This window comes from Photinus pyralis, unplaced genomic scaffold (genome assembly GCF_008802855.1).
Source record: "Photinus pyralis isolate 1611_PpyrPB1 unplaced genomic scaffold, Ppyr1.3 Ppyr1.4_LG4, whole genome shotgun sequence".
NCBI lineage: Eukaryota > Metazoa > Arthropoda > Insecta > Coleoptera > Lampyridae > Photinus > Photinus pyralis.
Genome location: NW_022170511.1, coordinates 44,487,010 through 44,600,093, shown reverse-complemented (window position 1 = coordinate 44,600,093; position 113,084 = coordinate 44,487,010). Strand labels below are relative to the sequence as shown.

At 37.4% G+C, this 113,084-nt stretch overlaps 10 protein-coding genes across 15 annotated transcripts; 6 read left to right on the top strand and 4 right to left on the bottom strand.

The window, feature by feature from the left end:
* Positions 1-19,258: 19,258 nt before the first annotated feature.
* On the top strand, positions 19,259-57,862 carry LOC116167657 (harmonin). The gene is made up of 12 exons (XM_031483089.1): positions 19,259-19,305; positions 19,359-19,629; positions 26,705-26,813; positions 40,236-40,260; positions 40,364-40,501; positions 40,558-40,702; positions 40,750-41,295; positions 41,344-41,529; positions 53,056-53,166; positions 53,215-53,730; positions 57,299-57,567; positions 57,666-57,862. The coding sequence occupies exons 2-12, from the start codon at positions 19,363-19,365 to the stop codon at positions 57,700-57,702; spliced, it is 2,349 nt and encodes a 782-aa protein (XP_031338949.1). The 5' UTR covers positions 19,259-19,305; positions 19,359-19,362; the 3' UTR covers positions 57,703-57,862.
* LOC116169171 lies at positions 57,861-64,373 on the top strand. Its single transcript, XM_031485198.1, has 9 exons — positions 57,861-58,259; positions 58,309-58,491; positions 58,537-58,667; positions 58,711-58,870; positions 62,716-62,898; positions 62,952-63,339; positions 63,388-63,650; positions 63,692-63,858; positions 63,905-64,373. The coding sequence occupies exons 1-9, from the start codon at positions 57,894-57,896 to the stop codon at positions 64,371-64,373; spliced, it is 2,310 nt and encodes a 769-aa protein (XP_031341058.1). The 5' UTR covers positions 57,861-57,893.
* Positions 64,374-74,482: 10,109 nt separating this feature from the next.
* On the top strand, positions 74,483-76,075 carry LOC116169170 (the record flags this gene model as incomplete). The annotated part of the gene is made up of 4 exons (XM_031485197.1): positions 74,483-74,627; positions 74,933-75,290; positions 75,375-75,582; positions 75,626-76,075. Coding segments are annotated over 4 exons (927 nt in total), but the record flags the coding sequence as incomplete, so codon positions are not given.
* Positions 76,076-77,931: 1,856 nt separating this feature from the next.
* Positions 77,932-79,151, bottom strand: LOC116169745. Of its 3 annotated transcripts, none has more exons than XM_031485904.1 (4): positions 79,028-79,150; positions 78,603-78,981; positions 78,316-78,556; positions 77,932-78,270 (listed from the first exon to the last, which is right to left on the bottom strand). In XM_031485904.1, exons 2-4 carry the CDS (start codon positions 78,956-78,958, stop codon positions 78,025-78,027), a joined length of 843 nt encoding a protein of 280 aa, XP_031341764.1. In that variant the 5' UTR covers positions 78,959-78,981; positions 79,028-79,150; the 3' UTR covers positions 77,932-78,024. The 3 variants fall into 3 exon arrangements, with proteins under 3 accessions (XP_031341764.1, XP_031341763.1, XP_031341762.1); XM_031485903.1 differs by having other exon boundaries at positions 79,036-79,150; XM_031485902.1 differs by having other exon boundaries at positions 78,603-79,151.
* Positions 79,152-80,077: 926 nt separating this feature from the next.
* Positions 80,078-88,413, top strand: LOC116168000 (striatin-3). 2 transcript variants are annotated; one of them, XM_031483637.1, is made up of 9 exons: positions 80,087-80,165; positions 80,223-80,574; positions 80,633-81,059; positions 81,112-81,315; positions 81,367-81,489; positions 84,442-84,790; positions 84,839-85,103; positions 86,340-86,688; positions 87,779-88,413. In XM_031483637.1, the coding sequence occupies exons 2-9, from the start codon at positions 80,338-80,340 to the stop codon at positions 87,949-87,951; spliced, it is 2,127 nt and encodes a 708-aa protein (XP_031339497.1). In that variant the 5' UTR covers positions 80,087-80,165; positions 80,223-80,337; the 3' UTR covers positions 87,952-88,413. The 2 variants fall into 2 exon arrangements, with proteins under 2 accessions (XP_031339496.1, XP_031339497.1); XM_031483636.1 differs by having other exon boundaries at positions 80,078-80,574.
* A 1,233-nt stretch (positions 88,414-89,646) lies between these two features.
* On the top strand, positions 89,647-92,628 carry LOC116168625 (conserved oligomeric Golgi complex subunit 8). Its single transcript, XM_031484558.1, has 5 exons — positions 89,647-89,767; positions 89,818-90,290; positions 90,335-90,548; positions 91,538-91,704; positions 91,752-92,628. The coding sequence occupies exons 1-5, from the start codon at positions 89,713-89,715 to the stop codon at positions 92,565-92,567; spliced, it is 1,725 nt and encodes a 574-aa protein (XP_031340418.1). The 5' UTR covers positions 89,647-89,712; the 3' UTR covers positions 92,568-92,628.
* Positions 92,629-93,246: 618 nt separating this feature from the next.
* LOC116168626 (barrier-to-autointegration factor-like) lies at positions 93,247-93,791 on the bottom strand. Its single transcript, XM_031484559.1, has 2 exons — positions 93,564-93,791; positions 93,247-93,514 (listed from the first exon to the last, which is right to left on the bottom strand). The coding sequence occupies exons 1-2, from the start codon at positions 93,687-93,689 to the stop codon at positions 93,368-93,370; spliced, it is 273 nt and encodes a 90-aa protein (XP_031340419.1). The 5' UTR covers positions 93,690-93,791; the 3' UTR covers positions 93,247-93,367.
* Positions 93,792-96,955: 3,164 nt separating this feature from the next.
* On the bottom strand, positions 96,956-97,644 carry LOC116168582 (barrier-to-autointegration factor-like). The gene is made up of 3 exons (XM_031484497.1): positions 97,520-97,644; positions 97,293-97,489; positions 96,956-97,241 (listed from the first exon to the last, which is right to left on the bottom strand). The coding sequence occupies exons 2-3, from the start codon at positions 97,416-97,418 to the stop codon at positions 97,095-97,097; spliced, it is 273 nt and encodes a 90-aa protein (XP_031340357.1). The 5' UTR covers positions 97,419-97,489; positions 97,520-97,644; the 3' UTR covers positions 96,956-97,094.
* Positions 97,613-97,979, bottom strand: LOC116168583 (cyclin-dependent kinases regulatory subunit 1-like). The gene has a single exon (XM_031484499.1). The coding sequence runs from the start codon at positions 97,943-97,945 to the stop codon at positions 97,715-97,717; it is 231 nt and encodes a 76-aa protein (XP_031340359.1). The 5' UTR covers positions 97,946-97,979; the 3' UTR covers positions 97,613-97,714.
* A 77-nt stretch (positions 97,980-98,056) lies between these two features.
* LOC116168581 (protein FAM151B) lies at positions 98,057-101,062 on the top strand. 3 transcript variants are annotated; one of them, XM_031484496.1, is made up of 4 exons: positions 98,057-98,190; positions 98,286-98,363; positions 99,952-100,077; positions 100,126-101,062. In XM_031484496.1, exon 4 carries the CDS (start codon positions 100,134-100,136, stop codon positions 100,890-100,892), a length of 759 nt encoding a protein of 252 aa, XP_031340356.1. In that variant the 5' UTR covers positions 98,057-98,190; positions 98,286-98,363; positions 99,952-100,077; positions 100,126-100,133; the 3' UTR covers positions 100,893-101,062. The 3 variants fall into 3 exon arrangements, with proteins under 3 accessions (XP_031340356.1, XP_031340355.1, XP_031340354.1); XM_031484495.1 differs by lacking the exon at positions 98,286-98,363 and having other exon boundaries at positions 98,063-98,190; XM_031484494.1 differs by lacking the exons at positions 98,057-98,190; positions 98,286-98,363 and adding an exon at positions 99,019-99,198.
* Positions 101,063-113,084: the final 12,022 nt, after the last annotated feature.

The window sequence follows — 113,084 nt, the reverse complement described above, 5'->3', positions numbered from 1 at the left end:
TTTGTTTGATTTCAGAAATCTATGGCATTACCGACTTTTTAAATGTTCTTTCTAAATTTTTTATTTTTCAAACTTTTACTGTTTTTGGTTTTATGAAATAGAAAACAATAGTATGTAAGGATTCGTAATTTTTCTGTACAAAAACCTTATCTTTAACTTTCTCTAAAATAATTAGGGAAGTCAATAATCGGAAATTTAAAAAATTATATTCAAATTCGTATGGTACGTTGGACAAGTTACCACCTGGTATAGGTACTCGTATAACGCGTGATACCACAAACTGACAGATAAATAATGTTGCAATTGTTTTGTACCAAGGCATATGTGATTAAAAATTTTATTAAAATTCAAAACAGTCCGGTAATATAAACACAAACCCTGGTACTATGTTTTCCTTAAAATCGTTTTTTTATTATAATTTTTGATTGTAAAAATGTTGATTTTGTAAATTCTACCCGGCAAAATCCTTTTGGGAAAGTCGTTTCGTCTCTAAAAATGGTGAAGAAAATGTCATTTTCTTCTCTAGCAAGAAAAGCAAAAAAACAATTGCTGCGTTAGTCTTAATAATGACATTTAAAATTTAAACATACCCGTATCTAGATTGCTATGTGTCAAACTTCGTTATTTAATTTTTCAATTTTTATTGCAGTTTCAAAAAAAATTATGTGTAAAACTTGAGAAGAAAGTGTTTTTCAACTTGAGTTCAAAGACGAAAGTTATAAAAATTGAAACCTTATCGTATGCAATAATGAAGTTTGGCACATAGCAATTTAGATTATGTTTCGATTTTAAACGTCATCAGCAACTGTTTTTTACTTTCCTCACTAGAGAGGAAAATGCCATTTTCTTCATCCTTTTTAGAGACGAAAGTATTAGTTGTTTTGTTTCTAAAGCAGTTTCAGAGAATAGTTATTTTCCAATCGTTCTAAAACGAATTCTTAATAGATCGATTATGGACACTTTTCTTTAATGAAAAATCGTCGATCTAAGTCAAATAAGCCCTTTGGGGTCCCTTTTAGGACTCGAAAAAATTATTTAACAATCTTAAATGAAAACTCGTTCTCAATCGATCTAAGACAAGTTCTTTTCGCTTAATTTTAGAGATGCAGATCTATTGAGTAGTAAATGCGACCATTGCTTCATCAGACCTGTAGGTAACTACCCATTTATAATGGAAAGGGTTGTCAAAAGATATCTCGCGCAGTTTGATTTGTGTATTAGTAACAAATAATGAATTGGACGCATTTACTGAGAAGGTTTGGGCCCACGAAAGCCACTAAACAAGTGGATGCAATACATTTCATTTTATTCCTAATTTTGGGATTTGGTTTGCTACAACATTAATATTACAAAGAGTAAATTATCAAGAATAATTAATTCACTATTATAATAGCTAATTTGTCCACCTTAAATTATTCTCCTGGACAATACATAAGTACATGAAAATACTGTCCTAGTTCTTTGAGGGAATTTTTAATTGTGGAAAGCTGAGAATTTGTAAAATGGGTAGAATAAATTAGAAATGTGTTACTTTTAGAAATGATCCCGCTTTTAGGGTCCATTTTGTGATACAGAGATCATGGAAGACGGCTTCTCTTCGTTGCCAGTAAACCCATAAATCCACGTACATTTCCTTGACAATAATTATATCCTAATCAATCGTGACATTATGAAAACAACGTGCTGAATAATAAATATGGGAAGAACACTTTGCGCTAAATCCAGGTCACGAATCTCATACCTACTATCAAACACAAACGCATTCTTTTGATGGTAAAGGTGAGGTTATTTACTGAAATTATCAACAGGTGAAGCAATCGTGTAAAGTGGTAAACAAACTCGCTTCAATTTCTATTTGTTAACATATCAGCTTCACGTGATTTTCTTGCATCCGTACCCCTCACATTTTTTGGGTAGTTGTACACTTGACCTTTCGTAAATACTCACGGAAGACAAGGCACTTATACGTGTTATAAAATCGGTAGGAAGGTATTACGAAAATATTTAAGAGAAAACTTTCTCATACGAGCCTACTTTTAATAGCCGTAAGCGTGGCGAGTCTACATTTTCTTATGGTAAAACGCGACTTTTGACCATCGATGGATACACGCGCTCGCTTCTGCCGGTTTTGTATTGTTAAACTGTGTCAAAATCGAACGTTCAGATTCGATTACCTACAAAAATTGGAGAGCTCGTCGACTGCAATGGCCAATTTGTAATGGCCTTAGCGGATGCACGACTGTACAATTATAGGAGGTAGTAGGTAGGCATTCCTAGCCTTGAAATTAAATTCAATCCATACGCCACTTTAACTGCGATTTTAATCGTTGGCATTAACAACGCCGATTAATTTCCATCCTCTGCAATCCACATACCTACTCCACTAAAGCATTATTATACGAAACGGAAGAATGCGGTTTTTTAAAATTTGCTATTAGGCCACATATCTCCAAATCGCTATAGTTTCTGTCTGTTCAAAAGTGTTCAACAGTTTCCCAACTTTCCATGCAATCCAAGAAAGGCGCTCAGTTTTTGAAAAAAACACAAAACCACTCCAAAGCTTGGAAACAACCGATCATCTGCCGAACGGTTCAGAAGGATACGCACACATTAACTTTGTATGTGGTAGGTTAATTGATTTTCAAAACGGTCCAATTTTTTATAATACACAAATAAACTTAAAAGCGAAAATTGAAACCTATTCAAACACATCGGTTCCGACCCGTAACTAAAATCCTATGCAGATGTTGCGGTTTTTTCATTATTATAAATTATTCGTGCGGAAAGAGATCGACATTAAAAAATAAATCAAACAGTAGGTATGAGGTTTCTCTGTTAAGTACAATCCAATTTTAACTAAAATATTATTTTACCTTTCTGATTACGGACACAATTTGTATTGTACATTAACCGACTGTAGTAGATCGGTACGCATTTTGAAAAAAACGAAATAGAATAGTATTTTCTGGAAAAAAAACACCTAATAAACAACATACTTTAGTTTTATTACTGTAATGCACGCCTATTAGTGCAGCTGTTACAGAAACTGCCAAAAGGCATTGGTGAATTCAACAGCAAAATTATATCTGGGAACTGGTGTATAAGTGAATGTATCACTTTTTTGTATGAGGAAGTCTGTCAAATTTACTTTTGTTTACTACACGTCTCATTCCATAACGTAACCTTTCACCTGGAAGATTAAGTTCCTTTGGGTTAACTTTCGAGACGTTAATGCGGGCAACTTCTACAAAATTCAGATTTGGAAAGAAGATTGTTTTTCGGGTCAACGTTTACATTATATCAGCGTCTGAAAATAGTTAATTGTATACTCATTTAATGAAGTCTTCACCTAATAAAGCGAAAAGGTCACGTTATGGAATGATATGTGATGAATTTATGGATTTGGAAATATAACAAAATTTCACTGACATCTTTGTATAAATTAAAAAGCAAAATTCGAAAGAAAGTTGTAGCGTAGAAGGAGCCTAGAAATGCATTTCTTTGCGCTATCACCTATAAACTTGCATTTTATTAATTTCACATTGTTTAAACTTGTACCAGTGATTATAATAAATTTAATCAATGCTTGTACATTATTAATACCTATACTATTTTCAGCCACATAGGTGCCAATAATGCAAAAAAGTGAGATTAAATTTTAAATATTTGAAATCAGCTGAAAATTATGCAAAACATTGCTAATTTAATTTAACCTTCTTTACTTACCCTTCTAAAAAGTGAGATACAAATGGTAAGTATCGAAATATAAACACATTTGGAACGGTTGTAGGACAATTCGCACCTGAATAATTCGCACCCGGACATTTCGCACCCGCGCAATTCGCACCCGGACATTTCGCACCAAGGAAAATTCGCACCAAAGATATTTCGCACCCGGACGTTTCGCTCCCGGACAATTCGCACCCGGATAATTCGCACCGGAATAATTCGCACCAGAATTTCGCTCCCCTGAGAGGGTATTTTGTGTACGGTTGACTTTTAACATAGAAAGTCGGCTGTGAAGTATTAAATTAACTGAGAGCTTGAAATCTCCAATATTACTCACCAATATCACGTTTTATTACTTTGTGCATGTAATAGACGTATACCTACATTTAAAATTTGGATACTTTGAATATTAAGGTATGTATAATTTGGAATCGTCACGTCCATTTTGTGTTCAAACTCTAAATGGGATAATTTATTAATATTGAATAAAAGTTCTCTAAACCGTTCCCATATAATTTAATAAAACGAAGTGATACACTACATGTTTCGACCAACGGTCATCTTCAGGTGATCTACAAGATGGTAGAGATCATTGAGGAGAGACTATAGCTATAAAACTTACAATAGATGGAAAACAATTAAAAACCCAAAAGGGCAGTAAAACTGGAAAGGCCAACGACCATATCCGTGGTTGGTTCCAGAGTAAAATTGAAATTTGAAGAGGTTGATAAACTAAATTTTTTGCAAGGGAGGGCCGAGCCTAAAAACTAACATTAGACGACGCTATAAGCAACGATGAAACTTACGTATAAAAAAGTCAAAAGGTCAAAAGACGATATCCTAACTAATAAAATACCCAATTAACGGCTTTGAAACTGGAAACCATCTGCACTTCCAAAATCAGTGCTCGGTTTAGCTAATCTTACCTTGTCATCGTTGACCCAGATCCTGGCATTGCATGTTAAACTAAGAGCCGATGGATCCTTCTTTGCTCTTCTCGCTCGACACAGCCATGATGAGCAGTTTTGGAGTTTAAGGTTCTTAGCAAAGAGGTACATGTATCCTTCATAGATTATGTATCTCTTTCCCCTTTTCGTTGTACCGAACTCCATTGTTACGCGCCCGTATAGTTTGCACCGCCTAAATCTCATATCCATTGTCAACTTTTTGTAACAAATCAAATTTCAACTTTTAGCCTCAGGGACAAGTCCATTTTTGATGATATTTTCCTTGATTTTGGCATTTTAATGTGGCACTTAAATATTTATGTTGGTTAAACAATAGCCTTACAATTTGTAGAGGAATAATTTTTTTAATAGTATTTATGAGGCAAGAATTCATACGTACAATCTTATGTGCCTTTTTAAATGGAATGGACCATATAAAAGCAGTAGAGATATTAGGTCACTTTAATATCACTCAAAATCTGAAATTTAGTACTTATTTTATTGTAATCTCCGTATTAAACATGAGAACACTTGCTAAGGTTCCATGAATGAAAATTTATTTAAAAAAAAAACAAAAAAAAGGTAACAAGTTAAAAAGTAATCGTAAACGATTTACATAAAGCGCATTTCCACTTGCATTCATTTCCCATTTATAAGATGCAACTTCTGTTAAAATCGTAAAAATCCGGCCACAAATATGAAAGATAGCGTTGCACATGGGCAATCCATTGTTGACGTGCTACTTCAATTTCAGTTTATGAGAAGAATTTCATTTCAATGCTTTTCTAAATAAGAAAGTTGGAACTGCGCATGCGCAAACCTAAATTTTAAAACTAATGTTAGATTTTCCTTTGTTCCAAGCGCCTAAGTATCAAATTTCACTTAAATGGTTCCATAGATAAAAAAGTTGACACTGCGCATGCGCAAAACCAAATTTTGAAATTGGCGTTTGATTTTCCTTTATCCCAAGTGCCTATGTATCAAATTTCGTTTAAATTCTTCCATAAATAAAAAAGTTGGCACTGCGCATGCGCAAAACCAAATTTTGAAATTGGCGTTTGATTTTCCTTTATCCCAAGTGCCTATGTATCAAATTTCGTTTAAATTCTTCCATAAATAAAAAAGTTGGCACTGCGCATGCGCAAAACCAAATTTTGAAATTGGCGTTTGATTTTCCTTTATCCCAAGTGCCTATGTATCAAATTTCGTTTAAATTCTTCCATAAATAAAAAAGTTGGCACTGCGCATGCGCAAAACCAAATTTTGAAATTGGCGTTTGATTTTCCTTTATCCCAAGTGCCTATGTATCAAATTTCGTTTAAATTCTTCCATAAATAAAAAAGTTGGCACTGCGCATGCGCAAAACCAAATTTTGAAATTGGCGTTTGATTTTCCTTTATTCCAAGTGCCTATGTATCAAATTTCATTCAAATACTTTTATAAGTAAAAAAGTTTGCAATTCGGTTTATAAATGGTCGAGATGCGAAAAGGGCACTGTGAATTTTGAATCGATTCGATTCAACTTTTGGCATTGCGTATTATATGGCTAAAGCTATGCCCATATTGAATTTCATGCAATTCAGTTCATAACTAACGGAGATGTAAAAGCGATCGAACATTTCTAAACAAAGTTATCGTTCACACGGACAGATAGATGGACAGACAGACAAAGGAACAGACGGACAGACCAACCGGCAGGCGACAGATAACAATGCAAAATTATAAACGATCTCTAGGATCGTTAATAAACGGCAAAAGTGTAAAATTATGGAACATGTAAAAAAACGGTTTTTTGTTTTTTTTACAATAACTTTTTTTGTAAGCGGTACAGAAAAAATTCCTTCCTTGGTACAAGACTCGACACCATAACGAACCAAATAGCGAAAAAAGTAGAACAATAGCTCTTAAGATAAAAAACTAGTAGCGTCGCAAAGTTAGCGGACGGACGGACGGACGGACGGACGGACAAAGTGGCCACAATAGCGCATTTTTTTTTTATTTTTGTGGAAATGCGCTAAAAAGACACTCATCCGTGATGTAAATTGTCCATGCACTCATGTTCACAAGTGGACGGATGCTGCTAAACGCTGGTATCGGTCTATCAGCAAAACTGTCACCTGACATTTCTTAAACCTATTTACCCAGTTTTATTGTACCAATTCACAATCAAGGTTTTTTTCATTTGGAAACCTTTTAGCACGTACAAATAATATTGCAATAGGAATATAAAAGTCTAAATAAGATTTTAACAATTATTATTTGTTAATAGTAATAGTAACTTCAGCACCTTCTATTCTTTTCATTTTCAACCCGTCTTCAATGTTTAACCTTTACAACAACACCTTCCATCAATAATAATTAATTTCACCCTCGATTTCACCTGATGATGGCGATTATCTCCGAAACTATCGTCGTGTTTTAATACAACAATAAATAAATGTATGGGGAAGGCTTTGAGATCCGATTTTCTTAATCTTTGATATTACTCAACCCCATTTAGAGGAACGTTGGATCATGTTCAAAAATGTATGTAAAATTTTTAGAATATTCACATCATCTACATGTGTAGGGTGACTTGTGTCGAGATTATGTACAGCAATAAGAAGTCACTTGAGTTATATCTTTTAAAAGATTATAGGGATGCTATCAAGAAGGCCAAACGTGACCGCGTGGAGAATTATACATTATTTCAACAAAAATACTAAACCTCAAGAGATGTCTGCAAATCTCGCTGTAAATGGACATACTTTTCGCGACTACCCTTTTCAATCTACAAAAGTTACTTTTCCAAATAATTCTTCTGCAAATCCTGATCCGATAGATAGGTACTTGTAGTAGTGAATTGAATTTATTTTGCCAAAAACGCACAGTTATTGGTTCCCTCCAAGTCTACTGATCGGTGGTTTACCATATTACACAATTATTATACGCACAGTTCGATACGTTAAAAAATTATTCATGTATTATCTCTTTGGCTCCTCTAAAAATAAACATAAAAATTCTTAACATACGACTGAAAAGTAGCGTCTACTTTCAAGTAGATGTAATTTTAATTTTTTTTAAATAATTTAAGATTTCTTGATTGTTTGATTGCTTTTGGTATAGCATTGAACACTTAAATAATGAGAAATACAACTGAATGTTCGGTTTTAAAATATTCACCCGGTAGAAATGCAAACAAATTCAAATTATTTCAGATCAATTCGGAATAATTCCGTTAATTCACGTTAATTCATATTAATTCAGAGGAGTGTACACCAAACATTCAAAGTTGTTTCCCTCTAGCCGAAATCAATTTGTATTTTTGGAAGTATGAAAGTAACCTATTAAAGATTACCTACTCTTCCATAGATTTTTGAGGAAACTGGCAACAGGGATATAGGTACAGTTTTCTATTATATCCTTGTTGCCTTTTTTGTGAATCGGTATAACTTTAGCTCTTTTCAGTTGATGAGGAAATGTTCCTGTTTGAAGACAATCATTTTTTATGTGAGTCAGGGGAATCGCAATGTTACTGCGTATATTAAACTAAATTCGGATATATCTTTTGCTTTTCAGGCCGCTTCTCAAACAGAAATGAGAGATATTGTTAATTCATTGAGTACTAAAACAATTAAACATAATCGTAGCGTCCTAATTCATCCACTAACAAAACTAGTAAGTTTATCGGATCTGGTATTTTTCTAGAACAGCTGAAAATTGCGACTGTCATACCATTATAATAAGAAAGGAAGAAGGAAAGAGGAGAGGAGAAAGGATCCTAGCAGTGTCCATATCGATAGTGGCAAATTTTTAAAATTACCATTTATCGACAAATGTGGTCCGTTAACTTGCCCCCCTTCCCCCCCCCCTCCCTAGAGATTTGATAGTTGATAGTAGTAATAACTCTTGCGCCGTCATCGTTTTTTTAAAAATCGGAAAACACATTTGGGGGGTTCCAAGTATGCATTGCGCCCCCCACCCCACCACGTAATTTGTCGCTGGTATCTATACCACCTGATACATCTGGTTATGGGCTCAATTACGCCACTTGACTTAAAGCTAGCGGATAGCGCCATTACGGTCCTGACAAATTTTCAAAAAGTGGTGGGGGGCAGCTTAACGTTTTTAAAAGTTTTTTTTCTATCGTGGTGCAGCCTCTGAAACCGAGCGTATCTCCCATCTTAAAAATAGAAGGAAGTTTTTTTATTGCAAATGAGCATACAGAACCGGGCACAAGCCAGGAGCTTTTAGTGCATTAAAAAAATTAATTTAAAAAAAAATGCGCTATTACGGACGGTTTTACGGCAGTCCGTCATTGTGAGGGATGAGATCTCGGGACAAGAAACTCGTTGATGATTCGTCATTAAATATAGTGTAGCAGGTTTATTTCCATAATCATTTCGAAATGATGCCCAAATTCACTAATTTCGTTTAAAGAAAACAGAAAGATCTGATTACTTCCCAAGATATGCCAGAAAAACTGAAATTTGCCGGTTTCCTTTTTAGCGCGTTTCCACAAAAATTTAAAAAAAAAATGAGTTATTGTGGCCACTTTGTCCTTCCGTCCGTCTCTCCGTCCGTCTGGTAGCTGCTAGATTTTTATCTTAAGAGCTATTGTTTTACTTTTTTCTCTATTTGGTTCGTTATGGTGCCAAGGCTTGCACCAAGGAAGGAATTTATCCTACGCTGCTTAAGAAAAAAGTTATGCTAAAAAAATCTATTTTTTCATACCGTAGGTAATTTTACACTTTTGCCGTTTATTAACGATCCTCGAGAACGTTTATAATGTTGTATTGCTGTCTGCCCATCCGTCTGTCTGTCGCACAATCCAATTTTCTTTTGTTAAGAGATTTAAATGAAATTTTACATGTTTTGAGCATGCGCAATCCGATCTGACTAAAAAGACGCAAAACAATTATTGCGTATATGCCCAGACCCACATTTGTTATTTGTTAAGCAATTCTTCTGAAATTTTAGGGTAGGATTCTTCTTATAAGCTAAAATTGAAGTAGCAGGTCAAAAATGGATTGCACATATGCAACGCGTTCTTGATTGTGGTCGGATTTTGGGGAAATTTTAACAGAAGTTAATGGAAAATGAATGCAAGTGCAAATGCGCTTTTTGTAAATCGTTTACGATTACGTTTTTTTCTGATGTTATTTGAGCAGATACTTTTTTATATAGCCCGTCAAAAAAGTTCATACTGTACTATGAGTAGCATTTCTTATTGCGAATATAACGATGTACGGCACACAGAAAAAAGAACAAAAGTTGGAAACTGTTAGTTTCAACAGGATGGTGTACCCGCGCACAACGCCTTAATTGTGCGAAAATACCTATCGGAAAAATTTTCCATTTTCCAGGAAATATGTTTGTATAGTTGATGATTTCTCCGAAACGAAACGTTGTATTGAAATTCCCTCATGAGAAAGTGTTTTTTTTTTATTTTTTGTATCTGTCAAAGCAAATTTCAAGGCATATCATCGGACGTAATAGGAATTTTTAGGTTTTCTTTCCAAGCATTTCTGTTTAAGCCACATTTGAGCTCATAATAAAAAGTACGAAAGTACTCTCGCCAGCGCGTTGACTCAATATAAACCCCGCTTTACAAGAGTCCCATAACTCATTTGATCCTATTTAATCTGTGATATGTATTGTACCTGACGCTTCTATAATTGTAAAACAATTGTTAAAGAAATAGATATTATTATTTATCATCATCAGGAACACTTCGCGAACTGAGAGGGTTAGTTTTGGAAGTATTTGCTAACATTACTCCACAAATGCTGACTAGAGGGTGTGAAGGTGTGTCCAGTACCGTGGTGGTTTATAGAGGAAAAAAATACAGAAGTGTTTTTCTCACTTGAGGGTGCTCTGTGTTCGAATATGAATTTTCCCCCAAAAAAATCGCACGACAACATTGCAGATTTAAAATAAATTGCAAAATGTTATCTCAATTTCGAGAATTTTTGAATATAACAAAACAACGGTGCTATATCGTGTGACTGCACTGGAACCCGAGCCACCTCCATAACCTTTTTATTTCTGATTTGTTTTATTTTGAATTGAGTAGGTCTATAAGAGTGGATATTTCCGATTTGATGAAGCAAAAATCTAAAATGGCCTACTCCTTGTTTTTCCGGCGAATGATATGCTTATTTTTACATATTTGAGGAGTCTACGAGTAGATACATACAGGGTGGTGACTTGCGTCACGCATCATAGGGATTTCAATGTAAAATTCATAACATGCGATTATTGGCTCCCCAAATTATTTTAGAGCAAAAATGTATTAAGGTTTTTTGTAGAAAAAATTTTTTTACGTCAATCAACCGTATTAGTTTTCAATTTTTTACATAATAAAGACGGAAAATTGGAAAAATAAAACCCGCATCTTTTTCAATAATCTGCGATGCCATGGAATTTTCTAAAACAAAAAGATGTCCAGTTATCAATTAGCAGCAGTTCGAAATGGATTTTATGATCGACTTGGTTATTGCCTTGCAGTTAATGGTGACTTATTCGAACATTTATTGTAAATTGTTATGTTAGGAAACCATTTTTAGTAATTTGATCTTTCTTTATGTTGAATTCGCTGTTCTAAATACATATAATACTTTTTGAATTGATTTGCTTTATAGCAGACATTCCATGGCATGACGGATATTGTAGTTTTTGTATTATAAAATTCCATGGCATCACAGATTATTGAAAAAGATGCGGGGGTTATTTTCCCAATTTTCTGTCTTCATTATGTAAAAAATTGGAAACTAACGCGGTTGATTGACGTAAAAAATTGTTGTCTCTTGTTGTATAAAAACCTTAATACATTTTTGCTCTAAAATAATTTGGGGAGCCAATAATGGCATGTTATGAATTTTACATTGAAATCCCTATGATGCGCGACGCAAGTCACCACCCTGTATACGAATTTTAGTATAATAGCATAATAGTGATAATAGTCAAATTGGGGTAATGAAGAATAAGACATTGGAAGAAAAAATGTCAAACTTAAAAAAAAGTAAGTCATTTCCATTGAAAGGGGAAGTTCCCCATTTCGAATCATCAAATCGCAAATAATCACTTACCTATATAAATGTAAAGTGTGTAAAGTATCAAATATGACTGCATGTAACTAAATAATAATCAGAAATAAAAATCACATCCTATCTATTGAAGTCAAATAAAGAGGAACAATTGTAAATAATAAAGGCATATTTTGGGTACTGAATATAATAATAGAAAAAGTAAAATATGCATCATTTAAAACAAAAATTGATACGTTCGAGGATTTTTAAAAAAAATGTTTAATAAAAGAGTTTATATAATATAGTTCCAGACTGTACACTCACACTGTATGTAAGGTTTGGTACTATCTTGAAAGCAGACCGCACTGTATATTGTTGGTTAATTCTTATAAAATTATGATCTTGTCTAGGATCTTGCTTATCTTAAGAGATAGAAAGTTGGTTAAATGGGGGCAAAGTTGCAAATTTCCGTGCTGAATAACAATATGAAAAGAAATTTAAAATATCTTCAATAGTTTTGAAAATATCGCAAGAAAACGTAACTTTATTCGCATTGTACTTGGATTTTACGTTGGTAATATCGCCATTGTCAGTGATATTGATTTTCATCGTACTTCAATGCTGAAATTAATTTTCTGACAAAAAAGTTGTCCAGGCCAAGCAAATTTAATTTCCTTTATTTTTCTATACCATGAATTTTCACATAAAATGCATCGTTACTGTGTTACAAACGATAAACCAAAAAAGTGACTCGATATTTTGGGGGAAAGATTAAATTGGAATTCAGCACCCTCACAAATATAAAAATTAGTTGAGAAAAAACCTCTGTATTTTTTCCGGGATCACGGCATTACAGTTACCATCGGGTGACTGGACTAAATTTGATATTTTGGTGCTATACATAATTGAATTCAGAATAAAAAGAGCTTTAAGAATATATCAGAATATCACGGCCGTACTTAAAGAAATGAAGTTGATAATGATTCCGCAAAGACGAAATGTCGGATTGAAAAATTAACAATGCTACCTTTAAGAGCATTGAAAGTTGCTGTGGAGAAGTGTCATTAGTTTTGCTCTAATATTAATGCCAGAAAAAAATACTAGTAAAAATAGAAAAAATAAAAGACCATTCATTGTGCAACTGTTCTCACATTTAACCAAATTTGTACCTCTTACCGTCTCTAGAATGCCCATAGTGGCTCTCCTTAGCTCGGACACAGTTTCGGATTTCTTACCAGAAATAAAGATTTCTTCAGATTCAAATTTCATACTTTTTTAGAAAATTGGGACCCACCTCTATAATATAACTAACTTTGTTAGTACCTACACCAACAATTTTCATTTCTTGGATAAATTATGTTTAAATAATCTACAACTAATTCTGGAATTGCCTTCTAAAAGTTAATTTTATTCTGTTTATAAAAACTTATGTAATTTTTTGAAAAATGCATACTTATATCTGTAACAATCAACGTAATATTTTATGAAATATCAAATATTCTTGTTTCTCTAGCTTGGGTACATCTAATTGATCTACAAGAAACCCTCCAATTACCTTCTAAACATTAGATCCTATCTTGTTTTCAAATTGATATTTTAGGAATTCTAATTAACTAATGGGCTGTAACTGTTTAAAATGTATACAGTGTGTTCTAACTAAGATTGAAAATATTTCTCACTTTGGTTAAATTAGAAAATATGTAGCATTTCTTACACTTTTACCCTCAGTTAATTAGTGATATCCGTATAAGGATTAAACTTTCAATGCAAATATTGCGTGATGTTTGTTAAAATTAATGACTCTATCGAAAGGCAGTATCTTCAACGGATTAAGAAAGACGCATTGAGTGTTTAATAGTACGTAGGCTGTAGCACACTTCATATATGGATATGACTTAATCCATAATAATTTAATAAAGCTTCTCGCCCATTTCATTTTTCTACTGTATATAAAAGGACCAATATCGTCTTTGGCAGCGTTATTGTCGAAACGTTTTAGTGTTTACCGAACAAATCAAATTGTTGGAGTTTTGATCATTAAAAGTTCGAAACCAATAAGAATGCATAATTTTCCTAAAGGTCAAAAGAGCCTCTAGATTTTGACTACCAGTCTTAGTATTTAAATTTAAAGATAGTTTGCTAGTTTGCTATAAATTAACCATGCTCTACTTATCAGCATTTGATTTATTCATTGCCTCAATTTTGAAAATTATTTATTGAATAAGATGAAGATATAATGCAACCAGATTTTATTGTAAAGTACAGTAGGTACAACACCGCTACTATAAGCTAAGGTGTCTGTATTCGCTTGTATAGCGAATGGTTTGATATTCTATTATTATAGATCAGAAGATGAAAGGAAGACACTAAATCTTGAATAGAAATTTCCCCTTATAAGGTATCCTAAAGGCTATGTTTAGTGAAAATGAATTATAAGTTGTTGTACTGGCTTAGTCTCCCAATTAACTAACGTAGGTATTACACCTACGTTCCAAAATTTAAAAAAAAACTTCGTAAACAACAAATCTTTTAGGTCAATTCTTATTCTAGTCTGTTAATTGCACAATAATTGAATTAATTTACCCACTGTGCTACTGCCTTCACTTTATAATGCGAAAAGGTCGCGTTTTAAGGAAACAGACACGTGAACCTAATCAAGATTTGTAAACATAACAAAGTTTTCACTGGCACCTTTGTATAAATTAAAAATCAAAAATCAAAGAAAGTTGTAGAATTGCTATGTAAGGTGATCTTTTGAAGTTGCAAAGTGGTAAAGCATTTGATTTGTAATTGCACATTAAAATGGACAGGCAAGTATCGGATGCTGCAGAAATTGCCCGCATTACCTACCTTCCTGAAAGTTGGTCGTAAGGAAATTAATTTGCACCTCAGGTCAAAGGCTACGTTATGGGATGAGATGTATAAGAAACCACAAGTCAATTTCACCGACTTCCGTGTATAAATTAAAGAGCACTATAAATATACTTACAAGTTTTCTTCGCGATTATTCATCATGTGTTTACTTTATTTTAATACCCTTCAGTAAAACGACTTTCGGATTTATAAAAAAAACCGATTTGGATTATTTTTTATTTACTCCTACGACGCTGTACAGGGCTGACTGTATAGATGTTCCTAGGGAGTATGCATTGTAACGAATGTTACAAATTTTCTTTTTCTCCTACTTCTTCTGGGGGATAAAATTGGGCGTGGTTCTTGTTGGGTATTAAATTGATATGCTTCGGCTGCTCGTCGGTTAATAACCCTCTTCTGGCCTCAAGCATAAGGGGTCTTATTTTAAATAGAACACTCTATATTTGATTGCATTTTCGAAATGTACATGAAAATCTACATACCACATTTCCCTATACCCAGTATCAAAGGTTTTCAAGTTATTCAAGATTTTTCAAAATTTTCGTTTGACTGCTTTACTTTAGTGTCCTGTGCCTATGGCTCCGTTGACTTGAATTTCAAAATGTTTTCCAAAATTGAATGCATTTGCGAATGATTTAAATTTTGATTGTCCTTCTACAGGGTGTTTTAAAATTAACGGTCAAGTTTAATAACTTTTCAAATGAAACCTGCTTTATTTTTTTTCCTACTTCATTTCATCAAAAGCTCTTCTCACCCTTCCAGTTCTTCACGAGAAACAGCAGGTGTAGCTTTGTTCTTTATAAGACCCCACACATAAAAGTCGAGTGGCGTTATAGCCGGAGATCAAGACGACCAATACCGCGGATCTGTGGGCCTAATCCACCTGTTTTCAAAAATGTTCAAAGACATATGAGCACCATGGGTAGAATGAACCGGCGCTCCGTCAAGTTGAAACCAGTAGTTTTCTCCAGGTAATGTTTCCAAAGATGGTACTACTAACGCGTTTATTTCAAGGCCTCCTAAGAAAATTATGTATACCTATAACGAGTACCATTTTTTGAATATCTTAAATAAAACGAAAACCATTACAGATGGGTGTGGAGAATATAATAATTGATCGATGATTTTTTTTCGACATTTGAAAGTGCAAAAAAATAAAGCAGGTTTCATTTGAAAAAATCAACTTCTTAAGGTTTGAAGTTATTAAACTTGCCCATTTATTTTAAAACACCCTGTAGAAGGGCGATCAAAATTTAAATCATTCGCATGTAGCATTTTCAAAAATCTTGTATAACTTGAATACTTTGATGCAGGTTATAGGGAAATGTATCAAACGACGCAGATTTTCGTGTAGATTTCGAAAATGCAATACAGTACAGGGTGTTCTATTTAAAATATGAAAGTTGCTATCCACATCCGGTACAACCGGAAGTGAAACGATCGTGACAATATTTCTTTTGACAGATTATAAAAAACTACGTTGGCATGCAAATTTTCAGATTTAAATTATTTAAATACTTCTAGGGAACGGTTTGCGTGAAACAGCCTGTATAAAGTTTATACTAATAAACTACAATGAGCCTGATCTACAAAGAATAATTCGACAAGATAATATACAACGAGGCGATTATGACACAAGTAATTGTTTATAAATACCTCGTTTGTTCATGCACTAGGGGTTGCTTTCGTGGATGCTTCGCTGTGAAGTGTCTTGATCGGCCCTCGAAACTTGGACATAGTTGAAGGTACACGGACTGACTGTAGAATCGAGGCGTGGCTTTCCGTTGTTCAAATCGGCTCAGCCGTTTCGAAAATACAGGGTGTTCTTTACAGTAACCTTTGAATAACTCCCACCACTTCATTTTTAGAGCTACACCAATAATTATCAAACAAAAAAGGTTCAGATTATGATCGACTTCAAAGACCGAGCACTTTTTTTGTTAGGTTAATATAGCGGAATTCACAGAAACATCACTTTTTTAGATTCCAGATTGCAGTTACGCCCCCTAGCGGCCATTTCAGGAATTTAAAAATATTTTCCAGGTTTTTCTCGTGGCCGTTTTAGTAATAACTTTCTTTACCGCAAGCCTCTACGATGGACAGGTTCCCACATACAGTACCTCGCATTCTTATTTGGCCACCCTGTACTTAATTTTAATTGTAATTGTTAGTTTTATTGGGACTTGTATTGACTTCAGCTATTTGTAACTAGGGGTAGGTAACCCTTAAATTTGTTTATGTTTTTGTTTCACTTTAAATGGTATTCTGATTTTAATTTTTTTAATATTGCCCAGATGTCAATGTTCCTTCGATGTTTAAACTCGTTTAGTTTGATTAGCGACTTCAATTCTTTGTGTATATGCCTTTTTTTTAACTGTTTCGTGCGTGCAGAGGTAAATGCTGGAGTATTAAAATTATTTAATGGCATTCCTCTTGAAATACAATTTAAGTCTAAGGTTACCGTATCCAGGATCCCCAGATACCTTCGGGATTGGAGAAGTGCCCGCTAATTAACAAAGTATTTCATTTACTTTATGCAAAAGACTAGGAAATGTTATTTTTCACAAATGGGAAAGGAGTGGAGTCGCTTTTAAATCTATTTGAGCTGGCTAATTTTAAGCATATCAGTTTTGTATTAGGTTAAAGTCAGGTTTAAATTATTGAAATTCAAGAGTTACTTCCTCGGATTGTTAATTTTGGTATATTGCACATATTACTCCAGATTTTTCAGATATTTACCCTCCGTGAACAATGTTTCAGAATTTTCTTCGGACTGTAACTGTAAACTGTAAAAGAAAGCTTCGTAAATAGAACAATAGTCACTCTATAATGAGGTTTAATTGTTTTTCTCATTAAGTACTGGAAGGGAGGTTGACAGAATCTCCCGGGAGATATACTGATGCTATTACTACTTGAGCTTTACCCTGTATGTCACAGCTTAACTGTATAATTGTGCTTTAAGGTGGCTAGGAACATAAAATACATGTTCTACGTTTTTCTTGCCGTGTATCAAAGAAAACGGTTCCTTTTGTGCCCCCAAGACCAGAAACCCTTGATTTAACAACCCAAAGTTCTTGATTAAGAGCAATGAGGCGTCTGCCTAAAGTAACAGCAGTCGCCCTACAGTGTTGCAGGTTTATTTGTATAAAATTCTCTTTTATCATGTATGTAGACCAGCATTTCCCAAACGAACATTGAATGGGTCCCGAGAGGGCCCCTAATGTGCGATTCGCCACTGATATGAATAAAGGAAAATGATAAATATAATGTTTCTTTCAGTTATTTATAATTACCCACTAAAAATTAAAACAACTTAAGTTGCGAAAAAAAGCTAAGAGGAGGGCCCCAGTTTGGAAACTTTGGGAACCACTGAAATGTACACAATATCTGTATATCTTTTATCCGGCGTTGCTAGAATCAGACCCCAATATTCGCAAACTCATCCCAGTTCGAGATTGGCCGGGGTGAGTTGCTAATCCTGGAGCTTCTTGTAGTTGCCCCTGTAGCGGCTGCTAGTGTTGTTGTGGTGGTTGTACTGACGTACTCTGCACCTCAGGTTCGGCAGGGTTACTAACCCTCACCTTTAGAGAGGACCCATAACTGAGCTTTCCCCCGCTGGCGGTTAGGTTAGCCTGGTCCTTTTCTTCAAAGGCGAAAGGTTGATCCCTCACGGCTGTGTGAAAGAGACGCCAGAATTTCTGAACCTCCAAGCGCCGCTTGCGAGGCCGTTTCACCGCCACAAGGTCGTCAGGTTCCCTCGGGACCCAGATGGTAGCCGTGCGGAGCCTAGGAAGGCTGTCTTCCTACGCATACCTTTAGTGCAGCCTCACACAATTGTACCTACTTCAACCATTCAATGGAAATGTTGTTTTTGCGTTAGGATCTCACCAGAGTATCTCCAACCCCTGAACGTGGGTGCTAGTGTATCGCCTCTTAGGGCGAACATATGCTGGTCAAGAAGCTTGGTCAAGTGATTTTGTACCATATCCGCATGGAAAGCCTACCGAGAGGGTTATTGGTATCTATTGAGTCGGTGTTGCTCCAAGTACAAATTTGCGTTTTAATTAGGCAAAACAACAGCAACAAATTAAAACATTAAAAATCTGCTCAAAAAGGTATCTTTGGTCTTAAAGAAAATATGGTGTGAATGTGACTTTGCCATGAAATTTGTTACATTTGTGTCGGAGAAAAAGCAAATAAAAACTTAATTGGCTCTATCAAAACGTATTCAGTTAATAAAACATTTATAGCTGTTGTAAAACGCAATGAGTTTTGCTATTTTCCCAACCAAATTTTTAATGAAACCGTCACAAGAAGCAAATCGAATCTTCCGAAGAAAGTACATTCAACCTTCAAATCACCAACGATCATTAGGATTGAGCAAAATTTGCAGATAGATATCCACTTGGAGCGATTACAAAACGAGACCCATTGTTAAATCGCGGCTCGCTTTAACTCAATTAGTTGCTTACATTGTTTGCCGAACGAGTAATTCTGTTAATACTAATTAAACAGGCGCAATTAAGATGTCCTAACTAACGTTATGCAAATTCATTAACGTGTAACGAAATGAAAAATGTTACTACTTCGCTCGGTGCTCGCTTAAAAAATTTTAACCGGCGCATATTATCCTTGACGAAATTAAACTTATATGGCCATTGTTTGAAATGGGTAAAACATTTCACGCAATACGCCTTTGCTTTTTATCAGAAATCGGATTGCGCAAATGAAAATGATTTCGTTTCGTACGTAGGTGTGATTTATAAGGAGTCACTTGATGGGAAATTTATTGTTTCAGTGAGATGATGATGATGATGGACTATGGGTCCCAGTTTACGGGATCCACTATCAGTTCGGATACGATGTCCGGAAGTGTCGGGAGTGTGCTACCGCGTATACGGACGGTGCGTTTGGTGCGACCGTCTTCTGGAACGTTACCGCCGCCCAATCTGACTGCGAGGTATGGTCCGAATTTGGGGTTCAGTCTTCGTGGTGGCAGGGAGCACGGGAGCGGATTTTATGTGTCGGTAGTGGACCCGGGATCAGAAGCACACAGGCAAGGATTAAAGGTAAATGTTTATACATACTTTTTTCAATGGAGATTGGAGATCCTCTGGGTTTTGGTAGTAAGAGACTAAGAATTCGTTACCCAGAACGTTATAATGGAGCCTCCCCTCTTTTTGTTGGGTAGGTTACACCATACCATCAATAACGTCGATAATTAATCGACAACTGACGTCTTAGATTAATTAATTATTTCATTAGTGTTCACATTCTGGCAGCGCCAAACAATGAAAACGATAATTGGGATGAAATCGCGTTCGGTTGAGAGCAAAAGTCGAGAACCGTTACAAAAAAGTTAAAGATTCGTGTTTGAAACGCTTGAAATGGTTCGCAACTTTCGTTATTTTCATCTCAATCTCTAATTATCTTGTAAGTACACGGGCTCTTGTTAGCAAATTCTGTTTCTAAAGCAGGTGTTCCTCGCTTCATCGGAAGAACCGTAACATTTCGTCACGACGTTGCACCTTCACTGTTATTCTATTAGAATGAATCGCCGATTTTATTTTTATAAGCGAGTCCTTTCCATTTTTGGACCGAAAGTGTGATGGAATTTCTAATGTGATGCTAGATGTACCTACCCGTGTACCGTTTGCTACTTAACGGGTTACTTTGTCGTACTCTTTGTTTCGCAATCTCACGAGTTGGTCCACGCCGAAAGTTCTGTTATGCGACGATTTATTCTTACTCGATTTTGGCGATGAATGGATTATCTCTTGATGGATAAACGACGATGGAACTAACAGAAAGACAATGAGTACATTGTTAGCGACTACAAACAGCCACCAATCACTGACTGGTCCAACAATCGGAAAACGTGCCTCGTCAAATAAAATAATAATGACGGCCGAATTGTTAAAAAATTAAATAACTTGAATAAAATAAAAAGATGAGGGCCCATGCGTTATTTATAGACACATCGATCTTATAACTCGACGATATGAAGTAGATCATCCAAAATCCTTTGCCGAGATCCTCGCAGAAAATGACCATTTCCGATGTATTGAAAAAGTTTAAAAAGTGAGCTGGTTTCAGGTTACATTTCTTTCCCAAAATTTTTCTTATTGGTTATTTCCAATGTAAATTTCAAAATAACCAAGTTCGTGGCCACGATTTATCGTGAATTACCCTTAATTTTAATACAAAGAAAGAACGATTTTTTATGCAGAATGATGATGGACCAATGAATTTGGAAATTGTCTACCTTGAACTTGAAACCAATCAACTTTAAACGAGAAACGGATTTTCTTATCAAATCCAATTTTCATGGGTTATTCATAAGCGATAAAAGTACTTGCAATGTTTCTGAAGAAGTGGAGAAACCAATTCATACGTTAATACACAACACCATTGTAGTATTTAAACAATGACAACACTTACTGACTTGCAAAACAAACGGTTGATATCTCTAAGAAATCGCAGATCTAAATTTTTTTTAACCAACTAACAAACACTTTAACCATCAATCATAAATTATGACGATTTTTCTTATAGATATTTAACCCCGAATTTGACATAATAAATAAATGGTTTATTGGTTACCACTGTGACTCGGCGTCCTTATAATGATACAGAGGAAATAAGTCCTGAAGCTTCTTCCTATGGTAAAATCCTCCAGCGAAATCAGAAGTTCTAGGGAGTAGTTTTTTAAAACAGTTAATCCTTCTATTTACGAATTACAAGCATGTAAGCGTCGGGAACGGTTGTAATTGACTGGCTTTAGAAATGAGTGTGAACATAACTTTTATTCGTACCAAAGGAGAAATTTGTTATCTAACCCGGGCGTTTTTTCACTTTAACTTTCGGTTAATGTGTTTTCAACTGCATACTAATTTCGTATTCCAACCATCAAGTTTAATCCCCTTTTGTTCACAAAGGGTTTTTTTGTAGATCCAGCGCGTTTAATTTGAACGTACACGATTTCAATTTATGTGATGAAAACGCGTATTTTGCAATGAGGTTTTAATGTCATCTGGTTACGCAATATGTAACTCCCTTTATTGTGTAATAAATGACACAGTCCCTTAATCCCCTTCTAGGTAGTAATTGTTCCTACTGTAAAACTGTCGTAACTTGCGTTCAATTAAGCTGGAGTTTTCTATTATGGCCGAAAAACACCGACTTTCGCTCTTGATGAATTCCGCACAAAATACTTAGCGACGAAAGCTACGTGGTTATGCCTTGGTGGTTCCCAACCCGCGAAATAATCAAAATTTTTAAAATTAACTGATCGCATGGTCTCCCTGCGTGCTCAACCACGAATCTGTAACATTTTTCCCTAAAACTAATCCCCTCTACTCCTTATTAATTAAAGAACGTCTACAGAATGGCTTCTTATTAACACCGACGGCCATCTTTACTCTTTAATTCATGTGTTTAATTCCCTCCCTACGAATCGGGCAAGAGTCAGGGCAATTATTCCTTTCCAAATACGACCAACAAGTATGCTACGTTCCACAATGCTGAAATGACCTCATGCCGAATTCGCAGTTAGCCATAATTAATATTAAGATCCAAATCACCGAGATCTTGGCTTCAGACATCTGGAATACATTAATAAAACAATGCGCTATAGACCTTAAACGACGCAGAAAGGACAATCTTTAATTATATCGAAAAAAAAGACCAGACCCAAATTTTGAACCACCGTTACAATGACTTTGATTCAACAATTATTCAGTATACCACTTGATACAGTTAATTTTTTATTAATAACTGTAACAACAATAATTATAGACGCGCGTCTATTATTTATGGCATGTATAATTGTTTTTCAAAGTCCACAATAATAAAGCTGTAGATAGCAAAAGAAAAATCATATTTGAAATATGCCAGGACAATCAATAACCAGGCGTTTTTTTTTCTAAAAAACAAAAATCGCATTACGTTTGGATTCCACCTTATATTTCGAGGAGTAATGGGTACCTATAGCAGCAAAAGTGAAGTCAGTTGACTATACAGGGTGTTTCATAATTGAATGTCAATCTTTAAGGGGGCGATTTTTGGGTCCATTTTAAAAATAAAACTTCATACGAACCTTTGTCCTAAACGTCTAACTGATGAGAAACAGGTTGGTAAAGTTTTCAAAAATAAATCATTTATTATTATTAATATCTGTAATACCACTTTAGATATTTCAATGAAATTTGGCATGTATGTACTACATGTATCCAGAGGTATTTTTTAACGTACCTCACTATTTTAATTTCCACCAGTGGCGTTCGTACGGAATTTCACATGCCCATTTTGGCAGACATTGATGGTACGCCACTGATTTCTCTGAAAATAAAAATTATTCTTGAAATCCCCAATCATTTCTAAGTACATTTGATCCCTTTGTTTTTTTCAATCCGATAAAATCAAAAATTTGGGTGTATAGTTGGCCCCCCACTTTTTGAATTTTGAGAATATTTTTATTGCAATACAGTTTTTTGATCGTTTGTTAGTTACATTTTTACGTTTTTTGGCTGATCGTTACTTAATTATTCAAAATCAAAAATTTAGGCGTATAGTTGGCCCCCCACTTTTTGAACTTTCAGAATATTTTTATTGCAATATGGTTTGTTGGTCGTTTGTTAGGTACATTTTACGTTTGTTGGTTGATCGTTACTTAATTATTCAAAATCAAAAATTTGGGCGTATAGTTGGCCCCCCACTTTTAGAATTTTCAGAATATTTTAATTGCAACATGGTTTTTTGGTCGTTTGTTAGTTACATTCTTACGTTTGTTGGTTGATCGTTACTTAATTATTCAAAATTAAACATTTGGGCGTATAGTTGGCCCCCCACTTTTTGAATTTTCAGAATATTTTAATTGCAACATGGTTTGTTGGTCGTTTGTTAGTTGATCGTTACTTAATTATTCAAGATCAAAAATTTGGGTGTATAGTTGGCCCCCCACTTTTTGAATTTTCAGAATATTTTAATTGCAACATGGTTTTTTGGTCGTTTGTTAGTTACATTCTTACGTTTGTTGGTTGATCGTTACTTAATTATTCAAAATTAAACATTTGGGCGTATAGTTGGTCCCCCACTTTTTGAATTTTCCGAATATTTTAATTGCAACATGGTTTGTTGGTCGTTTGTTAGTTGATCGTTACTTAATTATTCAAGATCAAAATTTGGGTGTATAATTGGCCCCCCACTTTTTGAATTTTCAGAATATTTTGATTGCAATATGGTTTTTTGGTCGTTTGTTAGTTACATTTTTACGTTTGTTGGTTGATCGTTACTTAATTATTCAAAATCAAAAATTTGGGCGTATAGTTGGCCCCCCACTTTTTGAATTTTCAGAATATTTTTATTGCAATATGGTTTGTTGGTCGTTTGTTAGTTACATTTTTATGTTTGTTAGTTGATCGTTACTTAATTATTCAAAATTAAACATTTGGGCGTATAGTTGGCCCCCCACTTTTTGAATTTTCAGAATATTTTAATTGCAACATGGTTTTTTGGTCGTTTGTTAGTTGATCGTTACTTAATTATTCAAGATCAAAAATTTGGGTGTATAGTTGGCCCCCCACTTTTTGAATTTTCAGAATATTTTTATTGCAATATGGTTTGTTGGTCGTTTGTTAGTTACATTTTTATGTTTGTTAGTTGATCGTTACTTAATTATTCAAAATCAAAAATTTAGGCGTATAGTTGGCCCCCCACTTTTAGAATTTTCAGAATATTTTAATTGCAACATGGTTTTTTGGTCGTTTGTTAGTTACATTCTTACGTTTGTTGGTTGATCGGTACTTAATTATTCAAAATTAAACATTTGGGCGTATAGTTGGCCCCCCACTTTTTGAATTTTCAGAATATTTTAATTGCAACATGGTTTACGTTTGTTGGTTGGGGGGCTAACTTAACGGCATAACGGGGGCGGGCGAGAACTTTGTTAACAATGATAGCGAGCCCAGAACTATTTCTTATTTTCTGATTCAGTTTTATATTCTCTACAATTTTTATGTTCACAGAATTTGTGATGAAATTAATAGTTGAACAGATATTCATGTTTTTTCGGCGAAAACACTATCTCTTTAAGGGTTGATGCACTCCGCGGAGGGTATGAAACATTTAGTATGGCGAAGAAAGTCATTTAAGGAAATTATTGAAAAAAATCCAGCTCCATCCTCTCATTAAAAGTAGGTACGAATTCGAGCAACGTGGTTTTGTGAAAGCACTTTTATCCCCTGTAGGAGCGAGGGGTAGAAAGCAAACTAAATCACTAATATAATGGGATCAATCTCGTGGTAAATATGGCCTCCATTGACTTACCTATTGAATATTGTTATTCGATTGTAACACCATCATTTTATTGCCATATTTTTCATGCCAGTTGAGTTGCGAGTTTCTTGGTCCTGTGTTTGGATTAAAATCATTCGTGGCCAGTTAGAAACATAATAGAAAGGATAATTATCAAAGGGATTAGATATTTTCTTTGGTGGTGTTGATGAATTAGTCATGGTGTAGCTAAACTAGAAGAGATTGAAGTGTACTCAATCGGAAAAGCCAAACCTTTAAGCTCTAAATATGGAAAAACCAAAGCTGAGGTGGTTTGTCTACAAAAAATGTAAGGTATTTATTGTATTACGATATATAACTGTAACTGAAAAATACTGAAATCTACAGCCTTTTGCCGGTTATAATTCGCAATTCATTCACTGAATTAAAAAATGATCAAAGTCCTCGTGTGAGATCGAAGGGACTTCAGCGCATTTTTGTGTGGCAGATCAGTGTTTTATTAGCCAATATTGACTCCACCATCAATAAGATCTTGCCGAAAGCTACCACGTTCACTTTGTCGGTACCATTTTCTCACTTACCGTGTACTCGCAATTCGCGTTTGAAGTTTTGACTCCACCATCAGTAAAATCCTTTGGGGGTTACCATATTCCCTTCGTCGACACCCACTTCTGATCACCCGCAACAATTCGGATTTGAAGTTTCGACTCCACCATCAGTAAGATCTCGTCGGGGGTTACCACATTCCCTTTGTCGATACACAGTTCCGACGTCCCGTTCATTCGTAATTCACATTTTGGTAGATTTCGCTAAAATCCCGGCATAAAATCGTATTCAACTTTTGGGTACTTCACATAGCTCGACCTTCTATTAGTGACACGAGAAAGAGAGACCGCGATTCGCGCTGTAAGAAACTTTTGGGCGCCCAAAGTCGACTACCCCTCGAAGCGCGCCGCGCAAAAGGTGGTTTATTTCGCCCCTAGGAAAAAAAAACAAAATTCCGCCACGCAGGAGTTGTGCGCGTTGACAAGATCTTCCCGACGACACCAATTTGAAAACAATCGGAGAAAAACTGTAGAAGAAGATAGATAAAAACTGAAAAATCTCCAGGTTAGTATAATACGCTCGGGGATGGCGTCCAGATGTCGTCGACTCCAAATCTTGTAGCCCCATCCCTAACGTTCTTAATTACACGGCCCCGATAGTTACATGTACACTCCTTGTCTTTTTACAAGCGTTTTTCTACGGGCGCGCATTTACTGCCAGCCAGCCAGCCAGCCAGCCGACCAGCCAGCCAGCCAGCCAGCCAGCCAGCCAAAGTGAGATTAAAAGCTACTTTTTACAAAAAAAATTTTTTGCAAAAATGCGCTAAAAAGAACGCATGATGGCTTCGTTTCTCTTTTCCTTCTGATCATTTTCTTTTTTTTTTATTGGCAGTGATCATTTTCTCACAGCCTTAGAGCAACCGGCATGGTTTGAAATGTAACCGATTTGTAAATGGGTCTCGACAAATTAAGTATAATTATTGCATACTTCACGCCAATTCGTTTAATAATCGGCGAACTCGCGTGCACGCCACAAAAGTCCAAAAAACCGGAAACGTTTTAAACTGTCGTGGCAATTACTACTACTGTAGTTTCTAATTCATCCTGTTCTTAGAGCACAATTTGACCTTAAGTTCTTTCACCTCGCATCCTTCGAGACACCAACTTAGCCTTGCAGGCGGCAGTTCAAGTTCGAAGAAAATTGTTTTAATTGCAGATCTCGACGATACCCTTATATATGGGTCACAGTCAGAGAAAGTAACTTCGACTGTCGTGATAGATTTTTTCATGCCGTTCTTCTTTTCAGGTGGGCGATCAGATCATAAGAATCAATGGGTTCACCATCGAGGATGCCGTTCACAAGGAGGTTCTTCAATTAATCTCAAACTTTACCCACTTGGTCTTGAAAGTACGATGTAAGTATACCCATAAACGCAAGCACCAAATTAATGAAGTAATTACGATTTGTTTGTAACGAAATCGATAGCCTCCTTTCTTTTTTTTTTTGTTAAACCGAGAAAGCTGCACATCTTAAAAATGTGCGTTACAATAGCAACTTCATTATACACTCTTTAGGAATCCGTTAACTTTTTGATAATTATATACAATTACCTACTAAAACCGTCAGAAGGAAGAAAGTCTTTCTGATTTATTGATAACCCGAAAGCAAAACTGTCAATTGGCTGGCTCACCCATTGTCAGATGCGTTTTTAGGTTGTCCGTTCGATTTATTGCAGACGGAATTTGGATGTAAAACGTGTGAAAGAAACTTATTCTTACACACTTCCCGTTTCTTTAATGAAATTCTTTTAGTCCAAAATCGGGTTTTGTACACTTCCTGCTAGAAGATCTCAAGTTTAGTTTTAAGTTAAACACATTTTTTGCCAGAAGAGATTTGATATTTTATAGTCAATTAGTAGCTTATATTAGATGATCTACAGATTCGTTACGAGCTTTTGAGTGCCAATCGTAAGCTTACACAACTCGTGAGGCACTACCAAAGGGTTAAACAAGACCATACCGTTATTCTGTGGAAAAATGTTGGCCACACCATTTTTCAATGGTACAAGAATTATGTAAGCTGGAGCGGTAAGGGCTATTGATCTTCCCTTTATAGGTTTTCCTATGGCTTTAGGTAGAAATTTCTCCCTAAATATCGATGAGTTCTCCAGTAACAAAATACATGCAATACAAACGGCCAGAGATGGCTATCTTTAAGAACACATGACCCAAATTTCCCTTGATAACTTCAATCAATTATAAGTTACGTCGGTATTATACGAGGTGTTTTCAAAATATAACGGGAATTTTAAATTTAGCAGGTTTGGATAGCCCGATTGTCAATTTTTTTTTATTATATTGGTATACACGTCCCTGAAGTAAAATTTCCAGCTATATTCATTGTTTACTTTGTGTGTGGCAGCCGCTAAGGTTAGACGGATTTTTATTAGCTCACCTGTGGTGAGTCTGCCATGAGTAAAACAAAGGTTTACGAGTGGTGTAAGCGTTTCGAAGATGACGGTGAGGACGTTGAAGATGACAAACGCCGAAGCCACATCAACAACCGATGAACACGTGGAAAAAGTGAAATGAATGGTTATAAACGATCGCCGAATCACAATCAGAGAAGTTAGCAATGATGTTAGCATATCGATTGACTCATGCCCCGAAATTTTTTGGGTATGAAAGCAAAATTTATTCCAAAATTGTTGAATTTTGAACAAAAACAGTGACGAATGGAAGTTTCTCAGAAGTCAGCGACGATGCAGAATTACTGAAACGTGTTATAACAGGTAACGAAACATGGTTTTCGGATATGATGTCGAAACTAAGGCTCAATCGTCTCAGTGGAGGCATTCTGGATCGCCAAGACCGAAAAAGGCTCGGCTGCTCCATTTGGCTCCGTGTAATTTTTCCCTATTTCCAAAAATAAAGGGAATCTTAAAGGGCCGTCATTTTACAAGCACAGATGACATTAAAAGCGCCACGCTGAAGGAGCTAAGGGCTATCCTAAAGATCCAGTTTCAGAAGTGCTTCGAGGATCGGAAGAAATATCTAATGGGGACTATTTTGAAGGCGACAACATTAATGTAGACGAACAAATAAATATTTTATATTTTTTACCTGAAACCGTCAAGAAAATCTAAATTTCAGGGCTATTTTGACATTAGAAAGTTGATCTTTACCTGCCTAGTACCATAATATAACAATACTATGCTAGTACTGTAATATTTTTGCCTGACTCCCATTACAGTCTTAGTACATGCAAAATAACAATTAGATCGTTCATTGAATAAGTTATTCAACGATTGGATAATTATAATGCAGACTATGTCGATATTTTTAAATATTAATATACCTACACAAAGGATAATGGTTTTTAATTGCTAACAATTAATGGAATATGTGTGGAAGTAATTATTCCTTTAGTTTTGCGCCAGTCATTAAAAAGTTTGTACGCCTTTTCGTACCTCTTTCTTGATTTTGTGGGGAGCGAATATTGCACTACGGCCACCGCAGCTTCGGCTACATTATAAAAACGTCTCGCGTGGGTACTCTTCTTCACTGAAACCTGCTTTTGTACCTAGTTATAAAGACTGTATAGTTGAAAAGTACAAAGCATAAACTACAAACTGCATTAAAAATGACACTGATTGTTTTGTTTATTTTGAAATCTCTATGGAAACAATTAAATAAAGTGTTTTAGCATGCCTAGTGATTAGGTATCAAAATTCCACACATATGAATAATTTAATTTGGAAAAGTGATCTACATGTTGCGGTTTCAGGTAAAATTTTATACATAATACGTCATGAAAGTGAGTCCACCTGACTTGGAGGCATTAAAGAGATACTCGTACTTTTCAATAAGCCTCCGCGTCATATAAACGACCACTTTCATGACTTATTATGTAAATAACTGTTACCCATCCCACGTCCACGTCCCATCGTCCTGAAACATTCATTTTCATGCCTACTTTCTGTCAGGAAATTTAAATTTCCATGACAGAAGCAGAGCAGACTACGTTTCCTGCCGCTTGTCACTTTACCAGCCGCACAGTCACTTTACCGGCCGCATTTGTGACATTTCCAAATGTCTATAATGACTCCTGTCATCACTGACAGATTGACATTAATCAAAAGTTCTATATACAAATTGAAATTTTATATTAAAATACGATTTCGGGTAAAGTTTAATACAAAACTCGTCAGTAAAATGACATTACTTGACTCAATATTTCCTCGCCAGTCATGTGTCATTTTCCTGACTTTTATGTAAATAACTATAACAAAAATTCCCGTTATTTTTGAACTCGTATATACAACCCTTAATTTTTACATAAATAAAATAGCGGTACCTCATCCAAAAAATGTCCAGATGACGAGGTTCATACAAAAGTAGGCTCAAGACGGTCGTCCTTCCAACGGCAATTAAACAATTAGGGGCTGCATATTGGAACTTTTCGTCAGCAAACTTCTTAGATAGATTATTTGTGTTTATGGATTGCAGCACACAAGATTTTTAACTGCCAGAGGAGTGTAGGACTAATTTTCTTAAAAGTTCTAAATGCGTTTTGTATTAGCGTAAAAGCAGAAATGTCCACCACCCAAGAGGTCAAACCCGTCTTTGATATTGTTGCATACTCGCCGGAATAACTGTCAGCAATAGGAGCAAAAAAATATACGACACAGGCACGTTTAAATGATTTGTCCTCGACTGAATATGATAATTTGCCTACCGAACTGCTTAAGTATTTTATCGCCTTGTCTTTACACAATAATCCCTTTATTTAGCGTGGATAAAGACACGTTAGAAGTAATTCACTTCTGGCTGTTAAGTCATACAAACTGTAAATGCATGAAACTCGAATTTCAAGAATTCCCGCAATCACAACTTGGTTTCGCCCACTTTCGTAAGGGGCTACATCAGGAATAGAAACAAAATTAATTTTTTATTGTTATATTATTTATATATATTTATATATTGACACGGTCCTGCCCCTTCTGATGCCTAAAAGACTGAAAGTTTCACCATGGGAATTCCCGCACATTTCTTGGCTGTTTGAATCGTAAAGCAAAAACTATTAATCTGAACCACACAAGGAATGCGTGAGTAATCCAGAACCGAATTCTTTTTATTTTTTTCTGATGCGAGCCCCGCCGTGAACAGAACAAATTTACTTTCGGACTACACACTGCTTGCTCTGGTAGCCCGGAACCGAATGAAAACTAATGATCCCTACCTATTCTTTTTAACTAAATAACGCCTACAAAAAGGCTGCTTTAATAACGAAAACGATTCGTTTCTTTCGTTCCTGCCCTACGAATTAAACGAATGGCAAGGTGATAACATCCCACGTATGAGTAAATATGCTACATTGGTATTGTGTGTGTGAGGGTAAGGCAGTGTAGCCTTTAAGCACCTAATCCTCTAAGTACTTTTGTGCTGCCCTTACTCGTTTTAGAGTAGTTTTAGCCGATTGAAGAAGCTAATTAGTGCTCGGAGGTTTAGTTCCCCTATCTTGTGCGGTTTCAGCTTGTCCCCCCGTCGAGGCCATTTAGCCTTTCCTCGGCAAAATGTGTTTAGCCGTCTTTCTGCCTGTCCATAAAGCCTGCATGTGGCCTCCGCCGCTACACCAATTATGTAGATGGTATTTAAGCAGTATATAGCCTGTACCGAAGGTCCTTTTTATTGTATGCTGAATTTGAGTACTTTTAGAGCGAGCGATTGTTTAGGGGAGGGGGGGGGGCTCTTGACATTACATCTATAAGCTTTTACCTACATGATCCATGTAACAGATAAACAACTTACACTACAATAAAGACAGACAGACAGAAAACAGCCATATAAATCATTGTAAAAGCTTCTGACAATTCTGAATTTAATTTAGAGACGGCAAAAATAGCAAACTTAGGTTCTGCCGTCGCAATGGTTTCCATAGAAACAACATTGTCATATGTTCTGAAGGTCATTTTATATCGTACATTTGAAAAAAGATTGACAGATGTCATTAGAAGGCACAGTCATTTGTTTCACTCTACCCTTACCGTTACAGTGATCACTTTATCTATCCTTACGGTTAAAGAACGGCTTAGCCTACTCATTCAAACCTATGAAAATGTCAATTTAACATAATGCTATAAAATAAAAGATTGGAGTATTTTGAGAACAGCAGTTTAAACTTTTGGATGTACACCAGAAGTCTCTTCGTCATGTATTTTCGTCTCAGTTTTTGTCAGATAATGCATCTTCAAGTCCGTCGATGGTCATAGTCGTTGCGTACGAAATAAAAATTTAAATGTATCTTCGCAAGATTTTTTTATCGTTTCCTATGCTACGCTACGCCACTGTATGAGAATATCTCTTTTTTGTCGCCTTCTTGCCCATTTCTAGGATTATGCGGGCATCCATTGCCGCAACAATCGATACCATTTTTTGAACATTTTGTTTAAAAATGGATTTGAAACACTACCATTGATTAAAAAAACGGCACTTAGGTAATGTTGTGCCACATTGTACCAAAATGGATGAACTTCAGTTTGCTGGAATTGTCAAAATCTAGAAATTCGGTTGGTTAAACGTGAAGGAATATTTAATTATTTATTTAAAAATTAATTTTCGCTGGGTTTCTGTTTCGAACAACCTTTATTTTTCAATAAAACCAATACTACTTAGAGCGATACTTGGAACACTATGTAATTACAGTTACACATATTAGGTCATGCATTTCCTCATCTTGTAATTGTATTCTGCCTATAGCCTACTTCACTTCCTCTTCCTCAGTAAAAAAATATGTCATAAGACATTATGAAAATTTTATTTTTGTATTGAAAATGAGCATGGCGACAAGTAATCTTGCCAATGATCTGAAACCGCTAGTAAAATTATTATTAAATTGCCGTTAGCATGTAGTTATCCTTACGGTTTCGGCCGAATGTTAATTTTTTTAATTTTTCATCTCGCTACTTCCCGTTGCGTAGCTCTGGGAATTTTAATTAAGCCAAAGTCGAATTTCAAGCTTCGGCCTAATTTAGTGGAATCTATTAATCCTTGCATTTCAACGGGAAATTAATTAGGATTAGTTCGGGTTTTTTTTTTGAATGTCGATAATATTAATTGATGGGAATTTTAATCTTACACACTGTTAAATGCGGATGACCGCATAAATTACGCTTTTCGGAGATTTGGCAGCATATACTGCTTATGTTTGAAATATAATTATTTTGGAATAGGTGCAAGCAACTGATGTGTAAAAGAGAATATGACTGTTCACTAGATCCTTGCTGCAGGACTAACATTTTTCTGCTATAAATTTTCTCAAACAACAATTTAGTACAACTGAGATAGTAAGTACTTGCCTGAGAAATTAGCTCGTCTGCCTGGCGGCTCTTGAATTTTGACCACGCGGAATAACCACACACACTCAAGGAGCACGTGTTTACTGTTGTAAAGTTCAAACTCATCTGACTGTCCAAAATCCCCGCACATTATATACACATACATATATGTAACCAATGCTTATCTAAAATTGCACACATTTAATTGAAAATACACGCGTCGTTATCGCCTTCTATTTCCGGACGTAATTTTGTTTCTGTTCGCTATAAAGCGGTACATGATCTATCTTCCTATGCTCCCCAAAATATAAATTCGAAAAATTATTTTTTTAAAAACAAAAAACAAAAATTTTCGATTTTCCCTTTTTATTTCGAAAATGACAAAAAGTGGACGTTTTAAACTATAACATTATTAAAGTACTTTTTTATGACGAATCCAAATATGATATCGACAAATTCGAGGCATTAGAAGTTACAGTAGATACATTTTTTATTTCTTATGGTAACCATATTGGACTTTAGCATTTTTGAATAAAGCTCGTTTTTCTTATTACAATTATGTATCATATGATATGTGTAAAGTTTAAGATTCCGTCAAAGTTTGGAAAATCCGTTTTTGCGAAAAGTGCTTTGGAAAGATCAGTATCACTATTGATGCAAAATAAGATAGCGCCAAAATACCATTGCAAACAAATTCAAGAAATATATTACGCCCCCTATAAAACAAAAACCCCCGACCCATCGTACATAACAATCATCGTAACAGAATTTTAAAATCACCTTCATGAGAATTGTTAAAATATAAAATACCTGTGTGAAAAGTTACATAGCACTCTAACCAGATACCCTAAATTATCTGAACACTGTATATTAATCTCAAATAAAAGCCAGCCACACACCTATGGAAAATTCGTCTTTTAACTACAATATGCCCCAAATTGTATTAAAACCCTGTCCCAATCACAATCTTCCCCTAATAAACAATCAATCTAACCCCCGAAGTTGAAACAGAATAAAAAATAATTAAAATAATTTGCATTTTCTATAAACGTACCTAATTGCAGCGACATTCCCAATGAACGTACATGACTATGTACACGCTATCTATAGCAAATAAAAACTGCCTCTAAGTATGGCCCTTGCCCTAACTGATCACATTTACACAATATTGTGCAATTTTAAATCAAAGGCCCTGCCAATTCAAATTTATGAAAGCAAACACCCTATCGAGAAGCAAGTAGTATTACCCTACATCCTATGCTAACTACCTACTACAAAGGAGACAAGTTAAAAAGTAATCGTAAACGATTTACATATAGCGCATTTCCACTTGCATTCATTTCCCATTTGTAAGATGCAACTTCTGTTAAAATCGTAGAAATCCGGCCACAAATATGAAAGATAGCATTGCACATGGGCAATCCATTGTTGACGTGCTACTTCAATTTCAGTTTATGAGAAGAATTTCATTTCAATGCTTTTCTAAATAAGAAAGTTGGAACTGCGCATGCGCAAACCTAATTTTTAAAACTAATTTACTATAACTAACTAATAAACTAAGATTTTCCTTTGTTCCAAGCGCCTAAGTATCAAATTTCACTTAAATAGTTCCATAGATAAAAAAGTTGGCACGGCGCATGCGCAAAACCAAATTTTGAAATTGGCGTTTGATTTTCCTTTATCCCAAGTGCCTATGGATAAATTTCGTTTAAATTCTTCCATAAATAAAAAAGTTGGGACTGCGCATGCGCAAAACCAAATTTTGAAATTGGCGTTTGATTTTCCTTTATCCCAAGTGCCTATGTATCAAATTTCGTTTAAATTCTTTCATAAATAAAAAAGTTGGCACTGCGCATGCGCAAAACCAAATTTTGAAATTGGCGTTTGATTTTCCTTTATTCGAAGTGCCTATGTATCAAATTTCGTTTAATTCTTCCATAAATAAAAAAGTTGGCACTGCGCATGCGCAAAACCAAATTTTGAAATTGGCGTTTGATTTTCCTTTATTCCAAGTGCCTATGGATCAAATTTCATTCAAATACTTTTATAAGTAAAAAAGTTTGCAATTCGGTTTATAAATGGTCGAGATGCGAAAAGGGCACTGTGAATTTTGAATCGATTCGATCCAACTTTTGGCATTGCCGTATTATATGGCTAAATCTATGCCCATATTGAATTTCATGCAATTCAGTTCATAACTAACGGAGATGTAAAAGCGATCGAACATTTCTAAAAAAAGTTATCGTTCACACGGACAGATAGATGGACAGACAGACAAAGGAACAGACGGAGAGACCAACCGGCAGGCGACAGATAGCAATGCAAAATTATAAAAGATCTCTAGGATCGTTAATAAACGGCAAAAGTGTAAAATTATGGAACATGTAAAAAACGGTTTTTTGTTTTTTTTACAATAACTTTTTTTGTAAGCGGTACAGAAAAAAATTCCTTCCTTGGTACAAGACTCGACACCATAACGAACCAAATAGCGAAAAAAGTAGAACAATAGCTCTTAAGATAAAAAACTAGTAGCGTCGCAAAGTTAGCGGACGGACGGACGGACGGACGGACGGACGGACAAAGTGGCCACAATAGCGCATTTTTTTTTAATTTTTGTGGAAATGCGCTAAAAAATGGATACATTTATCTATATTTATCAATCAGTGATTAAATCAATATTTGATTTTAAAATCTAAAAGTAAGACAGGGCATGGTGATTTGCCTTTTCGTTCAAAGGATGCTTCCAGTCTTCGATTAACCCTTAAAAAAAATTTTAATTGCTGTATCGAATTGGGCAACTTTCCAACGGCTTGGAAGCTAGCCAAAGTAGTCCCACTCTGTAAGTTAGTAGGGCGATGAAAAGCAATTTCAAAATTACAGACCTTGTACCCATTATCTGTCAAAATATTTTTTACAGAAAAAAGTTGGAATTGCTTAAATTTTTAAATTTAATTTTGTATAAGGTTCATAATTGTTTTTAGTATATACGGTGTCCATTTTTCGAGTGCCACTATGGGGATCTCGCTTATCTTAAGAGATAGAAAAATGGAGGCAAAGTTGCGAATTTCCGTGCTGAATAGAAATTTAAAATATCTTCAATAGTTTTGAAAATATCGTAAAAAACGAAACTTTCTGATTTTCGTTTTTAATTTTTTCATGGTAATCTAATCGTACTAGACATTTCTAATTAACAACATTATTCAGAGACTTTTTAATGGATATTTTGAACTTCCATCCCGTTTTTAATAACTCTTAAGATGACGGAGAAACACGTGGCAACTTTAGTTTTCCTTATGGGCGCCATTTTGAATTTTCTCTTTACAACGATATATCACACATGGTGGTTGAGTATCACATTTTTCCTAAAAATACAATTTTTAATTTTTTGGGAAGAGTGCTTTGGAAAAACAATACTTACCTTCTATTATTGTGAACAAAAGTTTGACAGTTTGATCCATCTGTCTGGTTGTAGCGTTGGCAGGGAACTACTTGTGTTAAAATAATTTGATTTTCATCTGCACAGAATTGAACCTTCGTCTTGCAAGAAATTATAATTCAAATTAGAACAAAATACATAATAAATAATATTAGCACAAACGTAAATGACACTACTTTACCTTTTGTTCACAACAAAACTTTTTGTTTTTGCAAAGCACTCTTCGCAGAAAATGAAAATTGTATTTTTAGGAAAAATGTGATATTGAACCACCATGTGTGATATATCGTTGTAAAGAGAAAAAAGTTTTGTATATACATAAGGTTTTCTTTGTTTTTTGAAGCCTGTCGTCTACTAAATTAAGATTATCATTATAATGATGTTCCAAACCATATACGTATTAACATTGTGTATTTATTATGTATACTATGGTATTATGAATGTTTGTTATAAACGTACAGCTGCTTAGACTACTAATGTCATGTTTGTACGGCGTCATGTACGCTTTAAACATCGGTTCAATTTAAATCTTCAATATTAGTTTATTGTAAGAGTTGCTTCACAATCTATTGCACCCTTTACAACCTTTAACATGTAATAAATAATAAATAATAAATTTTTCCCCATGGTCCATTGTTATAAATTTTGAACATTTTTTAACTTCTTTCCAAGTAAATTTTATGATGTGACTTCGTTGTCCTCTATTTGAATTTCTTAAACAATTTTGCAACTTTAAACTTCACGTTCATTGTAACGGTAGCCTGATGATAGCACTGTTTTTTGCCGAAACTAGTAGCGTTGTACGCTGTAAACACCTTAATTTAAATTGTACAACAATTAACTATTTTCATGGGGAATTGTATTGTTTTGGATCACCATTAACGTTTAACCTCATTTTGTGAATAAACTCAAGATCAAGATGGACCTCAACAATTATTCCCATTGGGAGTTTGAAAAAGATCCACATACAGCTGAGCACGATTTCTGCTACCAAATTTTAATCTGTGAGCTTTACCATATTGTTGTAAATTAAATTACCTGAAAACGTAATGAGCAACTGTCTCGATCAATTCTTTGTGAGTTATTTCACAAACGTTTTCTTTTTTGCAACAAAATCGACAACTTGTCTTTAGGAATCTAAGTTCATTCAATATTTTTACAATTTATGATGTGTCCGGCTTTTTCTCCACACAAAAACAACTCACTATTTGATTCCAAAAACGGCAAACGGCTTATTTCTCCAGATTAAAGTATAATCCCAACTTATTTCTCCAGATTAAGTATAATCCCGACTTATATTTCGAGATTACGTATAATCCCGACTTATTTCTCCAGATTAAGTATAATCTCGACTTATATCTCGGGATTAACTATAATCCCGACTTATTTCTCGAGATTAAGTATAATCTCGACTTATATCTCGGGATTAACTATAATCCCGACTTATTTCTCGAGATTAAGTATAATCTCGACTTATATCTCGGGATTACGTATAATCCCGACTTATATCTTGGGATTACGTATAATCCCGACTTATATCTTGGGATTACATAATTTGAACTACCTTGTCCCTTTTACATCAATTCCCGGGCTTGTCTCTGGTTTAGGGAGTCTAAACAATGTCGAACTTTGTGGCCAGGTACTTAACATTAGTTACAAACAAACTCTTTCTTTAATTTGGTTTGTGCTTTATTAAAATTAGCTCTTTCAAAGTGCATAGCATGTTGATTCGAGTCATACTTATTTGACAATGCTTTTTCATGCGCCCATACTTAACTGATCGGTCATGTTCCTATCAGATTTTGCCGTCAGCATCCATTTAAACGAGAAATACTCATCCGGTTAGGTACCCATAATCTTACATATGAGTAAAAGTTCGGTAAATCACATTTACATTTGCTGTTTGTTGCTACTTTGCCCTTGGCAATTTCGATTTGTAGTTCATTCCACCATTTTTTTTAGTGTTCATGTATCGGCAGCAATGGTATTTTCTGGCTGTCTTTTATAACTGAAAAACTGTGTACATAGATCAAATGTTTTATCTTCCGATTTACCATCATATAATCTTTAGTTTCTTCACTCATATTAGTTGTGGTTATAACCAACGTCTGATCTGCTTTCGTAAGAAATGACAGTTCCGTTCCATACTTCATTTTCTTCCCATTTACTACTCTTGCAGCTCTGGGCCCATAACCTGTTGAGACTTATACTTAATGGTAGATTTAAAGTGTCTCGGAAATAGTTTGTTAGAAGACACAATTTTGACAGTAAAACGATATTTTTAATTAATTGAACAGCACCATGGCAACATATACAATCACAGAGCACACCTGAAATTAATGAAAATGTAATGAGATAATTCCGAGGGGTAAGCCACTGAGCAAAAATGTGTACACTCTGGTCCAAAAGAGCAAAATAATTCCAGAATTCCAAATAAATTCCATGAGACTGCCAAAACTGCAAAAGAATTCCATTGAATTCCAAAAAAATCCATTGACTTCCAAAGAATTCCAGTGATGATTGAACTGCGCATGCGTAAGCTACGCAAGTCCATTTTTTTAAATTTATGGAGATATTTCTTTGAAATTTTAACTAAAGATGCTTTTAGGAAAAGCAAACGTATCGCATATTGTAAACATCAGATTAATGTGCGCATGCGCAGGATATCTTCGAGGATATCTTTTTGAAATTTTAATCACAGATGCTTCTGTCGTTAAACGCAAACATATCTGATATTGCAAACATTAGATGTGCGCATGCGCAGTCAGTTCCAACTTCCTTATTTATGGAGATATTTCTTTGAAATTTTAACCACATATGCCTCTAGTGCAATAGCGCACATAGCTCTAGCCTTTTGGGAAGTACTGATCCATTCATGGAAAATGACCTGAAATTGCTCGCCTTAGGACGAAAACCTTTTTACTTGTTTTGTATAGTGATCTTAATAATCCATTATTGAATAATATCATTGACATTTTGTTTTATTCTAAGAGAAATGTTAAATTGATATTAATGTTGTTTATATAGAACACTTTACATATAATGATTTTTTTTACAACATTTATGGAAACGTCGAGGGAAAGCGAGGAAGTTTACTTTTATGACTGTAAAGGTCAGTGGCGCAATATATAATCTACAAACCAAAAATGTATGAATTTCAGGTAATAATAGAAACATCAATAGCCACAACCTAAACCATAGCTTGTAAAAAGGCTTCTATGAGAAATGCAAATGAATTGAATAAAAATTACAAGTTAATTCCCAAAGATTTCCATGAATTCCAAAAGAATTCCATGAATTCCAAAAGAGTTCCATGAATTCCATAAGAATTCCATGAGGTTGTACACCAGAATTCCATAGTGGTTTGCCCCTGATAATTCTTGATCGACTCAATCAACTTTTTACTGGAGATTTGACATTTTGTCTAGACTTATCGTGTGCCAATTGTTCCTGCAACATAATTTAATCTGTGCGTGCTATTAACCTATTAATGTGGTAATAGATGTAGACACATGAAGGGAACTGGAGAAATGTTGATTGGTAATTTCTTGATCGATCTATACAATTCAACTTCAATATAAATGCGCACGCCAAGACAGGCGTAATTATTTCTTGAGGGTGGCAAAAATTGTGCACAGTTTTCGAATAGAAACAATACGTAACAACGTTCAGATGAGTTATGCAATGGAGAAAGATTCTCTAATTTCCACAAATTTTCATCAGCACTGCATTTATTACTGGTTACCTCACTAAAGCTTTAATAATTGCTTCACGTAACCAATCTTCCTTAAATTGGATTGCTAAAGCTAGTAAAAAATTACATTTCGTAAGCGCTCTTCAGGACGTTTTTGTGCTCAAATTTTTCTTCTGGAATGGTGAGCAAAGCAATATAATCGAAATTCAAACGTAAATCTTTCATACTTTGACGATTTGGTTACAAAAGAATCGAGGTAACTTGGGTTCAAAACTCCATCGAACCGAAAAAATAATTACATTACCAAACAACCTACTTTTGAAATATCCTCAAGTAAAAAAAAAACACTAATGAATACTTTCTGTTTCAGATGTTGGAATGATCCCGGTTAAAGAGTAAGTAAATATAAGCGTCACTTAGCAAGGTGATTGTGTTTACTTAGTAGCCGTCAATTACCATTAGACACCTACGTAATGTGGGTCAATATTTTCTTTACAGTCGAAGAGTCGATCCTTTAACGTGGCACATTATATCCGATGGCACTTCTTCGACAAGGTCCTCGCCACAATTAAGCGACAAGGTACACGACGTGCGAATCAGCATTATGATAGCGCCACGTACCAAATTGGGATGTGGGTGAGTGCAATTTCTCTTTCAATGACCTTTCGATGCCACACCTTCGCCTTTTGCAGAATTTGCAAAGGCCCAGAATGGAAACCTGGCATTTTCGTGCAATTAACTAAAGAAGGCGGAATCGCCCGTGACGCTGGCCTACGTCCTGGTGACCAGATACTGTCATGCAATAACGTCGACTTTACCGACATCCACTTCAGCGAGGTATAGGAAACATTCTCATTCCCAGAATAAAACCTGTCCACTTCCAGGCCGTTAACTTAATGAAAACCGCACGCCAATTAGACCTACTGGTTCGCAAATCGGCGGGCTCCGAACTCTTCCCCAGCGAATCGAGTGGCTACAACAGTTCCGCAAGCTCAGTTACAGGCGACCAAAGTCCTTCGTGGTCCGATTTAAAAAGGCTATCGATCGTCAAGGAAGAATCGTTAGAATTAGAAGATCGTCTATCGCAACTCGATCGGCTAAAAGAAAGCGAATGGGAGAAGATGGAGTGGGACGACATCGACAACGACAGACGCTACCAGTTTAAACCGACCATAATTAACCTCTCAGAGAATGGTACCACAATTACGCATAGTGGTTCAGAAGAGTGCCAAAATTTAGAAACCAATAGTAATACGTTAACTAGAAATAAGGCGAACAAATTAGCGGATTCCCTACAAGAGACCAAAACCGTTTTCGTCGAGGTGCACCAAGAGACGACCAAGACTGAAAGTTCCTCAATTTGTAGCTATGCGGAGTCTTCCAGTAGTTTATCGAGCGCTATTAGTCAGGAGTTAATCCGAAGATCAGAGGTATATCACTTAAATGGCTTAAGACTGAAGCTAATTGTCAATTTCTAGCGTAACAAAATCCACACGAAGCAGTCAATCGACGAACGACTGCAAGAACAGAAGACATTAAAAAGCATCGACACCGGAAAAGAAGAGCAGCACAGAAAGTTAATGGACGAATTTAAGAAGGTACATCGAAAAATGTTTAAATCGACGGACGACTGTGAAAGCAAAGAAATAAACCACGAATTGTTGGTGAGTACCTATTTGTTTAATGTTCGGATTTCACTTTTAAGAATGAGCGCTATTGTTTAACGCTAAGAATAATATTAGTTATGGGAGCTTAGAACAATATAAATAATCTGTTGCAATGAAAATGATGACGCCCATTATTTATGTACGCGCCTACAGCTAACACAAATTAATGGAAACCTCTCTTAATTAGTAGAAATTTAATTTGTTAATTACACTAATGAACACAAACGAAATCGAATTAGAAATGTAGGTAGATGCGTCGTTTTCCTAGACTTCTTTGCAACGTTGCAAATAAGTTTACATCGTTCTTTGCATCAATTCCCCAAATCCTGTTAAGTTTGTTGTTATTAATTTCGAATTGTTTTTTAGATGAGGGGGCCGATTTCGGTTATTAGTTTTGTTAAAATTTCCAATTTTTAGGATTGTCATCGATTCTTTTGCAATATATTTTGATTCAGATTTAAGAATCTGAAACTTTTTGCTGCAGAACTTATTAAAATTTGATTACAGTTCATTGGTCGGGGAAATTGGTAATCAAAAATTTTGATTGTTAACTATTATTAAATTCGGCGAACTAAACAACAGTTTCGTTATTATTAAATGCGAGTTCCATTTTACGGTTTTTGGTTCATTTTACAATCGCGATCGATGAACTAATGGAGAATCTATTTTTTTTCCGAACATTTCCCCATAAGCAAGCCTCACTTTAATGAATCGTAGCCACCTTGATTTTGAAGTTAAGAAATGCATTTGATCAATAATGTTAATCCGAGTAAAGGGCAACACTTTGATAATGAGAAAGTTGGATTTAATGATAGAGAGTGTTCACAAGTAAATTTCCAAACTTCAAAGTGCCATAACTATTCTTTTTCAAATAATCTACCACCATTTTATTTCGCTAATCGATTGTCAATTGTGGTCTCTTCAATTTTTATAAGGGATGCCCTGTGCTCAATATTTTTCTTTCACAAAACCCATTCATTAACTACATGTTTATATACCCGAGTAGGCTGTGATAATAAAAAACAAAAGAATGCCCGAAAGTAAACAAGTGTCACAAATTAAATATTTGCTACAAGTCTACTTTCTATTTCGTAATAAAATGAGATTTATTAAAAAGGTGAATTTTCGAAAAAGATAAACTAGTTTTTTTAGATAAATGCGAAGAGACGCAACTTTATATTAAAAGAGCCGCATCGAACCGCAGGTTGCCTACCCCTGGGCTAGAACATAAGCAATAATTGACGTCACAATTGAGGGTAATTTAATCAATTATCTCAAAAATATTACCAATAGAACATTTTTAGTAAAAATGGGATCGACACGTAGTAGGAAAAAGTATTAATATCAAAACAGGCTTCCGCAGAAAACAACGAACCTATAATCTCAAACAAATGTAATAATTACAATTCGATTGTATCGAAAACCAATATGTAATCAAACGTTAAATCAAGGAGTCGTGGAAAAATAAAAGAATTACCTTTGAATTCTGGTCGTAACGGCCGTCTGAATTCAGAAGGGCGCGTTCTGCGAATCTGTAACAGACAACAACACAGCAAACAAATAAAAGTGGTAGTGAATCGTGCTGCACATAAAGTATTACGAAATAGCAATGCCAACGTCCGACACGGGGGCCATGGGATATTAAAACTATAATTAATACTCAATACGAGCAATAATTCGAATGATTTTAGACTAGCGTGCACTCTATCAATAAGGCAAAGAAGTAGTTTAAAAGACTAAGGAATGTGCATATTTGTTGTCAGAAAGATGGCATTGGTTCGTTAGCACCGGATGTAGAATTAGATGGAGTACGTAATAAAATTTGTTGAAAAAATTCTTACTGGTTTTGTTGATTTGATGCTAACTGCTCCACAATCGTGGCAATTAATTTTAATGTAGTTGACGTATCGAAATCCGTCATTGCATATGATGAACTGCTATCAAATGCCAGTTCTCCAAATTATTGAAATGTGCATTGCTTCTCGAGGGTTAGTCTAAATAAATAAGTACCGTGGATGCACGTCAACGTTCAAACATTGACCCTGCTTCCTATTTGGAGAGATAAATTTTAAGTGAAGATCGTAGATACAAAAGTAGGTCCCTAAATTCAGTTCCGGCAAATCTGTTCCGGATTAAAGTCACAACCAAACTAAAATTATATGTATGAATTACATGGATATATTGCCATTTAGTAATTTTATAATTTGAGGAAATTATACCATAAAGTTTATAAGAAATTCGCTTTATTACAGTAGGCTACAGTCCACTACAAAGGTATTCCATACCTTAAATCGTCATTTGTTTTTTCAATTTTTCAAAAAATGAATTTTGGCTTTTTTGTATAAAATTCTATGAGCGAATTAGGTTCCAGATCAACAGCATTCTCTTAAGGACTTCAGCAATATTTTCAAAAGAAAATATTGACCACCATTCCCTCACACAAAGTTTTAGAAAATCTTGACAAACGTTTGATGTTGCTTTATTAAAGTGCATTAACCTGAAGTTTTTACCAACCGTAAGTATCTTAAAACGGGTTGTTTAATAAATGAAATGGAAGCACTTCTTTGAGCGGTATTCTTAGTCACAGTTTAAAGGCAGAAGAAGATACAATCATGTGCTGCGTTTCTTAGGACAATCAATCGTTGTAAGTCATAATCGCTTATTGTTTTTACATTTACTTTTCTGGTTGATTGATGATGCTGAAAGATGAGCGTTATAACCTTATAACATACCTAATTTTATAACAAGGTAATATGGTAAGGAGATGTCCGATATTACACGTATTTAATTTTCACTATGCATTCCCATACAAATTGCATACGCCTGTCGCTCTAATTTTGATCGTAGCCGTCTGATCGCCAATTACGCTTCGATTTTTATATTATCCATGTCAACATCAATTAAGAAAGATCGTTTTACAGCAGAGACAAGCGTCCATACTTTGAGTACCATTTTTGATTACGAATACAGCAATGTAGGGCACACAAAAAAAACAGAAGTTGTAAACTTTTGGTTTCAACAGGATGGTGCACCCGCGCACAACGCCATAATTGTGCGAAAAAGCGGACATATTTTCCATTTTCCAGGAAATTTGTGCGATAGCTATTCTCGCACGATTAGGGCGCTGTGCGCGGGTGCACCATCCTGTTGAAACCAACTCCAACTTCTGTTTTTTTGTGCGCCGTACATCGTTGCATTCGTAATAAAAAAAAGCCACTCAATACAGTATGGTCTTTTTTTACTGATCAAAACTTATCTGTTCAAACAACATCAGAACAAAACAAAAACGGCAACTTTACCCTAATTTGGCCATCTTCCTATCTTCGACACAGTGTATATGAGAGAGAGTAACCATGTAGAAATTGCTTCGCTTGCAGATCCAAGGGTACTCTAAATATGTCTCATCCTTATTTGCATACCTGTCACTCAAAATTGATTATCTTAGTGAAAATTTATGAGGAGAGATTTAGCAAAAGATTTATTGTCACATTATTAATCAATTAATCATGCAAGCTTTCACAAATAATAATATGAATGATGGCCCTTATAAAATGAAATAATTTCGTTGTATTGTAATTGTTTACCTGTCACATATAAGGCGCAAACGATTTAATGATGATATATCTTTCATATTTTTTTATGCTTTCTGTCTCATATATTAGGAAGTCAGCGCATGCAGATGTTTTGCCGTTACCAAAGAACACATAATAATTTACTCTTTGCCGTTACGAGGAAATATCGATCACCCAAAGGACTGTTTAGTCCAAACAAAATTGTTTGTGCTTCTTACGTGTTTGTATATATTAACTGCAAAAGAAGGGAATTTGGCTCAAAGGACCAAATAGCTTTTGCTAAACAACGTGGTTTTTTTAATAAGACGGTAGGCCATTACAGGCCGTAAGAGCCGTTTCGATCAAAGAGATTTAAAAATTTTAAGAGTTTTATCGCCTCGTTTCCTACGACATATAGGGTGCCCATTATGTATGGAATATAGTATATATCTCGGTAAATATCGAATGTATACAAAATTTTTCTATATGAAACATTTTATTTCCCATATCAGCATTCAGTTGTTTTATTTCAGAAAACAAATGAGTAACGAGAAACAATTGAGCAATTTCATTACGCTCATTTGCTAGATTTTTTTTCTCTTTTCGATTATGTAACATGTTAGTACCACTACACAAGAACATTTTTCAAAAAATAACACAAATGAAGGTGTACGTTTCTTATTAAAAACCTTGAAGACAAAACGAAATTAGCAATAAAAAGGTTTTCATCGCAATAAATGTTCAAAAAATCTTTATTATGAGACGGATACTCCAGGCATATGCCAACGTATCAAGTATCAACTGCAAGGCAGTGAACTAACGGACTCACGGACAGCTTGAAATTAATGTCCAAGTCCTTCTGGGAGAAATTGCTGCCACAATTATTGCTAGTTTCGTGTGTTTCCATCATTTGTTTTATTTTGATGTAGGATATCTAGATTAATGTAATTATTTTTTTTTTGAAAAATTGTCTTGTATAAGGATACTAACATGTCACGTTATCGAAAAGAGAAAAAAATCTCTATCAAATTAGCGTAATGAAAGAGTACATTGCTATTTAAAAAAATTCAATTGTTTTTCGTTGCTCATTTGTTTTCTAAAATAAGAACAATTGAATGCTGCCTTATTAAAGGAAATAAAATGTTATACAACTTTCATTTAGAAAAATTTTATACAGGGTGTTACACGACCGTTCGAAAAAAAAAATCGGGTTGTAGAAGGCATCAAAACAAGCACTTTTTCCAAATAAACCGAGGGTCCAACGTGTTTCGTTTGGGAGCCACCCCCCAAAGAGTGTTGAAATCTGCATTTCTTCTTTAATTTTTTTCTCAGCAACCATAAGATTTACAAAGTCGGGTGGCATGTCTTTGAATAGGTTTTTGGGTATGCTCTTTCCGATTTTGCAATTTTTTTTTCAAAATTCCTACCCCTAAAGGGCGCACCCCTAAACTATGGTGCAAAAAAAAATTCTGATTTCGACGAAATTTGGTATCTGGGGGTTTTTTAACATGAAAATCACGAATCTGAAATTAGTTTTTGAAAATTCGAAAAAAAAGTTCCACTGCAATTCTTGGCGGGACAACGAAAATAGAGATAATTCCACGAAATTTGTTGTGTACATACTAAACGAGTTAAGGAACAAAACTGTCGAACAGTTTTTTAAAATAACTTTTCAAACAAAAGTTATACTCATTTGAATGTTGGTCCTTCGGGTCGCGAAGTGTCCCAAGCCTACTAGTAAGCCAGGAGCGTGTTCTTTTGGAAGTTATTTTTCAACCTAAGATTATGAAAATTTTTTATCATAGTGAAAAAGTATCATACGGAAAGTGATTTGACTTTTTCCCCTACCTTATTTAGATAATAAATAATCGATCAGCGCTTTAAGATACCTTGGTAGGAGTTTTAATCGATACATCGAATTTTTTAATCATTTAATGACCGAATTAATTCCAAATAACAAAATATCGACTCAAACCGTTAATCTTTTGTTTTTGCGACATTGTCAACCAACACATGCGAAATTATGGCCTACTAGTAGGCTTGGGACACTTCGCGACCCGAAGGACCAACATTCAAATGAGTATAACTTTTGTTTGAAAAGTTATTTTAAAAAACTGTTCGACAGTTTTGTTACTTAACTCGTTTAGTATGTACACAACAAATTTCGTGGAATTATCTCTATTTTCGTTGTCCCGCCAAGAATTGCAGTGGAACTTTTTTTTTTGAATTTTCAAAAACTAATTTCAGATTCGTGATTTTCATGTTAAAAAACCCCCAGATACCAAATTTCGTCGAAATCAGAATTTTTTTTTGCACCCTAGTTTAGGGGTGCGCCCTTTAGGGGTATGAATTTTGAAAAAAAATTGCAAAATCGGAAAGAGCATACCCAAAAACCTATTCAAAGACATGCCACCCGACTTTGTAACTCTTATGGTTGCTGAGAAAAAAAATTAAAGAAGAAATGCAGATTTCAACACTCTTTGGGGGGTGGCTCCCAAACGAAACACGTTGGACCCTCGATTTATTTGGAAAAAGTGCTTGTTTTGATGCCCTCTACAACCCGATTTTTTTTTTTCGAACGGTCGTGTAACACCCTGTATACAGTCGATATTTACCGAAATATATACTACTTATATTCTATTCCATACATAATGGGCACCCTGTATACAGGCTGGTTTCACGCAAACCGTTACCTAAAAGTATTCAGACCCCCATTAATAATTTAAATCTGCAAATTAGCATACCAACATAGTTTTTTATGCACTATCGAAAGGAATTATTGTCATGTTCGTATCGTACCGGAAGTTTTATTGCATTTTCGAAATCTACATGAAAATCTACGTCGTTTGATAACACATTTCCCTATACCTAGCATCAAAGATTTTCAAGTTATTCAAAATTTTTCAAAATTTTTGACGTTCACTTTGTTCCATTGACTTTTCAAAAAATCTTCCAAAATCAACAATATTGTCGTGATACTACATGCGAATGGTTTAAATTCTGATCGCCCTTCTACAGGGTGTGTTAAAATCAATGGTCAAGTTTAATAACTGCGAACCTTAAAAAGTTGATTTTTTCAAATGGAACCTGCTTTATTTTTTTGCACTTTCAAATGTGGAAAAAATTCTACATCGATCAATTGTTACATTCCCTACACATATCTGTAATGGCTTTCGTTTTATTTAAGATTTTCTAAAATTGTAACCGTTATACGCATAATTTTCCTAGGAGGCCTTGAAGTAGACGCATCTATCAGACAACTCCTTTTATGGTTATAATTGTTATCATTCGTTATTCATGGTAGTTTATATCACTAACTACGAAAAAATCCTATTTACATTAATCAATACAAATTTAAATCAAGATGAAATCAAAAACAGAAGCAGGCCATGATAACAAACGACAAAATAAAAACAAACATTAATTGAGGTTTTGTTCTACGTGCCTACCATTTTTTTCAATGCATAATTTCATCCTCCGCTTAACTCCGTTGATAGTCGCCTCCCGAATTCCTACTCCATTTCATCAAAAGCTCTTCTCACCCTATCTTGCAGTCCAGTGGCGATATAAAGGGGTATCTAGAAGACCAATAGCGCGGATCTGCAGGTCTAATCCACCTGAATTCAAAAAATGTTATGTAGCATCATCGGTAGAATGAGCCGGGGCTCCGTCAAGTTGAAAACCAGTAGCTTTTCTCAGGTAATGTTTCCAAGGATGGTAGGTACAAGTACAATGACATCTACTAACGCGTTTATTTCAAGGCCTCCTAAGAAAATTATGCATATTTTAGAATCATTTTCCACATTTGAAAGTGCAAAAAAATAAAGCACGTTTCATTTGAACAAAATCAACTTTTTAAGGTTCGATGTTGACCATTAATTTTAAAACACCCTGTAGAAGGGCGATGAAAATTTAAATCATTCGCATGCAGCATCACGTCAGTATTGTTGATTTTGGAAGACTTTTTTTAAATTCAAGTCAACGGAGCCATGGGTACAGGGCGCTAAAAAAAGCAGTCAAACGTCAAAAATTTTGAAAAATCTCGAATAACTTGAAAACCTTTGATGCTAGGTATAGGGAAATGTGGTATCAAACGACGTAGATGTTCATGTAGATTTCGAAAAGGTAATAAAATATAGGGTGTTCTATTTAAAATAAGAAAGTTCACTTCCGGTTGTACCGATCATGATAACATTTTCTTTCGTAAAAAACTATGTTGGTATGAAAATTTTCAGATTTAAATTATTAATGGAAGTCTAAATAATTTTAGGTAACGGTTTGCGTGAAACAGCTTATACAGGGTGTTTTTTTGAGAGCTTTATTTAAACGTTTCTGGGAAAGTAAAATACGTTTTTTTCAAAATGTCCGCACTTCCGGAAACACCGGAAGTAGATAATTCCGTTATTTTAAATGGTAACCCCTATTTTTTATTGCATTTTTGGATTCTACGTGAAATTTCAGTTCTTTTGATACCCACATGTCTATATCTACCATTTATGGTTTTTAAGTTATTTTGACTTTAAGAAAAAAATGGCGGATGCAGATGGTACCTTGATAATTGATTACTTGAAAAAGGTTATAGTCATGGCAACCCATTTTTATCAGTGCATAGAGAATGAATAGGGCTTTCTTTTAGTGCACTTAAAAAAAGTTAAGTTGCGTACAACCGCACCTATGGAGATCCAAATTTAAGAAACTTCAAAGTCTATAAACTCAGTTTTTTTAAATGGAATGACCATGTTCTTAATATTGCATGAAATAGAGAATCGAAATTGGCATATTTTGATATTACATGTTCCTATAGCTATCTTTAACAGTTTCTGATTTATTCCCATTTCATTGAATTGATCTCGGAATTGATGCCATTTTTTTTTCGCATTTTCTTTTTAGTAGTTGGCCATGATTTTATAACAATCGAATTTTAAACAAATCAAGGAATGGATTCTTTAATACCATTGATTCTAGTTTCTTTTAAATAATTCATTAATAAATAACTCATTTATTAAGGATATAGGACGGAAAATTTTTGAAAAATCTAAACAGAGTCGTTCAACTGAATTTCTTAAACAACGTAGCAGTCTGGAAATTAAGAGAGGTAATGCGATATCTGTTCTACCAACAATTCCATACCAAAAATGTTTCAACGAAGTTTTTTATATTTTGCATTGAATTTATTTTGTTAATCTTGCATTTGCAATTCAATTCATTTTCTTAAATATTCTCTTGTAGAGCTTTGTATCACTTGTGCTTCCACGGTTTGTAGTGCATTAGGGGTACAAAATTTCCAAAATTCATACAATTTCGTTCCAGTTTTCGAATGAATGTACGGAAAGCACGCTTCGCGATTCTGCCCATTTCACCATAAATAACAATTAAATTCCAAAATAGGTGAAACCACTGCGAGTCATTTTTCGATTTTTGGAAAACTTATGTTAACCTATAACAGTGGGTGATGGATTAGTGTCACTAGATTTGTTTAAAATTCAATTGTTATAGAATCATGGCCGACTACTAAAAAGAAAATCCGGAAAAAATAGTGTCAATTCAATAAAATGGGAATAAGTCAGAAACTGTTAAAGATAGCTATAGGAACATGTATTGTCAAAATATGCCCATTTCGATTCTCTATCTCATGGAATAGTAAGAACATGGTCATTCTATTTAAAAAAACTAAGTTTTTAGTCTTTGAAGTTTCATAAATTTGGATATCCATAGGGGCGGTCGTACGCAACTTAACTTTTTTTTAAGTGCACTAAAAGAAAGCCTTATTAATTCTCTATGCACTGATAAAAATAGGTTGCCATGACTACAACCGTTTTCAAGTAATCAATTATCAAGGTACCATCTGCATCCGCCATTTTTTTTCTTACAGTCAAAATAACTTAAAAACCATAAATGGTAGATATAGACATATGGGTATCAAAAGAAGTGAAATTTCACGTAGAATCCAAAAATGCAATAAAAAATAGGGGTTGCCATTTAAAATAACGAAGTTACTATCTACTTCCGGTGTTTCCGGAAGTGCGGCCATTTTGAAAATATTTTACAGCGATTCGGCCTTCAGAGTAACTCCTAAGTACAAATTTTCAAAAACCTACCTATTTTACTTTCCCAGAAACTTTTAACTAAAGCTCCCAAAAAAACACCCTGTATACTCTCGTTAAAACGGATAGTTTTTTTTGTGGTTGATTTTTCAAAGGAGAAGGGTCCTATTTCAAACGAGGTACTGCATGTTAATACCTTCCATTGTGCCACGTTGGAAGACAACGTGGAAAGTCATCTAAATCAAAGCCTGGAAAGTTCCTTTTAATGCGAAATTTGGTAGGCACCTAGGCAACACTTAACACAGCCTTCCTTTGCCAATCCTCAGATGTATGATCAGATCTCGAAAATGGCGAGTACAATTTTGAGTATTTCTAAGTAGGCTGGAGACAAAAAATGTGAAAATCGAAAACGAAAAACATTTGAAGCTCATTTCAATATTAACGATGTGGTAATAGCATATTGTAGCAGGTTTTGAAACAAGCAGTTTTCTCACGAGTATGGCGACTTGGTGTCACGGACCATTATGCTTTTTAAACGCGTTGTTCATTATTCCTACGACTCGCGCTGAAGATTGTATTGCTATTAATAATTTATAATAATGAAACCTTGAAGTATTATGGTTTGACTTCTTTGTGCTGGTTGTATGGCACTGTAGCTATTTTACATGAAGCGATGAAGGGTATTTTGGTTTTTTTTCCAATACCGTCAAAACTATGGATCGCCTTACTTGAATAATTGACCTATGATTATTGTCTCTGAAGATTTTTTAAACTGGGTATGGAACACTTGAAAAAAGTAAGTAAAGTATTTGAATAATAAATGCCTTTATTTAAATAAATTTGTGAGATATACATGATTAACTGCATAATAAGAGGCGAAGTGCATGCACACGCAGGTGCTGCTCTTCCACTTAACCTCATCTTTATATTTATCCCAAAATTTCTTTAAAAAATAGCACTTTCAAGCAGCGTGTGAAAAGTTGTTACTTTACACACTTCAACCTTCAAAACAATTTATCAAATTACAAATCTCGGTTAAACTTCAGTTTTGCGGTTGTGGAAAACTCTAAGTGATACCAAAGTCAAGATGTTTGGCTATTTGTCAGTTTGTTAAGGTCAAAATCTTCCGCTTCGGGCGATTCAATTAACAAAGTAATAAAACACAAACCCGACTCATTAAAATCGCATCAAATAGTATAACAATAAGTCTTACATAAGCAAATGATGTTAAAATAAGCTGAGTAAGCCTTTGCCCAATATTTACATTTACCTATGCCCATTGCACATACCATTGCGCGACCTTCCCCAGGTAATCTCGTAAGCACTTATGCCAAAGGGGTTATCGTTGCTATACGATGATATTGGCGATGTATCACCTATAAACAATTATCACAACAAATTAAACATACGCGAAGGAATATTCGGGTATCTCCGTTATAAATTGTTAATAAAGGAGCGCATGTTTGAGTAATTCCTAATAGTTATAATAATCATCTATCGTCACATCTTTAATAAGTGAGTTTATAACGAAACAATACACGGGAATGTTTTATAATCAACAATTTCAATAAAACGTCATTGTTGTGTAATAGTAAAATGCAAAAGCGAGCAGCGAGCAGTTCCTTATCCGAGTTCCGCCAGTCGATTTCGCGTGTTTCGGGCGAAATGAGAGTGTTTTAATTTTACTTTTTTTATATAAATTTGCAATTGTGTTGTAATTAATCTAATGGACAACAAGGCAAAGTTCAAACCGCTGGTTGTAATACAATGTTACGAAGTAAGTTTTTTATGGGTACCTATTTACGCAAAAAACTTCTGATCTCACCTACACGAATACAGTTTTTCTTATCATCGAACAATATTAGTTGTCTCTTATCTCCTTGCGCAATTAACGTTAATTTCAATTGATAACCTGAGTAATTTTACAGGACAGATATGCACCGCCCAAAAGCGTGAAGCGACAAGAAGCCCCACAGGAGAAGTCATTAACCAGACAAACCCCTGAAGCGGAATTAACACCACCTCCGCCACCCCCTCCGGTAAATATAAGAAATTCGAGTTCCCAATTAACTCATTTGCAATTGCAGCCCCCATTTGATAATGGTACAAATTCACGGCCGCAACCGAAACCCAAAACGCCACCGCCAGTTCCTGCCAAGTATTCAACCCTCTCGTTCGCGAAAGACGACTACCATCAACCACCGCCATGCCCGACCCCCGACTACGACACGCTTAGCATTAATTCCGCAAATCCTAGTCAGAACGACTTAGTCGAAATGGAATCTCTAGAATCCTACACCTTAACTAATCCAAACAGTCAACCGCCGAAACCCCCAAACACGTTCTTCAATAAACCACCCCTCGGTTCTCGATTATCCAATGGATCCACCACCAGCACGCTATCGACTAAAAAGCAGCGTCCCGTCAGCGTGACAATTGGCGAGTACCCATCGGGCAGCTTGAGAAGACAGCCCGGAAAGTTGGACTTCTTACAGAACGGCAATGGCGACGGAGGTCCAAATGAGTCGATTACTACTCAATTCGCGTCGGAATTGGCGCACACGTTACGAAGGTCCAATTTGAGAAGGCGAACGGAATCCATGGTAAGATTATTGGTCTAAATCTGGTTAGGGATACTATTTACGAAGATCATAGTATGTCGTGGTAGCTTTTGTTCGTAGTTATATCAGCCAATATCCAAATGGCTTTGGAAGTATGCCATTGCTGAAACATATGATTCAACTCTCCACTGGAGATTTTGCTTACGATGAAGGCTTACCATTCTTCAATTGTTTATTGCAATTGCTCTTCTCCGCTGTACCACTTAATCTCAAATATGTCTCACTAGAAACGCTAACAATTTTGTTTGAAAGATTTTTTTTGCATGTCTTAACTTCTGAGAAAAATCGCATTCCCTAGTTCTGTTTACACCCTGTATAATCAATTAAAAAGTAAATTGATAATTAAACTTCAAATGCACGCTTACTTGTAGAGCGTAGACGGTAGAATAGAGCTTTATTAGCAAAAGTAGGCGAGGAAACAAATGAAATCTTTAGGATACTTATCCATTTTTCCATCATTATAATGATTATCGCTCATTTCGCGATAGTTAAGATGAAAATAATACTGTAACGTCAATTTAATTACAACGAAAGCGCAAACTATTTATTACTTCGTCGTCGAAATTAGAACTAAACTGAAACGCAATTCGTTTACTTATATTACAAACGCCTTCTCTTTCTCAAAAGATCTCGAGCGCGTCCGAAGACATCTTCTCGAACAAGCACGTCATATTTCTCGGAGGGATTGCGTCACATCCACCTCTGTTCATTATCACCTATGACTAATCCGTCATGGTGTCTCGATATCTATTGAAATTTGGATGCATTTGTTACATAATTATCGATTTACGTTTTTATATAATTAAATAATAACTATAACATGTGATGTATCGTTGGAAATAGAATTTTGTACGGTTTCAGAATATTTAATACAAATATGGTAGATGTCATTTAAAATTTTGAATTGCAGCTAATATATAAATCAGTAAGATAAATTACCTGACCTTTCAAATGGAGCCAGAGTATTTGTATATATGAAAATTCGTTGATTAGAAGAGTTAGACATATAATAAATATCGATGTTACTTCATGTGAGAAATGATACAATTTTGCGTACACGTAAATATACGGGGTCAAGTAAAAAAGTTATCGCGCCTAATCTAATTTTTTTAGTGGACCGCCCTGTATATTTTATTCTAAAAAGAGCCTATTAAATTATCTTTCCAAAAATATAACACTAAAAAAATTTAAAAAATTCAATATTAGTTCAAAAAGATTCAAGGGACTTAATATCTTGTATTTTTTATATCATTGGAACCTTAAATTTTGTTAATTCTTTTTGTTACTCTTGGTGTTTTTTTTTAGATAAACTCGATGTGGAAAATCAAACTAGCTTTTGTTTTTGTTTTGTTTTTCAGTTACGGGCAAGAGTTACATTTTTCGATTTTTAGAGAAAATCATATAAATTCTTTATTTATTAATAAGTTTACCGTAAATCTGTCTATTGCAAATGATTTTTTCCATAATGTAACGTTTTCAAAATAAATATACAGGGTCAAGTAAAACAGTTATCATACCTAACCTCGCTTTTTTTTAATGGAACACCGTGTGTATTTTAATTTTTTAATCTATTTTTAATCTAAATAGACAGCATATTAAATTCTCTTTTAAAACCTATCGCACGCCAGGGATGATATTAAAAAAGATTCAGATTCAAAATAATTCAAAAAAGAATCCAAAAAATTTTAACTATCAAAAAAATACATCAAATGTTTTTTTTAATTTGTTTAAAAACGAAATTCTCCGAAATATTGTTTTTTTCTTTGTAGATATTCTCCTCCAACATTTTCGAGATATTTACAATGCAGTTTTCACATCGCCATCTGTGGGGAGGGGGGATTTTCTAATTTCAAAATGACCCCATATTTTGTTAATTAAAAGATCTGCAGAAAAATATTTATTACAAAGGTTTCTTTATGATTGTTAAATAATCTTCCGTTTTAAGTTAAGTTTTATAAGTAGGTACCTATACGGGGTCAAGTAAAAAAGTTATCGGACCTAATCTAATTTTTTTTTATGTAACGCCCTCTATCCTTTATTCTAAAAATATAGCGTAAATTATTTTTCCACAAATTTAATACTAAAGAATTCAAAAAATTAAATATTGGTTCAAAAATATTCTAAGGATTTTTAAATAAATAAAAAAAATTCAAATTTTTTTGTATTTTTTTGTCTTTTTAATTCTTTTTATTAATCTTTTAGGATTTTGTTGAATCACTAGATGGTGTAGAACTTTTTTCATTAAAATATCCTTCTCTTTAAAAATATCTGTAGATTTAGACCAGTGGATGCTCTCCAACGGCTTTCTTTTAACAAATTCACATGTAATAAATCGTTGCCTAAAATTTTGGAAATTTTTCCTATATCCTAATCCGTAACATAAACTAAATGCCGCTGCCATTCACTGTAAAATATTCTCGAAAATATGAATCAAATAATAAACTGTTCAGACCAATCTAGACAAGTGACAAACACAGACGGGCGAACTGAAAGTCCAAATGATCAAAATTGAATCATATAGTCCCTTTGACCATTATTTACCTATTACTGAAAACAGAATTGGAAAATTCAAAACCGTTAGCGAGTTATAATGTACACAGACGGACGGACAGAATGTAAAAATGACCAAAATTGAATTAGCTATTCCCTTGACCATTGTCTATCTATTACTGCAAAGCGAATTCGAAATTTCGAAACCGTTCGCGAGTTATCATGTTCACAGACGGGCAGACAGACAGTGAAAATGATCAAAATTGAACCAGTTAGTCCCTTGACCGTTATCTCCCTATTACTGAAAACATAATTGGAAAATTCGAAACCGCTCGCGAGTTATCATGTTCACAGACAGACAGAGAAAATGATCAAAATTGAACCAGTTAGCCCCTTGTACATTATCTACATATTACTGAAAATATAATTTGGAAAATTTGAAACCGTTTGCGAGTTTATTTTTAAATATACCTATTTAATGCGCGGATACATTTATTTATTTATTTAAGAAGTGTTCTACCCCTCGGCTATATGGTATATATAGGTACCAAAAAGAGAAACAACTAAAGTAAAGAAAAAAAGATAAAAACTAAAACCGTTGAGAAAGACATTAAAACGTTGTGTTACGGGGTTTCCATGTCTTGGTTGACGTGTCTGTCCGCCTGTTTGTTCGTCGAAAACGAATGTACCGATTACGATGAAATTTTTCAGGTGAATTCTTTATCAAATTTGTAATAATAATAATAATAAGTGCCATTTATTAGACTTCTAAAATAACATAAAGCAATATAAACGGTAAAAAAAAAACTATATTGTAGCCAGAAGCCTAAGAGGGCGAAGTTCAGATGTTCAGCATGAACATGTGATACATCTGCTAGATGGGAGCTCGTGAATTGGCAGTGTAAATCAAAAAATAAGCAAGGCCCTTTTGACATCTCATACCCAGGAGATCGTTTGCTATTTTATTTAATTTATTTACTCAAACTCAGACAGCATCGACTTTTATTGATTCACATTTCCATCCCAATTTGAGATTAATGTCTGTATTGTACGATTCCAGGAAAACCTTCTCAATAATCAACAAATTCAGCCACAGACAAATGGATCGGTAACAATATCACTAAACAACGCAAACAAATTGCCAGAAAGCAACTTTAAACTACAGGATACTAGTAACAAGTCAAATCGCGTCACCATTAACATATGCTCAATGGAGAAGAAGGCGGACGTCCCCAATGGTATCTTGAAGAATGGGAATGGTAATCACACTTTCCACAATTCGAATCATAAACCATTAGTTCAGCAGAAGAGCATTACATTCGGGGAGATGTAAGATGTTCAGTTGTACTTCTCTCCTATGTAAATATTCTCTTTCCTACACACCATCCCCTTCAGTATAACTCCCCATTAACGACGGTTTTTTTCAGGCCAACAGTCATAAACGATCAACTGCTGCAGGCCTAAACGAAAACCCATCACAAAGTGCAAAACATGTGTATATTACTCTTATTTGTGATTATAACTATTTTTATTACGTCACTGTTATTCGCTTATTGTTATTTTGTCAATTAAATGTCAACTTAGTGTAACTAATTGTAATGTCATAAAGTTCGCAATACCGAAATTGTGCAAAATGTATTGTTTCACCCCCGAGTATGTCGATCAACCGCATTCAGAAATTGTTATTTTCCGATTATTGCGATTTTGAAGACATGGTCCTAGTAGAAAGTCCGTTCGCACAAACCACAAGGGATGGGAAAGGGATTAGGCAAGTACACTTGGGACTAACACCCACGAAGTTAATCTTAGCGGCCGACGTGTTGCCACCAGTAAGTATGCTAGACGTGACTTACCTACCAGGGGTGGACCCAGATATTGAGACGTTTGAATTGGTAGCGGTCTATCCGATTGAGTGCGTTAATTTAAGCGTTTTCCATCGCAGAAAGCGACAAACGTTGAAGGCGCATTTTTGTACTGATCGCATTCTGTACTTTGAGCTAGGGGGACTAGTAAAGCGAAACGTGTAAGCGGTAGCACGCCAGTCTTTCTTATCTGACATTAGTGTTTAAGATGTTTTGGAATCTCTGGTGCGAGCGCGTCACGTTTTTGAATCCCGAAGATCCTGGATCGTCTCGTTCTGAGACTTCGGTGGCAACGTCCACGTCAAATAGCACTTTGTATTTGTTGGACACCAAAAGAGGCGTAAACGAAGCTGGACTTCACCAGTTGTGGTGTAAATTCGGATATGGAAACGTAATCAGATTGTTTAAGCTTGGCCAGTAATCAGATTGCTTACAGCCAGTTGCGCCCAAATGGACCGACCGCTATTTATACATGGGGGATCAACTTAGCGAGCCACCTACGAATTATACTCCTCACACCGATCCCCCTACCACCTCCGAGTTTATACGCGAGCCTTCCCAACCTAAGTAGGTATAACCTTGCAAAGGCTTCTATCTAAAGTCAAGTTAGATCCAGAAATCGACGCAACGTTGAGGCTCTAAAGCAACTCGTGCCCAGGCACCAGATTGGCGCAATAAATCGTTTCGGTTCAGGCATTCTTGACAATTGCAAGTCGGGTTTGTACTTAAAAACTGAAAGTTCGACCGAAGGTACCGTATCGACAACGCAGGTAGGTCCATCAGCCCTCTCAAGGCATTTTGATATGTCCACGTAGCTAGCAGAGTGGTACCTTCCAGTGGCGTAACTAGGTATTTTTCGAAGCGGTGCCGGATCAGGTTTTGGCGCCCTACCAGATTTTGGCGCCTGATCAGTTACCATTGCGCTCTAATTAATAAAACACGGTACATTTTTGAGAGAAACTTTACACACAAATTTTGCATACTTAAATTTTAGAAAGATGCTTTGAATAACGAAATCTTTCACTGCATGAAGAATAGAAATACATTTATTTATAGTGTTTCCAATTCTCGCGTCAAATTTAACTATGGCATCGGGCACAAGTCGTAGAAATGATTGCGTGCAAATGGTGGTTACACTAATACAGACTATATTGTATAGATCACAAATAAAGTATTATTATTATTATTATTATTTTAAATCTGCAGCTTTTTCCTACCGCTGTAACTTTGTACTACAAGGGCCATCCCGAAAGTAACAGACGTTTTGAAATAAAAAATTAAGAAAGTGTAAGAAACAACTTTTATTATATACATTTGGAAGCTACAATCTTAGGCTATTTTTCAACACAGTCGCCTTTCATATTGAGGCACTTAAGATAGCGTGGTACAAGTGTTTTGATTCAAACTGTGTATACATCCGCCGTCTGTAGGGGCGTTGGAAGCGGGTACCGAAAAAGGGAGTGTGGTAGCTCTCGACAAGATCTTACTAAATGTGGGGTCAAAACTTCAAACGCGAATTCCGGGCGAACGGGATGTCGGAGGAGGGTACCGACAAAGGGAATATGGTAGCCCCTGACAAAATCTTATGATTGTGGTTAATAAAAGTACTGATCTGCCACACAAAATGCGCTGAAATCCCTTACATCTCACACAAAGACTTTGATAACTTTTTACTTTTTAACAATTAAAATACAACAAATAAAATTAGTTGTAATTATATTTCAGTGCACCCTGTAGTCGACTTTAGCAAAGTATTAGAATTTAACTGCCGTTCTTGTATTTTAGAACTGGCCTATACGGTACACCACGTACTGCCCATCCCGACTTAGTGCCGTCGGTGCTTCAGCGCCTCCGGCGCGCCCTCCCCCATTCAGAGCGCGGTGCCGCGGCACCTTTGGCACCTACCTAGCTACGCCACTGGTACCTTCAAAACAGAAATCGAATTAGTTTTCAATTTAGTGCACTAATTCGTAATTAGTTGAGGAATTATAGCATATCTACACGCCTACTGAGCAGAATCCCACTTTTAAGAACGATAACAAAAGTAATTAGCACTTAATTCGGTGCTAATTCAGTACACTAAATATCATAAGACCGATACCAACAGTGAAAAGATTATCTGCCCTCTGGGAAGCCAAAAAAGAGATCTCATTTTCAAAGTGAGTTTACGAGGTCAGAAAAGTTATCTGACCTCACTTCATTTTTTGAAATGGAACACCCTGTATATTTTAATCTAAACAGACAGTATACTAAATTGTCGTTTAAAAACTATAATACACCAAGATGAAATTGAAAAAAAAAGATTCAAGCGATTCAAAAAAATTCAAAAAAGATTCATTAAAAAAATAAAAAATAAAAAAATATAAATTGTACACAATTTTTGAATTTTTTTAATATTTTAAACATTTCTTTTTATTTTTTTCAAATTGAATCCATTCAAATAAAAAGGGGAAAGGTTGGCATTAAGTTGGGGAGTATATATTACATGTGACAGCTGTTCAGGACAGGACCCCGTATACTTACTTTGAAAGCAGCAGATTATGCAACAATCATTGCAAAGAAACTTTTATGATAAACACATTTCCAATAACTTAATAAACAAAGAAATTTTAGACTTTTATCTAAAAATCAAAAAAATGCAAATTTTGCCCATAGCTCAAAAACAAAAGAGTAGTTCCCCAACAGTGTTACATACCTACTTGAATCTCGTCCTATTTAATCATAATGTTACTGTTACGCTCTATGGAGAACGTGTTGGATACCGAATACGTGCAACAATCAAAAGAACAAAACTTTAATACAAATGTCGATCATGCTGAAAGTTGAACCAACAGACGAACGGACTTATTTAGTTCAGAAACGGTCATCCCCCCCCCCCATCTGTCCAGCTAGCTCAATTAAATAAACTGGATTATAAATTTCTCAAGATCCGTCCGGCAGCTGCTACAATTAAAAAAAATCTCAGTAAAGACATTATTTTATTAATTTAGGAATCTCAGCAGCAGTTGAAATAATTGAGAGCTTGTGTCAGAAAAGAACATCTGACGTAAATGCAATAAGTGCACAAGCAAGGAAGCGAATTTGTGAAGGCAGAATCGCCATTTAAAAAAAAGCGAAACAATTTCCACCCCTTGCGCTATAGTGTAAACCGAGGTGTAAACCATCATTGTTTTTGAATTTACCACAAAATTAAACAAGTGAATCACAAATTCGCTTCATTGCTTGTGCACTTATTACACTTATGACAGATGTTCTTTTCTGACACAAGCTCTCAATTATTTCAACTTCAACGCCTACTTAATAAACATTTAAAACGGCTTTGCAAATCCATTTAAATCAAGTTTTCTTTGGACCTACTGATCGAATTTGAAAAATAAAAACATAATGAACATTCCTTTCGACCTATCCCCTTCCCATTTAAAATTTTTGGGGTGCGATTCACTCCCTTCTCAGGGTTAAAGTTATGTAAATAGTATTACTCAATTTAGGTGTCCCCCTCAAAACTAAAATTGACGTGTTCGAGCGTTTCTGTCAAAACTGTCGTTAAGTGGGCAAAATTGGCATTGACGGTTTTCAGTGGGCCACCCTGTATTTATCAGTATAGGCAATGCCGAATGCATTTTAGGAACCTTACCTTTTTCTTGTGATTCTTTTGATTACATTGACTATGTTTTAAAACCCCGTTCTTATATATGTAATTTGTTCCTGTTCTATTATTTTCATTAAACGTACATTTTAAAAAATCAGTATATCAGTTTAGTAATGGAAATTGTAAAGGAACGTTTTGGAGAAACCTGCAATTGCTTTGTTAAGGAACACCTCTAATCGATTCATTTCATTAATGACCATGTGGTTATCGAGAAAGGTGCGACTGTGAAAATTTGGTTTTGCAACTAATGCACGCGCCCCATACCGGCCGTCCCATTTCATTACTAGACGCACATCCCTATACTTTCTTACGTTCTCCATTCATTTTTCAAATACACTCTTGACCATCAATTTAACAAAGTGTATTTTTGAATTCATTTTTCACCTGCTCTCTCATACGAGCAGTTAAATGGACGTACGCAGGAAGCCACGGTGATTGCTTGAAACGTAAAACGCGATTAACTTTAACCAACTTTAAACAGTGTCGTACGTACAATTTTAAATTTAGGTTAGATAGAGCCCTCCCCCTTCAAGATGATCCCTACAGCGAATGTCCCCCATCACGAAAGGTTTCCCGCATATATAACAATGTGTGGCAATCTCAAAATCTTTACGCGGCTCATTACTCATCGTCTCCATGGGAACTGGAATGCTAAAAATTGTATTCGCCCAAGTTGCAACGTCCCCTAATTGCTAAATAAATCATTGAATGCAGCGGCACCTCTGTACAGCACAAATTTTGAAAGAGCGTCATTTAAGATAGAGCGCGATACTAAAAGATACCTACCTACTTAATTATTCACTATTTCGTTTTCTGTTCTTTTGATCAACTACGTACACATGATTTTTTTTATCACGTTACACTGGGGTTGTACATTTTAAGCGACAGTAGGGGAGGTGAGAGTTCTTATACCTATTTTGGAGCTAAAAAGTTCTAAAGGTTAAATAATCAGAGCAATCCTTTCAGTCCCTCGACAACGAAACTGACTACACTCGTTTGGCAGAAAATGCAGTCCTGTTTTGGGAATCATCCAGAAACGTTACGCAAGTCAACCGGCACCGGCGTCGCTACGGCATTGCACCTCAACCACATTTTCTTTACGGTTTGGGACCGTGGGGCATTTCGCAAGGTGAAAGGTTCTCTGTGCAAGTACACCCCTTCCGTATTACCATCCCCATATTACCATCCCCAATTCTTTACAGGTGAAACGAGCAGTATCCGCCGTCAGAACAAGGCGACAACCCGCCGAACCGGAGCTGCGATTGTCAATATCGAAAAGGCAGCTGGTCTCGTCGATATCCTGCGAGGCACTGCATTTGGACGGTCGTGTGGCAAAGTCTTGGACGTCTCTGAAAACGCCCGTTGTATTCTTTTGGACTCCGGATTATTGGTACAGGCCCAGGTCGGCAAGGGACGCGTATCAAGAGTTAACCGAGCATTTGAGGAAGGTTCGGCAAAGTTGCCAACGCAAGAAAGGTAGGAGAAGACGGAACCTTGGTTTTAAAAAGGGATTTCTTTGTATGGAGAGGAGGTATGACACCGACGAGGACACCAACTCTGCGACACAGACATCGAGTACATCTGCAAGAGGTAACTTTCAGTAAGCCCCAGTTTTTTTGTCACTTTTACGCTTGTCAGATGAAACATCCGTGCAATATTTGAGGAGACTTTTACAATTAAACATCAACCTCACATCGTGGGACTTTGACTCAACAACCCTAACGTGCCAGCTTACAATAATAGATCGCGATCTATTTCTGAAAATAACCCCAGCTGAACTAAGCGTGATAATTTGGAAACAGACATCAAAAAGTGCACCGAACATCGGAGCCTTTGAAGCGTTTTCGCATAGGATAAGCTGTTTAGTGGCCACCGAGGTTTTGCGAGACGACACAGAGAAAGTATGATGCGCTTACGAGGAAAAATAACGACCAATTTTTAGATAAGGGCTAGGATGATCAGCAGATTAATAAATGCAGCCGAAAAGTGTCACAAATTGTCCAATTTTCAATCATGCAGAAGCATTTTGTGTGGTCTGCAGAGCCCGGCGGTTTACAGATTGCATAGAACGTGGGGTTACGTACGCAAAAGGCACTCGACCAAATACCAGTAAGAGTTACGCGAGTTAATCTGATACAGCAGTTTACTCTTTCAGAGTTTTTGAGTGCATGTGCCGCCTGTACAGAGACCCTCGACTTTCAGCTTATCAGCGGGTGTTCCTCCAAAAATCGCAGTCAGCACCTTACATACCAAGTTTGACAGATTTGCTACTGAAATTGTTACCCTGCCATTCCAATGGCACACAAAATCAAGCAGAGTGGAGATCATCGAGTACACTTAAAAGGCTTCTCTCTGCTTTACGTATGTTGAAGATGACCTCAACGGAAACATTCGAAACTGTACAATCCGATTGCCTTGAACTTCGTGATGGGCGCAGGGCGCTTTTAAATCAGTCCGTTGAATTTCTGGAGAAGAGCCAAAGGGCGGCTCAGAAGTATACAATGACGGGAAACGAGTTGGCCGGCGAATACCTGTTAAAGGCTCGATATAGAGAAGAACGAGAGAATTTCCTACATTCCTTAAGCGTAGAGAAGTCTAATTTTGTATATAGACGAACTTCTTAATAAATTACGAGTACCGAAACTTCATTCGAATACAGAGTAACATAGAGGGCTAAATAAAAAAATGAATAACGGGCGATCAAAAATGAGTTGCTGTCGAGTTGCCTTTGGAAATTAAAGTTAAGCGCGATTTATCATGTAAACAAAAATTCCAAAGGTGACTCGACAGCACCTCATTTTTGATCGCATAGTACTAGTGAAACACTATAAGGATTCTGCCAGAACACGATATTTGTACTAAATTAATGGAAAAGCTGTGGCTAACTTCCGGTCTCTAACTTTGGGGCTTTATATCTTCTGAACCGTAGGTGTGGCCGGTTTCCTTGTGCTTTATATCGGTGGCTAACTTTCTGGACCTTCTTGAAGCTCTCTTTCAATCTTGTAAAGATTCAGATTTTCAGGACAATGTAAAATAAAACGTCTAATCAATGCAAAAATTCGCACCATCCGTCCAAATGAAAAGCATTTCAATAGAAAATTGTCTTTTACCTCGTTACAACATGCGATATAAGTTTTTGTTCCTGCATTATCTATTTCAGTTTCGTCTGAATTTACGTAATGCCCTCCGGATTATTAGGTGCCGTGGGCTCAGGGTGATACACAATCTCATGCACCGACTTAGACGCCCTGTGCTCATCTACATTACAGATTGCAAGGTGGTCTCTTAAAACAAGGAGTTCCCCAAGGTTCTGTCCTAGGGCCGCTCCTGTTTCTTATGCAGGGTCATTCTTGGCGAGCGTCAGTTAGAAAGATATGGAGAACCTTTGAAAATGAAACTAAACTGATAAGGTTTTCGCACATGATGAATTGCACTAAAATGGCGCCGTAACCATTTTTTCAAACGGCAACCCCCGTTTTTTTCTTCACTGTTGTTTTCCTTTTCCGAGACCTTTAATTTGATACAAAATGATAAAGGTTGCTTCAAACGGTTTCCGAGATATTCCTTGCTTTAGTCACCTCTTGTAACAAATTAAATTTCTCTTTGATTATCATTAAGCGATGCATTTGCATTTGCAGCAAAATAAGCCAGAACAGTTATTTAATAAAAATACAAAAAGCATATACACTGCGGCGGGGCTCAGGGTGACCACTCCAGTATCACACCCTGAGATGGACATCACTGAGCCTGAGTCGAAGTGTATTATGGCTGCATTGAATGCAGTTGTCGACAGGATGGAGGGCCCTTTCCTCGGCTGGCAGATGTCCGCTGGAATCCGCAGAGTGCCAGAAGACCTTGGACTGGTTCAAGAGGACTGTTCCTCTTATTAAGCCCTGAGATGGAGCGTCTCTGAAAGTTCAGAGGCACGTCCCTAGAGTAACCAAGGTGATGGCTGTGTTGTACGGGCCCTCGGAGAACACGGCCATCATCTCGAAGCGTTTCCATAGGCAAAATCCTGGTTTCAGGACGAGTCTATGGAGGACGTTCTACCGCAGGGAGGGTTCTCCTCGCATTTGATGTCGATGAGGCATCCTATCAGGCACTACAGAGGCACATAACTTTCAGTGCTGCTTCCGCTGGGCCAGGTAAGGGAGAGAGCTTCGCCGGATCAGCGGGACCCAGTACCGTTGCGACGAAGGGGGCTCAACCCCATAGTATCGACCTCGAACTTCCGGCGCGATCGAGAAAGATTCCGGGTCGATCTGTGCCAATTTTTTTTAGGCAAAAAAAAATCCAAAACAATTCGTACTTTTTCGGTCAGACTTCTCAATCAAAAGTTATAGACTAGAAACCAATTTCGAAAAAAATTCAAAGGGCTGTAACTCTTGAACTAGTAGCCCAATCTTGGAACTGTTTGAAATTATGGATTCTACAGGCCACGTTCTATAAAAAAAAATTTTTCCGGGTCGATCTGAGACAATTTTTTTTTGAGGCCCTAAAAAAAAGGCAGTGTATAACCTTCCTTTTTAACCAAAAATCGACTGCACCAAAATTTCTCGGGAAAACACTTTCTCTTATTAATTTTGGTGCGTAGAATCCAAAACAATTCCCCTGACGAGCCGCCATTGATATACAGAGTCTCAAGACAAACTTATTTAAAAAATCCATATAAGAAACTCTGATAAGTAATCCTCTATATTTCATTGATCAATATTTCGAAATTAAATTTTTATAATTGTTTATTAAGTTTTCTATTATTATAATTTGACTTGTGTAAATATCTTGTGATAAACTACACTAATAAAGTATTATTATTATTAATACATATCGGAAGCCGGAAGTGAAAGATATCCACTTAGAATTAAAATTCCCATGAATTTTTGCAACTGAGCAGCAGAAACCTTATAATCGTGCGTGGCTATATGCAATTATTTGATTCAATAGGGCGTTATCAAAAAATAAAGAAAACACTTTAAAGGGAGTATTGCCACCAACCTTTAATTTTATGTCCCCTTCCTCTTCTTACCCATACCAGTAGATGGCTCTACAACTGCCTCAGTTGGGGTGTAACTTTCTGCTTGGAACGTGGCATGAACTTCAAATGCTCCTGTAATGTCAGTTGCGATTGCTTCCTCTTGAAGAAGGTTATCGTCTAGATCTCTAGATCCTCCTCATCGGTGAGGCTATCGACCGTGGGTGGTATATAAACAGCATCTATTTCGTCTACGTTGTCAAAATTGGCATCCTCGAGAATTGCTTCCAGTTCTCGATATGAAAGTGCCCTTCTAAACTCAGATTCGGAAAATCTAGGTAGGAAATAGCACAGTACGTTGGAAAAAAATACATTATTGGGTTTTTTACCTTTGAAACATCATTATTCTGCACTAAAAATCACACAAGTTGTAGAAAATTTTATGAGCTTTCAATTTTGATATAAGAAGACCAATTTGGCTGAAATTTTGTACCAATGTTCTCAGTACCGTATCTTTGAAATTAAATGGATACCAACAGGCCAACGCATTCTCGAAAATGACACATTTCTCGGTTTTTTTTGCCATAACTTCGCTATTTGTACACCTACAAAAAGGGAAAATAATCACCACCTGCATAACTTGGCCCATTTAAGCGGTTTTGTATCTCTTACGGTTTCCGAGTCCCCATAATAAAAATGAAAAAAAAACTCACCCTATAATTTTTTAATAAACGTTTGTAGCATTTCAGTGTATTGCTACTTAATTTAAGTTAATTTTCGCCTCTTCTTCTGAAGGGTAAGTCAAATCAAATAAATAATTCATTAGGTCATTCTGGATTTTGTTATTAGGGCATTTAGAAAGCGACTGGGTTTTAAACTTATCTACCGCTACACCAAATATACAGTCACGATATAGCCGTAGCTACCTGTTTTGGGTACCACAACTGTTGGAAAAGTAATCACCCTTAAAGAACCAGCTTTAAACTTGTCATGGGTGAGTCGGGCAATTGATTACTGCGTACATAACCAAGAACATCTACCTACTTCCACTTCTGCAAGTCATTTATGGGTCAGATAATCGAGGTTTTACAATATCTAATTTTTTTTACATCAAACTTTGTACTTTAATGCAGAGTCTGGAAGCATGCTTTTGGCCCGTATTAATAATTTGAAAATTAATTATTGTCATTAATGATACTTAACAATTTTGGATTTATTAAAGACAAACTCCCTCAAGGTTTTTTTTTTTATTTGTGAACGCACCGAGAATTTATTTTAATGAGCACGCTGGAAGTGATTACCCAGGAGTGGGTGCACGTTTGGTTTGCAGTAGCAGCAGTTTTTATTTTTTAATCAGGATGGGAGGGGGGGGGGTGAGAAATTTTAATTTTGTGAGTTTGGGAACCACTGCTCTGGATGATGATGGTGTTATAATGATTTCTAGCCTCTAAAATACCAACAACCACATAAGGATAAAAATGCCAACTCCCGCATAAGATGCGGGGAGAGGCTCCCTCTCCCGCCCTTCTTTTGGCTACAGCCCTAAATGTTCTCTCTAATGATCCCTTTGGTTATAAAACTTATAAGTATTGAACTACGTATATTTTTGAAAGTATTTGATAGATTTTGCTGAAATTTTTTCAGAGTGTCTTTTTGGCATCCTAACGCTAGTTGTGGACACTTCATTCTACTTACGGGCTTGTGACGATATGGCACTTCATATTTACAAAAACGTGGATACGAATTGATTTTTTTCACAAGAAACTAAAACGTAAAAAGTGTGGCCATTGATTAATTGATTATTATTATTATTATTATATTATTATTAAACACTCTAAGGTTACTCCTACATTGGGAGCGGAGTCGATCTGGCCACTAGAGCCGACCCGGCCAGGCCAGACCAGTCCAGACTCGGCAAGAAAGGAAGAGAGAGTGAGAGACGTTTTGGTGTGTATAACCTTCCTTTTTTACCAAAAGTCGACTGCATCAAAATTTCTCGGGAAAAAACTTCCTCTTATTAATTTTGGTGCGTAGAATCCAAAACAATTCGTACTTTTTCGATCAGACTTCTCAATCAAAAGTTATAGACTAGAAACCAAGTTCGAAAGAAAATTCAAAGGGCTGTAACTTTTGAACTAGTAGCCGGAGTAGCCCAATCTTGGAACTGTTTGAAATTATGGATTCTACAGGCCACATTCTATAAGAAATTTTTTTTCCGGGTCGATCTGAGCCATTTTTTTTTCGGGCCTCAAAAAAAGGCAGTGTATATAACCTTCCTTTTTTACCAAAAATCGACTACACCAAAATTTCTCAGGAACACTTTTTCTTATTAATTTTGATGCGTATTTGAGTGACAAGTATTTGAATACTTTTTACTGTATTCGAATACTTTTCAAAGTATTTGAATACTTTTTATAGTATTCGAATACCTTTGATAGTATTAGAATACTTTTGAAAGTATTCGAATACATTTTAAAGTATTTGAATACTTTACAATGTATCTGTATCTAGTATTCGCTTGTGCTGGACGTAACAGTATTTAGTATTCAAATACCTTTGATTTGTGTAAAGTATTTACTATTTAATATTCAAATACTTTTTGAAAGTATTCTGCCCAGCTCTGGTCGGGAGAAATTCCGCTTCCAATGTAGGGACCGGCCTTAAACACTTAAACAGTGTATAATCAATGGTGTGGTAAAGATGTAACCAGGCCCGTAGCCAGAATAAAGTAGCAGGGATGGTCGGTTTTTTCTAGGGGGCTTAAGAAGGTTTTGATAAAGATTACCCTTGTAATTTTTATAAAGGAACCATCAACCGTATCTTCCAGTGGCGGCAAGACCACGTTCCAGGTGGGGCTCAGCCCCCGCTGACCATGACCACGTCCTAGCTACGGGCCTGGATGTAACAATATTACAGCAGCGATATGCATATTCACACCTGGTATATAGACAACACATCATACTCGAAGTTTAGAAAAACCATAGAATGATTATTTTGTTTTTGTATTGACACTTCCCTCAAATCGTACCATCGGGACATCGGGAGAACATGAGCTAGGCGCGACTAGACAGCAGATAAAACTGTACTTCTAGGAGGGCTTTTTAATTTATTGTAACGGAAATGCTCCAGAATTATCTGGAATTTTCTACGCGCGCGATAGTGGAATTTGTAGGAACATTCGAGAATGTACTGGACTTACATTGCTTGCGTGTATAAATGGTTGCGGACCGAACATCGCGGCAGTCTACTACGGAACGAGTACGTATGAAACATCGAGCGCGAAAAGCTGATATAAATGTCGAAGTGTGTGATATAAATAATCGATATAAATTGTACGGATTTTATAGTGTTTTAGTTTTGTTTAATAAATATTGATATAAATCGAACCCGAAATTTATAAATAACGTTACATTGGTGTCAGAAGTGGGATTAATTAAATTAATTAAAAGTAAGATTAAATTAAGTGCTTGTGCTTGTGTATGCCTGTAACAAGATCTACTGCCGCTAAAATGGAAGAAACGATGCTCAATTTGCTCCAGCAAATACAAAATGGCCAACAGGTGTTGCAACAAGAAATGAAAAGCACCCAAGAAAATTCTAGAAATATTCAAGAGAAGTTGGAAGAAAATTCTAGAAATATTGAAGAAAAATTCGAGAAAATGGACGAGAAGTTCGAAAAGATGGAGGAAAATTCTAGAAAGATTATCGAAGAAGTCTCTAAATCAATTGAAGAAAAAGTTGAAGATAGAATTACGGAAGTTTCCAAAACATTTAAAGCAACATTCGTCGAGATTGAGCACAAGTATGAAGCAATTCTTGCGACTGACTACGAAAGAGCGTACTAGTAGTGCCCCAGAAACAAATACAAGAGTAGAAGGCGACGTTCAGCAAGCCCGAGTAAAGCCACCTACTTTTGATGGTAAGATTCCTTGGACCTCGTACGTTCGACAGTTTGAAGCAGCGGCTGCGGCAAATAAATGGACTCTTCAAGACAAAACTACAGCCCTGATTCTTGCTCTGAGAGGAGATGCTCTGGATGTGTTGCGGACTATCCCCGAGGATCAACAGAACTTCCAACAAATCGTAGCGCGACTCGAAATGCGATATGGCGATAAACACCTTCAGCAAGTTTACTATGCCCAAGTCAAGAACCGAATGCAGAAACCTGGAGAAAGTTTGCAGGAACTTGAAGCGGACATCGCTAGACTGATTCGATTGGCATACCCTACGGCACCGGAGAGCTTTCTTGATCAACTGGCTGTACAAACATTTATCGATGCCGTTCGTGATGGAGATGCCCAGCAGGCTTTGAGACGGGCTAGGCACGACAAAATTGAGAAAGCTTTGGCCCGTGCGTTAGAATTCCAAGCCGCCAAGAAAGCTAGTCATGGAAGTGCGCGAGTACGTATGGTGGAACCTCGCAGTGACAGCCGGGTAAGAACAATCGAAGAGGAAGGTGGCTCTGAAAGTTTTGAAGAAAAGGTCAGTAAAGAAGTGGAAGAAAAGATCAATAAAGCAATACAGTCACTGGCAAAGAAACGTGAACCACGGCGAGATTGGACACGTTCGCCGCAACTGCCAAAAACCATTACAGCAGTCGGAAAACTAAGAAAGTTCGACAGGAAGGGGCTATCCCCGACCTGCAGAAACAAAGCCCCGGTCTTCACTGTAAACATTACGTCGTCTGGAAAAGTTCTGAGTAATGCAGACGCTTTGTCAAGAAGACCGTGCAAAGACAACTGCACACATTGTTCTAAAATAGAAGACAAGATTGGCCATCTGCGACGAACAACTGTAGAGAGTGAGGAATGGAAGCCAAGCGAAATCAAAACGGCCCAAGAAAACGACCCAAGTATAAAAACTGTTCTGAATTGGATGCGCCACGGACAAAGACCAGGCTGGCAAGACATTAGTGCCACAAGTCCTGAAGTAAAGAGTTATTGGGGCCAATGGAATAGCCTGACTCTGAAAGACAACCTGTTGTATAGGACCCTTGAAAGTGAAGATGGCACCGAATCGACGCTGCAATTAGTAGTACCTAGAAGCAAAGTGTCGGAAGTATTGCGAAAATTGCATGACGGCGCTTCCGGAGGACACTTTGGTATTACGAAAACGTTGCAAAGGGTACGTGAGCGATTCTATTGGGTCAACCGTAAAGAAGATGTCCGGCGATGGTGTCAAAAATGTGAGTTATGTGCTACTGGAAACGGACCAGTTTCCAAGAAGAAGGCACCCATGAGGCAGTATAACGTTGGTAGTCCGATGGAACGAGTTGCTATCGATATCGCAGGACCGTTTCCCGAGACAGATGGCGGAAATAAATATATCCTAGTCGCTATGGATTATTTCACAAAGTGGACTGAAGCTTACGCCATTCCAAACCAAGAGGCAGCAACAGTTGCAGAAGTGTTGGTAAAGGAGTTCTTTACACGTTTTGGTGTTCCTATAGAAATCCATTCAGATCAAGGAAGGAACTTTGAATCGGCTTTGTTCCAAGATGTTTGTCGATTGGTAGGAGCCAATAAAACCAGAACAACACCTTTGCATCCTCAGTCAGATGGAATGGTGGAGAGAATGAATCGAACGATGGGTAAATATCTTTCAAAAGTCGTGGCAGAACATCAGAAAAATTGGGACCAGTATCTCCACCTGTTCCTTATGGCATATCGATCAGCCGTTAACGAGACCACGGGTCAGACTCCTGCCTGCCTTATGTTGGGTCGTGAACTACGCCTTCCATGTGACCTCGAGTTTGGGCGTAAACCCCATGAAGAATATGTCGCAGGTGAAAATTATGTTGACCAACTAAAGGCGAAGATGAACGACATTCACGACTTGGCTAGAAGTCATATTCAGATTGCCAGCGATCGCATGAAAAATCAATACAACCTCCGCTCGGCCAATGAAACTTTTGAAGCTGGAGATCTGGTATGGCTGCACAATCCACAGAGGCGAAGAGGTCTTTCTCCCAAGCTACAAAGACAATGGGAAGGTCCATATGAGGTGATCAAGAAAATAAATGACGTGATATATCGTATCAGAATGAACCACCGGAAACCGAAAGTTGTCCACATTAATCGACTCGCACGATATGCCGGATCCAACAACAACGAAGAAGTTAGAGGTATTCGAGAAGAGGAACGCAGCTTTGGGATCGAGCCAAATTTTAACGATTTTATGTCAAATTACGCCCAGCGGAAGAAAGCTCGATTTGGCGTTACTCAGGAAATTTGTCAAAATATTTTTGAGCTTCCGGTTAACGTTTCCATCGCCCATTGTGTCGCCGAAGACTTTCGCATGGGTAGAGGTATAGCTTCCGTATTCCGGAAAAGATTTGGAAGAATGGACGAGTTGTTAAAGCAAAGACCACGAGTGGGTAAAGTCCTGCGCTTGGAAGATAGTCAACGCTCTTTGTTCTACTTGGTTTCAAAGAAAACGTCAGAAGGCAAACCCACCTATGAAAACCTCTGGTCTGCTTTAAAAAAACTTAAAGAAACTCATGGCATACTATGACATAAATAGCTTGGCGATCCCGAAGATTGGATGTGGTTTAGATGGGTTGGACTGGAAGATAGTGCAAACCATGATCGAAGTGATTTTTAGAAACACTAGCGTTCGAATTACAGTATGCTGCTTCAACCCACAGGGGACGACCCTCCGCAAAACTGTGGACTGTTACTTTTTCAAGAAAGGTGTTTGTCGAGCAGGCTCTGACTGCAGATTCCGACACGAGGCATTAAAAAGTAATACTAACGCAGTTTCTGAACGAGACGTCCAGAATTAAGAAGGGGGCAGTGTAACGGAAATGCTCCAGAATTCTCTGGAATGTTCTACGCGTATTCGAGAATGTACTGGACTTACATTGCTTGCGTGTATAAATGGTTGCGGACCGAACATCGCGGCAGTCTACTACGGAACGAGTACGTATGAAACATCGAGCGCGAAAAGCTGATATAAATGTCGAAGTGTGTGATATAAATAACCGATATAAATTGTACGGATTTTATAGTGTTTTAGTTTTGTTTAATAAATATTGATATAAATCGAACCCGAATTTATAAATAACGTTACATTATTATATCACGCAGACAACTCGAGAAGAATGCCTCACTTTAAATGTCTTTGATGGTACGTAATAAACCGCATTGGCGCACAACGGCACAACCCTGAGGCCTGAACCCGCACATGTGAGCCGGGGTTAGTGCCTGATGGCTGCAGTCTTGTGCCAGAGATTCTACCCTACGAGTACGAGTACATTCTACCACACTTTAATAGCTGATTGTTGATTCATTTGAATCAATGAATAAACAATGTTTCTAGTAAGTAAGCTGTGACTACGTTAGACCTTTGTTTATTAGTTGGTGGGTTGTGGTAGTGGATATAACGGGAGATCAAAAATGAGTTGCCGTCGAGTGACCTTTGGAATTTTTGTTTACATGGGAAATCGTATTTAACTTGAACTACCAAAGGTGACTCGACAGCAACTCATTTTTGATCGCATAGTATTTTGTAAACATGAAACCGCTAATCTAACCTCAAAATATACACAAAACACCAATTTTTTTAATATATAAGGATTTCTAAGATTAGAACAGGTAAAGATTGATAAGAGCAAATATTTTACAAACCGAATAAATTGCAACAAATCTATTTGACATTTGTTTATAACTGGTTTCAATGAATAACTTAAACAAAATAGGGCAATTAGTTTAGTTACCTTGCGCAATGAATAAACCGTCTTGCTCCCGATTTAATTAATACCACAGACGTATTGTTGATAGATACAAGTGCAACGCTGACGTGGCTTTCGTCGAATGCGGATTGCATCATTCAAAGTGGGTATTTTATTTATGCAGAGGAAAGGATGTTGAACTTGAAATCTGCAAAGGTGAAGCGAATCATTCACGTAAGTACTCTGAACATTCACCTGATCACTCGTAAACATAGCTGGTTTTCTTTAAATAAATAATCCCTTCCCATCTTTTTGAATGAGTGAATTAGGCTAAATTTCGATAAACGCACCGATTTAGTTACGTATCGTTTGTCTGTCGTTACAGAAGTGCACTTCCTCGGCACCGAACGCGCTCAATTGCTAAATGCAAAAAAGTCCCATATCTGTTTTGCAAGAATATGCAATGGCCAAAGGCATTGCTCTACCGAATTACGACATCGTGAGCGAAGACGGTGTTTTTAAATGTATTGTTAATATAGGAAATATCGCCAGAAATGCGAAAGCGACAAGCAAAAAGGCAGCAAAGCACACGGCGGCGGAGAAGGCCGTATCGTTTCTCCAAAGTGAAGGTATGATGTTTAACTCCATAATAAACTCCACAATACGGCCACCTGATGAATCGGATACTCGATCGGATATTATCGAAAATAAAGTCGGGGAGCTAAACGAATTTTGCTCGAGGAAAGGATTAAGTTATCCGATCTATGAGTTTGAAGAGCATCTCGGACTGTTTACGGCGAGGTGCAAACTTCTCACTGAAGAGGCAGATGGAAAAGGAAAAACAAAAAAGGAAGCGAAACAAGTTGCAGCAAAACGCATGCTGGAAATCGTAACAAGGTCAGTTGCATATTTAGTTGGACTCACTTCTCTTTATCTCACATGAGTCATCTATGACCGATTAATTTTCCTGTTTGTTTTCAGTGGCAGCAGTACAATAGAAGCACTAACCAGGACCGCTCGATTGTCTTCTCCGACAGCATCAGTCTCCGAAGAAACACCAGGGCAAGATCAGATGATCATCGAGTTATTTAAGAAATTATCGTTTAAAACGGAAACAAGTCTGAACGGTGACACCAAATTTGCCACCCCTAAGAATCTAACGGCGGATGAAATTGATTTATTAATAGAGGTATAGGTGGCGAGTTTTAAGCATTTTAATAGTAACAGTTTAGGAAGCCCGCGACGGGCCGTCTTTAGAAAATTTGCTAGCCAACTTAGGGGTGGAATATACGATATCTAAGTTTCAAAGGGATCCACTAATTCTGTGCGTAGAGACCAAATCTAACAAGCATCCTTCGTTCACGTTCCTGCAGCACGGTACCACCGAATCCGAGATTAAGGTGAAGCTTCTCAAGCTTGTAGTGGATGCGATCGCCGTTCACCTTTAGAGATTTATGTACATATCCTCTCTTGTCGCAATAATGTTAAGATATAAGGCTCGCCTGCAGAGAATGTCGATCACAGAACACTTGATCTCTGTCTACAATCGTATTTTTCATATTAAACCATAGGTGAGCCTAATAATATTGAAACGATGTATTAAATACGTAAAAGAAAAATTATAAGGCTGAGATATTTATTGTGTCGAAATTTTATACTTTGTTAATAAAGTTTAAGAAATTGATGTAGTGTTTGAAGGAGAAAGAAAAAAGGACCTCCTTGTCCAGTCAAAGAATAATAAAAAACAGCATTTCTTTTGTGCAACTTTAAGATTCTGTAACCTTTGCAAGTACAATTTTTAATTTTACCCACAAGTACCTACGTTTAAAAAAAATACTGTATTCTAGCAAACACAACAGTGGTCCAAGTACTAATGTTAAAAAAATAATCAAAATCAGTTCTCTGTTCAGGATATACTCATTGCTAATTACTCAGATTAGTACAAAAGGTAGGTAGGTATGCTGTATTGTATACAGCAATATTCATGTAATAACGGGCGATCAAAAATGAGTTGTTGTCGAGTCGCCTTTGGAAGTTCAAATTAAGTACGATTTCCCATGTAGACAAAAATTCCAAAGGTGACTCGACAGCAACTCATTTTTTGTACCAGTAGACATAGGCACAGATAAAATACCTGTATAGTAGTGGAACTGCTTGAAATTATGGATTCTACAGGCCACGTTCTATAAGAAAAATTTTTTTCCGGGTCGATCTGGGACAATTTTTTTTGATTCCCGAAAAAAAAGGCAGTGTATAACCTTCCTTTTTTAAAATGTTCTTGGGAAGGTAGATACGTACGTGGCGACATCTCATTGGGAGTGGTTCAACTATTACAAGAAAATTATAAGGAAAAGTATAGGGATTACCAAAGAGATGGCGCAAATGTACCAATTGCTTACACAAAAGACAATTCCAGATACTGGATCATTGAAGTACAATTGCTCTACAAATCCTTAATGAAATTGCACATTTTCAACTGCCCTTTAAGGAAAATTGAGTCGAACGTGGCTATTAAGTGCTTAAATTAAAATGTTCTTGGGAAGGTAGATACGTACGTGGCGACATCTCATTGGAATTGGTTCAACTATTATACAGATAATTGGGTATTTTATCTAGGCATTGATAGAAAGTCTGAAGAACGCCTAATTTTATGCAACCAGAATAACTTCTTCTGAATGTCGTTGCTTTGGCTTCACAGAAAATAAATCTATCACGGCCAGTTGCACAAAAAAAATCCAGGATTATTGTTCAATCCGGTATTAAGACATTTGATTGGCTTTATATTGCAGTAGGCAGCCAATCAAATGTCAAAATTCTTGTTTAAACTCAGATTTGGCAAATAATGAGTTTACTAGAACTTGGGAACACTCCCCATGCCCAGCCCAAATCTATTTGGAGCCCCTATATGGGAAACCCTTACACTGCATTGGCACCAATTCATGGAGACATGGAAGCAGTCCAATATATGCGATGAGCAAGCAATTAAGCTCCGTCAAAAAGCAATAGATGCTTATGATGCCATGCCAAACCCTTAAGCCCTATCAAGAGAGATGATAGCCCCACATCCGACGGTGGTCTACCTTACCAATGTCATCGAGATAAAAGGAAAATTCGCTACCGTCGAAACAGAATCCGAGGCAGCCTCTGACCGTTCAACCCAGGAGAAAATCCAGAACCAGATATTTAAAACTTTAGGACTCGAATGAACTGAGAAATTGGCCATTATAGCGCCTTCCAACATGATACCTACAGTAGCGCCCAAAAGTTTATCACCATATAGTTTGTCTGCAATAACTTTTCATGTATTACTATAGAATTATCAGATGTTAATAAATAATTTAAAAAAAAGAAACATCCCTACAACAAATAGTGGCTGACTGACTCCAATTGTTTTTCATAGCACTCTAAATAACAAGGTAATGTTTTATTGCCAACCGTACTAAATGTTAGTGTTACATGAAAAAATCAAATTTGCCGCTACTGTATACTACTGTATATAGGTATTTGATTGAAATTTTATGAATTTCGCATCATCAAGCTCAGTTCATAATTCAATATAATAGTGTACTCTAAATAAATATTATACATTAAGTACTTAATAATAAAAAACTAGGTCAATAAAAACATCTGCTCAATTGAAAAAGTCTTCAACTTCGGCCAGCTCCCTTTCCCTGGCCTGTTCATGGGCCCATCGATTTTCCGCCAATTTATCTGACAAGCTCCACTTATGATGAGATATTTTCTCCCCGCAAATACCGCACCTTTTATTACCGAAGGGAGGCGTCTTTAAATAATTAAACAGGCATTCTTGATGAAACAGGTGGCCGCAGAAGATACGCTCCAGATGCCGGGGCGACTCTTCATTTTTCTCGATTAGCTACAAACATGGTAAATCTAAAGTAGCACTTACTATGTAAATTACTTGTGGATCGGACGGTAAGCATTGCTCCTTACAAAACTGACAAACTTGGCTGGGTAACTGTTTCACGTAGTTTATGAAAAAACATGCGGTTTTCTCGAGGGAAGGTTGAGGTTTGAAAGGCGGGTCGTTTGGTTTCGGTTTTTTCAATGGGGGCTCCACACACTGTCGTGCCATCTCCCGTCCTTGCTCAAATATATGATGTCGCAGCGTCGGTGGCAAATTGGTTTCGGCATTTTTTAACCTGCAAGCCTACCTGTAGCGCTAAAACGACACCCAACATATCTTACTCAATGGCTAGTACTGGATAATTATCCGGTACAAAGAACTTAACATTCCAAAAGTAATTCGCATGCACAATACTTAAAAAAATACTGGAAGATTTCTGTTTTAGTTTTAACTCGTCCACACCGTCCACTAATAGTCTTTTTATATTACCAATCTCACTATGACAACAAGACAGCGGATTCTCAATTAGAAAGTTTTGAAGAAACGCTAAAGTCAGCATTATTTGTGGTCTGCCGAGATGCTTTTTTGCTTCGGTTTCGCATACATTAGTTAACCCCTGTATTAGCTTCTCGGACAACGTCTTACTTTTGAGTTCGATAAGTAGTGTAGATTCCGGATAGTTCTTGGGAAATTGCATGCAAGCGACGATCTTCTTGTACTCTGTGAATTTTATTTCAGCTCGAACCATCGTTTTAACACAACAGACCAATTTACAAGATGGAATTTTTCGTTCGGCCAATTTTTTAATTTCTTCGAGCTCATTTTCAATAAAACCCATATAATTCTTCGAAATTTAACTCAAATAAAAACATAACTTCATAACCTCAATTTATTACATTTACCATAGAGTCAACATTTTATACAGGGCAGAAAATATATACACAAGGTACGTAATTTGCCGAAGCAACATAGGTATATCCAAAAATTGCAGAAGATGCAATAAACTCTACAAAACTCAGAGAAACTAAATTAAGAAACTACAAAGCAGAAGCTAGAACTACATAAGACACGGTAAGTAGCCATATAAACTATAGCACAGCTACCTCTTTTTGCGGGAGAACGCTGAATCTATGCGCGCAGGGGAAGAGATTTGAGCCTAAACGTGAATCATTTGAACATTATCCTAAATATGGATATATGCACTAAATGTTTAAACATGGACCCGGGCCTATTGAGAAAAAGGTCTTGGGTTTTACAGCAAACGAAGGAATGTTTCGCTTTATGGAACAATGTTACACTGTGAGTCATAGAAATTGATTCGATTTATCTCTGGTACCACCCCAGAGCATATATACTTCTAAAGCAACGTTAAAAAATATGTGTGCTTTGAGAACTCGACAACTCAACAAGTGAAATTTTTATGATTAGTACATATTGCATCTTAATAATGCATAATGTTGAGGTACAACCGGAAGCGAATTGACTATTTTTTTATAGACTCGGTCCTTCGTAGGACACTCTGTATGTAATTGTCTGTCCCTGATGTTCTTTTGTCAAGCCAACGGCAGTTATAGTAAACAAATATAATTGCGTGGAATTGCACGAGTCATCTTTCTATTTTTTTCATTGGCGTAGTGATGCCAAGCTATGGAAGAATTCCAAAAAATTTTATTAAAAAAGACTCATGGTAAATCCCTTCCCATTTAAAAGGATTTGAATTTGACGCTGTCACAAGTAGTTACACTTTCGGCCGTCAGAGGCGCCAGTTGTCTGAGAAATTTACGAATAGATTTGCTTGCAAACAAAGACGAAAGAAACGGTAAATAAAGGTTAGTGAGTGAGATGGGCAACTGCCAGATGTTGAATGGCTGCCTCTGAAGTGAGAATTTTTGTTTCCAGCTTTTGTATGTTAATTGTTATGCGTTCACATAATTTCTCATTGCATAAATTTTGATCCCTAGCTTTAATTACGTAATGTATTTATTTAATCGGCGATTGTTTACAAAGTGATAATCGAGTGTTCGGTGGAAGTGTTTTAAAATGGCGAAAGTTTTTTAAACTAACAATGGTGGCCATATGAAGACTACGGGCGACGACACTTTGCTAAGATTAGTAATGGAAGACACTTCGGTCGTACAAAATGGGGCGCAGTTAGGCCTTCAGGGCGGTCCCGCGCCTAATGTTAAACCCAATGAAGAAAATAACACTAAAGCACAATACTCAATACCTGGCATTTTGCATTTTATTCAACATGAATGGGCAAGATTTGAACTGGAACGTTCACAATGGGAAGTGGATAGAGCAGAATTACAAGTAAAACTTTGTCTTTTACTTACATTTTCCTTTTTTCTTAATCATTGACAACTTATAGGCGCGTATCGCGTTTTTGCAAGGGGAAAGGAAAGGGCAAGAAAACCTCAAAAGTGATCTAGTTCGTAGAATTAAAATGTTAGAATACGCTTTAAAACAAGAAAGAGCCAAATTTCACAAGTTAAAGTACGGTGTCGAGCTACAGCAGGGCGACATGAAACCACCGCAATTAGACGATTCCAACATCGACACGCAACTTGATAGCGACCAGTCGTATACGTCCGTCACCAAAGCTACGTGGAAACAGGGCCGGCAATTGCTGCGACAGTATTTGCAGGAGATCGGTTATACCGATCGAATTATTGATGTAAGATCGAATCGTGTCCGAACACTGTTGGGCCTCAATAACAATGCGGAACAGGACGAGAACGTAACTAGTGGGCAGGTTAACGGAAACGAATCGAATAAACGCGCCAGCGAAACTCAAGGTAATGGCTTTTCGTCGCGACATCAATTCGGTTTCATTGCTCGCGCTTTTAGGTCGAAGGACACCCGCTAAAAAAACTCAGCCGAGTTGTCTTACCGAGGCGATGATGTTCGACACCGAGGCCGCCGTCATGGCAAATTTGGATTTTTTATCGTCGGCCGACGTGGACATGGAGGACGACGACGATATGAGCGATGATGTCGAATTGGAAGCGACCGACGAGCTGGAAGACGACGTGAAAGCTATCAAGAGGCGAGGTCGGTGTCGCGGTAATGCGAGCAAGGGTGGTGGTGATGTTGTGTTTTTAGGTAAAATCGATAATATGGGCGATGATGTGGATGCCGAGGCGATGGAGGTTCTTAATGAGCTTAATTTATTGTCCGAAACCGAGAATCAGCATCAAGATATGAAGGATGCTGGCGATTGGAAAGGTAACTAAATGTTAGGGCAAGTAAATAGGTATCTGTGTGCTGCGATCATGGTAAACTGGGAGAGGAAATCATTGTCTCCGTTTCAATTAATACTTGGGAGAGTCTAATGGAAATTTTCAGCAGAGTTGATATAATCAAGTGTGCTAGAACTCCTTACACAAACACAATATTGCATTCTCATTAAAATTTTGTTTAACATTAACTGGCAGTTGACGCCTGCTCGCTTTCCCTCTGATTTTGTATTAATTTACGAATTTTGATTTTTTTGTTTACTTCCCATTCTTCATTACAGGATAAGTTTTTGTGTTTTTTATTAAATTAATTAAACAAACAAATTGAATTGAGCATTATTTAACACTACTACTGGTAATTCTAAGAGTGTCTCAATTATACAGTGTGTTCATTTTATTTTGTCCACTGTTGCTATCTCATGAACTATAAGAACCACCAGGCCACTTAAATTAGCAAACAATTTCTATTTTACAAGATTATTTAATCGAGCAGGAAAAAATGTTTTTTCAACCAGTGATTCACAAACTGTGGATACCAACTTTGTTGTTTTTATTAGGTATATATTTAAAAAAAATTATAATTCATAGGGGAGTCGAAATACTCAACCTAAAAAGGTTGTGAACCACTGGACTACTTTACTAAAATAGCTGCTACTACTGCGTTCTACTTTTTAATCAGTATACCACATGCATTTAAAAGTATGACAATGTCAAAATGCACACCATTATCATATGAGAGTTTGGGCATCGATTTCTAAAAAACGCGCAGATTTTTTTTAAATAGTAAAAGAGCATAGCGTTAGCTTCTTTAAGACATATTTCAATCAAATGGATGGGGACCGGAACATACCGTGTGTCCCAGATCGCGTGGGATTGCATGGGTCACTTTCTTATTATTAAAGATAGAGAATTGGTTAAATGGGCAATGCAAAATTGGCCATTTCCTTGAATGTCTTATACATATCATCAAAAGCATAAGAGGTATAAAAAAAAGTTTTATATAAAAGTTATCCTAAAGTTAAATAGGCGCCACATTGGATTTTTAGATTACTTGATAGATTTTTTAATTCTCTTTTCAACGAGCTATCATAGCGTAAGATTGAAAATAAGATACCAGTTATATCAACGGTTTTTATGTTTTAATCAAGTAGTCTGTCATGAATTTAAAAAAAAACAAAACATCTATTGGTTAAATGATAGTAAAATTTTTAAAATGGTCCAGCAGGCTTTGGATTTATATTGAATAATCTCTTGTTTTTTATTAGTTTTGACAGGTGGCATTTGATATGGATCTTGTGTTTGCATATGTTTATAAATGAAAGGTTGAAACACCCTGTAGATTGGTATCAAAGCGTTTGCGGACTTATGTTTATATGAACTTATAATAAACCATAAAATAAGCCAGAAGTCCGTATTTATATCATATTTAGAAACACCCTGTATATGTTAATAAAAGTACCGTTAAAATTAAACAGTAGTTGCGATTTGAAAAACTGAAATTTTTAACATTTTTTTATTGCTAACTTCACGACAGCTCTGGATACTTTTTCATGACTTTCAGCAGCCAGTAAGAAAATTCCTTAGACTGCCAGTACTGTAGTCAAAGAAAATGTTTGAACCCCCGTTTCTGAGATTTGATCCAAAGTAGGTATTTTTTTAAATGCAACATCCTCTATATTTCAACTTCCTTAGACTAGGATATGAACCAGTGGTGTAATAAAAAGAAATTTTTGGACTACCGTTTCTGAGAAGCGAGCAAAAAATAAGTTACACTCAGAATTAAATTTTAAAGTAATCATTGAAATTAGCGCCCTCTGAATGTATATAATCTTTTGAATTCCAATCTCGAAGATTTTTAAATTATAATTTAAAAAACTGCATTTAATGAATTAAATTACCAACTAGATTAGCAACTTATTGCCTCAATAATTAATTTGGGCTGTAATTATTGAAATTATGTACTTCAATATTTTATTTGAAACAATTTTTTATTTTCACACTCGAGACTCACAATCACAACTTAATTGCAGGTTCTCACGAAAATTTAAAATATTGTTTTGTCACTAAAATAAATATTTTATTCGAAATATATAATTTGGCAAGAAGCAATACAAATATAATTTGTAGTTCAGCTATTCGGCGTTAGGTGGCGGAGGGATTCGCAAAATGCTTACCGACGTCTGGCAACAGCGCATCGCGCCCTGAAAAAATATATTTATTTGTCCTAATCTATACAAATTTAGATTGTTATTTTAATGAACTATATTGTGCATTTGTTCAAACGTCATCATTTACATGTTAAACAAAGTTCTAGACAGTAGTACAAATCACAAACTTGTCTTTGAAATTCTACCTTGTCTATCCTGAATTTTAAGTCTCCTGAGGTCGCTTCCTTTTTTGGAACGTAACACGGGATGGTCAAAATGAGTAAATTCCTATGGTGGAGTGCTGTTTGGGGATGACATCCGCACAAATGTTATTGCGAAAAGTTGTTCTAGGCCTACTTTGATTTTTTTTAGGGTTTTATTTTTTAACGGGATTTTTTGAGGAAATCTGAGAAAATGTTACTTAAAAAAACTGTTAAAAATAGAATTTGAAACGGTTAGAGACAACGTTACATTCTATTTTCTGTGTTACAGTGCTATTGACATGAACAAACTTTTTTTTTTTTAATTTCAAAGGCACCCTTGATTTCTTGAAATTAAAATGTCCCTGATCACTAGTTTCCAACCAAACAGGGTTGATCCAGAGAAGCTAAAAATTTAATTCAAAAATGTTCTATCTTTTACAAACGGCCAAACAAACTCTGTATATTTAGTGGTAAAAAAATATTTTCATTTCTCGAATCATTATGGCGCCCCGCCCCCCCCCCCCTTCCCCATAGGAGCCTCGAAGTTTTCAAATAAAACTTTCCGAAACTAAAACTAAGCTTAACTTTCAGGCTTGAACTTTCAATCCGGCGGGCCGGGACGCAGGCCCCTAGCGTTAAACGACGACGAAAATATCGACACCGGTCTAGGTCTAGGCGAATTAGCTCAATTAACCGTAAACAATGACGCAGAGACCAGTTACGATATTTCGAGCAGTAAGGAGGCGTTTCGGAAAACGTGGGGCGCCAAGTACACGTTACGGAGCCACTTCGACGGTGTCAGAGCGTTATGCTTTCATCCGACCGAACCGGTGTTAATTACGGCCAGTGAAGATCACACACTCAAACTTTGGAATTTGCAGAAGACGGTTCCGGCTAAGAAGTCGGCGTCGCTGGATGTGGAACCTTTGTATACGTTTAGGTTTGTTACTCGACGTACTTTGTGTGTGGGTCTAGTCTCGAGTTTTAGGAGTCACAACGGCCCGGTGCTCTGTTTGGCTATATCTGGCAGCGGAGAGCATTGCTATTCGGGCGGTTTGGATGGTAAAATTCATTGTTGGACTGTGCCCAATTCGAATATCGACCCGTACGATTTGTTCGAGCCTGATGTTCTCAACGCGACTCTTCAAGGACACACGGATTCCGTTTGGGGGCTGGCCGAACTTCACAGTCAGCAAAAGTTACTGTCATGTGCGGCTGACGGCACGGTAAAGCTGTGGGCGCCACATTCCAAGGTAATAATCGCAGTTCGCTTGCATCATCAAGTTCACTTGTTCTGATTGTTTTTTGTTCTTTTTCTTTTTTTTTATAATTTGATAATTACTAATTATATCCATTTAACTTATTCTTTGTGAATCTCTATTGAGTTTAATTCTAAGTTCTCTTTTTGAATATTTACAGTACACTTTTATTTTCATATATGTACACTGCATTTATTTAGTACACAAGTACAGGATGTCCCATTAATAATGGTCACAGGCTATATCTATGGAACCGTTAATTGCACAGCTTCGGGAAAAATATTTTGTTAACAAAAGGGGTCAAGAGAAATCGTTGGAAATTATGTTCAAGTTTATAGTTTCACCGCTAGAGGGCGTACGATTCCTGGTTAAGTAGAAAAATGACTTTTTTTTTCTAAAATATACGTACTCAACAAATGTGCATAAAAAATACATGCATAGCAATCTTGTATCACTTTTGCATCATTTTGATGCAGCACATATTGCTCTAGTTCATAAAATATGAGGGGTGCGGGAAGGGGAACATCTCTTTAAGGGAATGAATGTAACTTCGGTTTAGGTTAACAGCTTTTCACATAATATGGTTTGTTGGAAAGAGCTCTCTTCGTGGAATCACATTTTACATGAATAGAGTCTTTTTAGTGAGTGTGATGAGTGGTAGAGGGCGCGGTGTGACATTAACATAAACTTTGCAGTTTTTTTTTGAAAATTTCAAATGGAACGATATAATCATTATATGATATTATCAAATACGATGAAAAAGAGAGATTTTCTATGAAAACCGCATTTTGATATCTGTTTTGTAAGCAGAGATATGACGAAAATTCACAATTTTTAATTCCAATATTGATGCTCATTCAAGTTGGATTTGAAACAAATGAACACATAGCAACCGATAATTATCTCAAAGTGAATGAGGCGATGGCAGGTCAAAATTAACACTCGATCTAAGTTTTTAAATTATGAGCAACGAAAAAATTATTCAAACTTTAATTTAATTTAATAAAAGCCGTTTTTCTACTTACCCATGAGTCGTACGCCCTCTAGCGGCGAAGTTAGAAACTTTAAAATAATTTCCAGCGATATCCCTTGCCCCTTTTGTTAACAAATTTTTTTTCCGAAGCTGTACAAGATGTGGCGCGTAACCATTATTAATGAGACACCCTGTACATTGTCCTGTTATTGGGAAATATTCTGTTTGACAATAAATGATTATTATTATTATTACAGATGCCGTTATTGAATACGTTTACATCAGATCAGGACGGTATACCTTCCAGTGTCGATTTTGTGAGAGACGAGGGTAATCGAATTGTCGCCGCGTACAACAGTTCGAATTGCATTATCTTCGACACGGAGACTGCAAAACCCCTAGTACGATTAGATTCCGGTGTTAATAATAAGCAAATTAATAGGGTGGTTTGTCATCCGACTCTATCGCTCACGATCACGGCTCACGAAGATCGGCATATACGTTATTGGGATAATAATACGGGAAAAATGGTGCACTCGATGGTTGCGCACTTAGATGCCGTTACAAGTTTGGCGGTCGATCCTAACGGGCTCTATTTACTCTCAGGTCAGTATTTTTTTCTTCCTCACTCCTTACGGCTGTTACGGTTTGGTTATTTATTTAAAAATCAGGTGTTGGGTTTAAAATAATATCATAATTTTTTTTGCATTAAAGAGAAAATATACAGGGTGCGTCAAAAGTTAGATTTTGATACCTACCAAAGATGGAACAGTATTTTTTGTATTCTATGTCAAATTTTACCCATAATTCGTATAGTGTATCCGATACTATACCTATCTTTAACTCTTTTGGAACAGAAGTTAAAAAAATCCACAATTTAATTAGGTATACACTATGTCTAAGATAAGGATGTGTATTAGACACCCTTTTTTTCTTTCTTTTTCTATTAAAAAAGGTAGGTTGTAATGCAGTTGGAACATGATACAACAAATAAGAATGATATGATACTATGCGGTCTCAATTCCTTTCGGTTATGTGCATGACGTCACTTTACTTTAAATTTTAAATGTGTCCAGTGTGATTACGCAACTTAAAAAACCATTTGTTATCACACAGCCCTTCCCAGGATTTTAAATGTGCCCGATGTGATTACGAAACCTACAGTAAATGCATTTTTACAAGGCATCATTTTAAAGCACAATCCTTCCAAGGATGTAACCAATAACAAATACCATTTTAAAAACTATTCGTTAAGACACAATACATTTATACCTATTACATTAAGCTAGGGATTTGTTGATATTGAATTTTCTTTAATTTTAACATGCGTGCAACTAAATAAATTAGACAGGGAACAGGTGTGTTATTAGTCTGTATTAAAAAATACACTCATTATTTACCTATACTGGTTCTATAGGCATGATACAACAAATAACTATAATTCAATAACTTTATCTCACAAAATATTGAAGAAAGCCGGCGAAACATATTAAAATAAACAAAACACTGCTCCAGCTGAGATTGTTTACTAACCGCGTGACGTCACAAAGAAATTTAATATGGCGTCTAACCTGCGCAATGAAGGTTATTGTATCATGCAACCTAGTTACAGTACAATTATTATGTACTTCAATATTTTATTTGAAACAATTTTTTATTTTCACACTCGAGACTCACAATCACAACTTAATTGCAGGTTCACACGACTGCTCGATTCGACTATGGAATCTGGATAACAAGACGTGCGTACAAGAAATAACCGCGCACCGGAAGAAATTCGACGAAAGCATCTTAGATGTCGCCTTCCATCCATCACGGCCGTATATTGCGAGTGCAGGCGCGGATGGTTTGGCTAAGGTTTTCGTGTGAACAGTAGGAGAGGGTGTCGGAAGTCGAATCGGGTAGGTGCGTGTCTAAATCTTAGGACTCTCTACACTCTGTTGAGTCTCGGTAATATTTGTAGGTTAAGTGTACATATTTATTGATGTTCTCTAGATGCGTCTTTGTAAATAAATAATTCGAGTTGTCACTTTTTTTTCTTTTCGTTGTTGATATTGGTAAATATCGGTTCTTACTATCGCTAGATCGATCGTATCGTCACTGCCTTGTTTGTGTAGGGCGGTCCGAGGTTTTTAAATGTGCACCTTGAACCGCCCTGTTTCTGTACATAGAACGAGGAAATTACATACGGCAATAAATTGATGTGCTCGCTTTTAAAGATTACTTCATGACATTAAGCATACAAAACGTATGTACATTTCCCTGCATTTATTATTTGAGCTGATAGTAAAAGTAGAAGAGTAGTTATTAAATTGGTGTACATATATTAAATATATTAGATATAAACATGAAACAGCAGGTTAACGGACCGTTAGATTTAGGTTGTAGTAGCGATTAAGTCATTGATATTTATATTTCACAAATATTAATTATTTATTGAGTGTTTTCTTATGTAGACGTAGGTGAAGTAGCAGCGCTACGCCACCGAGATCGTGCGTTTATTTAATTTTCTTCTGTATTCGATAGGTGGGCGGGTTGACAAGCAACCGAACGTGGCATTGAATTGTAAATATTTATTTTAACATAGCGTGGCTATGAATCAAAGGAGGTTGCACCTTGTATAGTCGCTTTGTACGTGTTTTCTTTTTAATTTATATTATTATCGATATTATTTTATATTTATCTCAGATAACGTATCTATTGAAAGTTTTTTTTAACATTATGTGACTACCAGTGTACTTGGCTAGTGTAGTTATTTTGAGGATAGCTAAAAGAACTTAGATTTAGTCATAGTGTGTGTACGTATGAGTGTGTATATATGAATAAAGTTGTATGTCTTGTTATATAAACACTTTTGGCTTCAAGCTGAAAAGTATTGGTGCTCTCGTCTGATACTTTTACAGTTTTTACGAATAATTTTGAAAACGGTTGTAAAAAGTCACAATTAAACATGCAAGCACCATGTATTATAACTACTGTCCCATTAAACTAACTTTTGCTATATACGTATCTATTTTCAAGCGCTGTAGGTTGTCATTTATGCTATTATGTTATTAGCGCAGTGATATAAAGGAATGTATGATAGAAAACAATAAATTGTAAACTTTATTTTCTTTTGTTTTTATTATCCTACTATATGCTGATTGAGATTTAAACCAAATTAATGCGTTGTCACGACATCAGGTAACTCAACTACCAGGGTCCACTATTATGGGTAGGTGACCGTATAATAATAATAGTCAGTTATTGGATAACGTACAAAAGAAACCATACATAATTCTAGTGAACTAAACATTATACCAAAAGGGCAAAGTTCGATTCCCACTTGGGGCCGAGTCTGGCGTTAAACGCCCCCTTGATCGATCACTGAAGCATTCAAGCTGCACAATCAGGACAAGACCCAAGTTGGTAAAATTACCTTTGCTGGTCAATGTGCAGGTGCACTATGTTTCTCTGCAGAAAAATTTCAGAAGGGGGTTTAATACATTACAGGTTCCTACGCCTACGACTTTATGAGAATTTGGCAACCATGCAACTGAACTCCCAAGCGGGTCCAGAGTCACCACTTTACTTTGTTTATAAGCAAGAAGACGTGGCTCTGGCCCATTAATAATTTAAATTATTTAAAAAATGAGCCAAGAAAAAATTAATTTATTGAATTTATTATTTACGGAAGAAGAGAGCGGTACGTTTAATTAATAAATTACAAACTGCGAATATCCTATTCTTTTTCAGCTCTTTACGATAGTAATGTAGACTTCGATGCCTACCTAAACAAAATGGGCAGCCTCAAGTGTGAGGAGCTCATCAAAGAGCCCTCAAAGTTGAAAGATGAAAAGCACAGCGTAACGGATCAAATGCAAGAGCTCGCGATCGTAAATTATAAAACGTTCATCCAAACGGCCGACTGCTCGCGAAACCTGTTCCAAGGTTTTAACAGCATAGAAAATAAGCTCGATCATTTATTAGAAAACATACCGCAGTTTGAACAGACGTGCCACACGTTCGCGACAAACACCAGCGGAATTAACTTGTTACGCCGACTGAACTCGCTTACTTTAACACGTACGGCTCAACTGTTAGAGGTGCTCGAGATTCCGCAGCTGATGGACTCGTTCATAAAAGACGGCCTCTACGAGGATGCGCTCGAGTTGGCCGCCTATGTCCGAAGGTTATACGCCAAACATCCCGATATCCTGATTTTTAAGGTACGTGCAGTATAGATAATATAGAAATAATCGGGACGTTTCAGAACATTTTAGGGGAGATCAATAAGTCGTGGTTAATAATGTTGCATCACTTGCTAAAGCAGTTAAAGGAAGACTTGCAATTGTCGCGTTGTCTTCAAATCGTCAGTTATTTGCGTCGAATGGAAGTCTTTACTGAAGCAGAGCTCCGTTTGAAGTTTCTACAGGCCAGAGAGGCGTGGTTAAAGCAATGCCTTAGTAAAATTGTCGATACTAATGGTAAGATTTATCGGAGGGGCGATCTGCAAATAAAAATGTGTAGTCCTAGTCCTAGTGATTTCTAAATTCATGGTAAAACTGTTCTGATTTGGGGAGAGCAAGTTTGTTTCGATTTGACACACTATATCCTGTTATCCAATGTGGTTTGTCACTTTCTTGATAGGAGGAGTTTTCTTGCTTTCTTGAACGCTAAAAGCCAATTAAAGACCCCTCAAACTCCTTTTAGACTCATTAAATCCTCATGTAGACTCTTAATTATCAATGGTAATGACTAGTTCCTAATAGACCTTAGGAAACTGTTGGCTATCCTTTTAACGATCAGCATTAGTCTGGCGATATGTAGAAATGCTAAACAGAAATGAGTTTCTTCAAAACTCGGCACGAAAAAATTTTGTTTAGACCCAGTAGCTTCCCTTTATTATATATTTACTTTTTTCCACGTTCCAGCAAAATAGCAACACTAAAAGACCATATAAATATACAGGTTGCATCCAATTCAAAGATCTCACTTATTAGCAGAGATAGTTGGTTAAGTGGAAAAAAATGAATTGCAGAAGTAACAGAACACGACTAATTTCCAGCGCGTAATTCAAAACCGTAGCCAGACAACGAGGCGCCAAATACGATTTAGAACAAATACCCCATTGATAATGGAACGTTCGTATTCATATTTGATGCCTCACTATAGCACAGCTCGGCTTTGTCATCTTGCTTCACTATGGATCAGCTCGGTGTGGTTACCGTGATGCTTCACTTAGGACAGCTTGCAGTAGAACGAAATCTAATGCATGAGCGTCACCTTATAAAGCCCTGCTTTACGGTGGGAATGATGTTTGACCATCAACAATCAGTGCTATTCTGCAATACAAAAAACGAACTTCTTAAGACTACTAGAAATCATTATAAAGATCGTTTAAGTACGGTAGTGTTCTAGTTTGTGAATCGCCCCTCAAAAACGTCCTCGAGATTGTACTCCTGTCTCATTGTAGCAATGCATCACATAAACAAAACAATTGAGGTGACTCGCGTTAACTTGTTCAACATAATCACACAATACAAGGCAATTTTTAACGACGATGACCACGGCTCGGTCCTTTCAAATAAGCAGCAGAATATAAATGAGAACGTAATTTTTTTTAGTTGGATTCGAGACCGGGTAAGCCGTTTAGTTTACGATAAGGTGAATTTCTGACATCTTTATAGATTGGGGAATTTCTCGCAACACTCGAATGCGATTTAAACAAAGAAGTTACGTCGATCGAGTCGATTTTGGGACAGTGCATGTATTTCGGTCTGTCGTTCAGTCGAGTTGGCTGTGATTTTCGCGGCTCAATGGTGCCGATCTTTAACAAGGCAGTTTTACACAACTTTCGAAGGCGCATATCAAAATCGAGCTTGGATTTCGAAAAAAATATGGAGAGATTTACGTTAATTAATAAAAATCACCCGAATGTCCCGTGGAAAACGAAGATAAGCGATCCCGTGCAGCCCCCAGAGAGTCTATTGGAGTTTTACCCGTTAGCGGAATATTTAAATCAGGTTTTAGTGGCGTTTAACGAGTTACGTCTATGCGCGCCAGTCGCCATCGTGCCCGACGTCATTAAGTGTTTGGAGGAATCGCTAATTAAAATTTCCAAAGGCATTTTGGGATTGTACGGTCAGGAGCAGCAGGCGTTTACGGCGAATGCAAAGGATGCTTTTATGCGTCTGTGTCTGTCGTTTGTCGATGACTTAATACCGTACATACAGAAATGTGTCAATATCATTTATCCTTCCAATTATATTTCGTCACATATTAATTGTAGCATTCAAAATTTGCAGAAAGAGGGAATAATTCTTATTGACAAAAGTGTCATCATTGAGCCACTTTCTGCTTTGTTGCCTGTTAAAATTGAACCTGTGATTAGTAATGACGACGCAGAGGGTTCACCAGAAGTTTCGAACATGGATGAGGCACCTACTCTAACAATAATTGAACCTGAGCATGTCACTCAAGACCCTGTAGAATCTTTGTTATAGTTGTAGCTGTTTATCTCTTAGGTGTAAATACAATAAAACAATTATTAAAATTTGAGAAATGTGTGTGTATTTACTTTCTACTGGAAATCCTAGACAATTTTGTGTAACAATACCTATACAGGGTGTACTAAGTCGTTACACCCGAAAACAGCAGTTAGAACTCATTACAATAAACAACTTTTTTTAGTTCCAATTTTGGATTTGGTGCTCCAGGTTATTGACGTTCTTTTGTTTTTCGAAAAATCGTCATAAACCCCTTGTGAAAAAACAAAAAATCTTTCAGCTCTTTAAAACATTTGTATTTATAATTTTTTTAAATTATAAAATAGTGAATCAAAAATTTAAAAAAAATTGGATATTGGACGGATGAACGAATTACATGGCAGCAGTCCAGTAGGCGCAAATAGCATCCACTTGCTCTCCTCTTTAAATCAACCATGTACTATAATAGGTTTAATTACCCTAAACCAGGTCTGTCCAACATAAGACAAGTGACCTACTTGGCCGTTAAAACGTATACATTTTCCTCAAATATGAACAATATGACTGATAAAATTGCATACAAAGATTAATGCGGCCCTTCCTCCTTGTATTTATTTTTAAGTGGCCCTTTGAAGTTTAACAGCCCTGCCATAAACGAAAGCATGACCTTTCTCCTGAAACATTTTGTTACACAGTATCTCTAAGAACGTTAAGTTAGTTTATTCATAAATAATTCTTTCTTGTCCACACATATGAAATGGAAAATACACATTAAGTCTATTTCACGTATAAAATTTGATAATTCAACTATAAACAGATTATAAAAATTCCTGACACCAGTCGTAAAGACATTGATAACAATCGGCGCTTTGCTTCGAATTCGCTTGGCACGTATCCTTCATCCACTCCTGAAAAAGTTCCTGATTCCTTTTAAGTACGAGAAATTGCCCCAAGACAACATACGCCTAAAAACAAAGTGGTTATTCACTGTAATAAGAAACTTTCAAAACTAACCTTATCAAAACCTGCAGAAACTAACCTCTTGCCCAACACTTCGCCAATACCGGCCAATTCAGTTACGGGCTTTTCGCCCATGGGCTCCGCCACAAAATTGCGATGCTTCTGCGAGGTGCTCGACATGTTTAATTGTTTATTTTATATTATTTAAACATTGAACTATACGTGGATGGCGACCAAATGTAAATTCTTTCTTCATGAGACAAAGAGAAAAATACACAAGACGTTAGCCAAAGTGAGATAACACCAAAACATGGTGCCATTGCCAACGTTACAAATACCCCAGATTCAACAATAATCCCTCCTAAATTTAAACTCGTGTCTAAATTAGAAAAAAAGATACATAACATTACACAAATTAATTGCAGTCTATTCTTGGTGTATTTCTCTGCAAAACATTAACATGTATGGTTGGAATACGTGGTGCTTGTAATGCACCTAACCGGGACTCTGCGGGAGGCCCAAGTTCCACCATACAGTTAAAGTCATGAGTCTGTTCTCAGATTTTCTTATTAATTTTGGTGCGTAGAATCCAAAACAATTCGCACTTTTTCGATCAGACTTCTCAATCAAAAGTTAGTTTGTAATCACGAAAAAATGTGTTGTTTGTGCGATCTTCGTGTGAAAGTTGTTGTAAAACGGTTCAGCTTAATGTACCTGTTATTGAAATTGTTCTTCCAAGGGCTTTAAATAAACTCCTATGCATAAGAAGTTACGAATTGCAAAAATAAATGTTTTCTGTTCATTGAGCATGATGTGTTGCCTACAAACCAGGCTACACAAATATCGAGTGGACGAGTGCCCATATTCAAATTAGGGATTTGCTTGAATCTCCCCAATCTGCCGTTTTTATTGAGGGTAAGGAGGGCCTCCACGAACGAATGGCCTAGAGCCCCGAAAAACTAAAAAACGGCACTGCATTTAAGGAATAGTAAGTGCGACGTTGCTATTAATCGCATAAATTCAAATGAAATTTTAAAAGAAGTTGCGTACGTGGCGACATCTCAACTAGACTTCTAAAACTATATTTGATAGAAAGTGTATCGATTGCCATGGAGATGGCGCGCTAGTACTTATTGTATTTAATCTATCTATTCAAAAACCGAGCCTTTAAACTACAATTGCTCTACAGGATCTTGCAAGACTCCGTACATTTTGAACTGTCATTTAAGGAATAATAAGAACGAGAAAATTCAAAGGGCTGTAACTTTTGAACTAGTAGCCCAATCTTGGAACTGTTTGAAATTATGGATTCTACAGGCCACGTTCTATAAGAAAATGGAGTTGGACGTGGCTATTAAGTGCTTAAATTTAAATGTACTTGGGAAGGTAGATACGTACGTGGCGACATCTCATTGGAACTGGTTCAACTATTACAAGAAATAAATTTGGAAAAGTATATGTATTACCAAAGAGATGGCGCAAATGTACCAATTGCTTACACAAAAGACAATTCCAGATACTGGATCATTGAAGTACAATTGCTCTACAAATCCTACATGAAATTGCACATTTTCAACTGCCCTTTAAGGAAAATTGAGTCGGACGTGGCTATTAAGTGCTTAAATTAAAATGTTATTGTGAAGGTAGATACGTACGTGGCGACATCTCATTGGACCTGGTTCAACTACTACAAGAAATTATTTTGGAAAATTATAGGGAATACCAAAGATCCTAAGAATCTTTTGGGCGCTCGGCGATCCCACATCATGTACACCCGCTTCGGGCAGCTTGAGATGAAGCGTAGAGGTTCACTGGTGCACCCAAGCCTCTGCGGCGGGGCTCAGGGTGACCACTCGAAGTCGAAGTCGAAGTGTATTATGGCTGCATTGAATGCAGTTGTCGACAGGATGGAGGGCCCTTTCCTCGGCTGGCAGGTGTCCGCTGGAATCCGCAGAGCGCCATGGTGGCCGAATGCGAAGACCAGAGGACCTTGGACTGGTTGAAGAGGACTGTCCCTCTTATTAAGCCCTGAGATGGGGCGTCTCTGAAAGTTCAGAGGCACGTCCCTAGAGTAACCAAGGTGATGGCTGTGTTGTACGGGCCCCCGGAGAACACGGCCATCATCTCGAAGCGTTTCCATAGGCAAAATCCTGGTTTCAGGACGAGTATGGAGGACGTTCTACCGCAGGGAGGGTTCTCCTCGCATTTGATGTCGTTGAGGCATCCTATCAGGCACTACAGCGGCACATAACTTTCAGTGCAGCTTCCACTGAGCCAGGTAAGGGAGAGAGCTTCGCCGGATCAGCGGAACCCAGTGCCGTTGCGACGAAGGGGGCGCAACCCCATAGTATCGACCTCGAACTTCCGGCGCTCAGAGATCGAGAAAGATTCCGGGTCGATCTGAGCCAATTTTTTTTGAGGCCCGAAAAAAAAGGCAGTGTATAACCTTCCTTTTTTACTAAGAATCGACTGCACCAAAATTTCTCGGGAAAACTCTTTTTCTTATTAATTTTGGTGCGTAGAATCCAAAACAATTCGTACTTTTTCGATCAGACTTCTCAATCAAAAGTTACAGACTAGAAACCAATTTCGAAAAAAAATTCAAAGGGCTGTAACAGTAGCCCAATCTTGGAACTGTTTGAAATTATGGATTCTACAGGCCACGTTCTATAAGAAAAATTTTTTTCCCGGTCGATCTGAGACAATTTTTTTTGAGGCCCAAAAAAAAGGCAGTGTTTAACCTTCCTTTTTTACCAAAAATCGACTACACCAAAATTTCTCGGGAAAACACCTTTTCTCAGGGGCGGACTGGCCCAGGGGGGCGGGTGGCGATTGCCACCTGGCCTGTAGGTCATATTGGCCCGTTGGAAATTTAAAGTAAGTATGTGCTGTATTTAGTTTCTTGCACTATTAATAAATTATATTAACATGTTTCTATCATTGGGGTTGATGTTAGGTTGTTCATTACAAAATTCTGTTTTTATTTAAGTGTTTTACAATGAATTTATCATTTTCTGTCGTATTTTTAAAGTGCTGAAACACAATTATAGGCGACTCGTTTGTATATTTTGTTACATTATCAGCTGCAGTTAAAAAAAACTATATTCTAATTGATTTTCGAGAAAGGAATACTTTAAAATGAAGCAAAAAATGTTTGTGGTGCACCGCAGAGCTCCCCCCCCCCCTCTCCCCCATTCTTCATTACACTGATTAATGGCCTGTAACCTATGGAATTCCACCTGGCCCGTAAGTACCATGGTTCTCAGTACTATCTTCAAGCTGAGCTAACTTTGCTCATAAAATCACTTGTCGATATTTGTGCTTTAAACCGGAATACTGAATATTTGCTGCTGGCATTTCCATGCCGCTTTGGGTAAGTGTTTTTGATCGCTATGTACTTGTATAAGTTGTAAGTTGCATAAATCACTTAATAGATTAGCACAACAATCTCCGTAGTAATTTTATTTATAAATAAATCCTTTTATGGAAAATATGAAATTGAAAATAGATCGTAGTCTACTTTAAAATCTATCTACTATACAGTTTACAAAAATTCTTCGATAATTCTATGTATATATAAACAGTTTATAAAAATTCCTCACACCAGTCGTGAAGACATTGATAACAATCGGCGCTTTGTTTCGAATTCGCTTGACACGTATCTTTCAACCACTCTTGAAAAAGTTCTCGATTCTTTTTTAATAACAGAAACTGCCCCAAGACGACGTAGGCCTAAAAATAAACTGGTTACTAACAGTGTAAAGGCAAACTTTGTAAACTAACCTTATCGAAACCGGAAGAAATTAACCTCTTGCCTAACACTTCACCAATACCGGCCAAATCGGTTACTGGCTTTTCGTCCATGGGCTCCGCCACAAAATTGCGATGCTTCTGCGAGGTGCTCGACATTGTTTATAACTATTTGGAAATTATTTAAACAATAACCCATCCAGTCATCCGTTGATGGCGACCGAATGCACTTCACACTTCACAGAACAGTAATATTGCACTTCACCCTTAATAGACAAAGAGGGAAATACGTAAACACATTTGCCAGAGTGAGATGGTACAAAATCACGGGTGCCAACGTTACAAATAACCCCCATGTTCAAAAATAGTAATTATTCAAGAAACACAATTTCTTACAAATTAATAGGTAAGTCACGTCTGTATTAGAAAAAAATATTACAAAAATTCATTGCAGTCTATTCCTCCTGTATTTGTCTGCGAAACAGTAACACGTGCGGTTCGGGTACGTGAAGCATGTAATGCACCCAACCGGGACTCTGCTGGACGCCCAAGTTTCTCCATTCGGTTTCAGTCATGAGGTGCGTTCTCGGTACTAGCTTGGCTAACGTCGCTGGTAAAATCACGTGTCGATATTCATACTTTAAATCGGAATACTTCACCGAATATTGAATGTTCGCTGCTGGCATTTCGGTTTCGCTTTCGTAAGTGTTAACTTTTTAGTCGAATCAGTTGCTTGTAATTGCATATAGATTTCTGGAGATGAATTATTGTTTACAGATAGTTAGCAACTTTTTTTAACCAGCAATAACAAGTGTGTTAAAGTGGAACTATTATTTTGTAAAAGTGAACTACCAATTCCGTGAACTACGGTTTAGAAGAACTACTTCAGGCGGCCACTGGCGGGAATTCAAGGGATTTTCTTTTCTAGACAGTGAGCATTGTTGTTTTTCATTATAAACAATGGTATTAGTATTATTATTGCATTTAAATATCATTGGTGTGATTTATTCATTCAAACATTTACAGATTGTGGTATTATGTCCCTGTAGGTAGACAACACACATTACCCAAAACGATGGGCTTTTTATTCAAATCAAACTGAAGGTATTGAAACTTCCCCTACGCATAATGAACTTAAAATCTCAGACCCGACCCCCTAAAATGATTAACATTTGAAACGGCTTCTTTATACTTGTTGCGACATACCTACAAGGAATATGTAAAAAAATTACTTATTTCAACAACAATTTCTTTGAACATAATTAAGACTTTGATCATATTTATTTTCGATTCACATTCCACAGAGCATCTATAAAACCCACATTACGGTTTTTCGAGTTATTTACAGCCACTGTCGGCGACAAAGAATGTCAACTATTTAATTGTTCTATGGGGCATTAGAGATTTTTTGGCATTGTTCTGAAGTAGCGTCTATATCATTAGCTAAATGTACATTACCTACATGTATTTATAATTATATGCAAATATGCACAGAAAGTTGAATAAATATTATACTCCTGTTGATCCTCCCCTCAGATTTAATTTCTATCATATTTGTTTTTCTTGCCTCATTACCATATGCTTTCATTTTTAGAACAATTAAGAATACACCCAATGCAGATCACGACCGCATGAATCTAACGAAATAAATACATGTAAGGTTAATTTTTTGGGTCAAAAGATAATAGGTATTGAACGACAAATAGATAGGAGATAATCGCTGTCATGATAATATCAATTTATATTAGGTACATGTATAGTATAAGGATTATTTACATAATGGCCAGTTGTCTCCATCCTATTTTATTCGTTTGATAGTGTATCATTAGAGTTTTAGCTTTACTGTAGTGCATATACTTACGCATATTAAATTTGCACATGTACCTGTAAGTATTGGCAACAATGGAGTTAATGTTTTTCTCCATTCTTGTGAATTGTGGTAAGTGTTTTTTTTATTTTCACAAAGTCAAGCTAGATTATTTTCATAATACTATTAATACTACAATTTTTGGCGAAGTAAACTTGTGATTGATGATTCATGGGGCACGAATGCAAATGAATTTTTTACGTTGGCAGTTGATTATAAACAATTCAGCGGTTGTCAAAATTTGTTGTTAGATGGATCATTCATTTTTTGCATTTTTTAATTTCACTTAAACGCTCATTCCCATTTAGCAACAAAATATTTTTATTTCAACAGGATGTGGCACCTTCCCATAAGACGTTAATCTTTATAATCACCGTACAAATATTGTTTATCTTATTAGCTTCAATGTTTTATTGTAATGGGATAGAGTTAGACACCATTTTATGGACCTCCAAGGGGCGCCTCAGGGACGCAAATATATATATTTTGCAGAAAATATTACTAGATTGTGTCGTAAATACATGAGACATCTGTGACTTGCGCGGGGGGGGGGGGGGGCAAAAGTAACTTCAGATCTCAAAGGGACCTAGCACGCGAACGCGAAACCTCTGGTTATTTGCTACACAAATTCAAAAGTATTTCTTTATTCTTATAACGACGGGGTATTTTCAATCACGCCTTGTCCTTCGTAAATAATTTTCCTCGCGATCGATTCCAACTGATCATTGATGCCAATGTTATTTGACGCATTAAAGCTTTTATCTTTAATAACACTTACATGTAAAACCGACAATTTTCATTTAATCTAACGCTCGTATCTTTCAGTGACACTCTCATTATCTGTCCCTGACCACACCGCTGCATTTTTTCCCAATGTCAAGGGTAACCTCACAGCTATAACATGGGCGCACGCAGTAAATTCGCAAGCTCTTCTCCAAACTGCTTTAAACGGTAAGATCGTGTCAACCTAGACCTGCAATCACTCTGCGTATTCTTAAGGTTCCGTAATGATGTTGGAAGCAGATGTGATAATTGGCACCCTCAACAATGAACCGGATCCAATTCCAATTATGGGTCATCCTCCAGCAAACAATTCGGATCTTTCCTTAGAAATGTTTCTGCAAGCAGTCCAAAATAACAACATGAACTCCAGCGCGCCGAAGGGAATCAAATTAGATTTCAAGTCGATCGAAGCCGTAGAAAAGTCTTCGCCGATTATTGGAAAAATGTACCCGGCGATCACTTTCCCATTATGGCTCAACGCGGATATACTTCCAGGTCCTTTAAACACTGTCGACCCACCTGTTGACGCGGCGCGTTTTTTAAAAGTTGCCGAAACGTTCGCGAACGCTACCCTCTCCATTGGCTGGAAAACTCTCTATGGAGGACCTGCAAATATAACCAACGCGTCTTATACTGATCAGCAAATAGAAGAAATGATCAATGTTATTCGTTTTCACAATGTTACACAGCCAATCACGTTTCCGGTACGAGCAGGAATTGCAGCGCAAAGTTTAGAACAACTGGACAAAATTGTCAAGAGCGTCAATGATTCTACCTTAACTCTGTGGAATGGCAATGGCGATTACGTTGACATTCCAACTTTGCGTGAGCTTATTTTTAGATTGGGTGTAAATAAGGTTTACGTCGATCTGCCTGATGATTTAAAAATGAGCTTGCATTTAGATCAGAACGGCAGTGTCAGTAATTTAGCTTCAATTACTGTATTAGCTTTCATTTTATCTTTGCTTGTAACATTAATGTAGTTCCTCAACAATGTTTTATTTATTGCACTTGACAGAGTCGATTAAAATATGTGTACTATGTAGATATCCCGCACTGAGATGTTTTCATTACTACAGTACAGTCTGGTACAACGTAGCATTTATCTCCAGGTTAGGCTGGGAGAATTTTTGAATAAAGTGATTATTCTTCATTCTTGTGATAATTTGAAACTTAACAAGGTATAAAGCAATGATTCCCAAAGTTTAATTTTTAGGAATCAAATATCGGAATGAAACTCCCCCCCCCCCCCCCTGTAGTGTAGTGGATGTTATGGTCTAAGAACTAGTGCCCCAGGGAATATCCCTCCTTTTGCTTATTCAATGGGTTGAACGTGTTGGCCCCCCATCTGAGAGATCCCTCGGTATTCAACCAGGCAGCTGTTCCAATCGAACGGCCTTACACCGACCCTTTTGTTGGGTTCGAAATTAGTAGTCTCCAGAAAAGTGTGTTTCCAGGAGACCTTTAAGAGCCTCACCTGCGTTAGACGGATATCCGCATGAAAGCCTCACGATACTAGGATCTTAACACTAATCGTTACTTGATTTTAATCCGTGCGATTAGTTAACCAGGCTAGACCTGAGTTCTCACAAGAAACATCGACCATAATAATAATAATTAATGTTTATTTAAAAAACGAACTCATAAGGACTTTGAACTTCAGGAAGGCCTTCCATGTTATCACAGGAGGTCCTGCATGATTCTTGTTAAACTTTCGAATATGGTCCTTATATATACCTGCGCTGAGTAATTTTACGATCATCTCCATCCACAGGCAGCTTAGTTAGCATGGCTCTATTAAAGAGCCTCCGAACCCCCCTACGAACCTTTTCAAGGTCTGAGTTCCACCAAGGTGTATAAGACATACACCTGTCTGGTTTACAGCAAGTGGGGGTAGGTCGCTCCTTTACTGTGCTGCAAATTGCTCTACAAGGAGGCATAGACTAATAATACTCTATGAAGAAGGCCACCTCGTCCGTTACTGATGTACTATAGGTTCCTCCCTCCCCTAGTAATGACGACGGTTCTGACACTTGGTCGGAGCCAAAAACCGGCACCCAAAGCTCGTCGGCATCTTTGTCGATCTCTGAAGGCGCCGTAATACCGACGTACCTTCGAGATTAGCCCCCTCCCTTACCTGGCGCAGTCGGAGCACTCGTTTTCCGTCACAAAAGCGACACCCCTGCGTGCGCTGGAGTGCCCGATATGAGGCCTCATCGATCCCCAATAATGCGATGAGGACCCTACCAGGCCCCTCCCTAGACTCGTCCTGAACCCAGGATGTTGCTTGTGGTTCAAGATGGTGACCGTGTCATCCGGGAGCCCTATAACACAACCATCACCTTGGTTACCCTAGGTACGTGTATCGAGCACGGTTCTTTCCAATCAATCCAAAGTAAAGTCTATTGGTCCTCGCAGTCGGCCACAATGGCATCCCGCGGACTCCAGCGAAACCTTGCCAGCCGAGGAAAGTCCCCCCCTCCTCTCTATCTCGTCAACAACTACATTCAAAGCAGCCATGAGTGATGACGCACCTCGACTGAGGTGAACAGTTAAAAAAAAAGAAAAGTAAAAAGGGCATAATTTGTCTACCGAAAAAATAGCCCACACAGGATGTCCAACGACAAACAGGTAATGTACCGTATGTCCCAGATTGAACGCACCATAGGCAAACAGAATTAAGGTATTATTTCGCGAAGGATCCACGAGGCCTTTGATATTTATTTGAAGTTAGCGTTCAATAACACGCTTGCTTGATGCTAGAAAGAGATTGCAGTAGTACGTTGAACGCTAATTTCAAAGCCTTCGTGGATCCTTTGTGAAAAAATACATTGCTGATTAACACATACGACCCCGTGTGGTTAGGCACCCATCGGGCGCGTCCCCGGGTGGCGGATAGGGGAAAGCCCATACAGACACTTGAATGATCGTACGTGACTCGTGCTTCGGTGTGGGTAGTGACGATTATAAGTGGCTCGTCGGGGCTAAAACCCAGACGAAGGTCGTCGCCGCGGACCAACCTCCCAAGTCAAGGTGTTAGCGACCGTGCCGAGGACCGCGTGGCACTGGGGTGCAGTGTCGATAACGGTGCCCCTCGGATACCGGGCGACCTCCGAGTGGTGGCTCCTTTCCTTTGGGAAGGGGCTGGCAGCCAAGCCCTGGGCAAGCGGCTCTGCCCAGGTGAGACCGCATTTCCGCACTACTCGTGGGAATTGTATGGAATCTTCACACAAAACCTTTCTGGGCTCCTCGTCAGAGGGGACCAACAAGCCGGGCCCTCAAAAGGGGCCCGGTAACGGGGCAGTCTCCTCGAAAGAGGGGACGGCTCCAACGCAGGGCCTTACCCAAGGACCTGGTGGTGGGTCAGCTCCTATTCGCAAGAAGAATAGGACTGGCGCACAGAAGGCGATGGCCAGGAAGCGCCGGCTCGAGGGTAAAACCTCGGGTCAAGCGGGCCCTGCGCCAAAGCCTAAGGCTGCGTCTGGGTCGTTGGCTCAGGGGGGCAACCCGACGTCAGGGACTAAGCGTCTCAGATCAGAGGGAAGCACTCCAGGGTCTGGCTCAAGGCAGCCTGAGAAGAAGCCTAGAGGTTCTGATGCACCCAAGGGTGCACCACGAACTTATGGGCAAGTCGCTGCGGCAGGGCTTAAGGTGGCCGTCGTTCCGGTTTCATACCCGGAGGTGGACATCTCTGAGGCTCAGTCGAGGTGCATTATGGCTGCATTGAATGCAGTCGTAGACCAGATGGAGGGAGGGCCCTTTCCTCGGCTGGCAGGGTTCCGCTGGAATCCGCAGGGTGCCATCGTGGCCGAATGCGAGGACCAGTGGACCTTGGACTGGTTGGAGAGGACCGTCCCTCTTATCCGGCCCTGGGATGGCGCGTCGCTGAAAGTTCAGAGGCACGTCCCGAGGGTAACCAAGGTGATGGCTGTGTTGTACGGGCTCCCGGATGACACGGACACCATTTTGAAGCGCCTCCAGAGGCAAAATCCTGGTTTCAGGACGAGTCTATGGAGGACGTTCTTTCGCAGGGAGGAGCCTGGTAGGATTCTCCTCGCATTTCGTGTCGATGAGACGTCCTATCAGGCACTCCAGCGACAGAACTTTCAGGCGCACGCGGGGGTCTCGCGCGTCACTTTTGTGACGAAAGCGGGTGCTCCGGCTGCGCAAGGTAAGGGAGAGAGCTCCACCGAAGCAGCGGGACCTAGTTCCGTTGCGACGGAGGGGGCTCAACCTCGCGGTGTTGATCTCGAAGAGGCGGCGGGATTGCTCCCGGCACCCGAAGAGATCGAGAAAGATGTCAGCGAGCTTTTGGCTCGTGTGGCGGTTCTTGGCTCCGACCAGGGGTCGGAACCGTCGGCATCGCTAACGGAGGAGGGAACCTAGTACATCAGTGATGGACAAAGTAACCTTCTTACAGAGCAATTTGCAGCACAGTAAGGGGGCGACCTGTCTAATAGGTCGTCAACTTGCTGTAAAGCAGACAGGCGTATGCCTCATACAAGAACCTTGGGTTTACAAGGGACGAGTAAGAGGTCTGGGCCAGGTGGAGGACTCTCTTTATTATAAGAGGGACAGCCAACTGAACCCGAGGACTTGCATTTATGTCGATAGACGAATCGAGTCTTATCTAATAGCTGATTTTTGTTTCAGGGATCTCGTAGCTCTACGACTTCAGCTGAAAGATGACAGAGGACGGGGCAGGCACTTGGTGGTCTGCTCCGCCTATCTCCCGTACGACTCAGAAGGGGCTCCACCAACCAAGGAGCTGGCTGAGTTGATAGAGTACTGTCGAAGTAATGGGCTCCCTCTTGTGGTTGGCTGTGATGCAAACGCACACCATGTTGTGTGGGGCAGCACGGACACGAACTCGAGGGGCGACCACCTTCTGGAGTACTTGCAAACAACTGATTTGCATGTTTTAAATCAGGGAGCAGCCCCTACCTTCGTCACAGCGCGGAAGCAGGAGGTCATTGATCTGACGCTGGGCTCCTTTTCAATAGCTCACATGATCACGAATTGGAGAGTGTCTGATGAGCCGTCGCTTTCGGACCACAGGCACATTCTCTTCCAAGTGAACCTGGCATTGCACTGCGGGCCCTGTAGGTTGCGGAATCCCCGATCCACTGACTGGGACTGCTATGTGGCAAAACTGTCGGACCGGTTGGATAGACCACCTTTGCTCTGTCGGAAAGCAGGGCAGTTGGAAGAGGCGGCCGCATTAGTAAGTGACGCCATAACAGCGTCCTATGAGGACAGCTGTAAACTGCGTACCTTTCGAGGAAAGAAGAGAACACCTTGGTGGAACTCAGACCTTGAAAAGGCTCGTAAGGAGGTTCGCAGGCTCTTTAATAGGGCCATGCGAACTAAGTTACCTGCGGACTGGGAAGATCTTAAGATCTCCCAGCGCAGGTATAAGGACCATATTCGGAGGTCGAAACGAGGATCTTGGAGGACTTTCTGTGGTAACATGGAAGGTCTTCCTGAAGTTCAAAAACTTCGTAAAATCCTTTTGAAGGACCCGGGGCAAAAGGTGGGGACACTGAGGCTTCCATGCGGCAGATATACGTCTACCGCGGGTGAGGCACTCACATGTCTCCTGGAAACACACTTTCCAGACTCTGGGGACTACTTAACTTCGGACCCACCAAAAGGAGCTACTCGGGTCGGTGTAAGGCCGATTAACTGGAAGGTAGCTTCCCGGGTGGTTACCGAGGGATCTCTGAGATGCGCGGTCAACACGTTCAGCCCATTTAAGAGTGCAGGACCGGATGGGATATTCCCGGCTCTTCTACAGAAGGGCCTGGATCCGCTGCTCTTACACTTGTTGCATCTCTTCAGAGCCTCTCTGGCTTTAGGGTATATCCCTGAAAGCTGGAGGAAGGTAAGAGTTGTGTACCTACCTAAGCCGGGTCGTGCTAAATATGACGTGGCGAAGGACTATAGGCCCATCAGCCTATCATCGTTTCTTCTAAAAACGGTGGAGAAGCTGGTGGATGCATACATAAGGAATGGCGTACTGGTTAGTAGACCACTACATCCGTTCCAACATGCTTACAGGGCTGGTATGTCCACGGAGACGGCTCTACACAGCCTGGTGTGCAGGCTGGAAAAGGGAATGTCTTCCGGGGGGATAGCTCTGGGAGCGTTTTTAGATATCGAGGGTGCGTTTAACAACACCACGTTCGATTCGATTAGTGAGGCTGCTGAGAGCTTTGGTATTGATGGGTCGATCGTAAGATGGATCCGAGCCATGCTCGAAAGCAGAATCATTATATCCTCAATTGGGATGACGGAGATGAGCTCATCGGTTACTAGAGGATGTCCGCAGGGTGGGGTATTATCTCCACTGCTGTGGTGCCTGGTACTAGACGGGCTGCTCCGCACCTTGAACGAGGGGGGAGCGTATACACAGGGATACGCGGACGATCTCGCGATCGTCATAACTGGGAAGTTTCCAAACACCGTGAAAGAGCTCATGCAGGGGGCTCTTGAACAGGTGGATAGGTGGTGCAGTAGCCATGGCCTTTCTGTTAACCCGGAAAAGACCGAGGTTGTTTCATTCACGAATAGAAGGAGAGCGGATCTTACTGGGCTCGCTCTTCGAGGACGTCAACTGGGTCTGACCAGGTCAGTGAAATACCTGGGAGTCATCATTGACTCCCGCCTGACCTGGAAAGGGCACATTGAGCGCATAAGCAAAAAGGCCACTGCATGTCTATGGGCATGCAGAAGGGCTTTTGGTTGTACATGGGGCTTGAACCCTCGACTGGTATACTGGCTTTACACTGCAGTGATAAGGCCAATAATACTGTATGGTGCACTTGTATGGTGGCCTGCCATGCGCAGGGTAACCTACAGGAAGCAGCTAGGAAAGGTCCAGCGACTCGCCTGTCTGGGAGTCACTGGAGCCCTAAAAACCACGCCAACCTTGGCCATGGAGGCACTTCTGGGACTAGAGCCTTTACACTTAGCTGTGGAGGCAGAGGCTGGGAAAGCTTCCATACGGCTAAACGATTGGGATGAATGGAAGGATCGAGGCAGCCTTGGGCACGGGCGGATCTGGGAGGAAACCCTCAGAACCGATCCCCTCCTCGCAAGGAGGGACGTGATCCGGGCTATCTTGCTAAGACCAAAGCGTTATAAAGTCATTCTCCCGGATAGGGAGCAGTGGCTGAACTCGGATTGCCCGTTCCTCAAACCTGAGGGGCTCGTGTGGTTTACAGACGGGTCCCAAACAGAAAGGGGAACGGGCATGGGTATATATGGTGATCGACCGAGAGCCAGCGTCAGCGTCTCCCTTGGTCAGCATAGCACCGTGTTTCAGGCAGAGATGTTAGCCATCATGACCTGTGCACAGGAAAACCTCCGTAGAGGTTACCGTAACAAGCATATATACATATGCAGTGATAGTCAGGCGGCGTTGAGGGCCCTGTCGGTAGACAGGTTCCGATCAGCTACGGCGCTTGATTGCAGGCGAACCCTAGATAGATTAGGTGAGTCTAATAGGGTAAGCTTGATTTGGGTGCCAGCGCACTGCGGAATAGGGGGCAACGAAAGGGCGGACGAGTTGGCTCGCGAAGGCAGTGGTGGGGTCTTCGTCGGGCCCGAGCCTACCCTAGGGATTGCTCCCTCCGTTGTTAGGGCCAGGATTAAAGATTGGTTGACCAGTCAATTCCAGGCTCAGTGGCAACAAGTAACCGGACTCCGACAGTCCAAGGCCTTTCTAACAGGGCGCGTTGGCAAATCGGGGTCTTCTAAGCTTCTAAAACTGAATAGAAGCCAGCTTAGGAAGATCACTGGTGTCCTTACGGGACACTGGATGGTCAACTATCACCTGCATAACATTGGGCTCGCGGAGGAGTCAACGTGCAGGTTCTGTGGCGAGGCAGATGAAACTACCGAGCATGTGGTCTGTCACTGTGATGCTTTGATCAGGGACAGATATCAACTCCTTGGAGACAGATACCTGGAACCGAGGAGGGTGAAGCAACTTAGGCTAAACAGGGTCCTATCCTTCATTGAGAGGAACGGGCTCTGAACTCAGTTGCGAAGAAAGGGGGTAGGCACAATGGGCCTCTGGTGTGCCTAAGTGCTGCCCGGTCGGGCTCCCCTGCGAATAGAATAGAATAGAACACATACGACGATGCTGCCTCCAGGAAATCAAGGAATACATGTTGAATCATGAATAGCAACTGAAAACTTATCTGCAAGACATCGAACAAAATCACCATGATATTGTCAAGTTACTAAATATAGATCAGTAATACAAATCAGGGAGACTTACTTTTAGTTTTTGTACAGGAATCTCCCAACATTAAAGTTATTTCTTTCGAGACATCTTCTCTTAAGGACGGCGGATCCACATTGGTAAATATTTGCGTTGTACGTTGAATTTGACAAAAATTTACTGGTGTGCGTAGAAATTCTTGTCAATGTGGACTGTATTTGTGTACGTTTTCGTGCGGCGCACAGTCCACATTGACAAAAATTTCCATTTCGTGGAGTATGCCGCCGCCCGAGGTTGATACGCGAAGTCGAGACGCGGCTTAACCAGCACCAGTTCAATACGCCGCACTACTACGCCTGCGCGAACAAAAGCAACCATAGGTTAAGTTCTCAAACGCTACTGCAATCGTTGCGTCGGTTGAAGCCAACAAGATTTTCATTTTTACTCGTAGAAAATAACAGAAGGCAAGGAGGCTGTTGAATGGACCAGAAGAGAACGTGATGATTTGATCTCGTATGGGTAAATGCATCAAACCGAGTCCAAAGGCAATTTGTTGATCACAGTTTACCGTGCGCTTTGAAACTCGCTGGGTGCTTGGGGGCGCTTTTAAAATCTTATTTTTTACTCTCGTAGGTAGGTTGAAACCAACTTCTAGTTACGTTCGAATATAAAACGGAAAGTCAACAATACCGGCCTACTTTGGAAGGTTACTGCTGTAAACAGGAGAAATATGGAACACATCCGAAGCCGTTGTAAAACACTGGGCACCAATTCTGAGAAGAAATGTGGGGACGCCAACATCCGAGCTTGAAGGGAACATCCAAACAATAATGCAGTAAGTTTTTCAGATATTTGGTATTGTAGGACCAAACCATGCGTTTTTGCCGGTCTCGTTCAGCTTTAGAGCCATATGTGTTTTGTTCGCCCCATCAAAACGCCCCTCTTATCGGGGCCGGGAAAAACTTATTTTGTGTTCCCGCACCAAAATTTAAACGGAGCTTAGCTTAAAATCCATGGCAACGACTATTGCGACAATGGTTACCATTGATTTTAAGCTACGCTTAATCTAAGCTCGGCTTAAATTTGTCGGTCATAAATCGAACGGTTTTTGAATTATTTGAATTTTCTTGAAATTTTTGGAAAGTGCCTATATTGTCTGCGCCAGATATAGGTACCTACCTACTTGAGTACTTATGTATGACTCATCGACGTATCTCGTAATGTTGACTGCGCTGCGTCTCTTATGCCCGGTTTCACAAACAATGATTAAGGTTAACCAATGATTAAAAATAATAGAATGTTAGCCACCTTTGATTTACCTTAATCATTGTTTGTGAAACCAGGCACTAGAGTCGTACACACATTACAAGTTATTAGACAAGGATGGAAATTCGTAACTTCAGTGTGCTTTTATACTAGGCTTTCGTAGGTAAAAAATAGGTAGAATTAGAGACATCTACCGGTGCGTATTATATAATAAAACATCCATTAACAGTCGACTAACGTCGCCTGAAAATTAAACCACTCGATAAACATGAGTCATAGCCAACTATACCTGTTTCATAGTATACCTACTTCTTCAAAAAGTAGGTATAACTCTCGCCAGGAAAGATTGCCGATCACAGCACACCTTGTGTCGATCTACAATCTATATTTTTCTTAAGATGCCAGCGACTTCCGGAATAGGACCGTGCCAATGTTAAACGAAAAGTCTTTATCTTCAACATTGACACGATACTATCCCGGAAGTCGCTCACATCCTTAGAAAAACATAGACCGGGATCAAGTGTTCTGTGACCGGCAATCTTTCCTGGCGAGAGGTTTAGGTAGATTGCCTTTTATAAGGAGCACGAGGCTTATTTTCAGAATTTGCTTGAATGTAGTTATGTCTTTACCTGTAACAATGTTCCAAAAATGTGAACAACTTTCGCAGTTTTTTATTTTTTGAATGGAAGCCTCTTATTTTCTTTTCGACAATTAATTCTAGAAAATGGACATTTTTAATTGCTTCAAAAACCGTTCGGTCTTGCCTTATGTTTACTTATAATAAATTAGTCCACTCTTTGCGCAGGTTTGCATAAATGAAGAAAATGAAAACGTGGACCAGTTTAATCCGCCATAACCGGAAGTCGTCGGAAATTGGGAATACTTGAATTCACTGAATCACTCGGACCTAGGTATGTACAAATTTTCAAAAATTTAGTAAATTGCATTTGTTTCGTGGGGCACTGTGTAGAAAGTCCTTAGAATCGTTGAAAACTAGCCTTTCTAATCATAAAGTGTAACAGTTATATACATTATAGGGGTGAAGACCCTCGTTCGTACTAAAAAAATTGATCCTCTACGGCACTGGTACACATTTTCATATCACAATCAATTTTACCCACGGCTAGCTCTGTAAGAAAATGTAAATACCCCTTACTTTGCGGAAGTTTGGCCTTTTACATCCTTTTTAAATCTGAAAACCAAACCTTGATGCTTTGGTTTGACTACATACGTTCCAAAATAAATAATTGACAAACTAAGGTGATCCAATTCGATCTATCTCGTGGCCACGTATCAGTATTAAATTTGCGCTTCCGCTAAAATTAGGAATTCGCAGGTAAATGAAATATAAATTCCCCACTAATGAAATATCACCAAATTTCTATATGTGTATCCAATAATAATAATAATTAAATGCGATACAATTCTGGTTCATGCAATTAATATCCACAGATCGGTTCTTTTAAAGATATGATATGACATCCGCTGCAATTTCTTAAAGATAATCGACCAATACATTCAAAAACTTGAAATTCACAGAGGAATCGGTGATTTTCTTTAAGGTATGAATAGTCCCTTGATAACGGCTTCCTCCGAGAAAAATTGAAAATTGGATCGATTTTTGACTATTTACCTCGACCGCGTTCAAAACTTGCGTCATATGCCCGAAGTTGTTGTTTGTGAGCAAGAATTAAAAAAATCAAATTCCAACTACCCTACACATGGTACTTTTTCGACTACATCCGAGTTTTGTTTATACTAAGACTTCTTCTAAATGGCCGAGCGCCTCTTCAGTGTAATTTTATATGGTCGTAATTTAACAATAGCTATTTACTTGTAACGGCGAAGTTAATATTAATTGTATTGATAATAGTCGAGTATGCATGCTCTGCATTAAAACGTATATTGTTTTTTCTCTGGTGTTTTATCCGTATAAGTTTATACACGGGTTGAAAATATTACTCTACTCCAATTCTGACCTTCACAAAACACTGCATGGAAGATTTTTCATCTTAGAATCGATTTTTTGCACAGTAACCCCTCTTAGCCTATATGAATCCTGCATGTTACCTCGGCTGCTCTAGACGGAACCGACGAAATGGGTCTATCCAAGGTTATCGCGGTACCACACGTTCTAAAATCGCTAGTTTCATCGCTAAACCCAAATACCGCCCACTTTTCGTGTGAAGGGGTACATACAGGGTGTTTCTACTCAAAGTGGACAACGGAATAGGGTTTATAAAACTCGTCGGAACTAACACTTTGTTAAAGTACATTTTTTTCATTTTGGCTTTTGTTTCCAAACTATGGACCTTTTTTGGATATTTTAGAAATCTCTATATCGCCATTATTTGTAGTCGAATTTCAAAAAATCAAGGTTTTTTTGAAATCAACAGTTTAATATCTACAACTGTTTTACAAAAAATGTACAAAAAATGGAGGTCATTTTAAGTTTTGGAAATGGAATTGAGTTGTGCTCATCAACTGGAATTCCATTCCGATCAAGAGAGAAATTTTGAATCGGCCGGATTTCAAGATATTTGTATTTTCAGTCTGACGGAATGGTGGAATGGATAAATAGAACGATAAATCGTTATATTTGGCGAAAGTGGTCTCGGACCAACAGTTGCATATGTTTCTCCTAGCATATCGATCCGCTGCACGTTTCGTGAAACGTTTAATACCACAAACAGAATCAATCTAGCTACTTTTTGAGATACAGGGAGAAAACGAGGGATGTTATCATACCTTATTACCAATATAAGATACAGAAAAGGTGAAAACTGCCTACTTATTTTTAGGTAGAATTCAGTGGCATAGTCAAAAAATATTTTTGCAACACCCTTTCTGAGATTTGACCCAAAGTTGGTATTTTTAAATGCAATACCTTGTATGTCTTAAGGTCAATTGTTTGCATTCTATTTCAGGATTATATTGATGTTGATTATAAATTTTAGCCATGAATAAAAAATGAAAACCTTATTTTTGTGTTTAAATAGTAGGCCATGGATTCATGGAGATTGTGTTTTATTTATTGTGTCCATGGTAACTAAGACCAATCAAAAGAAATCGCTGATGGTAGAAGCATGTCAATTCAAAACTTTTGAAAATAATATATAATCATATAAAAAAGTAGGTATACGTTGTGATACATCAGTGTAATCAGGTTAAATAATGCAAAAAAATTGACTTTAAAAATGCCTTTAAAAAATTCCAAGTTTGGGCCAAATCTCAGAAAAGGTGCTCAAAAAGAATTTACTACGCCACTGGATTCTACGCAAAAATATGTAAAGTAGGCATTTTCACCTTTTTTATATTTTACATGGGTAGTAAGATACGATAACATTCCAGTCAAACTGTTCGTTTTCACCCTGTATCTTAAAATAACTTCAAAACCATAAAGGGTAGATACAAATACATGTGGGTATCAAAAGAACTGACATCAATCAAAAAATGCAATAAAAATAGGGGTTGTCATTTAAAATAACGCAGTTATTAGCTATTGTACTTCCGGCATTTCTTCAAGTGCGACCATTTTGAAAATATTTTATATCGATTCGGCCTGCGGAGTAATTCCTAAGTACACATTTTCAAAAACCTACCTATTTCACTTTCCCAGAAATGTATACATAACTAAAGCTCCCAAAAAAACACCCTGTATAAGACATCTCAAAGGTAG

Excerpts from the sequence above, each read along its gene's own strand:
- LOC116168000 (XM_031483636.1), top strand. The coding sequence starts at position 80,338 with ATGAAGACTACGGGCGACGACACTTTGCTAAGATTAGTAATGGAAGAC. Across the intron at positions 80,575-80,632 it reads TGGATAGAGCAGAATTACAA|GCGCGTATCGCGTTTTTGCA; the intron begins GTAAAACTTTGT and ends GACAACTTATAG. Across the intron at positions 85,104-86,339 it reads TGTGGGCGCCACATTCCAAG|ATGCCGTTATTGAATACGTT; the intron begins GTAATAATCGCA and ends TTATTATTACAG.
- LOC116168581 (XM_031484494.1), top strand. The coding sequence starts at position 99,162 with ATGGAGTTAATGTTTTTCTCCATTCTTGTGAATTGTG. Across the intron at positions 99,199-99,951 it reads CTCCATTCTTGTGAATTGTG|TGACACTCTCATTATCTGTC; the intron begins GTAAGTGTTTTT and ends CGTATCTTTCAG. Across the intron at positions 100,078-100,125 it reads TCTCCAAACTGCTTTAAACG|GTTCCGTAATGATGTTGGAA; the intron begins GTAAGATCGTGT and ends CGTATTCTTAAG.
- LOC116168583 (XM_031484499.1), bottom strand. The coding sequence starts at position 97,945 with ATGCCAGCAGCGAACATTCAATATTCGGTGAAGTATTCCGATTTAAAG.
- LOC116168626 (XM_031484559.1), bottom strand. The coding sequence starts at position 93,689 with ATGTCGAGCACCTCGCAGAAGCATCGCAATTTTGTGGCGGAGCCCATG. Across the intron at positions 93,515-93,563 it reads TTTCTGCAGGTTTTGATAAG|GCGTATGTTGTCTTGGGGCA; the intron begins GTTAGTTTTGAA and ends CTTTGTTTTTAG.
- LOC116169745 (XM_031485902.1), bottom strand. The coding sequence starts at position 79,099 with ATGGGTTTTATTGAAAATGAGCTCGAAGAAATTAAAAAATTGGCCGAA. Across the intron at positions 78,557-78,602 it reads TATCCAGTACTAGCCATTGA|GTTAAAAAATGCCGAAACCA; the intron begins GTAAGATATGTT and ends GTAGGCTTGCAG. Across the intron at positions 78,271-78,315 it reads GCTTACCGTCCGATCCACAA|CTAATCGAGAAAAATGAAGA; the intron begins GTAATTTACATA and ends CCATGTTTGTAG.
- LOC116168625 (XM_031484558.1), top strand. The coding sequence starts at position 89,713 with ATGAGCCAAGAAAAAATTAATTTATTGAATTTATTATTTACGGAAGAA. Across the intron at positions 90,291-90,334 it reads CCGATATCCTGATTTTTAAG|AACATTTTAGGGGAGATCAA; the intron begins GTACGTGCAGTA and ends GGGACGTTTCAG. Across the intron at positions 90,549-91,537 it reads TAAAATTGTCGATACTAATG|CAATGCATCACATAAACAAA; the intron begins GTAAGATTTATC and ends GTCTCATTGTAG.
- LOC116169171 (XM_031485198.1), top strand. The coding sequence starts at position 57,894 with ATGTCGATCAACCGCATTCAGAAATTGTTATTTTCCGATTATTGCGAT. Across the intron at positions 58,871-62,715 it reads GTACCGTATCGACAACGCAG|TCCCTCGACAACGAAACTGA; the intron begins GTAGGTCCATCA and ends CAATCCTTTCAG. Across the intron at positions 63,340-63,387 it reads ATCGAGTACATCTGCAAGAG|ATGAAACATCCGTGCAATAT; the intron begins GTAACTTTCAGT and ends TACGCTTGTCAG.
- LOC116167657 (XM_031483089.1), top strand. The coding sequence starts at position 19,363 with ATGATGATGATGATGGACTATGGGTCCCAGTTTACGGGATCCACTATC. Across the intron at positions 53,167-53,214 it reads CACCTCCGCCACCCCCTCCG|CCCCCATTTGATAATGGTAC; the intron begins GTAAATATAAGA and ends TTGCAATTGCAG. Across the intron at positions 53,731-57,298 it reads GAAGGCGAACGGAATCCATG|GAAAACCTTCTCAATAATCA; the intron begins GTAAGATTATTG and ends GTACGATTCCAG.
- LOC116168582 (XM_031484497.1), bottom strand. The coding sequence starts at position 97,418 with ATGTCGAGCACCTCGCAGAAGCATCGCAATTTTGTGGCGGAGCCCATG. Across the intron at positions 97,242-97,292 it reads TTTCTTCCGGTTTCGATAAG|GCCTACGTCGTCTTGGGGCA; the intron begins GTTAGTTTACAA and ends GTTTATTTTTAG.